Source organism: Mya arenaria, chromosome 8 (assembly GCF_026914265.1).
Source record: "Mya arenaria isolate MELC-2E11 chromosome 8, ASM2691426v1".
Lineage (NCBI taxonomy): Eukaryota > Metazoa > Mollusca > Bivalvia > Myida > Myidae > Mya > Mya arenaria.
Window position 1 is genome coordinate 66,666,907 of NC_069129.1, and position 143,137 is coordinate 66,810,043.

A 143,137-nucleotide genomic window follows, 5' to 3' on the forward strand; every position below is an offset into this window, starting at 1 on the left:
ATTATTATGATAGCTAAAAATAAAAATTTATTCTATTAATATCACAATGAGATATGATAAGATATATAGAAATACGTATGAATAAGAACCCTACATGCTAATAAAAATGAAGTTATTATGATAGCTAAATATAAAAATTTAAAATGATCTTTAAGACTGCAATAGGTACTGTTTGATGGCAGACTTGAAATGGTTAGGTTTTGAAATATTCCTTATATTTTGAGGAAGACTATTCCACAAATTTATGCCATTATTTGTGAATGTCTTTGCCCCAAAACTGCCAACCTTAGGCTTGGAGAAACGACCAGTGTTAACAAAGGTAAAACTATCCGCAAAATGATCAGACACTGGCTGAGCTACCTTATTAGACCTTGTACAGCAACCGTGCACATCACTTAGCGGTTTAAAATGTTCACCAAGATACTCAGGGGCAAGGCCATTCTTTATCTTATGGACATGACAAAGCATAATTTGCTCTACCCTTTTTGACACGGGTAGCCAACCTAAACTTAGAAATTGCTCTTGACCAACATGAGACATGTTATCCATCTTTAAAACAAACCTGATCATCTTATTTTGGGTAGTCTGGAGTTTATTTTTAAGTAACTGGGTAAGACCTGGATACCAAAAGGAACAAGCATAGTCATAGTGGCACTGTATAAGGGACATAACCAAGAGTTTTCTAGTGTGCATATTTAAGAATTTACTTTTTCTGTATAAGAACTTCAACCTGGAGTTTGCCTTACTAATAACTGACTTGGCTATGGACTCACCAGCCAGACTCTGATCTATTTTAGCACCAAGGTACTTGACAAAACTTGATGGAGTAATTGGCACCCCATTACAAGACACATTAAGCTGGGGATTAGACTTAAGTTTGGGCTTTGAACCAAACAATACTGATTCTGTCTTGCCAAGGTGTAGGGACAGTTTGTTGTCCACTAGCCACTCACTTATGAGTTCCAGGTCACTTGAAAGAATGGATTGAATTTCTGATATGCTTTTACCAGCTACTAAGATGCCCGTATCATCAGCATAGAGTAATATTTTATTGTTAACCACAGCGGCCATATCATTAACATAAATTAGAAATAGAAGAGGGCCAAGGATGGAACCCTGAGGGACACCACATGTGACAGTGGCCTCGGAGGACAATGTGCCAGATACGTCGACAATCTGATGGCGATCTGAGAGATAGGATTGAAACCATCTTACAGCGTCAGCATGGAGACCTATAGCCTCAAGTTTCATCAGTAAAATACCATGATTGACCGTATCGAAGGCCTTCTGAAGGTCAAGTAGAACCATTCCAGCCATTTTACCTTCATCCATCTTAAAACGAATGTAATCAGATAAATGGGTAAGACATGTGTCTGTGGAGAAGCCACGCCTAAAACCGGATTGGTAGCTGTAGAGAAGTTGTTTATCATTTAAATAACCTTCTACCTGATCATATATGACCCTTTCAAATATCTTTGAAACAATACTTAAAACTGAAACAGGCCTGTAGTTCCCAACCTCAGTCTTGTCACTTTTCTTTTAAAGGGGCGTAACCATTTGACTTTCGCCACTCGCTCAGAACAAGAAAATGTTTAATTTAAAATGAGTAATTTATTACTTTTTTTCTCCGATATTAAAATAAAAAGTTAATTTGGAGGATGAGGGGGGGGGGGTCGCAGGGTGCCCTCTCTATATCCGCTGGTTGCACGTACTGTCCCCACGTAGTGCTGTCCCGGAGATATCTTTGGGGAACAGCTACTTTAAACCTCAGCTACATATCGGAAGAGAGTCACCAGTTATTCCGGTCTGCCTCCCGGGCCCTTATAGAGGATAGGAGGAGCGAGAAACAATCAGAGGTAGATATATCTTTAAAAATGAATGTGTCTTCCTTTGTTAGCCGCTTGTTTCGTAAAAGCGGTTCTCAAAGTTTAAGATTATATTATCCAGCTGTTGCAAAAAGGACCAACACACACGTGCAATAAGATCGCTGTTAAGGCCTGCCGAGCCTCGGCTGGCAAAATGCATGATAATTGGACTGTCTTTATTTGTCTGATTCTCGGAACGGACATCGCATCTGTGACAATCAATATAACATGTTTAGTCGTACATGGATATACTCTAGCATTTTTGCGAATGTTACTTACAGACCCACTGAGATTTGATGTAGCTTCGTTATAGTGGCCGAGGACAACGACGACCAATTAGACGGCACATATCGGGGAAACCCTTTTTAAATCTAACGAGAGCACCTGCAGTATTTTCATTCAATATTATTTGCACATTCCTTAATACTACCTGAATGGTGCAAGCGTTAAATAAAATTGTAACCACTGCTGGCGATTTGCATTGGGACAGGTTTACCTGTTGACGGTAAGTTCTTATTATACCAATCAGCGGAAGACTCCCTTTAACTTATAACCACCAAAGAGAAACGATTTTTTTCTTTATAAAAAGACTAGAAAATAGTCTAACACACGCATTATCCTTACCTAAATTAAGAGTCGACGGACGGTGATATTATTAATAACTCAAACGTATATATGATCGCGGGGTTCAACACGACGGTGAGCACTCTCTCCTGGCTGGTGTACGACCTGGTCACACACCCGGATATATAGGACAGGCTTTTGGGAGAAATTAACCAAAAACTAGCCGGTGTACGTATAGGAACTAATAAACTGTGTCTAAAAGCAATTTTAATAAACGCTTTTGCTCGGCCACCAAATATTCTAGGTCATCTGCAGTCAATCATATGAGTAAATAATATTAAACCCATATACCAAGATTTAAAACTGATACAAATCGCTGTCGAGTATGTTTCCTGGAAAGAAACCATTACTGGTGACGTTTTTGAGAAGCCATGCCAAAGTACCACCTGGTTGGGATCGTTCCCACAACATGTTGAGAGAGGCGGACACCTGTACCACTAGACTACTCTCGCACTTGCATACCACAATAGTTTGGAAGGTGCCGCGTGACCTGGCGAGAATCAAACCCACAACGTGTTGGATGAGAGGCGGAAACCATAACCACTCCACTAGTCCACTCTCGCCCTTGACAACTACATTGTCATATTGTGTAAGTACATACTATCAATCTTTTAGTTTATAGAAATAGTGGTCTACATTATATTTTGTACCCAATCCAATAACTGGGCCAGTCATTGTTTAAATCTACCGCTTCACATGAATGAAACCAACGGCTGATTTACTGTCATAGTTGAAATTCTTGGTGTATAAATTCTGCCTACTTTTGTACAAAATATTATGATAATCACTAATATATATAATTTGTTAACGAATTTTAGTTTATTAGGATAGTAGACCACGTGATGTTTATTTACAGTCAGGAGGTCTTTTGACCGCGAAAACGAACTTCTATCCTATTCTGAAATGTCGGAAGAAAATCACAAATAATGCTTCAGAATCTTATCAAAAGTCCGAGAACAACCGACCTCACCAACAACTCACCCAGTAAATTCCATCACTCTGCAGGATAAAGACACTAGCAAAGAAAATCAGTCAGAAAATCTACATCATATACAAAAGTCATGCGCACTTACCCCGTGACCAACAAATGCTGAAAACTGTACAGCATTCAACGATATTGAGTTCCATTTCTGTGTTGAATGACAAAATCTCACTTACAACAGAAATGAAATATCTCTTTGTCTGCGCAGTTCTACACATCCAACACTTCATCCTCAACATGAATTAAATCCATTTAACATGCGGCGATTGTTTGTAAACACTCGTGATCTTGAACCATGACCTGTGTAATCATCCAATCATCCGGGCTTGCTGAATAATTGTTCAATGATAAGCTACTGTTTGGTGACTGATCCAAGTTTATGCTCTTAAAAACATTTTATGTTTTGAATTGATATTGACGTATTTAAATGTAATTACTTTTAATATAAACGTTTTGAAAACAAATTGAACCGTTTTGTGAAGTACTTTAAAGGTGCATTTAAACATGGATGGCGACGTCAACAGGAAAAAAACAACAGTTGTCCCCCTTATTTTAAAAGATACTTCATAATTTTAAGGTTATTTAAAGTGTTTTAATAAACAAAGTAACAGGATAAACATAATATTAGGTTAGTGCCGTGGATGGAGGAAGTTTAAATCGTGCAAGGCGGTGAAAATTATCGGGTGAGCCGAAGGCACTAACCTAGTATTCTGTATTACTTAAATTGTTACACAGGATATTTACAACTTACTAATATATTAGTTAACATGTATTATAAAAACATATATATTTTTAAATGTTAGCTATAGATGGGATAAAATGAGCTGCGTTTATTGGGTGTGTGTGTGTGTGTGTGGGGGGGGGGGTCTCAAGAGTTAATAACTACATATCGAATGATAAAGCGTACATTAACATAACATCAACCTCGTTTCAAATCGAAAGTACAGTAAAGATGTGTTAACTGTTTGTTGACTGTCTGAGTTTAATAAATTACAAACTCTCTTCTATACCTCGTAACCTTACTAGCGTGTTCGATGGTGTATATAAAATATGAATAACATACGAAAAATGCACCAAGATAGAATCAAAACATAGCTAGTACGTGTCTATATTTGTCTATGAATAGGAAAATAAAGACACGTACTTGCTAATATTTTATGATTCTATCTTGGTGAACATTTTCGGAAGATTATTCATATCTTATATAATTCATTCATTCGTGTTTCGAGGCTAGAAATATTGCATCGTTCATTCATTCGTTGAAATTACTAAAATAAGTGGCGTTTGGATACATAGTATACAGTGTGTGCATATCCAGTAAGTTCTATTCAACAAGCAAATTGACTTTATATATAACTGCATAACTTTAAATAGTGCATTTATTTATATTATTTTTAAATATTTACACGAATTTTAGTATTTAAACATCATTTGAGTTGCCTGTACAGGTGTGTGATGGAGATTCTCGGTTTGTTGGACATCCCGGGCTGTCTGCTGGTTCCGGTCGGCCTGATAATGGCCCTCTGCCTGTACGTATACTTTGCAACCTCATACTTGGCAACCTCTTATATGAGAGCTGCTCAGGAAAATCTACGGTTTACGTTTTTTCATTATCGTGGTAATATATATCTATATAATATAAAGGTTTTTAAAAGACCAATTAAACGGTCTTAATGTTAGTTAAGTAGTTAACACATTCTAACCTATACCCATTGTCAATAGCTCTTTCGAGGCTTGTTAATATTTAATACTACGCAATAGCCGGTCTAAGCGTGTGTTATTTTGTACAATTGCTGCACTAGCTATGACCTTGACCTACAGTTTTGACCTTGACATTGTGTAGATACAGCTGGCACAAACAGAGCTACTTCCGGCGATTGGGACTGCCCACAAAACCAACCACCCTGATCCTGGGCGACATGCCCCTGCAGTTCAAGAAGGTATGATGAACCACACGTCTGAATTTCGCATATGTAAAGGTGGTTGAAATTTACTTGTGTCCGACCGTCTGAATCATGGAAAACGGGCCCTTAATTACCCGAAGAATATATATATATATATATATATATATATATATATATATATATATATATATATTGGTTTGAGCCGATTTTTTTATTGAAAAAATAAAGGATTATAGACTGGAGAAATATTGCCGGAGGGGTGTTCCGGTGTCGTTAACAATTTGGCGTTAGTTTTTTTGTTTTTTTTGGTCATCTTCGGTCAAAAACTAGGACAGACCAGTGTAAATATTGGTGTGCAGATTTTTTTAACTATACAATTATACACCGTGCTGCAAAATCGCAAATGTCAAAATGAAAAATCGGGCGTTATGGTGGCCTCCGCATTATTTAATTGCATATCATGTACTTGGAAATTCATTTTAAATGCATTTTTATGAATTAGATCTGTACGATTTAAAACTATGTATACGAAACAATGAATGAAGTTTCATGTTGAAACAATTTTCTATAATGGTATTTACGACCAGTTTATCACGTTTTTGATTCTGTGTAGGGCTTCGGCTACATCGACGTTGAGAGCATTCAAAAATACGGCAAGGTTTTCGGGTAAGGTCGTTGGATTTGTGTAATTTCTTTAAACATCAAACTATTTTCAATATCCTACATGCATATTTATTGTCACCATTTTAATCAGTAATAAGTTACTGTAAGTACTTGTAAAGCATACATTTGATTAAGGTGATCTGCTCTGAGTAGAGCAACAGCTAAACTAATCCTTCACAACTTGATATGTTAAGGCACACCCTCATGATTCTCACGTTTGTTGTATTGAAGGACGTACCTGGGGAGCTGCCCGTCCCTTGTGGTGGCCGACGCCGATATCATCAAACACATAATGGTCAAGGACTTCAGTAACTTCACAGACAGAAAGGTAAGCTACTAGTATTGCGTTATCGTATACTTTGTAAAAGCATGTTTTATTTATTAACATTTGACAGCACATAGTACGACCAATATTATTCGGAGTTCGTATTATTCGATCGATCTTGTAGGGAGAGTTCGTCGGATCGTCGGATACCAAGGTGTTACACCGATTCCGTTACACTCCATGGAGAGTAAATGAATGGTCGCACGTGGGATTCCGTCGATGCGGCAAACACACCCTCGTCGGTTACCGAACAGTTGCCTATCGGGGGTCCGGTCTATGTTGGGTTTATTTTCAGCTTGGTATTTCCTGGATGGAAACGTTTTCGAATAATCGGCAATTGACATTAACAACATGTACAGCTATCTGTAGGTTGATCATGATCCTGAATGCGCCAAGCTGTGACCATACGCCATAAATGCGTACATGGTAGGCAATGTTTCCACTGTGAGGCAGTTAAACCAACCTAGGAGTTTGGTGGAAGGGAAATACCAATGACAAGCCGTGCTTGCACCTTTACTCAATAAATATGTTTATTGCTGGCTATGTTTCCGTTGAGGCGGCAGATAAACCGACCCATGATCTATTCGGAACTCCTCGGCCAACTTCCATCGAAAACAACCTCGGAAGTGTATGGACGGTTTACAATGTCCGAAATCTTTACATTTTAACTACGCAGCAAGTAGATCGCGTAGTAATTTCATTTTAGCAATTAATCTTGATGACTTAAGTCTTGGGAATCTTAATTTGCTATGCAATAATTCACTTCCTTGGCAATCAGTTTGAACGTAGATACACAAAGTTCATGTTAAAACACTACAATTAGTTATACAAGATACAAGATACAAGAATCTTTATTTAAAGTCGGGTATGTGTTAACAAGAAACATTAGCTCAATGAGCTATTTTCCGAGTAATTCCGAGTATTAGTTGATATATTATTTAAAAAAATGCGAACTACTTCTACTGATATACCGGCATACACCCGAGGTTGTTTTCTATGGAAAATAGCCGAGGAGTTTCGAATGACTCATGATCCTGCCGGTAGAGGAATACCTGTGTCAAACTGTTACGTTAAGTTGACACCATAAAGGTGTACATGGCATGCTATGATTTAAAAGCGGCAGATGGACCTGTCGGCAAGCCGTGGTCGTACGATGCATTGTCTTTTTTTACATTACAGGCGTTGTTTCCGGTGGGGCGGCAAATGCACCGGTTGATGAACCTTGCGGAAGGGAAATATTGGCGCCTACTTCGGACCTCCTTCTCCGCAGCATTTACCAGCGGCAAAATTAGACCTGTACGTTAACAACAAAAACACACCAAAACCTTGTTGCTTCATTAAATCCAATTTAAGGTTGTTGTAAACTCATTGTTTCTGTTTTTATTCAATTCAGCCACACTTTCGTTCGTTTTTGTTTGAGCTGTAGTTCTAAATGTTTTACAACAGTTAACTATTTACCACATTGCTACATATTTATAACCATCTCTACTCTTGTTGTGTAAGTTATTCTTAGAATCAACAGTTCTGGTAACCTAAATGGTGAAAGCCACAATTTCTCGAAACATCTTAGGTATTTTATAGCAGGATTAAGCTAATCTAACTAATTTTAACTTTTGCTTAATGAAATAAGCCACTTAAGTTGATTACGCTTAAGAAGTTTCGAGAAATTGGGACCTGGATACATACTTAGTTACTACTTACATGCAAAGACCATTTATAACCGATTCAGATGAGCAGCTACATCAGCAGATGTCTGGTGAGATTGGAGAAGAACGTGGTCAAACAGAATGAGGAGCATCCGGATGGATTCGATATCAACCCGTAAGTTAGGGTTTCGATGTGCGGTGTATGGGAGCGTGTATCTACAAGACTACTTGATCACATCACCAGTAAAGACAGGATATGATTCCGTAGTGGTGACTGATTTCTGAAAGTATTTTCATTTAGGCGGGTACAATGATGAAAAGGCAAAAAGTACCATAATTATGTCGTGTTTTGGCATTGACGTTCGCGGCATATCGATAAGACGAAATGGGAAGAAATCTGACAGAATAGGAATGCCTCAGAACTGAATATTTAATTTTTATGTGTGTAATAATATTTTTGTTCAACGGCAGCCATATCAGTCGGTTTGTTTTTTCAGAGGCCTTGAGTCTGAGATAGATTGTGTTAGCCGCCATTAAGGTCCCAGTTTAATGCACGTCTACAACGGTATTTGACAATACTACAGTTATGTGTTGGGCTGGAAAAATATGCATTATACAAGAGTATAAGATTGTACATAGTGCACCTTTGCCGACACAATAAGTGTAAATAGTATTGAATTCAAGCGTTCAGAAAACTGAAAGGCTGCACTTATGCATGTCTGGCGTTGATTGTAAAACGTCTTTAGATATGTTCAGCCAATGAAATTGCAGAAATGCAATCATTTAGAATTAGGTTTAATTATAAAGAACTTCACCTTTCGTGGGGGTTTAAAGGTCCGACTACTGCCACTCATCCGATACACACTCCCTGCGTCAGATTTTGCGTTGACAATGAATCAGCCAATGAGGTATTATTTTAAGACAGATGCGCTCACTCTGCCCATTCTTAATCGTTAAAATCTTACTTCATGTCATCTAACTATTACTTGGGGTGTATCTTACTGTTGGTTCTTGTACCATATTGATTAGCCAACCTTTTTCTAAACGGTTTGTTTAACGGCCAATGTGTTCGGTGTTGTTTCTATGGTATGTGATCTACACTGTTCCACAGGTTAAAGCAAGCGTCCTATACACGTCTGTTAAACTATTCACCTCAGGCTCCAAGAATACGAAAATAATTGAGTTTAATCTCTTAATCTCAATTTCGATCATTTAAGCCAAACGACATCAGCTTGATTAAACGAAGTAAAAGATAGTGATCGTGGTAAAAGTGTTGGTATTTGTTGTATATGTGCGTCTAAAATGGTGAGGTAAAAGGTTTTCTACTATTTCAAAATAAGTGGTACTTTTGGAACAAAGGGCAGTTTTCATAAAACTTCTCATTTCCTAACTTACATTTCCTTATTTAAGTATCTCTTTAATCATATGAAATAAAACTTGAGAATTACCAAATTACATAATTTAGATTGACCTTATTACAAAAGAAATACTTCAATGTTAAAAAAACACTTATACTTTTAATTTGACTATGAAAGTTTTGAGAAATCGACTTAAGTTAGGAATTTACTTAAAAAGCTTTATGAATACGGCCCCAGATATTTAGGGTCGAGAGGAACGGGTACACTCAATGTGTAAAAGAAAATTATCATATATATACTAAATCCATAACCCATTCCGTTTCTCACAGATTGGTGAAAAGTTTTACCATGGACGTGATCCTGAACGTGGGCTTCGGTGTCGAGGTGGACGCCCAGAACAACCCTGACAACCCGTACGTCCGGCACGCGTACGGCTTTCTCAAGTTTAGCGGCAAAAACCTCCTCTTCATCCTCTTTTGTACGTTTTCTGGTCATTACTGCTTCTACTTTCTAAAAGCTGCTGCATTCTCACAGACTGACAGTTTAACATTCTTTGTCTTAGAAGCAGCTGAGTTTGGCCTTTATGCCTTCAATTTAGTCACATTAGATGAATAATTAAGGAACAGATCTCAATTGTGTGGAAAATTGCCGAATATTTTATTTTTGTTAAGCGTTAGTAACGCTTTTAGCATTAAAACACCATTTTACGTACGTAAGTATGAAAAACTGAGATCTGATCTTTTGTCAGCAGTCTTATATCACTGGTTTCCAAAGTTTTGCACACACATTTGCTCATTCTAGGACAACAAATAAAAACGTTTGTCATGATTGTTTTTTTTGCAAACCTAACTGTTGCCCCGCAACACTATACATTGTACGTTCTCCATCGTAGTGCTGTTTCCGGAGATATCTATGGTGAGCAAGTTCTTCAACTTCAGCTTCATACCTGAAGAGAGCCGCCAGTTTTTCAGGTCCGCCTCCCGGGCCCTCATAGAGGATAGGAGGAGCGAGAAACAGCCAGAGGTACGGTGGGGTTCATATATGTCATTTATCGATCCCTGTTTTTTTTTTAGAATTTTAATCACAATGCCAATGGCTTTTCTTTTGTCATCATGAATTGATGTCGTAAAAGCGAGTATTGAATTAGAAGTAAAATATTAAATTGTCAAGCTGTTACGAAATGGACCAACACGTATGTGCAAGCAGAAGGCTGAAAAGCCCTGCCGAACTTAGTTTGGCTAAATACATGGTCATTGGACCACTTTTTCGTCTTAAATCGTCTGATTCTCGGAATGGACATTGCATCTGTGAATATAAGTATTATATCAGTACTACATGTGTAGTCGTACAGCGATATTCTCTTGCATCTTTACGATTGCATCTTTTAGACCCATCGAGATTTGCTGCAGCTTCTTATAGATGCCAAGGATAAGAGCGACCAATCAGACGGAAATGGAGAACGTAAGATTTAAAACTAATGTCTTATATGCATTATCCATTAAAACAGACATGAAACTCTTAAAAATAATGTATTCATCATTTTGAATTTGATTTCAATATACTACTTGACCAAAACTATAGCTGTATTGCAGCAAGTCGAATTATAAGCACTGATCGGGGTAACCCGTTCCAAATTTAAAACGCAAGTACTTTCAGTATTCTCATTAGTAAGTAATCCTGGCCCAAAGAAGTTGTAAAAATATGATATTGAAAGCTTGCAAAATGCTGGAAATTATATGGAATGTTCTAATAATATAAAAGCTCATCAGAGCTTATGTTGTCTGTATATCTGTCTTGCCGACTTTAAACAAATCTTATCTTAATATTACTTTATGGCGGAAAGTTCTTATTTACCAAATTACCAATCCGTGACCGATTCCCTTTAAAAACCGTGTACATTGTATTTCTAAAATAAGTGTTTTGATTGCTTTTAATTTACCGACTTGCAACCGCAATAGAGGACTAGTATTTTCTTATATATCTATATATAAAAAGACTAGAAAATTATTTCACACTCAATAGCATTCCCTTATTTCAGAGTTGACGGACGAGGACATTATCGGTAACTCCAATGTGTTTATGATCGCGGGGTTCGACACGACGGCGAGCACTCTCTCCTGGCTGGTGTACGACCTGGTCACACACCCAGACATACAGGACAAGCTTATTGCCGAGATTGACGAGAAACTAGCAGGTGTACGTACAGGAACTAAAAGCAGTTTTAATTGATGCTTTTGCTTGAAAGGGTTAGTTCGCAGTCTTACATGTAGCTCAACATCTCAGGGCATTTGTAAAATTCAATCCAAGGCACTTCCAAAGCCGTATAAAGCTTATTTCATTGACGTCATTAAATATGCGATATAAAAACGGTATATTTCGTAGCAAAGGTTTACTTAGTTTCGATCCGCGGCAATTATTAAATATGTCTGTAATGTGTGCATTGAGTAATCGTTAATCGGTTAAGCCGCCCCCGCCTCCGCCCATTGGATCTGTATCACGTTATCTCCTTAGACGGTAACACCAATATTTATATTGATGCTAATACTGTTTATATCATTTTCATTTACGGTACATATTACTGTTTGTCAGTTTAATAGAGATGCTATTCCGAAACAATAACAAATACAACATGAATTTCATTTTTCCAGGAGGAGCCGAACTACGACAACGTGTTTGGGATGTCGTACCTTGACATGGTTGTCAGTGAGACGCTAAGGATGCACCCAGTCGCGCCAAAGTAACGTTCACATAAAATATAAGACCTTATAACTATGATAATCTTGAAAAATGGAAAAAATGGAATAATTATAGTAATAAAGCACAATGATGATGATGATGATGTTGATGATGATGATGATGATGATGATGAAGATGATGTTGATGGTGATGGTGATGATGATGATGATGATGATGGTGATTATAATGATGGTGATGATGGTGAGGATGATGGTGGTGTTGATGATGATGGTGGTGGTGGTGATGATGATGATGATGATGATGATGATGATGATGATGATGATGATGATGATGAAAAAAATCTCAAACCATTTTTAGATTAATCCGGCAGGGCTCACAGCCAATGGAGATTTGTGGCGTGCGCATACCGGAAGGGATCGAGATCCACATCCCGGTGACGACCCTTCACTTCATGCCCGAATACTGGGAACAACCGGAAGTGTACAACCCTGAACGGTAGGGACTGCATGGGTATATCTTGGGCAATGTCAGTTTTTTACTGAAGTATATGAATAGCTGATTTACGTATCCGTCTAATAATACTGAAGCACATGAATAGCTGATTTATGCATTCTTATGAAACTACGAAATGTGTTTGTATCGTAATGAAGATTGTTTTTTGTCTTTTTTCGATCGTTCACGCATTGCTCCCCATATCAGAACTGTAACCGGGAAGCAGAGCTCCCTATTATCACAAAAATACTCAAGTCAGATCTCAATCTCAGTTTAACCACATAAAAGCAAAGATTCAAAATCGTGTATGTTTTTTACCAATTTTATAAAACATATTCCCTCATAGAATGTACATGGGTTGGTAGAACATTTCGTCAATATTTAAAAAAAAACAATTTTAGAGTACAAAAAATACTTGAGTAATTGCTAAAAATCATCGGGTTGTAACTAATTATCTTTTATGCTGGATAATATTTTTTTTTAGAATCTGGACCAAAGTTTTTAATCAACATATTGTATGAATTAAGGTGTAGAAACATATACGATTTAATAACTTTTGATGTTATGTGGTAAAATGAGTTAAATCTTGGAATGAGATTAGGCTGAAGTAAAAAAAAAATGTGATATTGGGGGCTGCAATAATGAGCCAATATCTACAACGATAATATAATATACACACGCTACGTTATAATATCTTTTTACACTGTTTTTAAACTGGCCATGTTAAAAGGATTAACAAAGCAGTTGCCCAACCACGCTTTGCTTTTAATATAAACCGGCTCTTTCTTAATAAACGGTATCCTTTAATGGGCTGGTTTTCATGTTCCGACGTACCTACACGAGTGTATATCATCTCTTTCTAATAACTAACTCATTTTCCTGACACACAGGTTTTCGCCGGAGAACAAGGCTAAAATTGAGCCATACGCGTACCTTCCCTTCGGCCAGGGACCCCGGAACTGTATCGGCATGCGGCTGGCGCTCCTCGAGCTCAAAATGACCGCCGCCTTCCTCCTCCAGAGGTTCCGCTTCCGGCGCGCACCTGGGCTTAAGGTAGGCGGATGATGTTGATGTCGTATTTCAGTCGCAGTTAAAACTAAACAATTAACGTGAAACACATATCCTAGTCCGTTATACTGTCACAGGACTCGTATCGAAACAATATCAAAACTATGTAGGTCATAGGTATGATAAAAAGTGTGTAATTATTTGACTTAATTAATACCTTTAAAGCCTATTTTCTTACCAAAAACCAACTTGTTTGTATCCTCAGGTGCCGATGCCTATCGCTACAATGTTTGTCGTGCGGCCTGGGGCACCGGTGCTCGTTACCGTGGAAACCAGGAACCGGAACTAGCAGTGACACTAACAGAGTGAGGGGGCAGCTGTAATAATACTCGTGGAATAGGCCAACAATGGAATGTTAGAATCAATTATATTTATATAATTGTTAAAACATTTGGTTACAGCGGGGCGGCGTGGGAGACAAAAAACTACATTATTTGTCTGTAATTCTTTTTTATCATAATTATACAATTTATATACATATTATATACATGTGTGACCTTTTCACTATGTGCCATAATGAACGGAACTTAAATGAGATAACGTATTTTTAATTGAGCCAGCTATTTTCTCCCTCTATGAATAATCCAAATTGTATCTGTGCATAATAATAAATAGAGATATTTAGAAAATGCGTTTGCTTGAGTTTTTAAATTGTGTTTTCAATTTACTAGATTTGTTTTATCTAATTATAAAAAAACAGCATTTTTTATAGTGTTGCGCAATGAACAAATAGTTCAGACATAGTTCAAGATACTATTCATTTTCCTAGTCACTCTAGTGCTTATACTGTGTACACTATAGTTTAAGGACACGTGTCCTTGTTCGAGAAGACAAGACACAGCAAAAACCGTATTCACTAGATAAGATAAAAGTTCTTGTGGAAGTTATAAGGTTTGCTAATGCATGAACAGCTTAACAATGATTGCTGCGTCACTAAAAGCACTAGGTCAACTGCGGTCAACCGTGCCTGTGAATAATATTAAACCAATATACACAGATTTAAAACTCTTAATATAAAAGCAATCATTTAAAGTGGTGAGGTAGAACAAGCTCTTAAACACTGGAGCATAAACAAATGACGTCGTTCCTGTATTTCACGTACGGAAGTAACTTACTACGGCAGAGGTTACGAGTAGAAAATCCGAGTGCCCGCTGTGTAAGCTCTGCGAAACTGAATGTAACTATATTGTTCAGTACGTACACCGAGATGTGCTGTAGAGCTTGTGTTATATTGTTAATGTTCCGACTTATAAATAAAACTTACTTGACTTGACTTGACTTGACCTACGAATGGGTGTGAGGACAGCTATAAGCTGATACGAATCACTCTCGGGTTTGCTGCCTGTGAAGAAACCATCACTGGTGACCATTTTGAGTGGCCATGCAAAAGAACCGCCTGATCGGGATCGTACCCACAACATGTTAGCTGAAAGGCAGACACCTATACAACTAGTTGCACCTGGCAAGGATCAAACCCACAGCCTGTTGGATGAGAGGCGGACACCATAACCACTCCACTAGTCCACTCTCGCCCTTGGCAACTACATAGTTTGGTAGGTAGCTCTGGCGTGGATCGGAGCCCACAATATATAAGAAAAGAGCGGACAACGTACCACTAGACCACTATCTTGACTACTACGTGGTTTGGTATGTGCCTCTGGCGAGGATCGACCGTACAACCTGTTGGAAGAGAGGCGGACACCCGTGTCACTAAACCATTTTCTTGTCTTATACATAATATGGTATGTATACATCTATAATTTTATTATTCAAATATTGTTCAGTGTTTTTTCGTGAATGCAAAGCTTGTTATTTTATCTTGTCACTTGCATACAAATCGGTCCAACAACAACGTGCCGTGTAAATCTTAGTTTATTAGGATATTAGACCACGTGGTGTTTATCTACAGCCAGGTGGTCATGTGACTGCGAAAACGAACTTCTTTTCTATTCTGAAATGTCAGAATAAAACCACAAATAATGCTTCAGAATCTTATCAATAGTTCGAGAACAAGCGACCCAAAGAACAACTCACCCAGAAAATTCCTTCACTGTGCCGGATTAAGACACTGGCAAAGAAAATCGATCAGAAAATCTACATTATGTACAAAAGTCATGTGCACTTGCCCCACTCGCAAATCGTGAAATATGTGCTGCATTCAACGATAGTGAATTCCATTTCTGTGGTGAATGACATATCGATGTTGTATACGGTTCGTGCCCATAGGCCGTGTGTGGCTACCAGTCTTGTGTGAGTGCCAGTGTGTTTCTGTCTGTGCACTTTGGACTTCTTGTGGTGATTCCGTGAACACTCCAGTTTCGCTGTGAGTTATCTTTATTTTTCTTATTTGTATTTCATATTTTGATCTTAGGCCCTACTTAAATTCTAAAAAAAACTATATATATACTGTTTATCTTTAGGCATCTAATTGAGTCTGGGTTTAAACATATTGCATTTAAGTGGAGAGTGTTTGTTTTCCTTCAGTGCTTTTCTTGATTTTGATTTTTGTTCGAAAATTGGGTAGCGCTTGTTCATTTTTGTAATATTGTTTTCGTGAAATATGCTTATGATAAGGTGAATGTTCTATTTCGCTTCAGGAAAGTATCCTTTACATTTCATTATTGCCGTTTCAATATTATTTTTTGAAGTTTGTGCTAAACCACACGGTCTATTATTGTAATTGTCTTGTTAGCATTTTTAAGGGGTCGTTCTAGTGTTTTAAATAAACCACTTGTGTTTATTGTTTCTTTCTACAGGGTAGTATACGGTTATTAAGATATTGATATACCATTTAACATTATTTCGTGTATGGTGACATTTTGTACATGCATATTCTAGGGTTTTAAGCATATACTTTCATGGAGTACATCTGATTGTGTATTTAACGATATAGTATTATATTGCCTTCATAGATTTGTTTTATACCTTTGTAATTGCTAGATGATGTTTTTGTAACTGATTTGTTTTTCTCGGTGCACACTCATTTTTTTGTATTGTTTTATTTTTAGTCGCTATTATTTTCTCCTTGTGGTTTACCTTGGCAGAGCACCCTTTGCGTTAGTGTAGTGTTTACAATATTTTTTTCGTTGCGAACCTTTATAAATGGCTTCCTGGTATGGCAAATATGAACGTGAAAGTCCTCGGGAGAGGGATAGGGATGTGTTGGATTGCATTACAGATAGGATAGATTCCTTTTCAATCCGTGATCGTACGGAGGGAACAATATGACGCTTTCCCTGATAGAGACTGTGAGTGATGTCCAGAAAGGCGGCGTTCACTGCGTACCGGACATCAGCAGTACAGACGGGATCAATATGAAGACGGTCATTTAGGGAGTAGAGGGCGTCCCGGTTCTCGGCGACCGGTGTCTAGGTATCTAACCCTCCAAAAACTTTGCATTTAATGGAAAATCAAATTGGACGGCGTTCAGTGCCAAGTTCGGCAAATATGCTAAGGCCTCCCAGTTATCCTCTGAGGAGTGTAAGGACACTTAATGCTGGTGTTTAGAAGGAAACGCCAGTGAGTATTATGCTCTGGTAATGGAGCAGTCTCCTGATTTGGAATTCTATAATTTGATGCAGCGTTTTGAGAGGCGTTTTGGCCTAAAGGAGTTACCTGAGACAGCTGCCATCCGTTTCGACAATGCCCGTTAATTCCCAGACGAGTCATTAGATGATTGGGCAGATAGAGTTTTAAGTTTAGCCACAAAAGCATTTCGTGAACTCCCTGAACAGTACATGTACCGGAAAGCCATCTTGCGGTTCTGTTTGGGTTGTTCCGACCGCGAAGCGGGTGAGAGTGCAGCGAACCAGCGTCCATGTTCCATGGAAGACGCACTGGACAAGATACGGTGGGCGATCCATACTCATAATGCGATTCATGGTCGTTCACGGAAAGAAATTAGGGAAGTGGCTTTGGAGGATGACGTTATTCCAGATATTTTTGCAACTACATCGTCTCGTCCTTCGGGAACATCTTTGTCCCCAAGGTTGTCGTTCTCCATACCGAAGATGGCCCAATCTTCTATAAAGAAAGAGGAAGGGAAACAAAGTATGGAAGATCCAGAAAAGAGAATCGAATGTCTGGAAATCAAAATGGGTGAGATGGTTTCTAAGACCCAAATAGAGAGTCTGGAGAGAGGAATGATGCACATGGAAAGTGCAGTCCATAAACTTGGGAATACTATGAAACGTGTTATGGATGAACTTGCAAGAATGCGTTGGGCATCAAGGCGCCGGTCTCCATCTCCCTCCCCAAATAATGACAAAAAGTGTTTTAGATGCAAAAGTGAAGATCACTTTCAGAAACTGCCCGGTTGGAGCATCAGAAGGGGAAAGGCCAACGGCTGTAAAAGGTTTTTAATATGAGGAATCTTTAAACCTACAGGGGTTGGGGGAGGAGGCCTAATCCCGACCCAGGGGCAGAATCCGGCCGATGATTGGGGTGAAGTAGGCAAGATGCATGGTGGGGGAGCGATGGAGCTGACCCATAACGGAACTGAGAGGCCTGGTGGAAGCAGTGCCTGCACAGATAAAGGTTGTGACGAGGCTGAGAGGCCTGGGGGAAGCAGTGCCTTCATAGATAAAGATTGCGACGAGACCAGGGGGCCTGGTCAATACAGAGCGCTCGATAAAATTATTGTAGAAACGGAGGTGCCTGATGAACAGTTTGCACTCAATAAATATGATAAGTCGTACACAAGTTTGACCAAGTGGATGATCAGCAAGCAGATGATACAGACATTGTGATCTGTCAATTATATTATAAATCTCTTTTACATGTTGATATGAAAGTACAAGATGCAGACATAACTGCTGTAATAGACACTGCTGCTGAAATAAGTTTAATATCTTTTGAACTCTGAAATTTTAGATCCAAAACCAAAACCCATTAAGCTAGTAAAGATGTATGCAGCTGGCAAAGGACTTGTAATGAATGGTTTAATTGTGGGGCCAGTGAAATTAAAATTGGGTTCATTGGTGATTGAAGAAAATATATATGTGGCCCCAATTAGAGATCAGACGCTTTTGGGTCTTGACAACATGACGAAATATAAAATAGCAGTTGATATCCCACAAAAGATGTTGAGATTCAATAGTGAATGTGGCCCCATGATCACAAATGCGGGAATGCCAAAAACTAATGTGACTGTTTCAAAGGTAACCACTATACCACCCAATGCCGTTATGTTCGTAGAATGCCAGGTGACTGCAGGTCTGCATATTTACATGATTGAGCCTGAAAAAGGTGTCCCAGTGCTCGTACCTAGATCACTCTATGAAAACGACACCCATCCCCGTGTATGTGTTATGAATCTGCAAGATACACACACAACTTTAAATGTTGGGCAATCCATCGGTTTGGCTACTGAAGTGGATTTAATAAAACCTATTGGGAGCCCGGAAGAAATGAGTGACAATCAGGGTATAAAATCGACAGTACCCGCGAAATTGGAAAAATTGGAAATAAGTGAATGTGTTACTGAGCAGAGAAGTCGACAGGCCCTAGACACAAAAACCGGTTCTGATACTCTGCCAGATCATTTTACAGATTTATATCATCGATCCAGTAAATAATTTGATGACCAACAACAGCAGCAGATGAAGTGTTTACTGATAGAGATGTTGCTCGGGATGAGTTTGATCTAGGGAATTTCACAGCTGTTCCAACATGAAATTGACACTGAGACGGCACGTCCAGTAAAAAGCAAGATAAGACGCACTCCAGTGGGATTCGCAGCTGAAGAGGAGTAGCCCCTAAATAAAATGCTTAAAGCCAAAGTAATTCAACCTTCTGTGTCAGCTTGGGCTTCTCCTCCAGTCTTTGTTTGAAAGAAAGATGGTGGAGTCAGATGGTGTGTAGACTATATAACATTAATGTCACTACTAAAGATGTCTACCCTCTGCCTCTAGTGTATGATTGTATAGATGTTCTGGCCGGAAATATCTGGTTTTTAAAACTTAATGCAAATTCAGCGTATTGGCAGATTGGGATTAAGCTGGATGATCGTAAGAAAACAGCATTCGTAACAAAGTATGGCTTGTTTGAATTTGTACGTATGGCCTTTGGACTTTGCAATGCACCAGCTACCTTTGCACGAGCGATGAATTTTGCACTCCAGGGCATGATATGGGAGCAGGTTTTGGCATTTCTTGATGACATCCTGGCCATGGGCAAAACATTTGAAGCTCATTTGGCTACCTGCGTGAAATCTTCAGCCGTTTTCGTCAGTATTGTTTAAAACTCAAACCTAAGAAATGTGCTCTTTTTCAGCCAAAGGTAGAGTTTCTGGGCCGTTGCAGACATTAAGGTGGTGAAACAGTGGAAGAGGTCAGTTTGTACTAGAGAGGTGGAGCAATTTTTAGGACTTGTGAATTATCATCCAACTTTCATACTAAATTTCGCTTAAGTAGCTGTCCATTGTATGCCATAACAGGGAAACGTGAATATACATGGCAAACAGAACATGCATTTCAACAGCTTAAACAGATGTGCTCAAGCTGCCGAACAGTAAATATCCATTTGTCCTTGACACCGACGCTTCAGACAGAGCGGTCGGGGCAGCACTGAGCCAGATCCAAGATGGTAAAGAACGAGTGATGTCATTTGCTTCATTTAGCTTGTCGCCGGAACAGAGAAGTTACTGTACAACAAGTTTTTGGCTGTCGTAAGATTCACACGCCATTACCGTCATTATTTACTTGGTCGTCTATTCACAATCCGTACTGATCACAGTAGTTTGATATGGCTAATGAACTTCAGGGAACCTCAGGGACAGCTTACAATATGGTTGGAAGAGCTTAGTCAGTATCAGATGACGGTGGTTCATCGTCCTGGTAAGAAACATGGTAATGCAGATGCTTTGTCAAGGGCTCCAGATGATCATGACACAACGCCTGAGACAATTCCATGTGGCGGTTGTAGCAAGTGCATCAAATGCCATAATAACTGACATAAGTTTTCTGATGAAGTAGACCATGTTGTATCAATTGGTAAAAGGGTTGAAGAGATTCAAAATCAAGTGAAATCAGTTCAGTTTTGTGATGTTGCAAGAGAACCAATGAGAGAGCCGGTTGTAACTGTCGCGGAGGTTAATGGTGAAACAGTTCTTATTGCTCAAATGGAGGTGTCTGTTGATGAAACTAAATCTAATGATTTGCGTGTATTGGATGTGCAGCGAGAAAGACTCATCAGAGAACAATTGGTAGATGCTGATTTAATCCCGGTTCAGTCATGGTTGTCAAATGGGGAACTTCCAACTGATGGGGAGCTGTGTTTGTTGAGCCCAGGAGGGAAATACTATTAGGTTAACAAAAATTATGTGGTCAAGAAAGATAATATACTCTGGTGGGATAGGCCAAAGGAAAAAGGATTGAAATTATTGGTGCCGAAAAAGCTTTAGCCAGAAATAATTTGCCTAACTCATAATATTCCAGACTCTGGTCACCAGGGTATAGACCGAACGTTGGCCAAACTCAAGGAAAAATATGCTTGGAGGGGAATGTCTAGAGATGTCGAAACATTTGTTTCGTCATGTGATCATTGCAATCGGTACAAGAAAGGTACGTGCAAACCAAAACATGAGATGGTTCAGTATCATGCAGGAGCCCCAATGGAAAAAAATCACATTGATTTTCTGGGACCACTAACAAAGACTCCTTGTGGAAATGAATATATACTAATGATGGTGGACAAGTTCACCAAGTGGGTGGAAAATGTCCCGCTTTCGAGTATGACAGCAGAAGAAACTGCCAGAGCCGCAGTAGACCAGTTTTTCAGTAGATTTGGCTGTCCATTCTAAATTCTTTCTGATCGCGGGACAAACTTTGAAAGTAAGTTGTTCGCGGGGGTCTGTGACTTGTTGAAAATACAAAAGTCCAGAACAACCCCATATCGGCCATCAGCTAACGGTCAGGTAGAGGGATATAACCGGACATTGATGGACGCTGTTAGGTGTGAAGTAATGTGATTCAATGTGATTTCTGTTTGGAGTGGTTTCATGGAGCGTGTGTGACCATTACCGAACAAGAAGCGGATTTAATTTATCAATATAGTTGTCCTAAATTTGAGGGTACCTCTGCCGGGGTTAATATTTAGTCAATATCTAAGTGTTCTTTCTTTTTCAGATGTCTGGCTCCGACAGTTCCCTCAATTCGCTTAAGACGCAAAGGAAAGTATTCTCCAGGCCTTTGACTGTTGAGATGAATGAACAGGAGAAAGTCCTGAAATCTGTTGAAGAAGAACTAAAGGCGGGCAGATTATGACCAAAAACTAGGTAGATGACTAAGACCTTCAATCACATGCCAGCAGTTTTCATGGAAAGGGTAAAGGAGTGCCTCAAAGGGTTCTATCAGATTGCTAAGAATCAGAAGAAAATCATGTACATGCAGGAGCTGCGATCAGGGGCTGCGATAATGCAATCGGGTGCCTGGATCCATGAACATCTGGAAGCCAGGCCTCCTCGAAAGGTCACCGTAGCCTCATCTATGTTGATACCTATGATGCAGAGGGATTTTCGTCTGCAGATGACTCCTGATATCCAGACCGTGTCATATCATTTAGCTAGAAATGAGTTCCCGCCACTTCAAACCGGACATCTGAGCTCATCTCAGCCAGGTCCGTCGGTGGAGGAGGAAGCCATGGATGTTGTCACCTTCTGCGAGGTAGGAAATGTCGATGATTTTTGAAACGTGATGACTACTTTCGACACCGTGATAGAGGAATACGCTGGGAAGGAAACCCCCGTCTATTTGCGCGCCTTCGTTCCCCCAAAAATCTGTCTGCGGGCATTCCTCTCCCACAATACCTGCTGAAACTGAATTGCAGGCCAGTACAACTCCAGAGCCTGATGTGGGAGTGAAGGAACCCCAGGGTGACCTAACATTGGAAGTTCAAGCGAGGAAGTCAATTTATGTAAGTCCAAAACAAGTGGTTAAACCGCAGGGACCATCCACTCCAATTACCAACCTAGGAGCGAGGGAGTCCCCGGAACACGCAACAAAGGAGAAGAGTGGTACTCGGTCGGAGCATCCTAGACCAAGGTGTAACTCGACAGACGACGTTCAACCGGCCAAACGGACTCGTTATGCTCATCGTGGCCCATACAAGGGAAACCTGCCCTGCAAAGCATTGCCAGTTGGAGCTATTTCAAGCCCTTTGCCCGCATGCAAACAGCCATTTACCTTATTGTTTCAAAGGCTCCTGAAGTCTGCGCACGCTGATCGGGTCTGGTGTATCACATGGATGTCCATGCATATCACTGGGACACCATCGTTGTACCAATTATTTTTATAGGTGAAAAAGAACATTATTATACATAACGCCGAGCTAAGTCACACTGCCCTTGAGGAAATGGACCTGGCGGCGTCCCTGGAATCCAGCCTTCGGGCAACGAGTACGTCGCTAATTCGTAAAGATACCGAGGTAATTCTGTTCAATTGGAGGATCTTGTTGGAGATAGCCAATCACCTAAGCCGCCACCATATTGAGGAATTTGCTAAATTTGGATGGCCAATAGACAAACACCACACCGAGCCACGCACTAGGACTAAACATGTTCCGATCTCTAAATCGGGATCAAACCAGGAGTGGCCAGCCAAGTCGATAACCGTGACAGCTTCAAGTAGGGTAAGTCCTATCCAGAGACTAGATACCACATCAGAGACCACTGTGGCGAACAGCGATCCTGCTATATTCGTCCAGGAGCCAGTAGCTACAAAGGGGAAATATGGCAGAGGATTGTCTGTGACAGCTGGTGACGGGGCTAGAAAGATAACTGTCTATGATGGCGAGGAATATGAAATCATCGATTCCACAGAGGACGAGTTGGATACGGGTGTCTATGATCCAAGCATTTCAGTTCCTTCATGCACAGAGGGAAATCCTTCTCAAAGTGTACCTGAGGCTATTGATAGTCACTTCCACTTTGATAGGAGTTGCAAACAACATCATCTGCGATCTTCCTCAACTATTGTGGATTTGATCCAGAAAAACATCCGTGTCCAACCAAAAGGGCAAGTTAAGTTGGTTGGAGGAGTCCTGGTTTTCTGTGACCCTCCAACTTATCCAACTAAACTGCCTTCAAGACCAGGTTTTACATCTGTAGTTGGATTGCATCAAAAACAAATCATGTGTGGAACCCAGAGGTAAAAAGAAGACTTCTAAGCCTTTATCTAGATGCCAGAGCTGGTGGTTTGGGGGAGATTGGCTTTGACAGGACATGCCCCCCATCTGACAGAAAAAGGCTGGATGAGGTTTTCCAAAACATCATGACCTTGGCCATGGTCAGGAAACCAGTGGTGATTCATGTAATGGATACTGTTGATCGCCCACATGGTGAGGCTGCATTCTGTGATGCACATAGGCTGATGAAAGACAAGTTGAGTGCGATCCAGAAAATCCACCTGCATTGTTTTACTGGGACTTTAGCCACTGTAGAACTGTTCAGGAGCTCCTTTGAACATTACTATTTCGGGATCACAGGGGCGGCCCGGTGTTTGACTGTGATCAAGAAGATGCGAGATGGATGGGATTAAATGAGCTGTGTTGATTTTGGGGGGTTTCTCAACGAGTAAATATTAAACTACATATCGATTGATACGCGTACATAAACATAACACCAACTTCGCTTTAAATCGTCAGTACAAAAGATTTGTTTACTTTTGACTGTCTAAGTCAATAAATTGCGAACTGTCTTCAATACCTTGTGACCTTGCCAGCGTGTTCGATTATGTATATAAAATATGATTAATCTTACGAAATATTCACCAAGATAGAATCAGAACATATTAGCAAGTACGTGCCTTAATTTCCCTATTCATTCGTGTTTCGAAGCTAGAAATATTGCATCGTTCATTCATTCGTTGAAATTACTATAATACTTGGCATTTGAATAGTATATCGAGTAAGTTGCCATCAAACAAGCAAGTTGACGTTATACCTGCATAACCTTTAAAGTGCATTTCATTATAATCACGAACTTTAGTAATTACACATAATTTGAGTTGTCTATACAGGTGTGCGATGGAGATTCTCGGATTGCTGGACATCCCAGATCGGCTGCTGGTTCCGGTCGGCCTGATAATGGCCATCTGCCTGTACGTATATTTCTCTTGTATGAGAGTTGCTCAGGAAAATCTACGGTTTTTTTTATTTTAACATCAAATAATCACACATGAGATTGTTCTTATAGATGTAAGTGAACACATTCTAACTTAACTTGTGAGCCATTGTCATTCGTTCTCTCGGTGCTTGTTAATGTTTATTATGTTTCACAGAAGCCATTCTTAGCGTATGGTATTTTGTACAACTCCTTGACCTACAGTTTTGACCTTGACATTGTGTAGATACAGCTGGTACAAACAGAGCTACTTCCGGCGAATAGGCCTGCCCACAAAACCAACCACCCTGATCGTGGGCGACCTGCCTCTGCAGTACAAGAAGGTATGCTGAATTTCGCATTTGTAAACGGGGTTGGAATTTTCTTGTTTCCAACGGGCTCCTGCCAGAAACCCCGTAGTCTGAATCATGGCAAACGGGCCCTTAATTTCCCAAAGAATATATAAATATATATTTAATCGAAAAAAGAACGGATTATAGACTGCCGAAATATGGGCAGAGGGATGTTCCGGTGTATTATTTTAGGTCATCTTCGGTCAAAAAATTCGCCCAGGATAGTGTAATTATGGGTGTTCAGCATTATGTTTTACTATACAGTTATACATCCGGCTGCAAAATGCATTTGTAAAAATGATGAAATCGGGTGTCAGTGTGCCCTCCGCATATTTGTTTGCATATTGCATACTGGGCAATTCATTTTGAATATTATACATTTTTATGGATTTAATCTGAGCGAAATATAAATATGTATACGAATCGATGAATGAAGTTTCATGTGGAAGCAATGTTCTATGGTATTTGCGGCCAGTTTACCACGTTTTTGATTATGTGTAGGGCTTTGGCTACATCGATGTTGAAAGCATTCAAAAATACGGCAAGGTTTTCGGGTAAGATCATTGTATTTGTATAATAGCTTTAATTGCTATAAACATCAAAATATTTTCAATATTCTACATACATATTTGTTGTCACCATTTCAATTACATTGGTCAATGTATCCCTTATGCAAGGTGTCTTCCCTAGTAAATGGAAAAAAGCCATTGTTCGACCTTTGATTAAAAAGATTGGCATTGAACTTACATTCTTAAATTACCGACCGGTCAGCAATCTTTCATTCCTTTCTAAAGTGATTGAAAAGGCAGTGCTTCTGAAATTAAATAAACATGTAGATGAAAATAATCTACTCCCCAAAAACCAAAGTGCCTATAGACGTTATCACTCATGTGAGTCTGCTCTCTTGCGTCTAGTTGATGACATTCTGGGTGGGTTGGAGCTACAAGAGGTAACAGCATTAATAGCCATAGATCTAAGCGCAGCTTTCGACACAGTCGACCATAGTATTCTTGTAGATGTAGCTCCTCTACGGCTATTGCATGGGTTGTCTCGTACTTACACCCTCGTAATTGTAGTGTTAATGTCAATTCGACGTATTCAACACCTCGAGAACTAGAATGTAGTGTGCCTCAAGGAAGCTGTCTAGGCCCATGGTTGTATCTCACTTATGCAGGTACCCTGTTTGATGTGATACCCCCGACCATCACAGTGTACGGTTTCGCCGACGACCATACTGCCAATAAACGTTTTCGGCCAAACATACCTTCTGCAGAACAAAGTGCTATTCAAGACATTGAACAGTGTGCTGTAATAATCAATGATTGGATGAATGAAAATAAACTGAAAATGAATACAGCAAAAACTGAGTTCATCATGTTCGGGAGTAGGCAGCAACTTGCAAAATGTCAAACAAAAAACATCAATATTGTTGGTGACAGTATCGAAGCTGTACACTGTATACGTTACTTAGGTGCCTTTCTCGATGAAACTTTAAACTTTAAGGAGCATGTAAAACGAAAATGCCGAACAGCCATGCTAAACTACATGAGAATTAAAAACATTTGAAAATATTTGACCAAAGAGGCAACGGAGATTCTTGTTCTTTCACTGGTAATGTCACACATTGACTACTGTAATTCCATCTTGTATGGCATTGCTGCCTGTGATATTCAGAAAATGCAAAGAATTCAAAACATGTGTGCAAAACTTGTGCTTTCTCGAGGCAAATATGAAAGCTCCAAACAATCTTTGTTTGAATTACACTGGTTACCAGTGAAAGTTAGGATAAACTTTAAAATTTTAACCATCATGTACAATTGCTCGGTCGGAAAGGCACCGGCATACCTAGTAGATCTGTCGACAGTAAAGCAACCACCACGCAATCTTCGTTCTTCGCTATCCAGTGTGGGGTGTTACGTCGTACCAACAAACAAACATAAAACATTCTCTGATCGCAGTTTTAGTACCATTGGCCCAGCCCTGTGGAACGATTTGCCATCTGATATACGAACATCGAAATCGTTAGAAGTGTTTAAGAAGAACTTGAAGACACATTACTTTCGAAAATTTGACATGTTGTTTTAAAAACAGTGACTGAACAATGAACCGTGGAAAACTAACTGTGATAAATTAGCATGCGATGATTGTTTATTTTATGTTTTATATTCATTCTTTTTTTAGATATTTTAATTTATCTTACTTCATGTCATGTGTTTTATTTGCTTTAACGATGTATTTAGCTTAATTATTTTTTTTTGTTTATTTCAAATTAAGTATGTTTGATGTCTAGATAGTATTATATCTTTAAATTATTTAAAATATTTTATCATTGTATTGTACAACGCCATTGAGTATTTTATGTAAAAATAGGCGTTTAATCAAATAAACAAGTTTCAAGTTTCAAGGTAACGGAATGGGTCGCACGTGGGATACCAATGTATTACACCGATCCGTTACACTCCAGGGAGGGTAACGGAATGGGTCGCACGTGGGATACCAATATATTACACCGATTCCGTTACACTCCAGGGAGGGTAACGGAATGGGTCGCACGTGTGATACCAATGTATTACACCGATTCCGTTACACTCCAGGGAGGGTAACGGAATTTGTCGCACGTGGGATACCGTCGATGCAGCAAACACGCTTTCGTCGGTTACCAACCATTTGCCTATCGGGGTCTGGTCTATGTTGGGTTAATTTCCAGCTTGGTGTTTCCTTGAGGGAAACGTTTCAGAAAATCGACTCTTGACATTAACAACCCAGCTGTCTGCAGGTTGCTCATGATCCTGAAAGCGCCAAGCGGTGACCATACACCATGAATGTGTACATGGTAGGCAATGTTTCCGTTGTGAGGCAGATAAACCAACTGATGAGCCTGGTGGGAGGAAAATACCAATGACAAGCCATGCTCGCACGCTTACTCAACGAATGATGTTGAAAGATGTTGAGTCGAGTTGAGGCTATGTTTCAATTGAGGCTGCAGATAAATCGACTCATGATCGGAACTCCTCGGCCATTTTCCATCGAAATCAACCTCGGATGGTTATGGACGGTTTACAATGTCAGAAATCTTTACATTTTAACAACGCTGCATGTAGATCACGTAGTAATTTCAATTTAGGACTTTACTCTTGGGAATCTTATGTTTTTTATGCAATAATTCACTTCATTGGCAATCAGTTTGAACTTAGATATACAACATTCATGTTAAAACACTACAATTAATTGATATATTATTTAAAACATTGCGAACTACTTCTACTGATATACATCCGAGGTTGTTTTCTATGGGAAATGGACGAGGAGTTCCGAATGACTCATGATCCTGCCGGTAGAGGAATACCTGGGGCAAACTGTTACGTTAAGTTGATACCATAAAGGTGTACATGTCAGGCTACAATTTAAAGGCGGCAGATGGACCTGTCGGCAAGCCGTGGCCGTACGGTACATTGTCTGTTTTCTACATTACAGGCTTTGTTTCCGGTGGGGCGAAAAACGCACGGCTTGATGGACCTTGCGGAAGGGAAATATTGTCGCCTACTTCGGACCTCCTTCTCCCCAGGATTTACCAGCGGCAAAATTAGACCTGTATGTTAAGGACAAAAACACACCATAACGTTGCTTTATGTTTTATCACTGTGAATTGTTGTTTTATTTAATCCAATTTTAGGTTGCTGTAAACGTCATTGTCAAAATGTTTCTGTTCTTATTCAATTCAGCCACACTTTCGTTCGTTTTTGTTTGAGCTGTAGTTCTAAATGTTTTACAACAGTTCTTTTTTTTAAAAGTCATAATTATTTACCACATTGCTAAATATTTATAACAATTTCTACTTTTAACTTTGGCTTAATGAAATAAGCTACTTTAGTACTTAAGTTGATTACGCTTAAGAAGTTTCGAGAAATGGGGACCTGGATACGTACTTAGTTAATACTTACATGCAAAGACCATTTATAAACGTTTCAGATGAGCAGCTATATCAGCAGATGTCTGGCGATGTTGGAGAAGAAGGTGGTCAAACAGAATGAGGAGCATCCAAATGGGTTCGATATCAACCCGTAAGTTGGGGTTCCGATGTGCGGGGTATGGAAGCGTAGACTACTTGATCACATCGCCAGTAAAGACAGAATAGGCTTCCATAGTGGTGATAGATTTCTGCAAGTGTTGTCAATTAGGCGGGTATAATAACGAAATGGCAAAAATGCCATACATTTAAACACCGTTTATCCGAACACCGTTTATCCGAATTTATCTCTATTTCATATTTATCTATTTTTTGGTCCCGATTGTATTTCTTCTTCTTTTAATTAAATATTTCATCAATAAACCGAAATCACTATTTCGAAATTATCGCTATTTCGAAGTCAGTAAAATAAAAAAAATATTACAGTTCCGATTCGGTATTTCACACCTATTTTCATGTTATCTTTTTGCTCTGACATTCGCGGCAAATCGATAAGACGAAATGAGAAGAAATCTGACAACAAAGCTAAATATTTAATTATGCCCTCTTCGAAGAAGAGGGGTATATTACTTTGCACATGTCGGTCGGTAGGTCGGTCGGTAGGTCGGTCGGTCGGTCCGTCGGTAGACAAATGCTTGTCCAAGTGATAACTCAACAATTCTTGGACGTATGGTCATCAAACTTCACATGAAGATAGGGCCTGACCAGTAGATGACTCCTATTGATTTTAGGTGTCATCGGGTCAAAGGTCAAGGTCACCTTAAATGGAAAATGATTTTAAAGCTTGTCCGGGTGATTTATCAACAATGACAATACCTATGGTCATCAAACTTGACATGGAGGCTGGGCCTGACCAGTAGATGACTCCTATTGTTTTAAGGAGTCATCGGGTCAAAGGTCAAGGTCACAGTGACCTTGAATGATAAAAGGTTGTCTGATTAGTAATTTGACAATGCCTGCACCTCAATATTGACTTGGAGGTTGGGTCTGACCAGTAGACCAGTAGATGACCCCCTATTGATATTGGGGGTCATCGGACCAAAGATCAAGGTCACACTGACCTTGAATGATAAAAAGTTGTCCAATTGATAACTAGACAACGCCTGCACTCATGGCCCTCAAACTTGACTTAGAGTTTTGGCCTGACCATAAGATGAACCCTATTGATTTTGGGGGTCATAAGTGAAAGGTCAAGGTCACAGTGACCTTGAAGCCAACTCCACAATTCCTGGACTTATGGTCATCAAACTTGACATGAAGGTTGGGCCTGACCAGTAGATGACCCGTTTTGATTTTGGGTTTCATCGGGTCAAAGGTCAAGGTCACAGTGTCCTCTAACACGAAAAAGTTAACAAAGCTTCTCCCAGTGATAACTCAACAAAGCCTGGACCTATGACCATCAAACTAGACATGAAGGCTGGGCCTGACCAATAGATGACCCCTATTGATCTTAGGAGTCATCGGGTCAAAGATCAATGTCACAGAGACCTTGAATGCGAAAATCTTGTCACAGTGCCTGCACCCATTGCCCTTAAACTTGACTTGGAGTTCCATGCATATTTCATTCAATTGTCCAAATAACCCATGGCCCTCAAACTTGTCAGGGGTTGGCCTGACCTGTAGATGACCCCTTTTAATTTAAGGGGTAATCGGGTCAAAGGTCAAGGTCACAGTGACCTTTAACGCAGAGGGTTGTCAGTGTGATAACTTGACACTGCCTGCACCCATTGCCCTTAAACTTGACCTGGAGGTCCATGCATATTTCATTCAATTGTCCAAATAATCCTGACAACATGGCGCTCGGGGGGGGGGGGGCGGGCATAATGTTTGACAAACATCTCTTGTTTTTATATGCGTTATATTTTTTTTGTTCAACGGCAGCCATATCATTCAGTTTGTTTTTTCAGAGGCCTTGAGCCTGAGATAGATTGTGTTTGCCACTAAGGTCCCAGTTTGCTTCACGTGTACAACAGTATTTGACAATACTACAGTCATGTGTTTGGCTGGTAATTTATGCATTATACAAGAGTATAAGAGTGTACAAAGTGCACATTAGCCTGAATAAACCAAAGGACCTTTGCCGACACAATAAGTGTAAATAGTATTGAATTCAAGCGTTCCTAAAATGGAAAGGCTACACTTATTCATGTCAGGCGTTGATTGTTAAACGTCTTTGAGTGTGTGTAGCTTACTTTGGGTTCTTGTACCATCTTGAATAGCCAATATATTCTAAACGGGTTGTCTAACTGCCAATGTGTTCAGTGTTGTTTCTATGGTTTGCACTTTTCCACATATTAAAGCAAGCGCCCGTGCACGTCTGTTTAACTATTCACCTCGGGCTCTAATATTACGAAAAATGCTTAAGTCAAATCTTAATATCAACTCATTTCAGCCATAAGACTTCGGACTGATTTTATGAAACAAAAGATAGTGATCGTGGTAAAAGGGCTGGCATTTGTTGTCTATATTTGTTTAAAATGGTGCATTCTGTTGTTATTGTTACGTAAATAAATGTTCTACCATTTCTAAATTTGTGGTACTTTTGGAACCAGATATTTAAGATCGAGAGGAACAGGTACACTCAAAGTATACATGAGAATGGTCAAGCTCAATTCAAAACCCATTCCCTTTCTCGCAGGTTGATGCAAAGTTTTACCATGAACGTGATCCTTAACGTGGGATTCGGTGTCGATGTGGACGCCCAGAACAACCCTGACAACCCGTACGTCCGGCACGCGTACGGCTTTGTTAAGTTCAGCGGCAAACACCTCCTCTTCTTACTCTTTTGTACGGTTTCTGGTCATTACTGCTTCTTTTATTTAAAGCTGCATTCTCACAGATTGACAGTTCTTACATTTTCTTTTTTTTTCGTCTCAGAACCAGCTGATTTTGGCCTTAATGCCTTCAATTGAGTCATATAAGATACTTCCATGCCCGAGAGTGTAAGATAGGTTCATTCCGACCCGAGCGTAGGGTGTTTTGCATAAACGAGGTTTTTTATGTGGACATTTAAAGCGAGAAATTATTAATTAGCATTCTAAATATTAACACAAGACAAGGTTTCTATGATGCTACAGACGACAGTCTTCAACAAGGGAGGTAATTACAATGTGATGACCATTAAAAAGGAGTTCCATACGAGTACTTGTTTTATCTTTGCCCATGGGCAAGATAAGAATTTCTAGCATGGTTAAATTTGAAAACAGCAGCTAGCAAGCCCAGTCACGCAGAATCCTGCGTTTTTCACGCAGAAAACATGGTGTACACGCGAGGTTTTCTATGTCCGTGCGTGCAGGTATCTATCTTTGTTGTGGTTAGCGAATGAACGAGTTCGGCTCATAAATTGGTGGTTGGTAACCTAAAATCGTGAAACGCTTGCTTTACAAGTGAAAATCAATAAGCGCCCCGCGGCAGATATCTGTGCGATTTAGACTACCGATAGGAAACGGTTGCTTTTCAAATGAAAATCAATAAGCTCCCCGCAGCAAACATTTGTACGATCTACACTCATTTAGGCCTTAGACTTTTGTATATTAATACTGACTGTTAATATCTTTCGTTTATGTCACAGATAACTTAAGCCTACTATAGATATACTTCACAGTTTAGTTTACTGAATACACACTGTAAACATTACCTATTTTAGTTTTAATACCAGTCTTGAGTCAAATCTTCATTTTTGAAAAAAAAAAAAAAATTAGTACCAGTGTACCCAGATTTTTAAGCCTGTACCAACTTTTCCCAAAACTATTGGGTCTATGTACCAACATTTCTAGTGGGTATATGTACCAACATTTCTAGTGGGTATATGTTCCAACATTTCTAGTGGGTATATGTACCAACATTTCTAGTGGGTATATGTACCAACATTTCTAGTGGGTATATGTACCAACATTTTTAAATCCTGTGGGCACGCTGGAACAGATCTCAATTGTTTGGAAAACTGCCGAAATATTAATTTATCTAAAGCTTTAGTAACGCTTTAAGCCATAGAACATCAATTTTTCGAACGTAAATATGTAAAACTGAGATCTGATCTTTTGTCAGCAGATTTATATCACTGGTTTCCAGAGTTTTGCACACACATTGGCTCATTCTAAGACAACAAATAAAAATGTTGTCAAACGATCAATCTGTGAGAGTGCAGCTTTAAGAAAATGTACTTACGGACCTTAAATACACAGGCATGATTTATTTTTGTCGGGTATGCGTAAGTAGCTCGGTCTCCATATTGGTCGCAATTTCAATCTGGAATTAACATTCTTCAAGTTATTTCAACTATTAACCTTTATGTCTCGCTATCTTATGTTGCCAAGTTTGTCATGATTAGTTTTTCCAAACCTTACTGGTACCCCGCAACACTATATATTGTACGTTCTCCATCGTAGTGCTGTTTCCGGAGATATCTATGGTGAACAAGTTCTTCAACTTTAGCTTCGTACCTGAAGAGAGCCGCCAGTTTTTCAGGTCCGCCTCCCGGGCCCTCATAGAGAATAGGAGGAGCGAGAAACACCCAGAGGTACGGTGGGGTTCATATATGTCATTTATCGCTCAATGTTTTTAGAATGATTATGACAATGTCAATGGTTTTCCTTTTGAATCATGAATTGATGTCGTAAAAGCGAGTATTGAAGTTTAAGATGATATTGTCCAGCTGTAGCGAAATGGAGACATAGTTACATACGCATGTACAATAAGAATGCTGATAAGCCCTGCCGAACTTTGGTTGGCTAAATACATGATCATTGGACCGCTTTTTCGTCTTAAATCGTCTGATTCTGGGAATGGACATCGCATCTGTAAAAATCAATATTACATGTTTTAAGTCGTACAGAGATATTCTCTTGCACCTTTTCTTAAGGATGTTACTTACAGACCCACCGAGATTTGCTGCAGCTTCTTATAGATGCCAAGGATAAGAGCGACCAATCAGACGGAAATGGAGAACGTAATATTTAAAACTAATGTCTTATATGCATTATCCATTAAACAAACATGAAATTCTTAAAATAAATGTATTCATCGTTCTGATTCAAAATACTACTTGACCAAAACTATAGCAGAGTTCCAGCAAGTCTAATAATCGCACTGATCGGGGAAACCCGTTTTAAATTTAACAAGAGCACGTGCAGTATTTCATAAGTAATATTATTATTAGAACACTTCATAATATTTCCTGCATTTTGCAAGTTTTCAATAACATAGTTTTACTACTGCTTTGGGCCAGGATTACTTAATGGCGCAACGTTCTTATATACCAATCTGTGAAAGACTCCTTTTAAAAAAAACATGTAGAGGTCAATTTTTAAAAAAGTATTCAATTTGCTTTGAAATTACTGACTGGCAACCACAAAGGGGACTCACATTTTCTTTTATATCATATATAAAAAGACTAGTATATTTTTACCCTTATTTCAGAGTTGACGGACGAGGACATTATCGGCAACTCGAACGTCTTTATGATCGCAGGGTTCGACACGATTGCAAGTACTCTCTCCTGGCTGGTGTACGACCTGGTCACACACCCCGACATACAGGACAGGCTTATTGCCGAGATTGACGAAAAACTAGCAGGTGTACGTATAGAAACGTATAAACTGCGCGTAAACGCAATTTGAATTAACGCTTTTGCTTAAAAGGGTTAGTTCGTACATATATCCAGCTCAACATCGCAGAGTATTTATAAATTCCGATCCAAGGCGCTACCAATTGCTATATAAAGATTGTTCGGTTGAGCTCATGAAATATGCGATATAAGAACGGTAGAGAGAGAGAGAGAGAGAGAGAGAGAGAGAGAGAGAGAGGGGGGGGGGAAGAGAGAGAGAGAGAGAGAGAAGGAGTGAGAGAGAGAGAGAGAGAGGGGGGGAGAGAGAGAGAGAGAGAGAGAGAGAGAGAGAGAGAGAGAGACCGTCGCTAAGATTTATTTAGTTTCAATCTGCGGCAATTATTAAATATGTGTGCATTGAGTAATCATTAATCGGTTGAACCTCTCCCCCCCCCCCCCTCCGCCCCTAGTGGATCTGTTTCACGTTAACTTCCTAGACGCTAACACCAACATTTACCACATACCGATGCTGTTTAAACCATTTTCACTACGGTACATATATGTCAGTTAAATTGTGATTTTTTACTGAAACAAATACAACATTAATTTCATTTTTCCAGGAGGAGCCGAACTACGACAAAGTGTTTGGGATGTCGTACCTCGACATGATTGTCAGTGAGACGCTGAGGATGCACCCAGTCGCGCCCAAGTAACGTTCACATAAACTTTTAGTCCTTATGAATATGATCATATTATTAAAAATCGGAATAATAAAAGTGATAAAAATAAAGCGCCATGATGATGGTGGTGGTTGTGGTGGTGGTAGGTGGTTGTTGTTGGTGGTGGTGGTGGCGGTGATAAAAAACTCGAACCATGTTTCAGATTAATCCGGCAGGGCTCACAGCCAATGGAGATATGTGGGGTGCGCATACCGGAAGGGATCGAGATCCACATCCCGGTGACGACCCTCCACTTCATGCCCGAGTACTGGGAACAACCGGAAGTCTACAACCCGGAACGGTAGGGGTTGCATGTGTAAATCTTGGGCAATGTCAGTTTTTTACTGAATCATTTGAATAGCTGATTTACAAATTCGTCTGAAAATACGAAATGTTTTTGTTTCATAATGGGGAGGGTTTTCTCTGTTTTCGATCGTTCACGCATTGCTCCCCATATCAGAACTGTAACCGGGAAGCAGAGCTCCTATCCTAGCCCTATTGTCACACAAATACTGGAGTCAAATCTCAATCTTAATCTCAACTCATTTTACCATATAAAAGCATAGTATGATTCCAAATCGTGTTTGTTTTTACTATTTTTAAAGAACATATTCCCTCATAGAGTGTGTTGGTAAAAATATTTTGTCATATATATATATATATTTATATATATATATATATATATATATATATATATATATATATATATATATATATATATATAATTTAAAAAATGTATTGTAGAACAAAAAAACATACATGTACTTGAGTAGTTGTTAAAAATCATCAAGTTGTACTCATTTACCTTTTATACGGTAGAATATCTTTTCTTTTTTTAGAATTTGGAACAAAGTTTTAAATCAACATGGTCTATGATAGAAGGTGTAAAAGCATATTCGATTTTAATAACTTTTGATGTTATGTGGTAAAATGAGCCGAGTCTGAGATTGAGATTTGACTGAAGTAGTTTTTGTGATATTGGGACCTACAATAAAAACGTGCCAATATTAAATTACAGCGATGGTATAATATACACACGCTACTTATTACACTGTTTTTGAACTGGCCATGTTAAAAGGATTAACAAAGCGGTTGCCCAAACACGCTGTGCTCTTAATATGAACCGGCTCTCCCTTAAATAAACAGTATCCTTTCATAGGCTATGTTTCATGTTCCGAGGTTCCTACAGGAGTAAATATGTTCTCTTTCTAAAAACTAACTCAATAATTTCCTGACGTACAGGTTTTCGCCGGAAAACAAGGCTAAAATTGAGCCATACGCGTATCTTCCCTTCGGCCAGGGACCCCGGAATTGTATCGGCATGCGGCTGGCGCTCCTCGAGCTCAAAATGACCGCTGCCTTCCTCCTCCAGAGGTTCCGCTTCCGGCGCGCGCCCGGACTCAAGGTAGGAGAATGGTCTGTACGGTGCATTTCAATCGCCATTAGGAATTAAAGAATTTACGTGAAACACGTGCTTAAATAAAACATCTTGTTGGCACAAACGCTTGTTTGTTATACCGACTCGTATCGAAACAATATAAAAAAACTATGTAGGCCATAGGTCTGATACTTAGTGTGCAATTATTTGTCTTAATTAATACATTTAAAGCCTATTTTCTTACCAAAAATTTGTTTTATCCTCAGGTGCCGATGCCTATCGAGACATTGTTTGTGGTGCGGCCTGGGGCACCGGTGCTCGTTACCGTGGAAACCAGGAACCGGACTTCGCAATGACACTAACAGGGGCAGGGGAAAGGGGCTGTTGTAGTGAAATTCGTGGAATAGGCTTACAATGGAATGTTAGAATCAATTGTATTTAAAAAATGTAAAAACATTTGGTTACAGCGGGGCGGCGTCGAAGACAAAAAATCTACATGATTTGTGTGTACTTCTTTTTTAGTATAATTATACAATTTATACTCGTATATACATATATAATTATATATATACATATGTGACCCTTTCTCTATGTGCCATAACGAACGGAACTTATGTTACTGAGTTTACTTTTATTTAAATGACACACCTATTTTCTCCCTTTATGAATTAATCCAAATTGTATGTGCATATTAATATATATAGATAATCAGAAAAGGCGTTTTCTTGTGTTTTAAAGGGGCTGTACTCCGTATGATGAAATAGCGAAAAAAAGAGAAAATTGTCGAAAACTGATATAAAATTGGTATCGATGTGTGCAATGCATTAAAACTTACTAACTGACGTACCACATAGTTTACAATTAATTTATTTTTCGCAGTTTTTTCGTATTTTTCCATTTTTTTTTACTAGGCATGTCTACCTAGTTGAAATCATTCCTTATGGATTTAGGTATTTAGCTTAAATATTCCAACTGTTTAGGGTAAGCCTTCGTAGCACAGTGGATACGACTCCGACTCAATTGTTTTTTTTACATTTTGGTATTTTTTTTGCAATTATGATATCAAAGAGTAAATCATTTTATTAAATAATTGTCCTGAGATTCGTTACAGAAAAAAACTTTTGTTGGTGCCCTTCTGGTGTACAGTCCCTTTAAATTGTGTTTTCAATGAACTATATTTGTTTATCTATTTATTAAAAAACAGCATTTATTATAGTGATGCACAATGAATAAATAGTTCAGACATAGTCCAAGGTACTATTCATTTTCCTAGTCAATGGTATATTGCTAATATTGTGTGTATACTATAGTTTATGGACACATGTCCTTGTTCGAAGAACACAAGACACAGCAAATGTCGTATTCACTAGATAAGATAAGAGTTTTTGTGGAAGTAATAAGATTTAGCCGCTGCGTTTGCTAATGCATGGACAACTTAATAATAATTGCTGCGTCACCAAAAACTCTAGGTCAACTGCGGTCAATCGTGTTTGTGAATTATATTAAACCCATATACACATATTTAAAAGTAACTCTTAATATAAAAGCAAACATAAGTAGCCGTGTGGTAAAAGAAGTTGTTCGAAACTGGAGCATTAAACCAATGACGTCGTTCCTGTATTTCGCGTACGGAAGTAACTTGCTACGGCAGAGGTTACAAGTAGAAAATCCGAGTGCCCGCTTTGTAAGCTCTGCGAAACTGGAGGTAACTATATTGTTCAGTTTATACTGATTGATGGGAAGGCAGCTAGAGGCTGATACGAATCGTTCTCGGGTTGGTTTTCTGGGTAAACAATATATCACTGGTGACGGGTGATAGTACCCGCTGGTGGGTTTATGTTAGCAGAGAGGAGTACACCCATACCACTATACAACTCTGGACTACCACATAGTTTAGTGGAGGCCTCTGGTGAGAATCGAGCCCACAACATGTTGGGTGAGAGGCGGACACCCGTACCACTTTACAGCTCCGGCCTACCACATAGTTTGGTAAATGACCCTCGTGACGATCGAGCCTACAACATGTTGGGTAACAGGCGGACACCAGTACCACTATACAACTCTGGACTACCACATAGTTTGGTGGAGGCCTCTGGTGAGGATCGAACCCACAACATGTTGGATGACAGTTTGGTATGGATTTTTGCCATTTCCCTTTGCACGGCGACGTCGCCGACTGCAGCAACAAATCAATAACACCTCGACTGAAATGGGCGACATAAAAATAATGTCTGACGTGTCATGGACCTTATAAGAATACCTGACGTGTCATGGACCTTAAAAGAATGTCTGACGTGTCATGGACCTAGAATTAATGTCTGAAGTGTCATGAACCTTAAACGAATGTCTGATGTTTCATGGACCTGATAAGAATGTCTGACGTGTCACGGATCTTACATGAATGTCTGGTGTGTCACGGATCTTAAATGAATGTCTGGCGTGTCGTGGATCTTACATGAATGTCTGGTGTGTCACGGATCTTAAATGAATGTCTGGCGTGTCGTGGATCTTAAATGAATGTCTGATGTGACATGTACCTGAAAAGAATGTTTGGCGCATCACAAATCTAACATGCATGTCTGATGTGTCACGTATCTTAAATGGATGTCTGATGTGACATAGACCTGAAAAGAATGTTTGCTGTTTCATAGACCTGATAAGAATGTTTGGCGTGTCACGGATTTTAAATGAATGCCTGATGTTAAATGGACCCGACAGAACGTCTGATGTTAAATGGACCTAAATAAAATGTCTGGCGTGTCAAGGATTTTAAATAAATGTCTGATGTGGCATGGATCTAAAACGAATGTCTGGCGTGTTAAGGATCTTGAATGAATGTCTGATGAGACACGTATCTTAAATGAATGAATGTCTGATGTTTTATGGACCTGAAAGAATGTCTGATGTTTAATGGACCTAAAAGTAATGTCTGGCGTGTCGTGGATCTTAATGAATGTCTTATGTGGCATGGACCTAAAAAGAATGTCTGGCGTGTCGTGGATCTTAAATGAATGTCGGATGTAGCATTGTACGGAAAGGAATGTCTGATGTGGCTTAGACCCAAAAAGGAATGGCGTATGTGTCATAGGCCTTAAAGGAAAGTCTGATATGGCATGGACCTAAAAAGAATGTATGACGTGTCATGGACCTAGAATAAATGTCTGACGTGTCATGGAATTTATAAAAATGCCTAACGTGTCATGGACCTAAAAAGAATGTATGACTTGTCATGGACCTAGAATAAATGTCTGACGTGTCATGGAACTTATAAAAATGCCTAACGTGTCATGGCCCTTAAAAGAATGTCTGACGTGTCATGGACCTAGAATAAATGCCTAACGTGTCATGAACCTAGAATGAATGTCTGACGTGTCATGGACCTTATAAGAAAGTCTGACGTGTCATGAACCTAGAATGAATGTCTGACGTGTCATGGACCTTATAAGAATGTCCGACTTGTCATGAACCTAGAATAAAGGTCTGACGTGTCATGAACCTAGAATAAATGTATGACGTGTCATGGACCTTATAAGAATGTCTGACGTGTCATGAACCTAGAATAAATGTCTGACGTGTCATGCACCTAGAATAAATGTCTGACGTGTCATGGACCTTATAAGAATGTCTGACGTGTCATGAACCTTGAATGAATGTCTGACGTGTCATGGACTTTATAAGAATGTCTGACGTGTCATGAACCTAGAATAAATGTCTGACGTGTCATGGACCTTATAAGAATGTCTGACGTGTCATGAACCTAGAATGAATGTCTGACGTGTCATGGACCTTATAAGAGTGTCTGACTTGTCATGAACCTAGAATAAAGGTCTGACGTGTCATGAACCTAGAATAAATGTCTGACGTGTCATGGACCTTATAAGAATGTCTGACTTGTCATGGACCTAGAATAAAGGTCTGACGTGTCATGAACCTAGAATAAATGTCTGACGTATCATGGACCTTATAAGAATGTCTGACGTGTCATGAACCTAGAATAAATGTCTGACGTGTCATGCACCTAGAATAAATGTCTGACGTGTCATGGACCTTATAAGAATGTCTGACGTGTCATGAACCTAGAATAAATGTCTGACGTGTCATGGACCTTATAAGAATATCTGACGTGTCATGAACCTAGAATGAATGTCTGACGTGTCATGGACCTAAAAAAGAATGTCGGACGTGTCATGAACCTAGAATGAATATCTGACGTGTTATGAACCTAGAATGAATGCTTGACGTGTTATGAACCTAGAATGAATTTCTGACGTGCCATAGGCCTAACAGGAATATCAGTGTCAAATCGGCATGACATAACATTTTGTAGATAAATCTAGGAACTTAACAGCAGCATGACCTTCGTTGGCTACAAAGTATTTCTTTCATGTTGCTAAAGAGCCCGACTTCTCCCCCTGAAGTAAAATACGAGTTATTCGTATGCGTCCATCTGTCATCCAAGAGGTCTTGGGTCGAGCCCCAATCGGGTCACGTTTTCTTAGGCTTTAAAAATATGACACTTGTTCCAGTTTCTACCATGGAAACGAAATTGATCGTGATTCGTAACGTCTAAAAGCTGTCTTCGCGGGCGAGCTAAAATAAATTAATATAAAAATGAATAATTTCAATCTTTTAAAAGTCAAGTCGTTGCTGTCTGCGGACGCTGACGGTTTTTCGCCTTCCGTTACTGTCAATATATGTTATCAATCGAAGACGGTTGTTTTCAGACTGTTCAACTATTTTGGTGACTCGGAAGGATCTAGCTTCATTGTTTTCTATGTTTTAACTTACATTGTTCTTCAAGTGGCAATGTACTTGGATTTTGAATGATAGCCTAAATGTTCAATCATCCTGTTCATGAATACAACACTTAACTTATTCTATACAGGGGTATCGACTGGGGTTCACGAGTCTGGGGATGGATCCCATGAAGCTACGGTGGAGGGGCGGGGCTGCCACCATCCTGGATGACCCCGGTCATGTGGTATGGGGCTGCGTGTGGCGGGTGAGCACAGAGCACCGCGACTCGCTCGACAGGTATGTGTTCATTCTGCTTTCTTTAAAATAAAAATTTATCAGGCATGGGGATATGCTTTCATTCCTTCCTTAAATAAAAAAAAAACTAAAAATCTACTATTTTGAAAGACATATTGAAGAGTCAATTACTGTACCAAGTGACTTGGGTCATGCTATATGTCTGCTTGAAATAGCATAACGAAAATTGATTTCTTGACTTTGAATTCCACGTTTGAATTCATGAATTGCCCAACCTAATTAGTATTTCTATCTCCAAGAGTGAAAATAATTTAAACCGAAATTAAAATATGTTTTTCTGTTTCTTTATGCTAACTTGTAAGTCTTAAAAAATATCAACTGGACGCGATTAACTGTTAAACCGCGTAAAAATACAGGCGGTCGTGACGTCCTTCTTGTGACATACTTTCAAAACATTTCAAACCGGCATTGTGAACTTGGAAATCAAAATCGATAAAAGCAGTAAAACTATCAAAATTGATGCAGTGAAAATAACGTCACTGAAAAAAATATTTGGCTAAATTTCGAAATTAAATATAAGTAAATTGTTAGTTTTAATGAATTTTAACACGATATCAATAAAAAAAATGTTTCAATGGAAGATTGCAATATAAATGCCAACTGTTATATCTCAGGAGTGGCTTGGCTGACTTGGTGAAATATATTGCTATCTTACACAAAAACAAACTATTATCTACTATATTCGTCATTGCTATCAACTATCTAAATTGTGCATGCCATATCTGTTATACATGATCATAATTCGCGGGCTTTGTGCAAATGATGGAACTCGATATACAAATAGAATGCGCCACAACAGAATTGCACTAAGCCCTCCACATTCACTGCCGTTTCCCTAATTCGCTCACATTGTTCCATGTCCGGTCCAGACAGGAGCTGATCTACAACCCTATTGAGGTGAAGGTGACAGACGGTGACAACGCTGTGTACACGTGTCGCACGTACCAACTTCCAGCCGAGTACCTAGTCACTTCCTGTTATGACAACCGTCCCTCGCCCATGTACATGGACGTCATCGTGAGAGGCGCTCTCCAAAACGCTCTTCCTGCCGAGTATGTGGACGATTTGCGGGCGGTGGAACATAATGGACATTATGAGGATATCGACTTACACAAGAACATACTCAAAATATTAGAAAAGGAAAAATGATACTGTTAGAAAAAGTCGCCAGGTCTTAGTAATACCAATTAACTATGTCTTGTGTGTCAAGTGTAAATATCTTAGCTTAGAATAGGTAGCGACTTAGGCGCACTTATGAATCACACATTCTTTTTTTTCGAAAAGGTAAACGCTTAAAAGCATTCAGCTACTTCATGTGTAAGTGTTCAAAACTGGATTTGGCAAAATTATGCCCGATTTCTTTGATTATTTTTGCACGTGTCTACGCTAAAATGGTCGTAGCCGGAGCGACAATGGACGAAGCAGTGACCACGAGCGTTCCAATGGAACTGGTATTGAATAAACATGTCTTGTATTTAGTTTCGTTTTCTTTGGAAAGCATAACAGAATCATAGGAAGGATACGATTTTTTCATTTATTAAAAATAAACAAATGTTTTGTATGCATACATTACAGACAGTACATCCAGGTTAATCACAGGCACAAACAACAGACATACAGCGTCGCTCATACATATGATATGCATTCTTTGTACATAGCGAGTGTCTTTTATTGAAAAAAAAATATTTAAACGACATTTTTTAATTGTTGTGTAAAAAAACAACAACTGCTAAATCATCAGCCAGAAAGAACTGTCTCGGTCAAGATGGAAGTATATCTTTGCTCGAAATTGTTAATAAAAAATGAAAAAAATGTGGCTTCAGACCTATACTATTGTTGATGACAATACAGCCTATTGAGATATTATTTAGCAAAAAAATACCAGACAAAACATAAATAAACATGTACATGTACATATATGTCATTAACATTTATATAAGCATATACCCAGAAACTCAGATGGCACTTTTATCAACTTATGCCTGTTAAACAGTTTCATACATTTGTAATAATAGGACATCCAGTATTGCTACAGTGTTACATGACACACTTACAACTATGCCCTATGCTTCCTGCACAAGGAGGAAGTCTTTGTAAAATGTGCCAGCTGAGCGTTCCTCAGACTTTCAGTTCAGTGATTGTTCTATTAAATTCACATGAGAAAGATAAGTACGTATGTGACAGTTTTAAACTGATGTACTGCATTATAGCTGACAATAGACTTGTATGTATTACTTCCTACATGACAGGTGACAATTAAGCAGGGTAAAAGTGTTTCTATTAAATAAGACAAGCTCGCAAAGCAACATAACAGGAGGAATTTAGGTAAATGAAGTTCAATGAAAATCTCCCAAAATGTCCATAAAACAATGGAGACAACTTTGGATCCTTCTCGAACATAGTAAGATTAAGACATTGGAATTTTAACTGTGTTTCAAACAGTGCCACACAAAGAACATAACGGCTTATGTAGTGTTTTGGCTACATTAAGTGTAATTGACTTGTTGTTCATAAAGCTTAATATAACAAATACCAGGTAGCATAATTTGCTCAGAAAAATACTGTTCCATTTAGAGCAGACTCTTCTCAAATTTCAGAAAACTTAAAAAACATTTACATGAAAAATATTTACAAATTCATGCTTAATTAAGTTCATAATACTGTTATTATTTTTTTATATTAATAGATCTCCATACTCTTCAATTCAAAATCCTTGACATTGATACTAGGTAGAAAATGAATCAGCCATTCGAAGATATATATTTCTTTTAAAAAGTTATTGATGAAATACTTCATTCAAAACATATAATTAACCAGTCCTAACAAATATATTTAACAACTTTTACGATTAAACCAATAAAACATTTTTGTGTAAGAGCTCTGGAAACCATATTTCCGCAAGATAGCATTGATTCTTTAAATTTTATTTATTTCCGACAAATATCATACAAACTTAAGATAGTAGTAGTTTGTTTAAATCTTTTTAACCATATTCACTTTAACCAAAACATATCAACAATCTTGCAATCTTGAATAATTTCTTAAAATCTCACAATGGAAAACCCCATTTATACACATGTTTATGAATATGACAAATTAAAAATCCCACTACAAGAACCTAAAGCACACGCCGCGGTATCGTGCAATGAGTGTGTGTATCAGCAATGTCCGAAGGTGTTTTCTCCGCTGTAGGCGATATACAGGAAACCATCCTCGTCTTTGTGCTCCTCGTAGACTTGACCCATACTTGCACTGAAACATACACAGTCATACGCTTATAAATGACTAGGAATGATTTAAACTTCCTCAAAATAAATCATATAATGTTAAAGCTACAATCATACTGGCACTCAATTATTGCTTCTGAAACTTCCAATACAAATACAAAACCTGCAACCTCCTTTCGTCAGTATTAAAATGCATATAAACTGGTACTAAAAATCATCTTTACTTCCTCTTCTGATGCAATAAGATACACCGATGATAGAGTTATTTGGACAAAACATATACAGAACTCTACAATGATTCTATGCTTGGTTTTTGCGCAATTGTATACGATACAATTACCTAGGTGGAACAATGTGTTTTTTTAAATTGTCTTGTTTTCACAGATAACTTAATTTGAATTGTAATTTTGAAATTTTTGATAACCTTAGTTTCTTTTCATGTTATGGATTTCAAAACTTGTTTAAATGTTTAATTGCAATGCATGCTTAAGACTGCCTAACCAATTTGATAAAAACTAGAGCTATCACTGAAGGTGATTAATACCCCCCAAATGCCACCTCTCATTATGATTTATCATTGTATGAAGTTTCATGCTATTCCATCTAGTAGTTTTCGAGTTACTGTCCGGACAAAAGTTTGACAAAAAAACACAGAAAAAGGCAATTATTAAACTCTGTAATTTGCTAAAATAGTGTAGTGATTCATGTACACTGAACTCCTTTTCATTGTGCTGTACCATTGTATAAAGTTTTATTACATTCCATCCGGTAGTTTTCAAGTTATGCTCTGGACAAGAAAAAAGTAACAAAGGGCAATAACTCAGTTATTCACTAAAATAGAATTGCGGTTCCTGTCCACTACACTTCCTCTCATTATGATCTATCACTGTATGAAGATTTATTAAATTCCATCCATTAGTTTTCAAGTTATGCTCCGGACCAGAAAAAAAGTAACAAAGGGCAATAACTCTGTGATTGGCTAAAATAGAATTGCGGTTCCTGTACACTACACTTCCTCTCATTATGATCTATCACTGTATGAAAATTTATTAAATTCCATCCAATAGTTTTCAAGTTATGCTCCGGACCAGAAAAAAGTAACAAAGGGCAATAACTCTGTACATGGCTGAAAAAGAATTGCGGTTCCTGTACACTACACTTCCTCTCATTATGATCTATCACTGTATGAAAATTTATTAAATTCCATCCAATAGTTTTCAAGTTATGCTCCGGACCAGAAAAAAGTAACAAAGGGCAATAACTCTGTACATGGCTGAAAAAGAATTGCGGTTCCTGTACATTACACTTCTTCTCATTATGATCTATCACTGTATGAAGTTTTATTAAATTCCATCCAATATTTTTCAAGTTATGCTCAGGACAAGAAAAAGTAACAAAAGGCAGTACCTCTGTAATTAGCTGAGATAGAAGTGTGGTTCTAGTACACTGCACTCCCTCTCATTATGATCTATCACTGTATGAAGTTTTATTAAATTCCATCCAATACTTTTCAAGTTATGCCCCGGACAAGAAAAAAGTAACAAAGGGCAGTAACTCTGCAATTAGATGAAATAGAATTGCGGTTCCTGTACACTGCACTCCCTCTCATTATGATCTATCGCTGTATGAAGCTTAATTAAATTCCATCCAATAGTTTTGTAGTTATGCTCGGACAAGAAAAGGTAACAAAGGCCAGTAACTCTGTAATTAGCTGAAATAGAATGTTCCTGTACACTGCACTCCCTCTCATTTTGATCTATCACTGTATGAAGTTTTATTAAATTCCATCCAATACTTTTCAAGTTATGCCCCGGACAAGAAAACGTAACAAAAGGCACTAACTCTGTAATTAGCTGAAATAGAATTGCGGTTCCTGTACACTGCACTCCCTCTCATTATGATCTATCACTGTATGAAGTTTTATTAAATTCCATCTAATATTTTCAAGTTATGCTCCGGACAAGAAAAAAGTAACAAAGGGCAGTAACTCTGTAATAAGCTAAAATAGAGTTATGGCTCTTGTGCGCTGCACTTCCTCTTATTGTGCTTTATCATTGTATGAAGTTCCAATGAATTCCATCCAGTACTTTTCAAGTTATACTCCGGACATAAAAACAGTAACAAAGGGCAATAACTCAGTAATTAGTAAGAATATAGTTATGGTTATTGTACACTGCACTTCCTCTCATTATGCTCTACCATTGTATGAAGTTTAATCCAATTCCATCCAGTAGCATTTAAGGTATGCTCCGGACAAGGTAAATTGCAACGGACCGACTGACAAACAGACAAACAACCGACCTCAGGGTGACTCCAATATACGCCCTCCTAACGTTGTTTGTCGGGGGTATAAATCAAATAAGGGCGTACAATAAAGGTTGATGCAAAATTTATTTTTTATGGATTTTCATGTAAAACTTGTTTGGCTAAAATGATAAAACAAACAAAAGGGCCCTGAAGGCCCTGAATCGCTCACCTGATCCAATAAAGATCATCAACAATAACATTCTGATCAAGTTCCATGAACATTTGGTCATAAATGTGGCCTCTAGAGTCTTAAAATACTTTTCCTATTATTTGACCTGGTGACCTATTTTTACGAACATGGCCCAGATTCAAACTTGGCCTAGAGCTAATCAATATAAACATTCTGACTAAGTTTCATGGACATAAAGTCATAAATGTGACCTCTAGAGTGCTAACAAGCTTTTCCTATGATTTGACCTAATGACCTAGATTTTGACCGCACATGACCCAGATTTAAACTTGACTTAAGAGATTATTAATATAAACATTCTGACCAACTTTCATATTTTTAAATGTGACCTCTAGAGTGTTAACAAGCTTTTCCTTAAATTTGACCCGGTGACCTAGTCTTTGACAGCATATGATCCAGATTCGAACTTGGCCTAGAGCTAATCAATATAAACATTCTGACTTAGTTTCATGAACATACATTATAAATGTCACCTCTAGAGTGCTAACAAGCTTTTCCTATGATTTGACCTAGTGACCTAGTTTTTAACTGCACATGACCCAGAGTCGAACTTGACCAAGAGAGTATTAATATTAACATTCTGACCAAGTTTCCTGAAGATACAGTCATATATGTGACCTCTATAGTGTTAACAAGCTTTTCCTTTAATTTGACCAAGTGACCTAGTTTTTAACCCCAGATGACCCAATATCGAACTCATCCAAGATTTTATTGAGGGTAACATTCTCACCAAGTTTCATTAAGATAGTGCCCAAGTTGTGACCACAAAGAGTGTTAACAGTCAAATTGTTGACGACGACAGACGACGGACACAGGGCGATCACAATAGCTCACCTTGAGCACTTCGTGCTCAGGTGAGCTAAAAAATCATATGAATAAGGACAGGTTCAGATAAAAAAATACTTACCTTCATAAATAGGTTTTTAAATTAAAAGCTTTATGACTACCAGTTAAACAGGCGACAAATTATCGCTTATATTTTTTTATCTGTACCTAAATCATGCTTTTTTCTGTTTTAGTCATCAAACATCATGCATTAAAGTTTAAAAAATAGTAACTTTGCATCAACCTATAATGTACGCCTTTAATATCAATCCCTCTGCTTTCCATTTTAAACAGGTAACTGGGTTAGGCAAGGCAGTCCACAGCTGTTGTTTTTTTTAGAACATTTTGTTTTTCTAAATGCTTACATAATGAAATTGATGAGATCCAGGAAAAATGCTTATGTTTTCACAACAAAAGTTTCCTAGTACCAAGTTATATGGTAATCCATCTTTGCATAAGTAAGTTATAGCAGAGACACAAGCATGTGAACTTGACCTTTAAATGTTTTGGGTGACCTTGACCTTGGATGTATGGACCCGTGTCAAGATCATTGCACATTGTCTCAATAAGGACAACATTTGTACCAAGTTTTATGGTAATCCATCAATGCTTTCCATTTTACACAGATTACTGGACAGTTTCTTTAGTACAGGTATCTACCAATTTAATAATACATTTAAAAGTAAAACATATTTCTTTTTACAAATTTAAAGACTGGTTCTATAATACCAACCTCGATTGTGGCAAAACTTTTTCTACAAAAAGGAAGATGGCCTTTTCTGAGGGCAGCTGGATTCTCTTGCGTATGATCCACATAAACTGGGCCACAGAGATGTCGTTGGGCACCAGGAACTTCCGCTTGTCGATATCCTGAATCTGTGACTTGGGGTCTCTCTCCACGATCACCTGTCAAGTTTGAAATGTAAGAGTTAATCAAAAGAAAACAAGAATTCATGAAAATTTGTTTCTCACAAAAGTGACTTAGCCATTTAGGTACAGATTATTTTACTGTATTACATTATTTAAAAATTAAACTATTCAATGCCAGTAAATTGGTTTTGATGGCATTTATTTTTATTTCACATAATCACATCACATTACTGAAAAAATGGTATGATTATCATTACTTCACTTTCACCATAAACAATGTACTGTCATTAATTTGGTAGAATATACCTTTTAAGTATATTGTAGTCTTTTAGTCATGTCTCAAAGTAATGAAGGAAAAAAACAAGCAGCTTTTCAGACACAAAACCAAAAGTGGAAAGTTAGATACATGTATTTTCGATTTCATGACAAAAAGTAAGGGAAAAAACAATTTTTGACTCAGACCAAATTCATCAATAGCATACAGTGAAACTACTGAAGCTTTGTATTAAAGTTAAATGTTGGTGAACATTTTACAGCAATCAGACAAGCATTGCTTGATATGGTAAAAATTATCTTCAGATTCACGAGTTTAACCTAAAGATCATCGTTTTTTAGATTATAGTGAGATACTTAGACCATACATGTACATAAAATGATAACTGATGTATAAATAAGCATTTTTACCAAAACATGGAAATAATTATTAAGAATTTGACAGAAAGTAAAAAAAGTGGGCCTGATTAAAAATGGAAATGCTGGAAAGTCGGAAAATACCTAAAAAGAATGAAATGAAAATAAACATGATCATGTATGACACCTATGACAACTTAGGGAACAAAAAACACAAAACTTACTGGGATTCTCTCTGGATATTTATCTCTGATCTTTGTTGACTCAGCTTTCCTCTGATCTGCAATGCACAAACAATTGCTTTTATTAGGTTATAAAATGGACTTGAGAGTAGATCTGAAAGGTAAAATTTAACAAATGCTATTATGAACCAGTAATGACAGGGTAGACAATTAAATTCTGGTATATACATGGCACAATTTAAAATTCTTAGATGATAATCAGTAGCAATCGTCAACAATGCTCCAAGCGGTGTTCAGATCCAGGACCCATTGATCAGTATCTGGCCAATTCAGCCAAGGAACTATTTTTGCCTGGTCCATGTGGACATATGGGAGTATTTACTGCTATAGCAGGGCTTCCATTAAGAATTTAAAACTGGAAGTCTGAACTTCCTGTCCATCAATATTGGAAGTTTTTCACTGAAATGTGGAAGTTTAAGTCTCTAGAATACAATAAAAAAAATCCACTATATTTCAACTGGAATGTAAAAAAATGCAACTACAACTTGCCAAATTCACAGATTTAGATTATAAAAATTCATTTAACTTCAAGACTGATTAAAATTGCGACCATAAAAGTAATATTGACACCAGGTTTTGATATTTTGAACTTCCAAGCTTTTAACTTTGGAAGTTTTCTTTAAAATTATGGAAGTTTTTGTACTTCCAAGGAATCAATTTTGGAAGTTTTAACCTATTTCTAGGGAGTAATATACTTCCAAACTTCCTTTAACGGAAGCCCTGTATAGCACTTCTACTGGGAGTATTGAATCAATAACTATGGTACCGAATATATTTCTGTGAATAGGGAACAAGTTTATAAAATGTATTCAGGGTTTCCACCAGGCATTAACAGTTTGTCAACCCTGACCTGCCTTCATCTGGCAAGGCCTTTAACCAACATGCTTTAATTGTGCCAAGATACTTTAATCAGCACTGCAATCAGCCTTATCAAAACAATCATAAATTTTTGACAACCAATGTTTTTCCTGCAATTGCACCAGTTTCAACAGTTGACTGACAGCAAGAAGGCATGACGGGAGTATAACGATATTTGTATCAGCCAATCAGGATCAATAACATTTACAGCTGTGTCAGTCAGGATCGATGGTGCTTTACCCCAACTCCTCCCATACTAAATCACAAAGTGAAGGTGTAAAAAACATCACTGTAGTAATCCAGACCCCAAATGCAATCCCATGAAAGGTTTCCATAAACTCTTCCTATAGACCAAATTTTGTCAAGATATGTCAACCCTTACGGAAATTATTTAGTTTCATAGGTGAGTATGACGCCACCATAAACTCTTCCTATATACTGAATTTGGTCAAGATATGTGAACCCTGACTTAAGTTATTCAGTTTCAACCATTCTTCTATTTTTAGTAACAGTGACCTTGACCCTAGGGACCCCAAACGCAATCCCATGAAAGGTATCCATAAACTCTTCCTTTATAATAAGTTGGGTCAAGAAATGTCAACCCTAACTTAAGTTATTCAGTTTCAACCGTTTTTCTATTTTTAGTAACAGTGACCTTGACTCTAGGGACTTCAAACACAATCCCATGAAAGGTATCCATTAACTCTTCCTATAGACCAAGTTTGGTCAAGATATGTCAACCCTTACTGAATTATTAAGTTTCATAGGTGAGTTTGACGCCGCCCGCCTGAACAACGACGTTCGTTATTCTAATTTTCACTATGTGAAAACCTGGTTAATAAGTCAGTCATGGAAATTAGACTTTTGGATGAACAAGCCAGAATTCTTATAGTATTGCTTAGCATCAATTTTTTTTAACAAGCCCTGCTATATAAAATTCAGAATTTGAGCAAGCCCGGAAGACATTTCACCAGTGCAGGGCTTGTGGGCTTGTGCTAATTTCGACCACTGATAAGTGTTGATTGATTGGAGTCAAATAAATTCTGTGTCGTATTATTTTGTTTATTGATCCAGGGTCAGTTTCATAAATGTCCTTTTATTTACCAATTATTTGATAGCTAAAATTAAAAAAATGCTTGCCCAACCCTCTCTACATGCCTCATCAGACTTATAAAATTCGGGCTGAAATCCTGGTATTTATTCGGTCAATTTTTGTAAACTAATACCATCTTCAAAACTTAAGAGTAGAATAACAAAATGGACCAGGCCAAATTTTGCACTGGGCCGAAACAGACCACGCCGATAGGAACTAGGTTTTCTATGATCCAGAGTCAAATTCTAACACATTCAAAGATTAAGTCTTAAAACTCACTATATTTAGCCGGAGTCGGGTCCAAATCGGCCTTCCGGTACTTTTAAAAGGAAGCTTGCCTATGAATGCCGATTTGTTCACACCTACTTTCAGATTATTTAGAGCCGATAATGTGTTATAACTGGTACTATATGAGTATTACGCCATTTTGAGGTAGAATGCTGTAATTATAGAAATATATTTCTAACAAAAGTTGATTGAGGAGGGGTGTTTTTTGTCCTATTGTTTAAAATCTTTCATGTAAGTGTTAAATTAAACGCTGAAAACACCTTTGATAATTAAATATCAAAGGATGTAAATGATGTTGATAAATTGTATTTATTAAAACTAATTAAATTTCTTTATAGCTGAAAAAAAAATGAAACATTTTTTTTTACTTTGAAAAAACAGAATCACATAGACTTGAATGAAGTTCAGCAGGCTGTGAACTCACAGTGACTGGTGCCAGCGATGGCAGCACAGAACTTATGAAAATGGTGTGGATGTGTGTGTTTTTTCGTGAAAATATTTATATGTATAACTATATGTATCTAGATGATGTATAATAAACTCTCTGTTCTGATCGGTTCATGAACAAGAACAAGACTGTTTCTAAGTTACTTAAAGTGCAGTGTTACTGTCATAAACAATTATGTATTGCCGCGTGTCAGAATGTCACTTCAATATTGATGCCGCAACATGTCAAATATAAGGGACAGGGATGCCAAAATTGCATGTTACACATGATCTTTACTGAAGTCAATAATAGAGTTCAGTATTCTAAATAATAATACATGGTTTAAACAATAGAATCATTTCAAATAAAAATACTTATAAAATAACCACATTGCATAAAATGCTATTTCTGGTTACTGAGGTAACAACCAAGAGTACCACTGCCAAAGATGATGCGTCCTACATGCAGGAACAAGCTGGCGATGAAATTTACATGTTCATGTAGATCACAAGAGATGAGATTAAATAAAGTATATTTACTTAAATGGGATTTAATGCAAACATGGTTTGTGTTGTGCGCATGTTCAATCAGTAAAACGAAATATGCATATACGTATTGTTACTGACACCAGATTTCCATGATGATTCAATCGTGCCAATTACCAACTCCACAACCATGGAAGTCAGAACCATTGCTTACAAAAACGCATATAACAATGCTGCAGAAAGCAGCATCAATTTTGACCTAACAGACTGGGATGTTGGAGGGATTTATTGCACCAGAATGTGATGAACATTTTGTAATGTTGTGGACTTGAGATGACCCATACTTGTTATGTATTATACTGATAGACTTCATAGAAAATTAGTCAGTCCATTTTGTCTCTTGAAGAAATAACATACCTTATCCTACAAAAGTAGAAATCCTGATACTCTTGCAAAAACTCTAGAAAATGACAGTTTAAGCCCTATCAAATGGTTTGGTGAAAATCATATGAAAGCAAACCTCAAAAGGTTTCAGGCAGTCGCCATTGGCAAGAGACTCATAAATTAGATATATCTCTTTTAATCTTTATGGTGTTAATATTACTTGTGAGGAGGAAGTTAAATTATTAGGTGTAACCTTTGATTTTATGTTAAATTTCAACACTCACATAGCAAAATATGTAAAAAGGCTGCAAGACAACTAAAAGTCATGAAAAGAATCGGCAAAAGGATAAACAAGCTTGGCAGATTAACTATGTATTTTTCATTTATCATGTCTAATCTAAATTATTGTCCGTTAATTTGGCACTTCACAGGAGAAATTAATACAAAGAAAATTGAAAAATTACAAGAAAGAGCACTAGGTTTCATATATGATGATACCTCAAGTTCATACCATGATTTACTAGAACAATCAGGGCTCCTGTCTCTTAAAGTTAAAAGGATGAGATCAGTACCACCGAAAACGTTTTAAATAAACAAGGACCCAGTTACTTGAATGATCTTGTTACTTTTAAAGTTTTAAAATATAATTTTAGGTACAGTAACTGTGAAGAACTTCCCAAACCAAGAACAGAATGGTACGGAAGAAACTCTTTTCACTACTCGGCAGCCAGAATGTGGAACTCGCTGCCTGACACACTCAGACAGTGTTCGTCATACAATCAGTACAAGTCCCTGATCAGTAGCTGGAATGGACCTAAGTGTCATTGCTCTGTGTTTGCTGGGTAGGGGTCCACATGCTGGCTGATGAGAAAGTTATCATGTTATGCTATGCTACTTTATTGTTCCTTTCTTTGTTAAAATATTCTTGCCTTCTCTTTTTTATTTTCATTTTCAGTATGCTTGCAATTATTTATCCTTTTTCCATTTCTGTTTGCTTGCATGTTTTAGTGCTGCATATGTCACTTTATTGTTCCTTTCTTTGTTAAAATATTCTTGCCTTCTCTTTTTTATTTTCATTTTCAGTATGCTTGCAATTATTTATCCTTTTTCCATTTCTGTTTGCTTGCATGTTTTAGTGCTGCATATGTCACTTTATTTTTATTTTTGCCTTTCGCTAGTTTTAATGCTATAGCTACAGTACACTCCACGCGGAACTACCACTTTCCGTTTTCCTCGGTGGATTTTGGTCATCGCGGACACGACATCCAATTGATCATAATCCTCTTTCCTCGGCGTTTTTACTCGTTCACCCACCGAGGCTGATCAGTGGACCGTACATTTACAATCGCCGCGTTACTTGGAGGTAAAAACACCGCGCAACTCGGAGGAAAACCGATAAGAATCTCCCACTGTATCTAATTTTGTTTAATTTATTTGATAATTTTTGCTACATCGTAATTGTTTATAAAATAATTTATTTCGCGTACCTAATTTTCGGACACCCAACGGACATCAATCGTAACTTTCACACTTACCAAGTTTCACAGACGAAGATTATTGATTTTCATCTTTTATCCTGGCTAGATTACCTAACCATATAGTACACCACTGTGACAAGTTAATCTTAAACGATGTATTGCATGTAGAAAGAGAAAGTGTGAAATATTTATTGGAGGATTAAATAAACAACAATGGCAATCAAGGGATTAAGAAAACAAAGACATGCCATTTTTGTAAAACAATCTGCCAATAAACTTGAAAACTTATACCACACTTATAGACTGTATGAAGCAATTATGTACAGTTATACTTATTGAATCATCAATAAAAGTCAACACATTCAATGATATAGGTAACTAATTAATGTGATGAATTTGAAGTTGGAAATGCAATACTCCAGTTACATTCGAAAACACCACTCAGACACATTAATCCTGCATAACAATATACATGCTCTCCATGAGATCCTCGTGGGTAAAACTGTGAGTTATGTGACGTCACACAGAGTGACTGTTTGATCTAAAGCCGATAGAATGTGTTATTCATTTCAATGCATGTATAAAATGGTGTTTAATGGGATTTTAATTACCTTGATGAAGGATTTACACTTATATGCGTTATAAATAAGTTTAGAACCATTGATAAGTACGGATAAATTAATAAGTCAGGTAAAATGCAAATTAGGGAAAAAAGACCGAAAAATATTCACACTTACAAAGTTCTCAACACCTTCATTACTCCAATCTAATTTAAGTTCTCAACACCTTAATATAGTAAGAGAAAGATGACAATAACAAACACAAACGCACGCTATGGTATATCTTTTAATTACATAATGTGAAAAACAACAGTTGTTTGACGATGCTGATGAAAATTTACAATAATTGTTTTTTAAAGAAACTTTCTGTACTTTGAAAAATTAATTATCTAATTATTTAATACTGTTTTAACAGAAGCAATGTACTGTAGTAGCTATATGCACAAAACGCGGAGTTCCGCGATTAGGTCAATAAATCGATACGATCGCCGGCGATACCGGCAATAAAACCCTCCATAGAAAACGACTAACTCGGTGCAACTCGGCGAAATTTAGCGAGGAAAAAGGTTGCGTACTCGGCGGAAATCCGCGATAAATTAAAAACGCCTCCGAGTCACCGAGAAAAGTGGTAGTTCCGCGTGGAGTGTACTGTACAACGGATGTGTAAATGTATGAAGCAGGTAATATGCCTCTGACAGTCCATGCTGCTTTGTTCTAGTTTGCAGTCTTTTGTGTCCTTGTGAGATAGCTGCTGATCAGTTCTTTCAAAATTTGATTTTGGGGGATAATCTTTTTTAGCAACCTTGTGTTGGTCACACTTTTGTGTTTCTATTTTTCTTCAGTGTTTTAGTTTCTTCTTTTCTGTTAGAGCACTTTTTAGGCCAAGATCAGCAGCTTCCACACAAGTTTTAATATTTGTACTCATAAGCTTGTATGTCTGTTTTGTATTCATCTTAGCATATATTAATACTTATTGCCGGAGTTCTTTCTAAATAATTATGTGATATATATGTACCAACTGTGTTTTTATAGTATGCATTATTGTATCTTCAGTCACTCATTTGCTCAGGTGATGCTATTTATAAGGTAAATAACTGTCTTTCAATTTTATTTGATGTATTACGTATGATGTGTTACATAATGTTATGTATACTTTAAATATGTGCTACGTCTGTTATCATGTAATATAACTAACTGTTGTAAGCTCTACTTTATAAATAAATAATACTTGACTTGAAATAACATGTGTTATAATTTTCTAAACTGCATCGATGTCATCTACTATATACATTTATATACATAATTTTAGGTATTATATTTTATTAATTCATGGTATAAGTATAAGAATAATAATAATAAAAGTAGGCCGAAATGGTAACTGGGCCGAAAAGGACCTACCAGGCCAAAAAGGTAATTGGGCCGAGTTGACCCGGATTCATTTTAATAGCCAACAACAATAATTTCTTGAATTCAATGCTTCTAGAAGTTTAAGTCACAGTAATGGATATGCATCAATTCGCTTATACTTATAATGTCACAACCTCTGAGAACTTGTATGAATGAAGGCTAAACAAAATTATCAGGATGACAGAAGAAAAACAAATGTAAACAAACAAGTAAAAGTCAGGAAAGTACACAGATTACTATAAAATTCATTTACCGCAGTACAGAAAACTTACCAAACGTATGTTCTTCCTTGAATTTGAACTTCATACTGCTCAATATTAGGCTAAAAACTTAAATTTGGAAAGAGAAAATACCGACGGAATAACTTTATTTTGGAAATGACGTCACAAATGGAACAGGGTCTAAACATTATCGAATCATACTTTATTTTTTCTTCACGAATGATGGTCTTGTTTTCAATGCCGATGATGATGGTGATGACAACGATGATGATGTTGATGATGATGATGATGATGATAATGATGATGATGATGATGATGATGATGATGATGATGATGATGATGATGGTGATGTCACATTTATGATAATTTGTCAGGAATATCGGAAAGCGAAACGACGCGATACGCCATTACTTCCTCGTTTGTTTGACGGACATAGACAGAGTTCGCTCCCTTGATATCAGGGGGCGTGGCTTAGAAGCCGCTGTCGTAAGGTCAAAAGGAGGCGATGATAAGAATGATGATGATGATGATGATGATGTTGCTGTTGTTGTTGTTGCTGCTGCTGCTGCTGCTGCTGATGATGATGATGATGATGTCCTACTTCAATGAAGAACATTAACGAAAAATGAACCAGGCAAAATCATCAAGAGTACCGATAATGAAATGGTATCCATGGGTAGCTAACAGTAGTGTGTGGGGGATGGAACCAGCCGCCCGGTTAGGTCAGTTGGTTAGAGCGCCGTGCTAGTGTTGCGGCGGTCGTGGGTTCGAGCCCCACACCGGGCGCAATTTTTCTTCCCGGTTTACTTTACTGGTGGCAGCGGTAAACGGCAGGCAGTGGCGTAGCTGCCGTTACGCACAATACGCCCGTGCGTACAATTCGTCGCACAAGTCAGAAAATACTTGGGGCCAAAAATGCAATAAAAACTTAAGGGTAAGGGGGTTGAAGCGTTCGCGGGCCGCCTTTTTTGAATATGTGAGACAATAAAATCTAAAAAAAATCCTATTATTCGGTAACAGCCTCGTTTACCGTTTAGTTGAAGGAACGCCTTTTTTTCTTTTTTTAGTTTCGCTTATTGTTCAGTCATGCATGAATCGTCGATAAATACTGAATATATCCGAATGATGTTTACAAAGCGGCAAGTTTCAATAAGTCAAACGCCAACCTTGAACCTCCTCATCTTGATAAGTTCAAAGATAATCTTCAAGCAGTTGACAATGCTGATAAACTAAACATCTTAGCAGTAACATAGAACATTTCTATGAGATTTTTAAGGAGGTGCATTTTGTTTAGGTTATTTGTATAATAATATAATATTAGCACAGGCATCTGAATCATTGTTTGTCACTAAAATATTGTTTAAAACCATTGTGGGTACATACAATGAGATAAACAACACATCTGAAGAAATTTAGTGTCTTTCATATACAAACGATATGAGGACGATAAAGCACACTTAAGATAGAGGTGTCTGTTTTAACTGTTAATATCCATTATATATTTTGATTTTAAAGATGTGGTGATAGCTATTTATTTCATATATCAGATAAACAAATATTCTAAACAGATATTGACAAGACCCATTTCTCAAAATTGTCGAATATACTGCGGGTAAAATGTATGCTTCATGAGTGTTCACGACTCGGTAAAATTTTAATGGCTCACTGCAGCTCGTGTTTATACTTATGAATACGACAGAAATTGTCCTTGACTTTTTCTGGAGTATACCTTCTGTAACATCGCATTACAATGTGAAGGATCTTTTTTATATCACCCCCCCCCCCCCCCCCTCGCAAATAATATTTGTCATCACTTGACCTGTCTGGGATTGTTGAACGTTTACCGTGAACGGGAAATCGAAACTCAACGGGTAATAGAGATCTTCGCCCAGAAGAAGCATCGACGTATTGCATTACTCTTTCGGATGTAATTTTATGGAGTAATCGTTGACAATTTCCTTCAGTGCATACTTTAAACGACCTTTTGCAATAGAAGTTTGTTTCGTGTTGAAAATGTTAAATGAGCTTAGAAAAACCTTTTAACAAACGTTCATATGCATTTTCATTATTTAAGACAATTACCATTTTTGAATTGCCTACGAAGCTGTTTTAGACATAGCATTTTTGAATTGAATATTCGTTGATTTAATGCTGATGATCCTGTACTAAGATTTTTTTTCTGCTATACAGTATCATTCTGACCTATGACAAAACCGAGAGCTCCAGAACCGCCGGTCGGTTAGCTCAGTTGGTTAGATCGCCGTGCTAATGTTCCGGCGGTCGTGGGGTCGAGCCCCACACCGGGCGCACTTTTCCTCCCAGGTTTACTTTATAACCCAGGCTAAATCATTTCACCGATTAATCTAACCCCTTTGGAAAGTCGTTCGCCACACAGGGATTTCTTACTAAACATAAAATGTTAGAAGGAGAGAAGTGAACACTTTCCAGGGGAGGGGGACGCCGTCCCTAAAGTCGGTCAAGTTTACTTTTATTTCAATATAGGTGAGAAGGAGTATAAAATAAGCCCAAACGCATCATTTTGGACTAGAAATTGCTATTATTATAGGGTGAGTAACCCTTAGTGCTAAAATATTTAAATGAAAATAAACAATTGTATTTTATAATTGTCGATATGATGAAATGTTTGTAGTTAGATATATAGAAAATCATTAAGCTTCATATATATAATAATATGTATAAATGCGGAAACGAAGGCAAATTTCTTAGAATTATACGCAATAAGTGGGAGTAGGATTGGCCCCAGCCAATATGTACCAGCAATTTAAATTCTGTGTTAAATCATGTTCTAATTATTCTGAGTATTTTAATTATATTGTTGGCTTATGCCAAGGGGATACTGTCCCCTCTACCATGTTCTGTCTTCTTTAAAGAATTTGAGTTGTTTTTGCAAACTAATGTTCAATCTGGTTTGCATTTAGATAATATAGTATTAATGCTAGTGTTGTTCGTAGATGACATGGCCATTGTAGGTAAAACGCCTGCAGAATAACAAGATCATTTAGACATATTGTACGAGTATTGGACCTACATTGGAAGTTATCGACGTAGGAAATGCTTTTAACTATCAATCATCATGTAACTGTATTCAACTTTACACGGAATTTTCCCTTAGTATTGGAGTATGAGGATCAGATTGTTTCCATGCTTAATAAAAATAAAATTAATTGGTAAAGCCCTTTAGGCTATGAATGTTCTTTCATGCACATGCAAAGATTACGACATTAGTCCAAAAAACTTTTGCCAATTCTGTGATGCTTTTGTTTTGTCTGTTTTAAATCATGCTTATGTATTTTGGGGAAAATTATAATAAAAAGAAATAGAGATTTTGCAAGAGACTGTTGAAGGTTATCCAAATGCACGTGATGCTTGTATCTATGGTGAACTAGGAAGATGCAGGCCTGCTTTATAAACACAGCTGTATAAGAATTATTGGTTTAAAGTACTTAAAACCGATCGAAACGTCATACTGACGCTGATGCTGGTCGGGACCCAAATTTTCTTTTCGAAACATTTTCCCATTTTTGATCACATTTCGCGCATTAGTCGTACCATGGACCTATAAACCATGCCAATCCATGGTTTATAGGTCCGTGGTCGTACTATGTTTCGCCATCGTCTTGTATGATGCGTTAATGGAATTGACGTTGGCATCAACGCGATAATTGCGAAATCCAAGACATGAAAATAGTGTCAGTGATTCATACAGAACAGTTTCGGATATAGTTGTTGTGGATTGTGGATTCTTCGAGCAAAGAATGGTTATGATGGAAAAACGAATGTGAAGCATAATGTTGTTTGCTTTTTCACCGTAGAAAGCCTCGCCACATTTACCAAAAACATGAACTTCTAGTTATGTTTAATCAATGAACAAAAACAGCGCCGCTGGTGTAGTGGTATCATGCAAGATTCCCATTCTTGCGACCAGGGTTCGATTCCCGGGAGGCGCATATAGTTTTTATCAGTGCTGCCATGTATGCTGACATTTTTGCTTAACCGGTGTACCGTTCTTGACAGTTGTAACAGCTCGGCCTCCTCCGGCAAGCTTCGAGATTTTGTCTGATAATGGCCGAGGTTTCCGATTTGTGTTTTCGGCTGACGTTTGCGAATTGGTTCCCCGCATGCAGTATGAGCGCCGCAATGCAGCAGCGATACACGACAAAACAATCTGCCAACTTTAGCTCAGAGCAGTCTTGAAAAAGCAACATACTTAGCCTCACCCTTTCCAAGCTCTGCACTGAGCTCTTTCTCTCCATGTCGGGGTTAGACGACGACCGGAGACGACTCACGAAGGTGGGTTCCCGTAAAAACACACGAAAGCCAGTAATATAATTTTAAAATGTATACTTACAAGCTTTGTCGGATTGTCAAAATGGTAAAAGAAATTGGGTATGACTTGTTAAAAAATTGGTTTCTCTTATATGTTTGACAATGTTGCCAATATATGTCGTAAAGTATTTTTGTATGAATTAAAGGGTAGACTAGCTATTATTTATTTTCAAGCAGAATTGGCTCGGAAGGCTAAATAATAATTCAGTTTTAACCTGATGCGTCTAAAACTTCATTAGAATACGAAAAATACCTTGATATTTTTATCCAAAAAGCTACGCTTATACTTCTCAGACTAAGACTATCTGCATTTTTCCACTGAGCATTTAAACTGGAAGATATGCCAGAAACCGAACACGGAGAGAAACGATATCGTTAAACTTGCAATACTTAAATGATATTGAAGATGAATTTCATTTTATTTGTATATGTACATGCTATTCTGATGTTAGGAAGAACTATTTGAAAACGTTGTTACTAAATGCACCATTCCCTTTACAACATTTCTACAATTACTGAAATCAAATGACAGAAATATCTTAATTAACTTATTAGCATTTTATATGAAAGAAGCTTTTGTTAATAGAAATATAAAAAAAATGGATGGTGGAAAGATAAATGTTAATTTCGGACTAATTATTATAGTAAATATTGTAAATATATATAAACATGTAATGGTAAATGGATATATATATATATATATATACTGTAAGCCTCATTACATGAAGTATGCTAGTAGTATTTTTGTAGGTATATATGTAGTTAATTAAGGTATTAAATATAGTTAGAATTTTATATAATGTAGAAATTACCAGCAAAGCTCTTTTTCATGGCTGGTTTAGTTAAGTGTAGGTTACTCTGATGACTGACTACAGACGAGTGACTACTGACAACTGACTCCATCGGTGGTGGTGTTAGTAGTTTATACTCCGGGTCCCGGTGTGAGCACATTGAAGGGTCCCAGAGTGACAGTTCAACCACCGCACACCTATCCTGGGCAGAACCAGTACTAGGTGCCTTCACCTCTGCAAGGAACTGACAACTTATGTACATGCCATGGGCAGTGGTACAGTGCGAATGGTCGTAGAAAGGATTTCATAACCAATCACAACAGAAGTGACCTGGTCCACCCGGGAATCGAACCCGGGTTGTCCGATTCAGAGTCCAACGCTCTACCGATTGAGCTAACCGGGCGGACCACTGACTCCATCGCAAAAATTCATCGCCTTATATAGTGGTTGGCTGAGTAATGCGGCTCATATTTTGTATGAAACATAAATAATATAATATTCACTTAAAAGGTGAATATAAGGTCTTAAAGTAGAGAAATTAACATATACTCTTTAACAATACAATGCAGCAATAACTTCTTTGAAGTAAAACAGTGATGCTTATAAGATAAGTGAGCCCAGCATTACACCAGCATTCCGCAAGAACAATAGTGAAATAGTGCTCCCCAGCATTAGAGATCTGGGGTGATACCTTAAATAACACACAACATATTAATATGAATTTAAAACAATACAATAAATCATACATAAATACAATATAACATCACATTTAAATGTTAGAAATGACTCGATTTACTGATTTGAATAATTTACTACGCTATAACCTACCAAATGCAAATGGCGGACAAGTTTGACAAGTGCACAGCGTTGACTCAATGCTGGCACTCAAAACTACGAGTCAATCTGGTAGAGTTATGGAGAAAGCATTTGCTAGACATTTCATACAATTACTAAGGATTATAATAATGTGATGCAGCAGTGGAAATTCCATCTACTTACTTCAAACAGGTATATTGATTTATGAGTTTCATAAATTTCGGACATCCATTTCGGACAAATGACAAACCATACTGTTACAATACCATTTACCATTACATGTTGAATATACACGTTGACATGATGTATGAAAAAATGTATGCGCATGTATAGACGATGCACATTGTACAAGTCTGAATAAAATGTCTGTCCTGCTCTGCTTTGTTCCTAGCATTTAGTGCTGAAAATGAATAGCCTATTTCTTGTACTTACCGGTCTGTGCCTGTAAACAAGGGATTCTATATATCAATCAAACGGACTAAGTCTGTAGTTTATGAAAATGCATGTTGCAGTTGTGAATACAGTGGTACAACATTGCTATCGAAGATGGCGTCCAAGATGGCCGCCGAAAATCATTGTTTTGACTATAACTGTCCTTATAACCAAAAACAAAATAGGTTTCTGTTAATTTAGTGATATCACTAAAAACTTACAATCAATACATTTATACAAATTAGATAAAAACTTACACTCAATGGTTAGCTAATGATTGTACCATTTTATTTAAATAAATGCAGATAATCCGCTACTATTTAAAATGTTATTTTAATAAAAAAAATCTTACATAAAGAATATATAAATTGTGTAGACTTATATATTATAATAATTACACCATTTAGTTGTATTTGTAACAAAATGTTTGTACTAAGTGGATATCAAATATATTTATAGAATTGTTGTTTATTTGGCAACTAAGTTTAGAGAAAAAATTATGTTTTATTAAGCTAAAATACATTTATAATAAGAACATGATCAGCAATTGGGATTGAATTTGACAATTAAATATCAGTCCTTTAAAACTAATACAATAGAGAATTTACATGGCATATTAAGAAAAAACCAAGTATCAGTACTGTTTAAACTCATACAACCTTCGACATACTGGAGCCCAGCATCTCCATAAAGATACCCCGGATTACTGAAAATACAAGACATTAACAGGTGCATTCCTTCTTCGCAAGGTATAAGTCCTTGTATTTCATGTTGGTTACACCAAATTTAATTAATTCTAATGTTTTTGTAAGTAGACTCATATCGAAGATTACCGGGGCATATTGTTGTCCTAAGGCATTCATGCACTCTTTAATCGCAACAGTACGTACAGTGTATATGTACTATAATCGGTTGATGTTGCCATGATTATGGGGTTAAATGCTACATTTGAGACACTTGCTGTTGCTTCAAACATTGTTTTGGCATGCAACACATCCCATGGTGGAAATACACTTTGATCTGAAAGATCATCAAAAACACTGAACATCGGCCAAAACTGTAAAGTAACTATTTCAATCTTGATTGAGTTACAGCTGGTGTGACAGTTGGTTTGACCTCTTCTAGAGAAACAACAGGTTCAAATGTCGGGAATGGTTTGTTGATTGGCTTTCTTGTTGCACAAGTTCCACAAGCTACCTCCTGAAAATGCAGAAATATTGTGATATTTTATTCCGCTACATTATTATACATTGTCGCACATTAATACATAGTATATATATAGAATTATATAGCTGATATCAAATACTACTTTATTAATTGTTCTTCTATTTATAAATTCTTAATTATACTTTATCACATCTTTCAATGCTTTCTTTAATTTAAATCATTATTTTTACTTCATACAAGTGTGTACATGAACTATGAAATATCAGTGTAAATTATTAACCTGGGGCGCAATTTTTGCGGAATCTGCCTGTCAGCGCTGACCTTTGGTGAAACCAGTATAGATGTCATGCCATGTGTCGTGCTCTTGCCATCAGTTGTTTTTCGTTGTGATCACTAGCATCATGAAAACTTTGTTCCGAAACGTTGTATTCTCTCAAAGCTTCTCATACAGTAAATATCATTTGAGCAAACTGATATATATGCAAAAAGCTACAGAAACATGCTCAGTAGCAAAACGTTTAAACATAAACCCGGTTTAGTGGCAAAGGGAAACGCCAAAGACATAGAACACAAATTCACAAACAAGAAACATAGAACAGCACACAACTCTATAAACAGCACAGTGCATAAATACTATATATATATATATATATATATATATATATATATATATATATATATATATATATATATATATATATATATATATATATATATATATATATATATATATATATACATATATTGGTATGTTTATCTAGAATTGTTAGGTACCGCCTTGGAACGGTCAGTAAAAGGTAAATTTACTGGGGGTTTAAACCAGTTTATGTGCACAAACCTCACTCTTATCCCAACAATTCTTAATAAAGATAAAACGCAAAAGATAAATCTTATCAAAGTATGCATTAACTTGAGGAAACTTATCAATAAAACAAATAATAATAAAAAAACGAAAAGGTAAACCCCAAGTACTTCAATGATTAGAGATTCCAACTCTATCTGCAGACGGAGGGAAACAATTCAGAGCACCTAATGCAAATACTTTTCAGTCTGATTTATCATTTTGATACACACATGTCAATCTATCAGGCCATACATCTTGCTGAAGAATTTTGAAGCAAGAGCTTCTGTATGTTTCTACATTGTCACCAAAGTCTTCTCTTGCAATTTCAATAAATCTTTTCCTGAATTCAGTAAGTTTGTAAACCTTCTTTTGTGTCATGATAGAATCTGTATTCTCTTCTTTTAATTTAAATGCTATTCTATAATAATAATCATATTTTTACATTTCTGAGTAATGTTGCTATTAATTTGGTTAGCATCATACTATTTGGTAAGACAGCCTTTCTTTCGGTGATAGCGAGCCTCCAGAGCCACAAGATCCCCATTTGTAACACTTCTAAGCCTATTTATCAAAGAAATGTCATTCTTTATTTCTGCTGCCTTCAGGACTTTTGAGTATGTACTGTTATGGCTTGCGTTTCTACCATGGACCAACTCCTGCCTCGTCTTTGATTACTTGGGACCGTCCCTTATTGTATCACTCTTTTTACCACGGATAAAACATTGTGACTTCCAGTCAAATGCAATTGAGGATGATCATTTTGTTATTGTAACATTTTTAATGTTATTTTTTCAGGATCAGTTTTTTTCAGACTTGATGAAAATGATTGATGGCACGGGCTTTGATATGTTGCTCTACAATTACGATGATAACGTAACGGAAGTGAGCCATCTTTTATGAATTCTTGATTGGCCAAAATCTGGCTGCCTATATAATCGGCTCTTGCTTTAATTGATTTACATGTTGTTGTTTTTTTAAGATCTGGGTTCTGTACACATGAATTACAGGTAGAAAATCCCCTTAAACAGAAGATGAATTTCTTTATGTTAAAGTCATAGTCATTATTTTCACTGCTAAGGTAATCCATTTTCCTGGTGGAAATATATGACCTCATCGGTCCATCATCTATTTAAAAAAAACATAAATGCTTCGCCAACAGTTTCGCTGTGCTTAAACGCCTTAAACAAGGGAAATGACCAATCCATGCGTCGCTAACATTTTCGTTGTGTTAAAACATATATAAGAGGGAAAATGATCCACCCATGGCCCGGTAATCACTTTCTATGAGTATTAAACTGGGTAACTGATCCATCCATGGCTCGGTAATCACTTTCTATGTGTATTAAACTGGGTAACTGATCCATCCATGGCTCGGTAATCACTTTCTCTGAGTATTAAACTGGGTAACTGATCCATCCATGGCTCGGTAATCACTTTCTCTGTGTATTAAACAGGGTAACTGATCCATCCATGGCTCGGTAAACACTTTCTCTGAGTATTAAACTGGGTAACTGATCCATCCATGGCTCGGTAATCACTTTCTCTGTGTATTAAACTGGGTAACTGATCCATCCATGGCTCGGTAATCACTTTCTCTGTGTATTAAACTGGGTAACTGATCCATCCATGGCTCGGTAATCACTTTCTCTGAGTATTAAACTGGGTAACTGATCCATACATGGCTCGGTAAACACTTTCTCTGTGTATTAAACTGGGTAACTGATCCATCCATGGCTCGGTAATCACTTTCTCTGAGTATTAAACTGGGTAACTGATCCATCCATGGCTCGGTAATCACTTTCTCTGTGTATTAAACTGGGTAACTGATCCATCCATGGCTCGGTAAACACTTTCTCTGAGTATTAAACTGGGTAACTGATCCATCCATGGCTCGGTAATCACTTTCTCTGAGTAATAAACTGGATAACTGATCCATACATGGCTCGGTAATCACTTTCTCTGTGTATTAAACTGGGTAACTGATCCATCCATGGCTCGGTAATCACTTTCTCTGTGTATTAAACTGGGTAATTGATCAATACATGGATGCTTTGCTAGCAATTGCCTGTATTAAAGCGCATTAAGTAGGAAAATGTGCTATATGCTTTGCTATTAGTGTATAAATTTAAATTCGTTGCTACAAGATTATGCAATAACTTTATTTTAAATGGTTTGAATTTATTATCGACAATGGACTAATGAACAATAAACCCAAAGGTATTGCAATACTTCTTTTAATGATCTAACCACAAAGTATATCTGCAAGGACAAGTTTTAATCGGCGAATAACAATAAAATCAAACATATATCATGTAAAGCTAAATCACAAGAATAACTAGTTTGTATATACATTTCTTATTCCCCAACGAATAGGGAAAACATTATCGGGTAGATTATCTCTTCTTGCCTTAAGCTTTCAGGCCTTCTGTAATATTATATAAAGTATGTGACATCATCCATTATTGTTATTAAACTCTATATAAGTTATTGGAATGTGTAACGTACTTAATGTGTACTGTCATTATTTTACAAATGGACTGTCCAATATTTTAAGAATGGAAATCTTTGTTGAAATAATGGGCAGGCCGTTGAAACAACGTTACACAATACTAAAACCTACAAAGAGTACAACAAGAACAATGGACCTCGTTTCAGATGACCGTGATGCGAAACGGATTTGGTACAGGGGCGTAGCTAAGCGATCGTTGATGATTCGAACTCACTCGACTTTTATTGAAATCGATATAACACAAGCGCGGCCCTTTCGTGGACTTTAACAATTAGTTTACACAACAAAATGTATGATTTCAGTAAAAGTTTAAATAAGCAGCAAAAGCGGTAAAATACCATGAGTTTACAAGTTTTAAGAATTAAATGAATTACGCAAACTGTCCATTAAGGTCCTTTCGCACACTACCAATGAACACTACGAATATATATTGTTTAACTGCTGACCCGAGCGAAAGCAGAGTGATACCGTTGAGCTGCCGTTGTACTGTCGATGGGCGGTACCGTTGAGCTACCGTTGTACTGTCGATGGGCGGTACCGTTGAGCTGCCGTTGTACTGTCGATGGCCGGTACCGTTGAGCTGCCGTTGTACTGGTCGATGGCCGGTACCGTTGAGCTGCCGTTGTACTGTCGATGGCCGGTACCGTTGAGCTGCCGTTGTACTGTCGATGGCCGGTACCGTTGAGCTGCCGTTGTACTGGTCGATGGGCGGTACCGTTGAGCTGCCGTTGTACTGGTCGATGGCCGGTACCGTTGAGCTGCCGTTGTACTGGTCGATGATCGGTACCGTTGAGCTGCCGTTGTACTGTCGATGGCCGGTACCGTTGAGCTGCCGTTGTACTGTCGATGGCCGGTAATAGTCAGTCATCACATCACTAAGAACGGAAGCACATCATTAGTACAATGGCATGACTACGGTATAACATCGGTACCAGTCCGGTACTTATTGAAGCCACCGGTGAGCCGCCGATCAATGTCCGCCCGGTTAGCTCAATAGGTAGAGCGTTGGACTGTGAATCGGACAACCCGGGTTCGATTCCCGGGCGGACCAGGTCACTTCTGCTGTGATTGGTTATGAGATCCTTTGTATGACCATTCGCACTGTACCACTGCCCCTGGCATGTACAGAGGTTTTCAGTTCCTTGCAGAGGTGAAGGCTACTAGTACTGGTTAACCGTCTAATAGTCTGTCCAGGATGGGTGTGCGGTGGTTGAACTGTCACTCTGGGACCGTTCAATGTGCTCACGCCGGGACCCGGAGTATAAACTACTAACACCACCACCACCGCCGATCAATAACGGAGCAATAACAGCGCCCTACCATCATTAATAAAGCGATACTGCAGTACTGCCACTGCACTGACATTGTAATCGCGTTGTTAGCTCCGGGAGCGAAACGGCAGAAATTGTGAGCATGTTCATTGATACTGTTACCACCAAAACTTCAACCATAGAGCATTGAAATATTTGGAATCAAAACACATCCAACATCAGTAAAACATAAATACGTTCAAAATTGCAACAACGTACAACCTAAATAATTTGTTACACCAAAAATATATCCCCTTTTTATGTCCATATAGAATAATTACTTTGGATCAAGAAACTACAAGGTTCCGGACTTTAAAATAATATTGAAAATCTATATTGAATACCCATCTAGATTATTGTTTCTATAAAATATTCATTAAATAATTTATTTGCTCCAGCAGGCGATTAACCTTTAATCCCAAGCTCATAATTTACAAATATATATAGAATAAAATACATGTGTTATCGAATGTCGGCGTCGCTTATTTTGTTTAATACTTGTATGTGTTAGAATTATTTATATTCGTTTTATTACAGTTTATTGAAAGAGGGAGAAAATTTAACGACCCAAACAATAAATGCTTCTACAATAACTGGTGTGTGCATGTACAGTGTTATATCAGGGAGCACTTTTAAAGGGACTAGACACCAGATGATACAACTGCAAGAAAAGAAGGAAATTTTCAAAACTTACATAAAATTGATATCGGTGTGTACAACGCATGGTATCTTACTGACTGATTTAACACATCGCTAACACCACAATCATCTTTTGCAGTTTTTGCACATTTGTCCAAATCGAAATTTAATGGGATTTTCTGCCTCGTTAATCCAAGAAATATTAAAAACAGCGTATGTATATGTATCTGTACTCATCGCGTGACTTGCACGTGCTAAATATACACACTTCATGGATTCCCGGCAGAACGGACATTGCAAATAAGCCGAATACTTCTGCGAAACAACGGAGACACAGCGCCCGACAGATCAACCTCGGTAATAAAATTGATCGATGGAAACTTTTGATAGAGGTCAACTCGCTGAAAATGAGAGAGAGAGCAGCAAAAGCGCTTATTGAGAGTGGAGTGTGTGAAACGATCACATGACTTGAAAAGTTTCCGGAAACAAACATTGCTTTTTTAAACTGCGAAAGTCAGATGAGACAGCGACAATATAGTTACGTTTATACTTTTAATTATGTAAAATGATGTATTATCGGCTTCATACAAGTTGGCATTGTTGCCGATTTTTGGACAATCTGGTGTCTTGTCCCTTTAAGTATCAATAGTTATTGTTGATCAACCATGTCTTATGTTTGCGTTTGTGCTTAAGTCTGAGCTCGTTGTATAAGCTATGCTCTATACCCTTTCAGATAATGTCTGTTGTGGTGTTCTAGATTACAGCCACTTAAACGGTCATTTTCTATATTTACCGATACTCTGTCTGCTCATAAACGCCTATACCTTTATCCTTTTCTGATAACGCTTGCATGTCTTCCTGATGTAGGCTAAATAAATTGTGTAGCAAGTGACAGTTTTTAAAATGGGATTTTATTTTCTTCTTGCACTGATTCTTAAGTGTACATTTATATTGTGTTCTGTAACCCCGGACCATTTGACCAGCCAAAATACTGCACGGACTGTATTCGCTCTTCAAGAGCCAGTGGTCATTTTCATGTTTGAGGAAGTAGAGGTAAAAGTTAACTATAGTTTACCCTGTGCGGACAGTTATGTAAGCATATACATAGAACATCTTAAGGAAAATGACATCTTTAACGTTTTAAGTAATAGCACGGTAACTATTCCTTGTGATGCTAATGGAGATACTTCTACACTCGGAAATGGAAGAAATAAAACGTTGTCTATTGATGGCGTGCTTACTCTGCGACTGAGGAGCACTGTGATCGGTCTGTCAAGACTTGGACTGGTAATTAGAGGCCAAGGTTCGAATATACTGCAAGATGATGAAGGCGGAGGTATCATGATGTACAACAGCAGCTTTGAGCCACAACCCGGGGTCCGCATTGATGCCAACGGCGGTGCAGTCACCCACTGGTTTCCGGTGACGGTGTTACGCAAGATGAGGCCAGTAGACCACATATTCCTCTACGTTTTGGGATTTATGGTTATATTACTGACCATGGGATTCGGGTGCAAGCTGGACATGGGCGTGGTCAAAGAGTGCCTGAGACGACCGGTGGCCCCCGGGATCGGGTTTGGATGCCAGTATTTACTCATGCCATTGGTAGGAACAAAGATTCGTTAGCTAATTTGGCTTTTGATCCATTTGTTAATGTTTGTGCCTTAATACTGTTTCTGTCTTCTTCAATAATATCGCAAATGAGGTTCATTCTATTGATTTTACCAAAGCTGACCACTATGTCTAAATAAATTACATAATTATATATATATATTTATTTATTATGTAAGAATCATTTCAAGATACAGTGTGATTTTGTATGCAAATAATTTCATCAATAAATCATTGTATTTGCTAACATTAAAAGGAGATTATCAATGAATAACAAACTCGAACTTTCATAAACTAAGTGAAACAATTCCAATGATCATGCCAAATGATTACGGTGCAAGGGTCGTTGTAATTTGTCGAATGTAAATATAATAAAATGAAATTGCTATCTATAACATATGAACTTAACTTTAAAATGATACATCCGGGGACATATATAAGTGTACATTTACTTTTTATCACCATAGGAGTTAATCAACCTTTAATCACAAATTATCACACATTGTCTCATGGATTTTACTGTTTCAGTATGAGGCTTTATTAGAAGAGGCGAAAACACGTTATGGCAGAAATCAGCCACCATGTCCTTCATACGTGGGGGAGCGAAACACGAAAAAGCTCAAACCTTGATAGGGCATAGCAGGTTAAAGAATTTCGACCGAAAGCAGAAATCAGCAACTATTAGAACATGTCCAGCACAATGTATGAGAACATGCTCACTGACCATGTTTATCATTGGTCGTTCCAGATCGGGTACGGGGTGGCGCGGCTGGTGCCCTTGGGTGACAAGTCCGTGTCCCTGGGAGTATTTCTTTGCGGTGTGTGCCCGGGAGGCGGGCTGTCCAACATATACACATACCTGCTCGACGGGGACGTCTCACTCTCTATAACCATGACGTTCGTCAGCTCCGTCGCATCCATAGGTATTATGTTAGCTCAGTGTGTGATAAATTACGTCATATATGATGAAAGGCAACATTTTGCTTAAAAAGATAACCTTTCTTTTACTACACCATTTTAAATAAAACATAGGGCAGTCTATGCTGCTTAAAGAGACCGCCTACCTTTTATTACAGGAGTTTGATAAGGTAATTAGTTTCATCAAACACTTTGTCGAAGTGTTTTAAGGGCCGGTAGCGATGCAAAAGTGGGTGGGGAAGGCAAAAAAATAAAACGTTTAAAAATACATGTTGTTTTTAGTTTGAGGAACGATCTTTTTGGGGGGTGAAACATTTATTCTTTGTGACATGTTTTGGGTTAGTTAGGAGTTCAACAAATTTTACAAAAAAGACATTAACAGATTTTGGACAAAAAAAGCATTCACATAATTACGGAAAAGTCTGTCGACATGAGTACTTCGTTTTTATGTCAAAATGCCCGAGACGACTTATTCAACAATGTCTTAAGAGATTTTGATGATATATTTTCAAAAAAAGAATGTTATTGAGAAAAATAATGAATTTTCGCGGATGATATTCATTTCCGGGTTACAAAAATGCATATATCTTTTTAAAAATAGCTACAATCATCACAAAGCCACAAGCCATTGTTGATTGTTCAGTTCCGATAAATTTGACTCACAAACACATTATTTTTGTATAAATCAAACTCTAGTAAAAGACCAAGGCGGGGCTCCGTAAGCGGCGTAGACTGAGCTACGTTACATTTAAAATAGTAAAGAAATAGGGAACTAACCTTTGTTTAAAGTCTTCGTTCGAAGCAAAACGTTGCCTTCCGACGGAGCATTTATGACGCAATTTATCACGTGGTATACACACACTGGATAGAAAGATCCAAATATTTTACCATGTTAAAAATCCATATCTTGCCCACGGGCAAAGATAAATAATGTAAAAAATAAATTCAAATACATTTTAATTAGTGTTTGCTTGACTGAATTGGGAGATAAAACATCTACCATGGTCGCTCTTATAAGATAGGCAAAATAAGATGGAATTCACAAACCATAACTAGATAACCTGTTAGTGTTAAACAGCATAAAAAAGTAACAGGTGGCAGCTCTAGGCACTTTCAAGCATGTTTTTAGTCTTATGATATATATCTTACCGAAAGTATGACTGTACCACTACCACTACCACAAGTTGGTGAAATGTATGCTACTACCATTGCCGTACAGTCAGAACTACGGTTCAGTCAAAACTACCACTACCGTACATTCAGAACTACGGAACAGTCAGAACTACAGTCAGAACTACCGTTCAGTCAAAACTACCACTACCGTACAGTCAAAACTAAGGTACAGTCAAAACTACAGTCAGAACTACGGTTCAGTCAAAACTACCACTACCGTACAGTCCGAACTATCATATTTAGTCAAAACTACCATTGCAGTACAGTCAAAACCGCGGTTCAGTTAAAACTACCACTACCGCACTGTCAGAACTACGGTACAGTCAAAACTGCAGTCAGAACTACGGTTCAGTCAAAACTACCACTGCCGTAGTCAGAACTACCGTTAAGTCAAAATTTCCACTACCGTACAGTCAGAATTACGGTACAGTCAAGAGTACAGTCAGAACTACGGCTCAGTCAAAACTACCACTATCGTTCAGTCAAAACTACCGTTCAGTCAAAACTACCTTCAGACCTACCGTACAGTCAAAACTACAGTCAGAACTACGGTTCAGTCAAAACTACCACTATCATACATGCAGAACTACCGTACAGTCAAAACTACAGTCAGAACTACCGAACAATCAAAACTACCACTACCGTACAGTCAGAACTACGTTTCAGTCATAACAATCGTAAAGTCACAAATACCGAACAGTCAGATATATCATTAAGTCACAACTACGTAACAGTCAGAACTACGATACAGTCAGAATAACGGCACAGTCAGAACTGCCGTTCAGTCAGAACTACCGTACAGTCAGAACTACGGCACAGTCAGAACTACGGCACAGTCAGATCAGATCTGCCATTTAGTCAGAACTACCGTACAATCAGAACTACGGCACAGTCAGATCTGCCGTTCAGTCAGAACTACGGCACAGTCAGAATTACGGCACAGTCAGATCTGCCGTTCAGTCAGAACTACCGTACAGTCAGAATTACGGCACAGTCAGAACAACCGTTCAGTCAGAACTACCGTACAGTCAGAATTACGGCACAGTCAGATCTGCCGTTCAGTCAGAACTACCGTACAGTCAGAACTACGGCACAGTCAGAACAACCGTACAGTCAGAACTACGGCACAGTCAGAATTACCGTACAGTCAGAACTACCGTACAGTCAGAACTACGGCACAGTCAGAACTACCGTACAGTCAGAACTACGGTACAGTCAGAACTACGGCACAGTCAGAACTACCGTACATTCAGAACTACGGCATAGTCAGAACTACCGTACAGTTCGAACTACGGCACAGTCAGAACTACCGTACAGTCCGAACTACGGTACAGTCAGAACTACCGTACAGTTCGAACTACGGCACAGTCAGAACTACCGTACAGTCAAAATTACCTTACAGTCAAAACTATCGTTAAGTCACAACTACCGTACAGTCAGAACTACCGTTCAGTCAAAACTAAAGTTAGAACTACGGTAGCACCAAGGCTAATATGTATGGTTTAATCAAGTTGGTGAAATGTATGAAAAAGTATGCCTTATGTCTATGTCACCGTGACTAAAGGAGTCCTTACTTTTAAACTTTTAAAGAGGATGACACCAAACCTCGCAATAGACATTTAACCGGATATTTACAGGATCATATTACGATATATAACCACTCGTTCTGTTTACCGAATTATTCAGGCTTCGTTAAATTTGTCCTTTCTTCAGTAATATTTTTATATAAATCATTAAGGTACCGATGCCCAATGTATCGCATGACAGAGCTATCATGTTTTAGCAGGTTATGTACAAGGCGAAGCTTATACTCATCGTTAGTTTACTGTACAGTTGTTTAGCTTTTTTGTACAACAATGGAGAATGCATTCAGCTTTGTTTTTGTTTCTTGATTAACTCTCAAAGCAAAACGGTAACCAGAGCTGTTACCGTGCAAGAGCAGCGTCCCGATCATTCGGAAATCCTTGGCCATTTTCCATCGAAAATAACATTTAGCTACACTGCAAGTGGATCGTGAAGTAATTTTAGTTTCTCAGTTAAACTAAATGACTTTACTCTTGGGAGTCTGATTTGTTTATGCAATTAAACACTTCACTGGCAATCAATTTAAACTTAGATATACAATACACACGTTGTAACACTACAATTATTTAAAACAATTATTCAAAATTACTTCTAGTGATGTACCGGCATACGAGGTTGTTCGCGATGGGAAATGGCTGAGGAGCTCCGATCGCATGCCGATATATGACAACGTTAATTTAATATTGCCATGCTACATATTGCACGGTAGCCCAATGTTATACACATGTAGTATAAAACAGTATACAGTCAATAACTCGAATAATGGGTGCAGTAACCATATCTGATTACGTAATAGATTTATTTTTCAAAAGTGTCCGTTAACGTCTGTGTTTGCCCTACATTGTCAGCCAATGTTATACACATGTTACAGTAGTATAAAACATTTGCTAAATCACCTCTCCACTTTTTCATGGAAAGTACATGTGATCACGTACATGCCTTGTGTTAAGCCCGTGTACAGCATACCGTCTCAATACCTCGGATAATGGGTGCAGTAACCATATCTTATTACATAATAGATACAGTACGAGATTTTTTTCAAAAGTATCCTTTTAGGTCGCCCTACATTGTCAGCCAATCGTTACTTATCGCTGAAGACAACTCTTCATATTCAGTAAATTGCTATAACTGGGCATGCTCATACAGCCACGGCCTCTGTTTGCATATGCAAAGACGTGATTTCAGTGTCAAAGCTGATTTAAATGACGTCACACAATCTTGCATTGATTGGCAGGTCTTTTTGACAGGCGCACGGCTTGATTTTGAAGCTGAAACAATTTGAAGGGGCTAAAACTAAGTCGATCAGGATTTATTAAGTAATTTCTTCGTAAATAAGTAACCGCTTCGCTTCCTTAGGTTACTTATTCACGAAGAAATAACTTATTAAACACTAACGTATACGAAGACACTTTTTCAATGGCTCTGCTGGGTCCATAGTCGTATAAATGAATTTATGATATCTTGGCAGGTATGTAGTCATAATTCTAATAATGGATATGCGTTTTGCTTCACTTGATTATTCAATATGCATCTCGTATTATACTGTGTATAGGACGCTAGCATCAAAATGGTTGGTAAATCAGGAACCCTTAATATCAAAGATAGGAGCAGCGGGAAAATGTCAATATCGGAGCATAGTATAATATTGTAATAATCTAGCTCCACCATAGACAACCATTGGTAAAATCCTTTGTTATTTCAGGCATGATGCCCCTGTGGATCTACACTCTAGGGTCGACCCTGGTAGATGACAGCTCGGACATCCGCATTCCCTACTTGAACATTCTACAGGTGCGTACCAGATTACAGCACGTGGTCATTATGGAACCCACCTCTAGGACAATGCTCGATGTCCACACACGATGTTAATACGACCTAGAAAAAGCGTTCTTACCTAGAGATCCAAACAATATATGTATATATTAAGAGACTTATTTAATAAATGTTCGCTAAATAAGGTGGAACTATAACTCTTTCATTGTTAAGACAGCTGCAGACATCTTCAAGCTGCACTCACACAGATTGACCGTTTTAACAACATTTTTTTAATATTGTTTGTCTATGAATGTGCCTATTTTTGCGTAATGTCCGGAAGCAAGTGATAATAAAAATAACATATCCTTTCTTTCATGCTTTTCGATAGCATCAGTGAAATAAAAACAGTGAAAATATCAACTTTTAGAACTACTTTTAAAATTAATTGCAGGTGTAGCCGCTTCCCCTTGATCAAAACAAAACACGTCACTTTTATAGCGGAAAATGTTGCCACTAGTGAAAATATGTATTTCTGTGACACTCATGAAATGAAATACGATCTTATACAGGAATAAACAAATATCCTCTATATATTACTAAGTTAAAGGCACTGATGCGAAAACAGCTGATTCTGAGACACAGATTAAAAGAATAGTCAAAATCTTCAGTATGTGAGAGTGCAGCTTTAAAAACTGTTTTCTACTTTCAGGTTATTGCTTCCGTTGTTATTCCGCTGTTTATCGGCATCTTCATCAAGTACAAGTTCACAAAGGTCGCACTCTTCATCATTAAAGTGCTCAAGCCGACCACGCTCGTCTGTATCATAGTATTCCTTATTGTCGGCATTTGGTCAAACCTCTACATCTTCAAGATGTTCCGCCCCGTCCACGTCCTCGCCGGATGCCTGCTGCCATATTTCGGCTATTTACTTGGAGGCGTTATTGCCGTAATTTTACGGCAACCGAAAGCGCGCGTGGTCACGATCGCGTTGGAGACCGGAATGCAGAATATCGGTATCGCAATGCTCGTGCTGCTGCTCTCATTTCCTCCGCCACTTGGGGACATCGCCACCGTCGCGCCTTTGTCGTCCGCCATGATGACACCAATCCCACCTTTCGTCGTTACTATTGTTTACAATGTGTACGTGAAATTCTTCAAGAAGTATGAACCTGTGAACGTCAATGATGAAAAAATAGACGTCCAATCTAAGAATATTGTCGAGAAATTGAGTTCTGTTTGAACTTTGAACCATTCCACCAGTTAAATGTAAATATGCAAAAATCAGAGCACTTAGTTTGTCCATCGGCGGACACCCACGATATACACTACGCAATGCTTCGTTGTGTGAAGCGTAACGGAAAAAGTACCGTGGTTGCCGACGATGAATTGGTGGAAAAAAATTCATTAAACTTTGAGTTTCCCACTCAGAATCAATGACATCTTTCAGAACAGTTTACTTTCTCAATGATTAACGGAAAAGAATTCACAATTCAATCAACTTTGCAAACCCCATTCGAAGAGATATTGCTTGTGTTATAATGCTATACACATGTAATTCAAGCTTACTAATCATTCATTTTCTAATTGCGTTTACATTACACGTTTCTCCAGAACGAATATATTCTGCCATATTTTCGATTCATTTGAACTGCCCTCCTTTCATGCTGTTGTTCTTACTCATGCGCAATATTGAACATCCTTTACTCGTTCGCGCTTCTACGGAAATTAGCAAAATCGGCCCGAGCGGTTCGTAGTGTTTGAACCCACAAAAAACGAAGCAATCCTTACAATATTCTGGGGGAGGGGGTAGATTTGTTTTTTAAAATATAAGCTAGTTCAGCTACGTTTAAGGAGAGAATTATGTTATGTGTTGAAAAGAACAGCGGATAATCGAAGCGCCGTTTTTCAATCGGTCGAATGGCGTCACACCTGTCCAACTTACGTGAACTTGGTGACTGTTGTTTGCACGGATATGTGAACATGTTGACTATTTTGGCACGGGTACGTGAACTTGGTGACTGTTGTTTGCACGTGTACGTGTACATATTGACTATTTTTGCACGTGTACATGGACTTGGTGACTGTTGTTTGCACGGGTATGTGAACATGCTGTTTGCACAGATACGTGTACGTGGTGGCTATGCTGCACGGGTACATGTACGTGAAGAAAATTGCTTACACCTGTATGTTGTGGCTATGCTTCACGGGTACTTGTAGAAAATTGCTTAAACGGGTGAGTGGTGGCTATGCTGCACGGGTACATATACGTGTAGAAAATTGTTTTCACGTGTTTGTGGTGGCTGCTGCACGGATACATGTACATGTAGGAAATTGTTTACACGGGTAAGTGGTGGCTATGTTTTCAAGGGTACGTGTTCGTGTAGAAAATTGTCTACACGTTTACGTGGTTGCTATGCTGCACCGGTACATGTACGTGTTGCATATTGATTGCATGGGTATATGTATTTGGTGACTGTTTACACGGGTACGTCTTCGTGTCGGCTGTTCTTTGCACGGGTACGTGTAATTGTTGAATAGTGTTTACATTGGTACGAAAAAATGTGTTTGGGATTTAAATAGGGTGATCGCAACCACAACGTTATTATAAGTCTTACACTCAAATGCTTCAGAATCTCAGTGAAAAGGGCAATTATGTTGTTAAGTTCTTATTGAGCTACCTTTGGTTGATGCGATGATCCAACCACATTTTATTGACATATGGCAGTGCTGCATTTTTTGTCTATTGCAGTTCATATATCGGTAATAATTGCTTCATAATAGTGGATAATATTAACCAGGAGATCAATTGGCTAACACTTTGACAATGCCAACTCATTTGTCACATTTCTGTAAAAGCTCTTGTTATTGACAATAACAGTGTCAAGATGTATATACATGTTTCTGTTTATGGCTATTTTAGAATACTGTCACATTGATAGTTGTACATGTTTTGCCTTGTCGTTGTCGATGACGTTGGAGCCGTTGTGCAATAAAATGTTAACTTGGCCATAACTACACTACAGTTAAAAACAATGCGCAAACGTCAAAAGGAGGCCTATACCATTGGCGCCGGATTTTTAAACTAATTTTTTTTAATAAAAAATATCTTATAATTCAAAACTAAAAATAAAATAAAATAAAACAAAGTGCATATTTATGAAAGAAATATTTTTCAATAATTTTTAACATTTTTAGCTTTGTATTTTGGAATTATAACATTTCTTTATTTTATTTTATAAAATGACTGGAAATCCGGTGCCAGTGGCATATACAGCTTGCGTTAAAAAATGTAGGGTTATGCTTCGACTGAAAAACTTGTTCTTCACGATACACTTCCATTTCCCGACCGTGCTTGGTGGATGGCATACCAGTTTTCGCTGAATGTTTCGTTTACAATATTCATTAACTTTGACTTTATTGAATGTCAACATGATATCTCAGACAAGCTTGATATATTTCGCGATTTCATTTCGTCACACCCGAGTTGTGGCCCTTGTTTTGACATTGCCAGCTTCTAATTTAAAGTGGTCTCATTCATTCTATACCAATAGTGATACGAGTAAATCAGTAAAATGGATTCAGGCACAAAGTTTAATTTATAGTATATCAATTTCACGTCCCACTCTGCACAGACCATGAATGTTTCGCAGGGCAGTTTAAGACCACACCTATCCACCCTAATGGCTCGAACCTTTGAAATAAAGTAATGATGTAGACAATAAATGTGTTGTTACCAGGATCGAAGTTTATAATTCCATTCAGCATATAACATATCAATAATGAAACGTTATTATTTACAATAAATGCGTTTATACTGCATAATTTAGAGTTACTGTGTATTCACAAACAAGATGACATTCATCATATACGCCCAATAGTTGACACATTTCATGTACACCCACATAGATGCACGCTGATGATGAAATCGAAAGCAACACTTTTATAAAATTCCCGTTGGATTTAATGTGTATATAATACATGATATCTTTCAAGCATGTACACTGATGATTATACCGGAAGTTAAAGTATGGAGTCCCACTTTAAAATCAACTGCGTTGTCACTTGGTGTCAGCGTGAATGCTGTAAGAGTCTGTCCAGAGATATACAATTGGTAAGCACCTTTCATATTCATCAATGATGGTGTACATGCCAATAACTAGTTTATTGAATTCAAAGTGTTTTAGACTGATGTACTTTGTAATGAATAATTCAATAACTTCTTACAAACGTGTTCTGGACTAACATCACATATACATTTTTATTTGCAATTTAACAATATAAGGATCCAGGACTTTAAGTCAATAGACAGGTTCACTTGGACAATTTAACGGCGTGGGGTTGGGGTGGTGGAAGGGGTGGTGGTGGGCAGCTCACCTTGTGCGCCGATAAACTGATAGTGATATATATTGTGGTAACTATCAATCTGATTAAAATCATATCCCCTATATTGTTGTGCATGGGGATCTGACCGGCACCAATTGGAGATCACCATCGCGTGACGTAACCATTAACCAATCAACGCCTAGCTTTCATATAGCGAAAACGAAAGTAGAAGTCGAAAGTTTCTATTTTTATCGCTGGAATTTCCGAATTTTTAGTGCGTAATTTTTACAACGTGTAATTCTCACACACACCGTCTGTGAAATCGCCATGTCAAGATCGTGAAAGTATTTCATTGTTTTGTTTGATTTGTTTGCCAATATCTCGCCCTAGACCTTACGTGAAAAGATCTCATCACCAACATTAAATATTTGGTTTACTGTAACTGTACAAAATGGCAGAGTTGACAGTTTCCACGCCGAAGAAACATCATTTGCAAGATCGATGTGTTTTGTGTGGGATGGTGTTTTGTAATGTTGAAATAACGCCTTCTGGCAGAAAAATAAAAACGAGCGTGAACATGAACAAAAAATTGAAAATAACGAAACAAACAGTTGATGATCTGCATTTAGTTATTGATATGGACCTGACCTCAACAGATGCTACTGGGATTTGCATTAAGTGCAATCGACTGGTGAAAGGGGTAGTTGAAAAATTGCAAATTATTAAACAGACCCTCAACGAATCCATTGGTTATAGTCGTAAATTAACTGTGAAACGTCTGCTGTGGTCCCCTTCAAGTTCCAGTACAACACAACAACCTATGAAAAAAGTATTCAGTCCTAAAGTGCAACTGTGGCCTAAAATAGCTGTGATTCAACTATTCCAGTACCACAAGGCATAAAAGATTGGGAAGCAGATCAACAGTTACAATGGCTAAATGACAAGTGTGGTGAAATTGTAAAAGAGATTTTTCCTCATGATTTATTTGCAGAATTGCAGAATGTGCTCGCAGATCCTGATCACGAGGAAAATTACTGGGTTAATTCTATTGAAAATGACAATTTCAAGTGCCACTTCTGTAATGCAAGGTATAAATATGTAACATCTTTGAAAATGCATGAAAAAACTAAACATCAAGTTAACATGTCTGCCAAGGTCCAAACAACAAACTCATTGCTTAGGCAAACAGATGAACTGAATGACTATCTTGTTTCAGTTTTCCGTCTAACAGCTCTTCACCAAAACTTAAACAGTGCTGTTGATATGGGTGATGGCTACAGAGTAGTAAGGAGTGCCAAATTTGAAACGCCTATATACAACAGGACCAACAAAGTTAAATATTTGATAGGAAGTGTACATCTTACAGCACTTGTGTCTGGCACATTACCGGCTCACCAATCAAAGCGCTTAATTGCAAACAGATTTATCAATATTTCAGGTGGGAAGAACAATAATTTGTCTTTGGATGAATTTGTTGAAATTTTAAACAGAGACACCAAAAATGCAACACATGGCTTTCAAACAAAAGACAGTATTGTGCAACATTCAAAAGAATTTCCCCATCTTGTTCATGCAGTTAAACATTTTGATGCTATGTGTGAAGTAAAAAAAAGAAAAGGGTTTCACAAACTTCCTTCATACAAGGAGGATGTCAAAAAGGTTTTGATAGATTTGCTGTCTATTAATGGTTTAGAAGTTCGTCCTGGCCGCACACTTCATTGCCGTAAAATTGTGCAAAAAAGCAGCAATCCTTTCAGTGACTGTTTTGTTGGTTTGCCAGTAATGATTGCCAGACACAAGCCAGAATTGCCATTCAGACGTTTGCGGAATAAGAACATGTAATCTTTCCAATGTCTTTTCGTTTTGTGTTTTGAAGTACAACTGTACATGTAAACAAGGGTGCAATAGCAACAAAATACGCCTGTTTGTAGTAAATATATTCAATCAAATATATACCTGTTAAAATTAAACGTTTTTAGGTCAATATAAAATATGCATAATGTGGTGAGGCACAATCAGACTGAAGATGTTAGTTTCTGCTGCATTCAATTATAAACTCTATAAAAACTCAGGATGTGGTTAAATTTGACCTTTAACCTCAGAAGAGTGACCTTGACCTATGAGCAAAGGAGCTGCTTCTTGCGCATGAAACATTTGTGTGAAGTTTAATTGTGCTTCACATAAAAAGCTAAACAAGATAAAATCTAAAACATTTTATAATTTAATTTTAACTTTATTCTTCATTAAAATGCTATATTCATTATACTGTTCATTTTTCTTCTTGCATAAGGTATATAGTGAATTATAGCCATTGACTATAACAATTGTTTTTTAATATGTGGTGAGGCAAAATATTAGTACATGATTGTATTTTATTAGATACTACATCATTTTTGAAATTAAATCTTATAATTTAAATTCTAAGATATGTTTTTGTTGTCTTTTATAATTTTCATTCAAAGCCACCATCGAAACTGACATCAGATTCATATTCGTAGGAAATAGTATCACTGTCACTACTGACCAATGCATCTTCTGCTTTAGCGGAAAAAGTACCTACTAAAACTTCTATGGGATGGGGTGTACAGGAACCACAGTTGCAGTGAGAAACGCAGAGATCACAGCACATATGTGCTGGGTCTGAGACAACCTCTTCACTGGTAAAGTTTTTCAACAAACACCTCCTCCTACATTCCACAGAACCTATTACTTCCTTCACTTCTTTTGAAATATGATTTAATTGATACCGATTACAAAAAATAACACAGACTGAGGGCTCATCATTACGACCACATCGTCCACTTTCCTGTAACAGATCAACAACATCTTTTGGTGGTCCAAATAAAATCACCCCATGGCAGTTCTTGACATCAACACCCAAGCCTAAAGCTGTTGTTGCAATAACTACTTTCATTTGGGAGTCAAGCCCTAAATTTTGCACAATGTGTTCTTTTTTTTCTTGCGGCGTTTCAGAATGGTACATTTCAACCACATTTTGATCCATTAAATTTGTTTCAGTAACAACATAGTTAAAAAGTTGGCATACATCTTTGATGGAATTACAGTATATCAAAATCCTTGGGAAGTCTTTTTTCAATTCACACAATTTATCTATTAACCAAAAAAAGGTTTCCTCAATGGCAATTGGTGTTCTTTTTACAACATATTTGATATTGGCTCTGTTTGGAGAGGTTTCAATAACTCGGGCCTTTCCACTAAGATTCAAATTGCTCATTATCTGCGTTTTCATTTTCAAAGTACAAGTAGCACTCAGGGCTAACACTGTTGCGTCTGGAAATATTGAGCGTAATGTTCCAATAAAGCGGAAATACTTCCGAAAGGCCTTCTCCTCGTCAACATCTAGACCACCCCTAAATAAATAAAAAAGTTTGTTTAATAAAAAATACATATTTATAGTTATTTGTAAATTACAGTCATTTTGTAAGAATGCCGTCTTGTAAATATTCAGTCAGTCTGATAAAACTTGGAATTCTTTAAAAGTTATAAATGACTGAAAATAATTTGTATCGGTTGTATCAGACTCCCAAGTGTTTGCATACCATACCATGTACAAAGCACAACCATTGTAAATGTTACACATGCTTATAAAGTGCATGACAAAATATCACTATTATATTCACATAACCAGATACACAGGAACATGGTTTACATTTAGTCTAGGTTCTTTCTCAATCTGATTAAAATCCTGATCTTCTGTACACGAAGCAATATAGGGGATATGATTTTAATCAGATTGGGTTCTTTCTTGTTGTTTTGTAAATTGTAATTATATTTTACAAAACCTACCACATTGAAATTGTGTGACACTCGTCAACAACTATCAATGATACATCTTTAATTTGCCTGACCCACTCTTCTGCAAGTGCCTCTGGTGAAGCAAATATCACACTGATCGTCCCATCGTCAATTGCCTCATTGGCGTCTTGGTCTGTGCCTGAAAAGCACAATTTATTTCAATAATTCAGTAAACTAAAATTCTTGCACCCGAGTTTAAATTTGACATATTGGTTTCTAATGTTTGTTTTTTTAATTTTATAGCTAGTCCACAGATGTCTGACCAATTAATTGGTCCATTATGGAAATAAAGAATTACGGAGGTTTTGTCACACTACCAGTTCGTCACACTGATTTTATATAGTAATACAAAAGAGGTTTCGTCACACTTTTTACATAGTTATTGAAAAAGAGATAGTCCAAATTAATGATATTGTATTTCACACATATTTTATAAGGTAATAAAATCTTTGAAATTTCATGATTGTGATTAATTAAATAAGTCAGCTGGCCATTTAAAAATTATGATATTAATTATTAATATTGAGTTTAATTTGATTACTGATGAATGCAAACAACTAATCAGTGGCACATTTATTATCCATTGTTTGTTCACACATTGGTAATATCTATTATCTCCCATATAAATTAAGTGTGACGAAACCTCTTTGAATTTACTATATAAAATCAGTGTGACGAACTGGTAGTGTGACGAAACCTCCGACACCCGAAATAAACAGCAATAACCTGAATAACTCAGTTGATCAGTAATATAAATCTATGCTACAAAGTAAGAAAAAGGACAGAATGTTGACTTTAAACAAACCTCTCAAGGCAGCTGTTACTCCAAACTGCTGCACTCGTCTGACTTGGTCTTCCATAAGGGAGATGAGGGGACAGCATACCAACACCGTGTCATGATTTTCAGGATTAAGAGCTCTTTTTACTGGTAAGAACATTTGGTACGGCAATGATTTACCATACCCAGTTGGCAGTATTGCAAAACAATCATTTCCGTTCAGTATTTCCATTAGAATTTCCATTTGATTGTGTTTTAAGGCCGTTATAAATTCCATTTCACCAACAACTTTCCGGATAGCCATGGGTATCGCCATTTTGAAGATCGCGCCTACATTCATTCCGTAACAGGCGATTTCATTGGCTGATCTATTTTTAGCGATATTGGAAATCCGAAATGTAATGAAAACGGTTTGAAACTGGTGACGGTCAGATCTTCGTGTACAGAAGATCAGGATTTTAATCAGATTGGGTAACTATAATCGTTCATTATGAGATAAATGCCTGTATTTATTATCTCAATGTGCTATAAATAGCAATGAGCCTGATTAATATATGGGATCCCATCTTCATCAGTATACTCACTCATATACCACATTGCTTTTCCAGTTTGATCATCATTACTGCTGGAAATGACTTTGGTAAGCTCTATTTTCGTTTTACTTGCGTTTTATATGTTGACTTGGGAACTTCTATTTATCTTTATTGTTCCTTCGTAAAGTCGAAGTGTGTAATCTTAACATGATGAAGACTTAATCAATCATTTTTTTTTAAATAAAATTGTGATTCAGTAAATAGCCCAATATTACAAACTAGGAAAACACAAGTTTAATTATTAACAAGCAGATGTAGGATGTTGTTGTTAAAGCATTAAATGAAAAATATACTTGTACCCTTTATTGCTGACCAAAAAAATATACAAGCGACAGTAAAACAAGTCCAAGAGGATTTAAAGATAACATTTTTTAAACAAAATGTATAATAGTTAGCACGCAACTTACTGTTTTGTTATTGGGTACACGAGCCAGATACTGATAGCTACAAAACCACTGGTACCGGATTTTTAAACTCATATTACTTTTTTTAACGAAGAAAAAGTCTTATAAAATCAAACTAAAAATTCCAATGCAAAAATGTAAAAAGCATTGAAAAATATTTTGAGTTTGAAAATCCGGTGCCAGTTCTGAAATGTGTTATGCATATATAAAGTTTTCTTATACCAGCAACTAGTACCGGCCCTCGGGGGCATGTCGGCGTTGTTGGCAGGACTACACGTGGATCAGGATGTCCAGAGTGCCGTCGTGCAAACGGTTTCTCGTGCGGAGTCAAGCGTCTCGAAGTACGAGAGCATCATGACCAGCGAGGGAGGCAGGATCATCACCGAGAAGGACCTACTTGTGGCCTCCTCGTGCCCCAGTGACGTCAGAGTACAGAAAATGATGACGTCAATCGAGAATGCGACCTCCTCTATTGTGTTGATAAGAGACGATGTTATCCAAATACAGTCCTCGGTGCACGAGAATATCGAGCTGTGTAGAAAACGAACCCAAAGCCACAAACAAACCATTGACGGGGATACTGCGAAGATGGAGACCCTTGCAACTCAAATTTCAGGTTTACAACCACTGTAACACATGCAACACTTAACACGTCATAATAAAAAAAAACATATATAGTATTTCAACGCCAATGAATTTTAAATTAGTCCTGCATGCTGATATAAACGCTATACTATATAAGTATTTTAGGTACGGAGAGTGAAATATCGTCGTGTCAGACTGACAGTGCGACCTTCGATGGTGACGCAGCAAGACTGGATGCGAGGGCTGGGGAAATTGAGCATGCGGCGAGGAAAAAGAAAAAGAAAGGCAGATGGGGTGCCGTGTTGGGCGGCGCCGGCATCCTCCTAGCGCCATTTACCGGTACAATGTTTATTGGATCTCATAGAAAGCTTGTACCTTGTATACAATAATCACTCTAAAACACTTTAAAGTATAAACTCTTACGGATATCTCCATCTATAGTTTGAGCAAAGACATCGTTTTTAACTTTAAAACGTAAAACAGTTGGTGATATGCTCAAATATTTAAATAAATCAAGTACTGCTGAAACGATTTTCTCAAATATTGTTAGAAATGATGCAGATCACATGTATACCTATTAAACTTCTTGAGCAGAAACGATTTGAAAGTTAATTACGATGATTTTAACAACAATGTTAACACAGTTCTGAACACTCGACCCATTATCACTTAAATTATGTGGTACACTATTAGGTGGCTTAAGCCTGACGTTGACAGCGGTGGGGGCTGCGACGGCGGCTGTGAACCTGAACGATGCCGGAAGTTGTAGGAACACCGCAAGGTCAGTTGTACCTCCTTCCAGATGTCAGGCCTAAATAAGTTTTGGTACGTTTTTATTTGTAAGCCAAATAGTGTTTGACAAACGAGGACGCCTTCGTTCTTCACAATGTCTGTTTAGCATTCCTTTTTGTCAGCGGTAATGATATTGCTTCTAATTTTGATTTTTCAACATTGTCAAGTTATTTCCGAACCATTTGTGATTTCAGGGATCTTCGTTCGTCGGCAGAGCAACGTCGACGAGATGCTGAAAATCTGCGTACCAGGAAAGCTGGCCTTGAGACAGAGAAATCAGAAGCCGAACTGGAGATAACTACAATCAAGTTGAAAATTGGTAAATAGTTGGATACTTGCGCTGGAAACCATGACGTAATAGTAGTTGTAATTTTGCAGTGTTCATAATTATTAGGCATAACGTTTTATTGGTTACAATGGCAACAAGAATGTTAATGTCCGTCTGCCATTCTTTCGCATTTATATAAATACTGGTATTACAATGAATGGCACAGTTCAATCAATGAATGACACAAGAAGGAACAACTCGAAATCGAATCGAAAAAAATGGCTCTTAACGTACAAGACGTGGATAAAACAAAAAGCTGTTTTCTCAGCATATTTTCTCTACCATATAAATAATGTAGTGTTTACTTGAAAACTTCAAGCGCGCGCCCCTCCCGTAAATCGGTTTCTTGTTTGAGTATTCTTTCTTGTAAAACGGTATTTACTAACTTATATTGTCTACCAAATTTCAGACCAACTTGAGAAAGCCTCGACCTCTCTCCAAAATATGACATCGGAGCTTTCAACGTTCGTCCTGGCCATCGACAACACGCTTAATGCATTTCAGGTAAACATAGCTCAATATCGATGGCACCATTTAAAAAAAGCCGAACCTACATTTTTTCTATTTCGGAGTTTTCATCTTTTTATTAACATATTTTAGTTTGCCGCCTTTTCTGAAAACACCGGACTTAACAGCCAATAGAAATTGAGTTTACTGGTCAGAAGAAGTTGCAGAAAAACCCGAACCTACATGTTATTGTATATGACATTTTATATTGTTTTTTGTATCTCCTGAAAAAGTACAAAACTGTAAGTTCGGCATTTTTAAACGGTGTCATTATGTTTGTTGATCAAACGTCTTTCGCTCACCTCAATAGCCATTTTGCAGTGTTCCCTTGTCCGTTTCAAGACATACTAGTAGTTGTTCCAAAGTTTAATCTATAGATGAGTGTTGCAATGTCCAACAAATATTCTGGTGTTTCACCCTTGGCTTATGGTACAGACCATGTTACTAGGTCCAACTAGTCGAAAAGGGAACAAATGTTGGTCACGGTGGATCAATCGGATACGCATTGCGACCCTTTCGTTACACAGTATATTTTTCGATGACGGAAATGGTGGTCACACATTATGACCATGTTGTTAATCTTTTGGTGTTGATGTCCGTTACAGAACATGGAGACGTGTTTCAAAGAGACGCTGCTACAGACCGAGTCGTTCACCATCATCCAGAACGCGTTCGCTAGGCAGCCAGAGAGGTTGGAGGGGACGGCCAACAAGTACCTGGCTGATCTCAAGGTCAAACAAGACTCTTATACTTAATGATAATGCATCCATTAATTGATTTTTTTTCTTTTAAAAAAAGTGGTACTCTTTACGATAAATTCTGATACTACGCAAATAACTTAACTTAAAACTATTATCTACACCAATGACAAGAAAAACTGGTTGAAAATACAGCTTAATAAAGACATATTCTAAAGTTTGTAATTTTGAACTAAAATGGTTAAATAATGTAGAATTGTTTAAAATAAAAGCAAATAGTTTTATTAAGGGAGTGGGGTGCATATTTTAAGATTAAGGCCTCGTCAGGCGTGATTTTGAGAATGTAACAGAGACATGTAGTTTTCTAGACTCTTTTACATGCACTTTCCTGTTTAAATCCATGTTCAGGCTAGATGGGAGGCGCTTGAAGGGCTGCTGTTGAAGAGCGGCGCTAGACGACCCCTGGCTGTCCAGCAGTGACTCTGCTATACATGTATACTGTGTTCAAAACACACACATAAGCTTGTGGTGTATTGTGGTCAGACATTACTTTGTTGAGTTTAGTCTCAGCTATAACTTTTAACCTTTAGAATTTTTAGTGTTATTATATACATATATATCGCTTCCCATGGTTCAATCCAATAACGGCTGACTGCTGATTGACTGATATAAATGTATTGAAGAACTTGGGAACTACTGCCTTCTCATTGGACAACATATAATGTTGACCACTAAGTTACATTATCAGTCAGCCGGTATTGATTTTAATCAGGTAGATCGAATGATTTAAACAGATGCCTCGCCAGTAGACACAATATAACTTTGAAAATAAGCGCCGAGCCTGATCATGTTTAATCATTCCCATTCATCAGAGGTTTGATAATACTAATTGTATGTGGTACGCATAACATCATCACTCTGGTGAACGAGAATGTGTTAGATTTGATAAATGCTTAAAGTGGCACTCTTATTCCAAATCAATACATACACATGTATACCAAAGATTCATTTTGAGTGGTTAACCTTCAACTACTTACTAAATAATGCCTATATGTTAAATTTTAATAACTGATAACAAGTTCATAACAGTGTATTTAATAGCTGAAAACCCAAACAAATTAAATGATTGGTGAATGTTGAACGATTAACTGTGATCTACTATCGTCTCATAAGGTAGAAACACTGTGTTTTCTGCATCTTTCTTTCAAATCAAACGCAGTATCCTTCATAAGAACCATTGTTTTCGACATGTATTAATCCTCTTTGGTAAATTAAAAAAAAAAGGTAAATCTTATTTGGAAGTAATAGTGCATCTTTAATCTAGTCGGGTGATATTGTTAAAATATTATGCATATTTGGATGTGTTGCGTTTAATTGCAACATGTGTGCACATTTGCATCTCGGGTAATTTTTTGACTTATTTATATGGTATATGTTAACATTGTTTTTTTGTAATAAAATGCCATTAGTTTGTGTTAAAAAGAACATTAGTCATAATGATGAAGCTAAAATTATTCACGGAAGATATCGATATTTATATTTGATAAAACTATTCTATTCACTAAGCGATATTATATTGCAGTATTTTAAGAGAAAAAAAAATGTCATCCTGTCAGAAAAAAATTTAAACTGCACGTATTTGCTTTTTTTCATTCATAAAAAATAAGAATAAAGAATGTGTTTAAAAGTAATAACTTCCAGCTGAAATAGGAGTGTGATAGCTTTTATAATTTAATGTATTTGATATTTTAGCATTCCATTTTGATAGCATATGAGACTCAAAGAAAGTCCAAATAAATAAATAAACGTATTTGTTTCTATTTCTAATATGCCTAAAAAGTTAATAACATCACATTTAGTTGTAGTTATTCAGAAATGTGCGCCAAATTGCATGTGGACGTTACGTCATTTCGGAAATGACATCGTTGAGATTGTGTCCCGACCCTGTGCGCGCTGACGTTTGATATGGAAGTGAGAATGGGCTAAAATTTCAAACAGTGAAAAAATGAAAATGTTATTTCACTGTTTGAAACATTGAATTTTCTTTCATGCTTTACGATGAAATATGTGGTTTTAACAGTGAAATAACAACAGTGAAAATATCAATTTGATATTTTCACTGCAAAATAAGGAGTGAAAATATCAACTTTCAGAACTACTTTTAAATTCCTTTGTTGTTACATGTCAAAACTGAACACTGGACTTCAGTAAATTATGTCAAAAAATTATAAAAATAAAGAAATATTTTATAAATTTAAATAAATTTATAATTGGAAATTAACAACTTACCGTTTATTACCGGTTATCCCGTTTATCAAACATTTTACTGATCTTTGAAGCTGAATGTTCGAACATTTGCTTTCATACCAAACAAATTACAGACAAAAACAACTGTTCGAACATAAATAAAATTTTATATCATCGTTCAAATGTATTTTGAACTGTTAACCGTTGTAGTACGTAAAATGAGCTTCCTGGAGAATTCACACAACAACTTACAGATAGATCCGATATTTTTTACCCCACCCACACCTCAAAGTGTGTCAACAAACTAGCGTGACATTTACACTTTATCTGGAAAGCGAAACAGACTGGTCTCTGACAGTAAGATGACTGAATATTAACTTACTATAACAACACGCGTACATGCAGTCTTAAACTAAGAAGAATGGTTAAAATCCAATGAGTATCCACATTTGTTTTGCTAACACATTTGACCTTCCAAATTTTCATTCTTTAAATCGCGGCGTAGTAATTTGGTTATATATTCATGCCCATCTTAAAATAAAAAGTGTTTTCATTATTTTTTGGAACATATGTGCACTAATAATACTTCATTGTTTACTGTTTCTAAAGCTTTGCAATAAAAAACGAGCGAATATTAAGCTATAAGAATGAATAGCAGAGAACTATTTCTCAGCAAACCGAAAGTAGAAAAGTTGACAGCTATAATTATGCATGAGGGGCGCCCCACGGGTAGCGGCGTAAAGCCCACCCTTTAAAAAAGGGGGTAATTCAGAAATAAATAAAATAAAAAATAAAAAAAAACTTCGAAAATAAGCATAAAAGAAACAGAAAATTTGTTTATTTCAGTGTAAGATCGTAATTTCACTCGTGATCAAAAAAAAAACTACATTTTCACTCGTGGCTTCGCCACTCGTGAAAATATATTTTTTTATGACACTCGTGAAATAAAAAACGATCTTACACTGAAATAAACAAATATCCTCTATGTCATTTCATTTCACTGATATTTGTCTATAAATCACCAGAAAGCATATCTAGAAACAAATTTTTATTTAAGACAGTTCCTCTTTAAAATATTAAGTGTGATGGCGGCCATTTTGGCGGTCATCTTGGACGAAATTTAGGTGGGTCCTGAGCTACTTTTTACCTTAACATGCAAAGGTGTCAACAGGCAAAGTTTCCTAATTTTAACCCAAAGTGAACAATTTGGTAAAATGTTGTCACAATATTACTGGACTAACTATCAGGTGGCACAACGTTATATTATATATCTCGTGCATGGATAGTGCATTTTGTTATTTGATAGGAACATTATACCTTAAATTTTCCCTTTAAATCATACTTCGAATCTGGATAAGTTTTAACAAATTGGTGAAATTACCAATTCGAATATGTCTTGTATTGTTGGAGAAAACAACCGTGTAAGAGGTAATAGACATGTAGGTTCTCTTAATTAATCAAACAGCTGTATCGTGTATCTATATCCATGGCGTACATCCATTTAGGGAAGACAGGTAACAAATATCAAAACAATTATTGTAAATGAAAAAGAACAATATGATAGTTTGACCATTTTTATAGTTTAATAAAGGAAACTCCACAAGTAAAGGGGTAACACATTGTGCACATTTAGCGCTCGGGTAATAGTTCGTATTTTTTTCTAGTCAATCGTCGGTTCGATGTGAACGTCTTCAGAATACTCTCATTCTTGAGTAATCTTTAAGGATTTAAAACCAATAATGTAGTGTGCTTTGCTCATAATCAGAGATAAATCTACTAGTCTTTGTAAAAGTGTAACTTTGTGTGTTTGATTTGTTAGTCCTTTGAAGAATGGTCATGTGTTATTCTTTTTACAAATCCTTCGGTAATCCCTTTACATTTTCACACATTTTCCATGTAATATACGCAATCCAACAAATTCTGTTATATGAGTATCAGCTGCCTCATCTTTCATTTTCCCAATAACTTCCTTAATTTCATCAAAATAAAATGAAATCTCTTTTGGGTAATCACTACCATTAACATGTGTTTATCAGCATGTTAATCCTCTTATACATATTTTGTTTTTATTTTATAACAAAGAGAGTCTGTATCAGTGAAATGCAGATTTTATTTTGTAAACTATATTTTTATGTCCGTCTACCTGTCTGTCTGTTAAACTCATCTTGCTTAGAAACGCTAATCGCTAAAGTAAGAACTGCCCAGAAAAGAGTTGAATTGCTATTTTACAAAAAGTGGTTTTGACAGACATTTTGTAAATAAGGCAATGCAACTCTTTTCTTGGCAGTGCGTACTGGTAATGTTTTGCCTTATTTGTAAGTACATAAAGAACCGAGAGGGCTTTCCCTGCTATGGATAATTGGTTTTAATTAAAATAGACCCGGTATAGTTAAAAACTGTTCCAAGGAAATTAACATCATGAACTGTTTCGAAGTATTTATTGTCATATATTTCCAATTTTCATTTTCACCTAACATGCCCCTTTCCCGAAAAAGCATTATCTTTGTCTTTGCTATGTTACCTTTTAGTACCCATTTCAAAAAATAACCAAGCAACCAATTTAAGCTTTTTTTAAGTCATGTACAGAAACTACCATATCGTCGGTAAATAACATCAGTATAACAGTTACATATAGCTGTATGAATGAACTAATGTAAGAGCTGTACGTAGCTTAACTATGCAGTAATCATGGACATATCTTATTACCTCATTTTTCTTCAATGAATACATTTTAGCTTTCAATTGAAATATTTTATAAAAATAACATGTAAATATGATTTTTTTTATTTTGGAAAATATTTAAACGTATTACTTCTTAGTTAAAATATGAAAATGACTGCGAATTGCTGTCACTTCTATCTCATGTCACTTATGGCATTTAAGGACAATTTAAGTCGTGATGGCGTCACGGCGGGATCAAGCCATAATACAGCTAATGGGCGCGGGCAGACCTTGATAAACTCAAACAAGCAAAACCAAACTGAGCATTTAAGAAAGTCACGTGATACACACTTTTCGCACTAACGTTGTGCGCGGTCAATTTAGACTATACTTTCGGTTTACTGCATGTTTGTTATTGTGATAAAAGCATTTTTTAACAAACTTTTAAAAAATGTCAAAAAGGTTAAGAGAGGTCAGTTGGATATACAGTTATTTCGATAAGTTTACAAACTGGGACTGGGACTTTACACAAAAAGGATATGTGTGCTTAAATTCAGATAAATAAATGAATATTTCTAATGGACTATTAGTTCTATGTTAAAGCAGTTAAAAAATCTTGAAGTTCTAATATGATTTTGGAAATATATCATAATTGAATATATTTAAAATTTACTTAAGATGCTTCTGTAATACGGGCTCTGTTGTACTTCTAACATTCCTCTAAATACAGTTTGTTTATTCAGACCATTGTACTCTTGTTAATGGTCGCGTGAACTTTATTTTGAATATCATAATTGCATATTTTTAATTATAATAATAAATACCATATAACTTGTTATAAATACTTTCAATATATTTTCTTATAATGCTCATGAGCTGTTATTTATAAAACATCCTAGGCATTTCCTAATATTAGGTTAAGTATTTCACTGGTCATATGAAATAATAACTGAATAATATCTGAAATACTTTATTTTTATTAATTTTATGTAATACACATTTCTATGTTAAATAAAACTTGTAGTTGTACTTCTTAATTTGACCATGAACATTTTAGGAAGTCGATCTAAGTTAAGAAATGAATTATATAATTCCAGCTCAGTTTTTATCATACCCTGTTTTTATCATACCCTTTATAACCTGGAAAAGTGTAGAATTTCCCTTAATCACCGAAAGCTTGTGTCACACTTAACTCATAGCTAAAAACATAAAACCTTAAGTTCATAATTGTTTGTATTACAGCACCTGGGATTTTTATGCCCCAAAGGGTGGCATATTGTTATCTGATTGTCTGCCCGTCCATCAGTCCGTCCCCACGTTGTCCGAACAATATCTGAAGAATGCTTAGGCCCAGGGTTCTTAAGCTTTGTAGGCAGGTTAGTCGTGACTAGCAGATAAAACCTTTTGATTTTGAGGTTAGTTGGTAAAAGGTCAATGTCGTGGTAACCTTTAGCTGAAAATCGGTTTCCGATCAATATATGAAGACCACTATTTGCCAAGGACCTCAACCTGCGTAGGCAGGTTGGTCATAACCAGCAGATGAACCCTATTGCTTTAGAGGTCAGTGGGTCAAAGGTCAAGGTCGTTGTGACCGTAAGCTGAAAATTTCTTATTAATAATTGAAAACGCTCAGGCCTAGAGACCTCGAACTTGGTAGAGGTCACTTAAACATGACCAACACTCTAACTATTTTGACGTCAGTTGGTCAAGAGTCAAGGTCGTGGTGACCGAATTCGTTCAATAACTGAAGAATGCTTGTATCCAGGTACCTCAAACTTGGTATGCTGGTGAACTGCAACTGCTTCATTTTAGTCATGTTTCAAAAACATTTGCGGCGTCTTTAATGCTTTGCATCAAAATTAGTCTTGTATCATCTGAGGTAAGTCTGCTATTCAATTAGTGGGCATCGTCATCATACAGCAGTACAATATGTTCGTAATAATTTACACACATGACAGACAGTCACTAATAAATTGGAGCGATATCAGGAAAAAATCCTTATTGTCATTATTGTCAAGCAGTGGCACTAAAGGTGCACCCATAAGTTTCATAGTAAACATGGATTCGTCCAATTGAAGTACTTCTGATACAAACTCAATGCCGAAACATAAAATAGCGCACACATATTTAGTCCGCAATTCAGTTGATGCTGCACTTTCACTGACTAGGTGAGCAATTTTGTCCGTGGTTTGGACATTACCGTTTTGACAAAGTGTTAAAGAGTCAAGTCGGTAGCTGCGACACCATAGTTTTGCAACCTCGTGCATATGCTTCTCTGAGCAGCACGACAACACGTCCAGTACACAATTGACGGAAAGATAGTTGGTTGTAAAATTCTGAATCGAGCAAAGTCCGAGACTGTCATAATTCTGTATCTCCACAGTTCTGTCTCGTATTTATATACTTATTGCTTGACAGTTCTTTTCCATACATACTTACCCGGCAATGTTGTCGGATCTACAAAAACATTGTTAATAACAGAATGCAGATCTTATTTACAGAGTGTGTAACAAATATCTCGAATTAAACCGTACTTTATAGTAGTGTTACAAGAAATGAATGGCAGATATCTGCGTTTAAAAATATTTCGACATGTACTTTTACATTCAAGGCTTAATATATTGTGTAAAAACACAAGTTTCCTAAATCACATCGCAGGTAAGCTTTTGCAGTCCAACCATTGCTTCACACATATCTGATCTTGTCAAAACATGAAAACCCTATATTTTTTAACAATGAATGCTGAATGTTGTCCATAGTATACATGTTATGCGCAGTTAGGTTACACCATTATTCGCAGCCATAAAGTGCTAATGGTTTGATTATTTTCTTGTAAAGATCAGCGCTTACTAAATGGTTCACTCCGAAGGGGTGGACACCCTGTGCAGCCATAGAAAAAATGCGTTTTTAGCCTTTTGTAGTCTTTCCTGAATTCTTAACTATTCTCTCCATTTCGGGAGTGAATAAATCAACTTTTTTCCTCAGATTTTTTTTAATTAGTATCAATTATTCGGATTTTAAATACCTACTGCAGTGTTCCGCTATAATTAGATACTATTAAAATATATTAGTATTTGTATGTCATATTCAATAGGTTAACATATGGAAAAACTTTTTAATATCGGAAAGAGAAGCAGCACACTGGAAAGGTATACAAAAGTATAATATGCTAAAGTTTGGGAAGGAATGTCTTTTTTGTCCATGAATTGAGATTGTCTAAAAACGTATCAACAAACCATTTTCGGCATTTTAACGAAATTTAATCCCGCTTTGGATAAGGCTTAAAAATGTTAAACATGAATCTAAGGGATGTTTTTGCCTCAGAACCCAAATTCTTTGGGGCAAAGAATTCATTTAGTTTCACAACAAATCACTCATTTTTTTAACTGGATTAATTCTAACATACATCATCATTGCTAATGAAAACAAGCAGCGAGAATTGCAAAACAAGAAAGAATAACAAAGCAGAGTACAAAAGATAGTCTTCCTTATAAAATATCAGAGATATTGAGATATATATGGACGAATGAAAGTGAATTAGAGGAGATTTTGTAATATATATATCTCAACAAGAAGCTGCCTATCAATCAAATTATTTTTCACGACTGTGTCTTATAGAGAACAAGCCCTAGAATAATGTTCCAATTTTCAAGCAAAGAAGAAACATATTCAATAGTCAGTTCAAATCTTAAAAATATCAGTTCAGTAAATTACACAGAAACAAGAACCTTATAAAAAGTTATGATTTTATTAAAGAGGGTAGATTAACAATATCTAACGTCATGTGTACTAAATCCACTAAGTTAAAATCACCTGAACCCCCTACATCATGTTAACGATGCGATAGCGCGTAAGTTAACAAAGTATGTTCGAGTACAAATCTACAAAATTCAATGGCGAATTCAATGGTTCGTCTTAATTGTTCAAATATGCAGAATTGTGAAGAGAAGTAAACTTTCGTTGTATTTTAATTATTTGAATAGTTCAAGACATTTCGGGAGTGAATAAATCAACTTTTTTCCTCAGATTTTTTTTAATTAGTATCAATTATTTGGATTTTAAATACCTACTACAGTTTTCCGCTATAATTAGATACTATTAAAATATATTAGTATTTGTATGTCATATTCAATAGGTTAGCATATGGAAATACTAACATATGTATTAAATATGAGTACGCAAGTGTGAGTATGAGTGATACCCCCATTTAAAAAAGTCTCATCATTTTTTTTCTAGTTATATCATATGTGATTTACGAACATTACAAACCATTATATATACGAGCCAAGGAGCATATATGAGAAAAGAAATTGAAAGTATATACGAGTATATATAACAAAACAACAAACACATCCGAAAATGAACGACTTACAATGTTACATAATTCTATAATTGTCATAAAAAGAAACATGCATATTATCACTGCTATCGTCTATAACAAGAGCTTTTACAGAAATGTGAGAAATAATCCCGAGTTGGCCTTGTCAAAGTGTTAGCCAATTGATCAATTGGTTAATATTTTCCACTATGATGAAGTAATTATTACCGATAGATGAAAAGCAATAGACAAAAAATGCAGCACTACCATATGTCAATAAAATGTGGTTGGATCGTCGCATCAACCTAAGGTAGCTCATTAAAAACTCAATGACATAATTGCCCTTTTCACTGAGATTCAGAAGCATTAGAGTGAAAGACTTAGAACCATAACCACGCAAAACATCACAGCCAAAGAAAAATTATGTTGTGGTTGTTATCATTCTATTTAAGCATTAACAACATTTTTTGGGGCAAAACATTATTAAACGTACCCATATTAACAATATTCAAAAAGTACACGTACCCGTGCAAACTACAGTCCATACGTACACGTACCCGTGTAAACAACAGTCCATACGTACACGTACCCGTGCAAACTACAGTCCATACGTACACGTACCCGTGCAAACTACAGTCCATACGTACACGTACCCGTGTAAACAACAGTCTCCAAGTACATGTACCCGTGCAATCATTATTCAACACATACACGTACCCATGCAAACGTAGCCACCACGAACCCGTGCAAACAATTTCTACACGTACATGTAACCTTGCAGCATAGCCACCACGTACACGTGTAAACAATTTTCTACACGTGCCCGTTACCGTGCAAACAGAGCAACCACGTACACGTGTAAACAATTTTCTACACGTACCCGTTACCGTGCAAACATAGTCACCAGGTACCCGTGTAAATAATTTTCTACACGAGCATGTAAACGTGCAAATATAGCCACCAGGTATCCGTGCAAAAAACAGTCACCTAGTTCACGGACCCGAGTAAAAAAGACAACATGTACACGTACACGTTCAAGCACAGTCAACATAAACACGTACTCGAACAATCTGCAATTCGCAACTACTCTATAGAGAATACATATGTTTGTTTTAAATAAAACACTCAGCATAATGACGTCATTAATAAGTTAATTGCTGCTCTCTGATTGGACAGGTGTGGCGTCATGCGACCGATTGAAAAACGACGCTTCGAATATCCGTTGTTCCTTTCCTCCACACATAACCGATTTCTCTCCTAAACCGTACCTGAACTACCTTATATTTTAAAAACAAAACTTACAACTCCCCCCCCCCCCCCCCCCCCCCACACACACACACACACGATATTGTACGGATTGCTTCGGTTTTTTGTGGGTTCAAACAGTACGAAACGCTCGGGCCAATTAGAAAATGAATGATTAGTAAGCTTGAATAACATGTATATAGTATTATTACACAAGCAATATCTCTACGAATGGGGTTTGCCACGTTGATTGAATTGTGAATTCTTTTCCATGAATCACTTTAGAATGTAAACTGTTCTTAAAGATGTCATTGATTCTGAGTGGGAAACTCAAAGTTTAATGAATTTTTTTTTCAACTTTACCACCATAAATAAAGACGCAAAGATTCAATCAGCGTGACAATTCATCGTCGGCCACCACGGTATTTTTCCGGTACACTTCATATATCCCGTGGGACAATTGACTGACAAAATCTCGTTTTAATGAATAAGCATGGGACAGAAGAGACAACTCTTCTTTCAGTGAATTCGCATGCTACACTCAAATATTGTTCAATAACTTGACAGTGGCAATAGCCTCCGTGGCCGTGTGGTCTTGACTACAGCCAAATATTATTGTATAGAGAAGGCGCAGCCGGTTAATTTCCAACAATCACCAAAATATTTTTCAACCGTAAAGCATCTGGTACTTTGCGGAACCAATGAAACTGCCTCATTAATTATTCATGATTACGAGATTTTCGTAGCCAATTTGCCCACGGTACACAACGAAGTATAGCATCCGACGATGGACAAATATTTACATTTTACTGGTGGAATGGTTCAAACAGAACTCAATTTCTCGACAATATTCTTAGATTGGACGTCTATTTTTTCATCATTGACGTTCACAGGTTCATACTTCTTGAAGAATTTCACGTACACATTGTAAACAATAGTAACGACGAAAGGCGGGATTGGTGTCATCATGGCGGACGACAAAGGCGCGACGGTGGCGATGTCCCCAAGTGGCGGCGGAAATGAGAGCAGCAGCACGAGCATTGCGATACCGATATTCTGCATTCCGGTCTCCAACGCGATCGTGACCACGCGCGCTTTCGGTTGCCGTAAAATTACGGCAATAACGCCTCCAAGTAAATAGCCGAAATACGGCAGCAGGCATCCGGCGAGGACGTGGACGGGGCGGAACATCTTGAAGATGTAGAGGTTTGACCAAATGCCGACGGTAAGGAATACTATGATACAGACGAGCGTGGTCGGCTTGAGCACTTTAATGATGAAGAGTGCGACCTTTGTGAACTTGTACTTGATGAAGATGCCGATAAACAGCGGAATAACAACGGAAGCAATAACCTGAAAGTAGAAAACAGTTTTTAAAGCTGCACTCTCACATGCTGAAGATGTTGACTATTCTTTTAATCTGTGTCTCAGAATCAGCTGTTTTCACATCAGTGCCTTTAACTTAGTAATATATAGAGGATATTTGTTTATTCCAGTGTAAGATCGTATTTCATTTCATGAGTGTCATAGAAATACATATTTTCACTAGTGGCAACATTTTCCGCTATAAAAGTGACGTGTTTTGTTTTGATCAAGGGGAAGCGGCTACACCTGCAATTAATTTTAAAAGTAGTTCTAAAAGTTGATATTTTCACTGTTTTTATTTCACTGATGCTATCGAAAAGCATGAAAGAAAGGATATGTTATTTTTATTATCACTTGCTTCCGGACATTACGCAAAAATAGGCACATTCATAGACAAACAATATTAAAAAAATGTTGTTAAAACGGTCAATCTGTGTGAGTGCAGCTTGAAGATGTCTGCAGCTGTCTTAACAATGAAAGAGTTATAGTTCCACCTTATTTAGCGAACATTTATTAAATAAGTCTCTTAATATATACATATATTGTTTGGATCTCTAGGTAAGAACGCTTTTTCTAGGTCGTATTAACATCGTGTGTGGACATCAAGCATTGTCCTAGAGGTGGGTTCCATAATGACCACGTGCTGTAATCTGGTACGCACCTGTAGAATGTTCAAGTAGGGAATGCGGATGTCCGAGCTGTCATCTACCAGGGTCGACCCTAGAGTGTAGATCCACAGGGGCATCATGCCTGAAACAACAAAGAAGATAGCAATGGTTGTCTATGGTGGGCCTAGATTATTACCGTGTAATACTATTCTCCAATTTTGACATTTTTCCGCTGCGTCCTATCTTTTATATTAAGGGTTCTTATGCGTTTTCTCACCCTTTCTTGTCTGCGTCCTATCTATGCTAGCGTCCTTATACACAGTATAATACGATACAGAGTTCATAATGAAGTGAAGCAAAATGCATATCCATTATTGGAGTTATGACTATATACCTGCCAAAAATATATTAAATTAATTTATTTGACTATACCCCCAGCAGAGCTGTTGAAAAAAATGTCTTCTAACGGTTGTAAGCGGACCGTGCACGTGAATTTCGAGTAATCACACTAGCCGATACATTGTATTTAGAAAGGCCATAATAATAATCTAATGATTATATTTTGGACAAATATTTCTATTTATCTATTAATACATCTGTATTTATTTATTTATTAATGCATTTATTTGCCCAGTAATATATGCAATACACTTAACGTCGTATAAGTCAAATACAGTTACTCGTTTTTTTCTTCACAAGTGTTTTTTTAACGACGTAAGAAACCGTTTCGCTAGGACGAACAGCAATGGTCTAACGAAATGGCTACTTATGTCTGTTAGAGGACACTTGGGAAGAAATGTTCGTACTGTATCTATTACGTAATAAGATATGTGATCACATGTACTCTCCATGAAAAAGTGGAGAGATGATATAGCAACTGTTGTATACCACATGTGTATGACATTGGGTTACCGTGCAATATGTAGCATGGTTATATTGAATTAACGTTGTCATTTATCGGAACTCCTTGGCTATTTCCCATCGAAAAAAATCTGGAAATTCCGAATGATCGATACGCTGCTCTTGCACAGTAAGAGCTCTGCCCAGCGACTGGTTACCGTTCTGATATGAGAATTAATCTTAAAACAAAAACAAGGCTGAATGCATTCTCCATTATAGAACAAAAAGCTAACTAACTGTACAGTAAACTAACGATGAGTATAAGCTTCGCCTTGTAACGTGCTAAAACATGATAGCTCTGTCATACGATACATACATCAATAGTTTCTATAAAAATATATATTACTGAAGAAAGGACAAATTTAACGAAGCCTGTAGAATGCGGTAAACAGATTTCAAAGTGGTAGATAATATATCATAATATGACCCTGTAAATATCCGGTTGAATGTCTTTGGCGAGGTTTGGGTATCTTCTTTCAACGTTTAAAAGTAAGGACTCCGTAAGTCACGGTGAAATATGCATATGGCATTCTTTTTTATACATTTCACCAATTTGATTAAACCATACAATTTAGCCTTGGCGCTACCGCAGTTCTAACTCTAGTTTTGACTGTACCGTTGTTCTGACTGAACCGTAGTTATGACTGTACCGAAGTTCTGACTGTACGGTAGTTGTGACTGTATGGTAGTTCTGATTGTACGGTAGTTCTGACTTTATCGTAGTTCTGACAGTACTGTAGCTCTGACTAAGCGGTAGTTCTTATTGTACGCTAGCTCTAACTGTACGGTAGTTCTTACTGTACGGTAGTTGTGACTGTACGGTAGTTGTGACTTTACGATAGTTTTAACTGTACCGTAGTTTTGACTGTACGGTAGTTTCGACTGTACCGTAGTTTTGACTGTACGACAATTTTGACTTTACAATAGTTTTGACTGTACCATTTTCCTGACTGAAACGTAGTTCTGACTGTAGTTTTGACTGAATCGCAGTTCTGACTGTAGTTCTGACTGTTTTGTAGTGGTTGTTTTGATTGTACCGTAGTTCTGACTGTACGGTAGTGGTTGTTTTGATTGAACCGTAGTTATGCCTGTTGTTTTGACTGTACCGTAGTATTGCCTGTAGTTTTGACTGGACCGTAGTTCTGCCTGTAGTTTTGACTGTACCGTTGTTCTTAAGTAGTTAAACAGTAGTGACTTAACGGTTATTCTGACTGTACGGTAGTTGTGACAGTACGGTAGTTGTGACTGTACGGTAATTGTGACTGTACGGTAGTTGTGACTGTACGGTAGTTGTGACTGTACGGTAGTTGTGACTGTACGGTTGTTGTGACTGTTCGGTAGTTTTGACTGTACGGTAGTTGTGACTGAACGGTGGTTCTGACTATACGGTAGTTCTGACAGTACCGTAGTTCTGAATGTAAGTTTTTTTCTGACTTACATTATTAATGACTGTACGGTAGTTTTAACTATACGGTAGTTTTGACTGTTCGGTAGTTCTGACTGGTAGGTAGTTCTTGCTGTAAAATCTTTAAAATGGTGTAGTAAAAGAAAAGTTATCTTTGTTTTAAGTCTTCATTTTAAGCAATATGTTGCCTTCCGACATAATATGACGTAATTTATCACACACTGAGCTAACATAATACCTATGGATGCGACCGAGCTGACGAACGTCATGGTTATAGAGAGTGAGACGTCCCCGTCGAGCAGGTATGTGTATATGTTGGACAGCCCGCCTCCCGGGCACACACCGCAAAGAAACACTCCCAGGGACACGGACTTGTCACCCAAGGGCACCAGCCGCGCAACCCCGTACCCGATCTGCAATGACCAATGATAAACATTGTCAGTAAGCATGATATCATACATTGTTCTGGACATGTTCTTATAGCTTCTGATTTCTGATTCCGGCCCCGATTTCTCGAAACTTCTTAAGATCATTAGGATTAAGTAGCTTATTTCAATAAGGCAGACTACATTCTTGATTTGGAATTTGATAAATAAAAAACGGTTTATTGTGTTTATCATAATTATAAGTTCCATTTAAAGCATGAAAAGGTTAAAAACTCTTAAAGAAGTAAATATTACGCAAACTGTTGAAAGACAAAACTAGTGAGCTTAGCTTAATCCTGTTATAAGGAACTTAAGAAGTTTTGAGAAATTGTGGCCAGGTCTAAATGCTTTAACCCGCCACACCCTATCAAAGTTTGAGCTTTTTCGTATTTCGCTCCGCCACGTATGAAAGACATGGTGGCTGATTTCTGCCATAACGTGATTTTTAGTCTTCTAATAAAGCCTCAGAGTGTAAACAGTAAAATCCATGAGACAATTTGTGATAATTTGTGATAAAAGGTTGGTTAACTCCTACGGTGATAGAAAGTAAATGTACACTTATATATGTCCCCGGATGTATCATTTTAAAGTTAAGTTCATGTGTCATAAATAACAATTTCACTTTATTATATTTACATTCGACAAATTACACGAAAGAGCAAACGACCCCTGCACCGTAATCATTAGGCATAATCATGGGAATTGTAGCACTTAGTTTATGATAGTTCGAGTTTATTATTTATGCATAATCTCCTTTAAATGTTAGCAAATACAACGATTTATTGATGAAATTATTTGCATACAAAATCAGACTGCATCTTAAAATGATTCTTTCATAATAAATAAATATATATATATATATATATATATATATATATATATATATATATATATATATATATATATATATATATATATATATATATATATATATATATATAACTTATTTAGACATAATGGTCAGCTTCGGTAAAAACAATAGCACGAACCTCATTTGCGACATTATTTCAGAAGACAGAAACAGTATATAGACAACAAATGGATCAAAAGCCAAATCAGCTAACGAATCTTTGTTCCTACCAATGGCATGAGTAAATACTGGCATCCAAACCCGATCCCGGGGGCCACCGGTCGTCTCAGGCACTCTTTGACCACGCCCATGTCCAGCTTGCACCCGAATCCCATGGTCAGTAATATAACCATAAATCCCAAAAGGTAGCGGAATATGTGGTCTACTGGCCTCATCTTGCGTAACACCGTCACCGGAAACCAGTGGGTGACTGCACCTCCGTTGGCGTCAATGCGGACCCCGGGTTGGGGCTCAAAGCTGCTGTTGTACATGCTGATACCTCCGACTTCATCGTATTGCAGTATATTCGAACCTTGGTCTCTTATTGCCAGTCCAAGTCTTGACAGACCGATCACAGTGCTCCTCAGTCGCAGAGTAAGCACGCCATCAATAGACAACGTTTTATTTCTTCCATTGCCGAGTGTAGAAGAATCTCCATTAGCATCACAGGGAATAGTTATCGTGCTATTACTTAAAACGTTAAAGATGTCATTTTCCTTAAGATGTTCTATGTATATGCTTACATAACTGTCCGCACAGGGTAAACTATAGTTCACTTTTACATCTACTTCCTCAAACATGAAAATAACCACTGGCTCTTGAAGAGCGAATACAGTGCGTACACTATTTTGGCTGGTCAAATGGTCCGGGGTTACAAAACACAATATAAGTGTACACTTAAGAATCAGTGCAAGAAGAAAATAAAATCCCATTTTAGAAACTGTCACTTGCTGCACTATTTATTTAGCCTTTATCATGAAGACATGCAAACGTTATCAGAAAAGGAGATGGATATAGGCGTTTATAAGCAGACAGAGTATCGGTAAATATAGAAAATGACTGTTTAAGTGGGTGGCTTTAAACTAGAACACCACAACAGACATTATATGAAAGGGTATAGAGCATAGCTTATACAACGGGGTCAGCCTTAAGCACAAACGCAAACATAAGACATGGTTGATCAACAATAACCATTGATACTTTGAAGGGACAAAACACCAGATTGTCCAAAAATCGGCAAATGCAGAAATTTCTCAAAACATGCATAGAATTGTCAATGCCATCTAGTACGAGGCCGATAATACATCATTTTACATAATTAAAAGTATAAACGCAACTATATTGTCGCTGTTTCAGCTGTCTTTCCATGTTTAAAAAAGCAATGTTTGTTTCCGGAAAATTTGCAAGTCATATGATGGTTTTCACATACTAAACTGCCAATAAGCGCTTTTGCAGCTCGCTCTCATTTTCAGCGAGTTGACCTCTATCAAAAGTTTCCATCGGTCAATATTATTACCGAGGTTGATCTGTCGGGCTCTGTGTCTCCGTTGTTTTGCAGCAGTATTCGGCTTATTTGCAATGTCCGTTCTGCCGGGAATCCATGAAGTGTGTATATTTAGCACGTGCAAGTCACGCGATGAGTACAGATACATATACTGACGCAGTTTTTAATATTACTTGGATTTATGTGGTAGACAACCGCAGTAAATTTCGAATTGGACAAATGCGCAAAAACTGAGATAGGTGCATGCGTCGTAAGCGATGTGATACACCAGTTTGTAAGATGTAACGCGCACAACGATATCAAGTTTATGCTAGTTTTTTTATATTTTCTATTTTTCTTGCAAAGTATAATCTGGTGGCTAGTCCTTTTAAATGCACTTCCTGGTATAAAACTGTACATGTGTACAACGGTTATTCTACAAGTTTTTATTGTTTGCGTCGTTAAATAGTCTCCCTCTTTCAATAAACTGTAATGAATACAATTATTTAACCTAACAAAGCGACACCGACATTCGAAAACATATTTAATTTATTCTGATTATATTTGTTAACTATATACCATTTAGATAAAGAGTGAATCGCCTGGAGCAGATACATTTTAAATGAGTATTTTACAGAAGCAATTGACCATACTATTTTTTAGATCTATGGGTATATTTCAGAGATGTTCTATTTTATTTTAAAATCCGGAACCTTTGTAGTTTCTTGAACCAAAGTAATTATTCTATGTGAAATAAAATGGGGATACATTGTGTGGAACCAATTTTTGAGGTAATACATTGTTAAGAAGTTTTGCAAAGCGTTTTACGTCCGTACTTAATCAAGAAAAACAAATGATGTGAAGTAAATTACATGTATGTTATTTCTGTACAAATTCGACGATTTTCGGAAATCGGCACTAGTACGGCAGCGCAGCGGTTCCACATCGTTTAGAACGGTAGAGAAAAATAGCATTGGCCGGAGACGGTATCAATGAACATGCTCATAATTTCTGCCGTTGCGCTTCCGGAGCTGACAACGCGAATACAACGTCAGTGCAATAGCAGTTCTCCGGTATCGCTTCATTAATTCAGTAGAACGCTGGTAATGCACCGTTATTAATCGGCGATTCTCCGGTGGCCTCAATGTGTACCGGACTGGTACCGATGTGATACCTTAGTCATGCCAATGTACTAACGATGTGCTACCGTTCTTAGTGATGTGATGCCTGACTTCTACCGGCCATCAACCAGTACAACGGCAGCTCAACGGTACCGGCCATCGACCAGTACAACGGCAGCTCAACGGTACCGATCATCGACCAGTACAACGGCAGCTCAACGGTACCGCCCATCGACCAGTACAACGGCAGCTCAACGGTACCGCCCATCGACCAGTACAACGGCAGCTCAACGGTATCGCCCATCGACCAGTACAACGGCAGCTCAACGGTACCGCCCATCGACCAGTACAACGGCAGCTCAACGGTATCGGCCATCGACTAGTACAACGGCAGCTCAACGGTACCGCCCATCGACCAGTACAACGGCAGCTCAACGGTACCGCCCATCGACCAGTACAAGGGCAGCTCAACGGTACCGCCCATCGACCAGTACAAAGGCAGCTCAACGGTACCGGCCATCGACCAGTTCAACGGCAGCTCAACGGTATCGGCCATCGACCAGTACATAGGCAGCTCAACGGTATCGGTCATTGACCAGTACATCGGCAGCTCAACGGTACCGGCCATCGACAGTACAACGGCAGCTCAACGGTACCGGCCATCGACAGTACAACGGCAGCTCAACGGTATCACTCCGCTCTAGCTCGGGTCAGCAGCTGCACAAGATATATTCGGTCTTATATCGGCTCATACGCCTGTACTACATCAGTATTACTACAGCCAGTTGTGGTTTTTCGACGGAGCTCCGCCATTGTTAATTGTGAGCTCGGTTTAGTCCCCGCCAGGTGCATTGGTAGTGTGTGACAGGCCCTTAATGGACAGTTTGGGTCATTCATTTAATACTTAAAACTTGTAAACACAGCGTATTTCACTCCTTTTGCTGCGTATTGAAACTTTTACTGAAATCATACACTTTGTTGTGTAAACTAAATGTTAAAGTCCACGAAACGGCCGCGCTTGTGTTATATCGATTTCAATAAAAGTCGAGTTAGTTCGAATCATCAACGATCGCTTATCTACGCCCCTGCACCCAATACGTTTCGTATCACGATCATCTGAAATGAGGTCCATTGTTCTTTTTGTACTCTATGTAGGTTTTAGTATTGTGCAACGTTGTTTCAACGGCCTGCCCATTATTTCAACAAAGACTTCCATTCTTAAAATAGTGGACAGTCCATTTGTAAAATAATGACAGTACAAATTAAGTACGTTACACATTCCAATAACTTATATGGAGTTTAATAAGAATAATGGATGATGTCACATACTTTATGTAATATTACAGAAGACCTGAAAGCTTAAGGCAAGAAGAGATAATCTCCCCGATAATGTTTTCCCTATTTGTTGAGGAATTAGAAATGTATATACAAAATAGTTATTATTGTTGTTTAGCTTTACATGATATATGTTTGATTGTATTGTTATTCGCCGATAAAAACTTGTCCTTGCAGAAACACTTGTGGTTAGATCGTTAAAAGAATTATTGCAATACCTTGGGTTTGGAGGTTAACATTGCTTAAACAAAAATTGTAGTTATTCGCAGTAGAAGTGGTACAATTTGTAATGAGAAATGGGTATGCATATGAAGATGTCGAAATATTTAACGATTTTAAGTATTTAGATGGTGTAACCTTGAACTGATCTGGTGATTTTGTTCTTAATATGGTAATGGTGAAACGCACTGGACAATTAATTGTCAAGTTAAAAAAGGTATGACGGTATAACAAGAGTAGCTTTGCGGCTATTGTGATGCATGTTTCATCTATTATTACATATGCGTGTGAAATATGGGGATTTACAAATATTTACAGTTGGAGACGATACATTTGAAGTTTTGCAAAGCTACACTTGGTTAAGACAATCACCTTTTAATGTTGGTGTATATGGCGAATTAGGTAGAATATATATATCCGTTACATATCAATATGTACTAATTTTAAAATGCTGGTTCATTCTGAAGAAAATGTATAATAGTTCTTCAACTGGTCATAGAAAATGCTATGTAAGAAATTGAATGTCAAACAAATCGGGTCACCAAAGTTAAGAATCTTCTCACAAGATTTGGTGTTATCATGTGCTGTTCAATGATTCAAAGATAAACGAAAGCACTTCATTGGTATTTTAAACAACGAATTAAAAGACGCAAATGAATGACAATGAAAATTGAGTTTAACTGTGCGAAATGTATTAAAACTTTATTTGAATTTGAATCTTATTTAGATAATATTGTGCCAAGAAATACAATTGCTGCCAAAGCATCCATGTATTGATCAGTTACCCAGTTTAATACACAGAGAAAGTGTTTACCGAGCCGTGAATAGATCAGTAACCCAGTTATATGTGTTTAAACACAACGAAATCGTTAGCAATGCATGGATGGGTCATTTCCCCTGTTTAAGATGTTTAAACACGGCGACATTGTTAGCAATGCATGTATATGCCATTTCCCCTGTTTAAGGTGTTTAAGAACAGCGAAATCGTAAGCAATGCATGGATGGGTCCTTTCCCCTGTTTAAGGTGTTTAAGAACAGCGAAATCTTTAGCAATGCATGGATGGGTCATTTCCCCTGTTTAAGGTGTTTAAACACAGCGAAATTGTTAGCAATGCATGGATGGGTCCTTTCCCCTGTTTAAGGTGTTTAAACACAGCGAAATTGTTAACAATGCATGGATGGGTTCTTTCCCCTGTTTAAGGTGTTTAAACACAGCGAAATTGTTAGCAATGCATGTATATGTCATCTCCCCTGTTTAAGGTGTTTAAGAACAGCGAAATCGTTAGCAATGCATGGATGGGTCCTTTCCCCTGTTTAAGGTGTTTAAGCACAGCGAACTCGTTAGCGAAGCATGGATGGGTCATTTCCCCTGTTTAAGGTGTTTAAGCACAACGAAATTGTTAGCGATGCATGTATGGGTCCTTTCCTCTGTTTAAGGTGTTTAAGCATAGCAAAATCGTTAGCAATGCATGGATGGGTCCTTTCCCCTGTTTAAGGTGTTTAAGCACAGCGAACTCGTTAGCAATGCATGGATTGGTCATTTCCCTTGTTTAAGGTGTTTAAACACAGCAAAATCGTTAACAATGCATGGATGGGTCCTTTCCCCTGTTTAAGGTGTTTAAACACAGCGAAATCGTTAGCAATGCATGGACGAGTCCTTTCCCCTGTTTAAGGTGTTTAAACACAGCGAAATGGGTCCTTTCCCCTGTTTAAGGTGTTTAAACACAGCTAAATCTTTAGCAATGCATGGATGGGTCCTTTCCCCTGTTTAAAATGTTTAAACACAGCGATATCGTTAGCAATGCATGGATGGGTCCTTTCCACTGTTTAAGGTGTTTAAACACAGCGACATCGTTAGCAATGCATGGATGGGTCCTTTCCCCTGTTTAAGATGTTTAAACACAGCGACATCGTTAGCAATGCATGGATAGGTCCTTTCCCCTGTTTAAGGTGTTTAAACACAGCGACATCGTTAGCAATGCATAGATGGGTCCTTTCCCCTGTTTAAGATGTTTAAACACAGCGACATCGTTAAAAATGCATGGATTGGTCCTTTCCCTTGTTTAAGGTGTTTAAACACAGCGAAATCGTTAAAAATGCATGGATTGGTCCTTTCCCCTGTTTAAGGTGTTTAAACACAGCGAAATCGTTTAAAATGCATGGATTGGTCCTTTCCCCTGTTTAAGGTGTTTAAACACAGCGACATCGTTAAAAATGCATGGATTGGTCCTTTCCCCTGTTTAAGGTGTTTAAACACAGCGAAATCGTTAGCAATGCATAGATGGGTCCTTTCCCCTGTTTAAGGTGTTTAAGCACAGCGAAATTGTAAGCGAAGCATGGATGAGTAATTTCCCCTGTTTAAGGTGTTTAGCAAAAGGGAACTGTTAGCAAGATTTATAGGAACAGAACAGAGCAGAACAGACATTTTATTGAGAGTTGTACAATGTACATCGTCTATACATATATGCATATAGTATATATATAAAGTTTGAATGATTCATATAGTAATGTTTTCCACATTATTTAAAAAGCATTTATAAAGATTCAAAACAGTATTGGAAAAGCCCTATGGTATGAATTAAATAATGTTGAAAACGAAAGTAAAAATGTAATATTAATGAGACAAATATCACCTAGCAGTACTTGCAAAGCATCTCTTGTCTGTTAGTCACTATCACACAGTCTTTGGCGAAGTGTTTGATGAATCCACCCGGTGAATCCACCCGGTGAATCCATCCGGTGAATCTCCGGACTGGCCGGATTCCTTCGTATCGCCCTTATATACTTATTGCTGACTTTAGGAACTTTATGACGTTAAGGAAACACACATGCGTTTAATTCAATTTTATTTTTAACATAATTGAAATAATGGTAAACCCCATCGGGCCAAAGGCAGATTTACTTTGAGTTCAAGTAATTTACATATACTCACAATTGACTTAAAACTGGAATGGTCTTACAATTTATAATAATATTTCGACGATTAAGACACTCAATATTTTATTTTAATGAACGTAATTCGGGTGTGTGGCAGCTACATGGTGAACAGTTTCTAGGGTTGATTTACAGAACATGTGACAAAAATCTGCATTTTCTTCCCTGGTCTGAAAGTATAAAATACCGCCATAAAAACTTTGACATTAAAGATACTATTGTCATTTAATTCGTGACATCAAAGAAAGAAACAGTGACACCTGTTAAATTACCTTTTTCTGTAAATTGTGTACACTTAGACATATCATACCATTATATTTCTTACCTTAACATGACATTTAAGTAATGGTATGTACAAACACTAACAAACATCTATAATACAACGGGAGTCTATACAAAAATCCCCATTGACGCAGTGTATGCTATGATAGTATACTGATTTTGGCTATTTTTATGTATAATTTCCACCAAGATTTAATTGGCAACACTATAATATACTGTAAAGCAAATATAATCATAACATGAAAGATTTGTATATTGAGGAATGTTCGCGTCAAAAATACGATGTTTCTGACCATTTTGATGGGTCAATATTGTTGTTTGTTGTAGATTCGGAGAACCTGAGAAATATACAGGCTTCCGTGACACAAGCTCGTCATTCGACTTTTGCTCGTGTTTCAGAGTTGGAACTGAGTGAACGTCATTGTTATTTACGTTTACAGTAATAAGATGCATATATCTGGTTATTACTTTATGAATTATGAAATAGGTGTTCCATTTCGGGCTGTCTGTTGGTCATACCTTGGCAGTGTCGTTGTCGATGACGTTGGTGGTGTTGTGCAAAAAAACACAACGTTGACTAGGCCATTACTAAAACACAGTTCAAAATATTCATGTAAAACAATGTGAAACAAAGCCTATAATTATTGTGTTAAAAAAACAACGTCGATTTAAAAACGAACGTTGGCATATGGTTCAGAAAGATATTATTGTTTTAGGAAGTCTTTTATTCACTCGTATAAAATATCTCGACACACCTGAGTTGTGTCCCTTGCAATGACATTTTCTTATTTGTTTGAAGACACCACTGACCATACGTGCTGACCAATGCTTAGAAGGACAGTAAAGATCACCCCTGTCTACACTGGCCTGAATTTAAAAAAAAATACGGTAAACTTATAGACAATTATTTCGTTGTAACCATGATCTAACGGTCATTGTTAATCAATCCCACAGGGGCAGGGTGCGTTGTTTTGACACACCCTTTTGACCACGCCCCCCCCCCCCCCCAATTTAAAAAAAAATCCCAGGATTATTATTAATGATGGGGAAACTATAGCTAAAAATAACTTACAAAAAAACACCATTTTTTTCAATTCAAAAGAAATAATTAAGTTCTCATTAGTAACAGTTCCCCCATTATCCTTATTATTAATAAGTCAGGGATTTTTTTTTTAAATGGGGGGGGGGGGGGGTGAGAGGTGTGGTCAAAGGGGTATTTCAAAACGGCGCACCCTGCCCCCCTGATAAATCCATCTGCATAATAATCATAAATTATGCAATATAAAAATGTAAACTTGAAACAAGAAGCTAAGTAGCTGTAATGGAAAGCAAGAAATAAAGACAAAATTCCCCTAGGCTTTGTTTGTGTTACTAACGCCTATTTATACATCTTGCAACAACACCGGCATACGTGAATCGAAAGCAAAAGTATGGGTTCTATTTTTAAAACCAACTGCGTTTTGACTTTGTTTCAGTCTAACAGCTGTTAGATAGTGTATACTCACATTATACAACCGGTAAGTACCTTTCATGTGAACGATGTTATTCAAAGTATTTTATTCAAGGCTGTGATGAACAGTGGTGCACCAGCCATCCTCTAGTGACTACTGTAATTGTGGATTATTTTATAAATGCCAGTAGTTATTATCTCAATGTGTTATGAATAGCAATGACCCTGATTAATATCTAGGATCCCATTGTGAGTTTACTCGTATACTATACTTCTTTTCCAGTGTGATCACCATAGCTGTTGGATATGACTTTGGTAAGCTCTATTTTCGTTTAAGATGTATTAAATATGTTGACATGAAAACTTCTCTTTTTCTGTATTTTTTTGGTAAAGTCGAATCGCATAATCTCTAAATGACGAAGATTTAATCAAATCGAAACGCGAAGTAAATTGACTGTTTTCTACTTTTAAAAGAAAGGTTCAATATTAGCAACTAGGCACGACGCTCGTTGAATTATTTATTAGCAGGTGTATGATGTTGTTGCTTAATCTTAATGATATACGACAATGAATTAACGTGCCGCGACTTGTCAGCCAAACTAGCCGGTCGATACCTGACCAGAAAGCATCCAGATAAGGCGGGGCTTATCAGTTGCCCGATTCTATCCGCCATGCCCTCTGACAATCCGCACTTATCATCAGTAGTGCAAATACGTTGTTTTTCTATATATTTAACACAAAGAAGTTTCTTATAACTGAGATATAGGAACTCCGAAATACTGACATTTTGCTCAAATTATGCATTTTTTATGTATTTGTTTGATAACAAACATAACTTTCAGTAGACTATTTTAACCCTCCAAATGTCTTAATGTAACAGTACGTATATACGTATAGTTTCCGTCTGTCTTAAAATACGAACTACCATTATGAGTATTAGTGTAAAATATTGACGAAATCTTGCGATTTATTTTTATTTCGATTGTTTCCTTCTTGGGCGTTTAGTTTTAAATCCGACACATATATATTCCCTTTTGATTTTTTTGGACATACTGTTAGTGAAAAAGACAACTCATTTGATTTGAGTGACATTTTTTTTATTAAATTTAGATAAAGGATCTAATACCGTACTACTATAGGTCACAAAAGTATATACGTATAGATAAAACAAATTAATATTTGTAAATAGCGTAAGTCAGAGTATAAACCTGTGCATTTATAATGATTATCATCATGTCTCACTCCTGACAGTGTTGCATTCCATTTAATAAGAATATTAATTCAGTGAGATATACATTAAGGTCGTTCTATCAATAACGATACTTCATTAAACTTGTATATAACAGGTGATTCTTAATGGAGAAAGGAAGAAAAACCATTGTAATTTATACTTTCGTAAAGGAAATTCATACAGGTGTTGTTTCCCTAACTTTGAGTTTTAAAATAGAGGCTGCCTTTCTACTGTAACAAAATTCCGTTGTAATTTAGATATAAAAATAATCAAAGTTTAGACAGTAACTTATTTCTACCAGAAACAAGATTGTATTCAATTCATAATAATGAACTAATTTAATATTATACTTGCTTTTTTGCTGTTTTACCATGTTGCATACATCTTTTATCGGATTATCAAGTTTAACTTCTGTATTATTATCGCCTGCTTCTGCGTACATGTCACGGAGGGCCCTTACTAAGGGGTCACGTGCCACTGTAGGCATATCCTTATGGCTACCGCCGTGGTGTCAATTGTATCCCTTTTCGGCGAAAAAACAACCCCTACCAGCGACAATGCTATAGGTCCTATAATGTAATATTAACTTGAAGCAAACAAACACCGTGATGAATTTGGTTATGCTTATTATTTATCAATTCAGCAACTAGTACCGACGGTTGGAGGCATGTACGCGTTGTTGCCAGGACTACACGCGGATCAGGATGTCCAGATTGCCGTCGTGCAAACGGTTTCACTAGCCGAGTCATGTGTCTCGAAATACAAGAGCATCATGATCAGCGAGGGAGGCAGGATCATCACTGAGAAGGACCTGCTTGTGGCCTCCTCGTGCCCAAGTGACGTCAGAGTACAGAAACTGATGACGTCAATAAAGAATGCGACCTCTTCTATTGTGTCGATAAGAGACGATGTTATCCGAATACAGTCCTCTGTGCACGACAATTATGAAATGTGCAGAGAGCGAACCCAAAGCCACAAATGTACCATTGACGGGGATACTGTGAAGATGGAGACGCTCGCAACACAAATATCAGGTAAACAACCACTGTAACACATGCCCCACCTATCAACCAGACCAAATAAAACATGTATTTCAAAGCCATGGATTTTAAAATTTGTCCTTCATGTCTATATGGATGAGTTTGTTTTTTCAGATACGGATAGTCAGATATCGTCATGCCAGTCTGACAGTGTAACGTTTGATACTGACGCCGGAAAGCTGGATGCGAGAGCGGGAGATATTGAAAGTGCAGCGAGGAAAAAAAATGACGCAGGCATCTTGGGAGCCGTGTTGGGCGGCGTCGGCATCCTCCTAGCGCCATTCACTGGTAATATGCTTATTGGGTCTTGTAGAACGCTTGTTTCATAAAATTATATTGTGTCATGTATCATATATTCAATAATCACTCGTGAATCTTAAATTAAAAACTCGTACGATTACACCCTTTCAGAGGTATAGACATTATTACTTAAATTATGTTGTACACTTCCAGCCGGTATTAGCTTGACGTTGACCACGGCGGGGGTGGCGACGGCGGCTGTAAACCTGAACGATGCCGAAAGTTGTAGGAGCACCGCCAGGTCAGTTGTACTTCCGTCATTTAGGTCATATTCCAGTTATGGGACAAAATAAAGTATCAACTAAACGAACGCCCATTACTTGACACAAGAGGGTGAATTCGTTCTTTAAAACATCAGTTTAGCATTCCTGTTAGTCAGTGGTCGTTATTTTCTTTAAAAGCCATCGGTTTTGACTCTGCTGCTTTGACTGTTCAACATTGTCAAGTTATTTCCGAACCATTTTTGATTTCAGGGATCTTCGTTCGAAGGCACAGCAACATCGGAGCGATGCTGAAAATCTGCGTTCCAGGAAAGCTGGCCTTGAGACTGAGAAATCAGAAGCCGAACTGGAGATAACTGTTATCAAGTCGAAAATTGGTAAATAGTTGGGAACCATGACGTACAAGTAGTTATTAAAATTGCGTGAATATCTATTTATTTGTTAAGTGGCGGATACGTGGTCTAATGGTAACACACTTGACTATCAATCCAGGGGTCGTAGGCTCGATTCCCCGTTGCATCACTAAAAATACTAATCGTCTTCCGGGAGGGACGTTAAATGGGGGTCCCGTGTAACAGCGCTAGACACCACTGGTGCACGTAAAAGAACCAGTGAAGCTCAAACCAGGGTTACATTCGGTCTGTTCGCTCCAAAAACCTAAAACGACTAACAAACTTAATGGAGCACTCGCCGAATGGACAAGGCCCGATCGCGAGTAAAAATAAGCTTAAACACCACCTTATTTGTTGAAGTAACCGTCTTATTTGCTATGGACTAACCAAGCGCAAACATACAGGTTATTGTGTCTATTCCATTACGTTTTAAGACAACTTGATGGTGGTGGAACAAGAATGTTAATTAAAAGTATGTTTGTTTCGCATAAACAAATACTGGTTTAATGTAAAATCCGGGATTTGAGGTTGAAGGGGCGTAACTCGATAACATGCGTCCCTCTTCTTAAATCGAAAGAGTTATATAGGCTATAAACGTGTTGTGTTGGGTAAAAAGAGATAACGCTTTATTCTCTGGATATTTCTCTGCATGTTCTGCATTTTTTCTCTACCATTTAAATTGACATTTAAAGTTCACTTGGATAATTTAGGCCATTCCCAACATCTGCTACTTTCTTTGGTGAACGGCTTATATATACACAACAACTTTCAGACCAACTTGAGAGAGCCTCGACCTCTCTCCATAATATGACGTCGGAGCTGTCAACGTTCGTACTGGCCATCGACAACACGCTCAATGTATTTCAGGTAGTACATTTTCGTTAAAAATGTTTATTAAACAAGCGTCGTGTTACTGATCATCACGACACAATAACCATAGAGCAGTGTTTTGTCGACCGTTTCTGAACATAATGGTACTTTAAGCTGTTGGACGTAGCTTATTGAGCTAGTGTTTCTTCTTTAGATATACCCGACTTTGAATAAAGATTCTTATATCTTGAATCTTTAAACATCATATCCAACAATTACTATGATATTGCATGGGCTTATGCTGTACACCATGTTTCTGCATGGACATTTGCTCCACACATGTTACAATGTTAAACTTGAGAACAACAGTTACTGTTTGTAATTTGGGTCCAGTGTGTCAATGTGAATACAACCTCGGGTACGCCCGTGCGACCTCTCTATAACACAATCCATTTACTTTTGGTAACGGATATGTGGGTGACACGTTATGATCCCATGTTATGTTACCGTAGATAGCAGCATCAGTAAAAGCTTGACCTGTATACCACAAGTTATTACCTTATTAGCTTTGATGCCCTTTACAGAACATGGAGACGTGTTTCAAAGAGACGCTGCTACAGACGGAGTCGTTCACCATCATCCAGAACGCGTTCGCTAGGCAGCCGGAGAAGGCGGCAGGGACGGCCAACAAGTACCTGGCCGATCTCAAGGTCAAACAACACGCTTATACTTATAATAATAATAATAATAATGCATCCATTGAATGAAAAAAACGTTTTAGGTATTTTTGCGATAAAAATTAATACTTTGCAACTAATCTTAAAAAAAAAAAAAAATCACCAAATCCTATGACATGACAAGCTGGTTGAAGGTCAGGCTTAATAGAGACTTATATCAAAGTTTGTTCTTGGCCTGTGTCATTGAAGGATGGGGTGCACATATAATAATGAAGGCTACTTCAGAAAAAACAATCATTGAATCAGAGAATATAACAGAGAAATATAGCTTCCTAGACTCTTAAACTTGCAATAATCTGTTTAATCCATATCCAGGCTAGATGGGAGGCGCTTGAAGGGCTGCTGTTGCAGAGCGGTGCTAGCCGACCCCGGGCTGTCCATCAGTGACTCTTACATAGTGCTTATACACGACACCACGCGCTATATACTGTGTTCAAAACACACACACACACAGCTAGTGGTGTGTATTGTTCAGACATGAAATTGTTGAGTATGGTCTCAGCTATAACTCTTAACCTTAATTAGCGTTTGAAATTATTTATTATGCTATGATATGTTCTATGTTAGTAGACAAAAATACCACGGAGTTCAAAATGTAATTTTAATACGCTTGAAGGTAAAAAATACGATATTTATGAATTAAAAATACCCTAAGTTAGAAACAAATGTCAATCGCTTTTGAAGTACATGATATTATTTCGTTATAGTTGGCTTCTCTGAAATCTCAAACTTATCCATGCACAATAGGCTATATCGTCAACTATATATCTTGTGGAGGAAAATTGTCTAGCCTCCAAGCTTTGTATAAGGAAACTCAACGAGTAATGAGGCATCACAATGGGCATCGCATATGGAGTTCGGGTAACAGTTCGTACTCTTGCAAAGAAATTCGTCCGTTCGATGTATTCAGATCTGTGTTTGCATTGTATATATTTAATATTCTTTATTTACCCTGATCGAAGTACATGTATTCAACTCTCAATACTTTCAATGATAATTTATGATATGATCATGTCTCATCTTAGTTTATGTCTCATTTAATACTAAACAACATTATGTGTTAGTAAAACAAACAGTCTCTGCATTTATGTTCTGCTTTCTAATTTTTATTGCAACGATATCATTTCCCCCGAAAATATTGCCCGACATACATGAGCAGCCAAACATAAGATGGCACTCGACAAGTCTGGCTAACGCACATACCATTTTTACTTATGGTTGTGAAATCTGGGGATATGGAGATACTGACATTTAAGTACGAGTGCAATAATCATTTAATAAATATAACTTCCGTCTGATAAATCAACTCCGTTACATACTATTTGATGACCTTCACGTGTTTTCCTTGTGTTTTTACAAGTATAGAGTTATTTCATATTCAAAAGGATATTAACGTAATGTTTTTCATCAAAAATGAATAAAATACAAAATAAAACAAGACTAGCCAATCGGATTGCTTTTTTCTGCCATTTGAAATAGGCAAAGCTTTCTTAGCAGTAACTGGCTAGTCACAATACATCCATATTACATTACCATCACACAAAATATTTAATATGTTCATAAGGCAAAATCATGAAAGGCAAGTCGATGCCACAAGTTACCGATTAACGAAAAAAATTGTCAAGTTTGTAGGTAATGAATTTCAATTTCAACTCGTCTGTCCCACATTTCATAATGAAGAAAAAATAACCAACTATTTGAAAAAACGACTAATCAGAATTAAACTTAATGAACAAAATAAGTAATCACTAAAAAACTAGGAAAATTTTGTAATGTGAAAATGAAGCGTTTTGCTGTATGTTCTATTTGTGTTTTTTTTTAAACTAATCATTTCAAAATTACATTGAATCAAAATATTTATCATTTTTTAATAAATACAATATTGACATTCTTTTCTACAGTATTTTATGTTTTGATTGTTTACAATAAGGCTAAATATATTTCGAATGTATTTTGTTCAAATAAATAGACCGCTACTTATTTAAAGAATGTTCCCTTATTTATAATCATATTGTCTTTCAAATCTTTAAACTTCTTGTAACATACGTTTACATCATGTCATGTTTGTGAACAGTAATCACTATAATTCATTGCAATGGTTTTGTTGCTAGTTCGTATTGTGCAAATAATCGTATTATTATGTACATTTTTTAAGCTAATAAACTAGTTTTGGTTGAGCTCATAAACTAGTTTTGGTTAAGCTAATAAACTAGTTTTGGTTAAGCTAATAAACTAGTTTTGGTTAAGCTAATAAACTAGTTTTGGTTAAGCTAATAAACTAGTTTAGGTTAGGCTAATAAACTAGTTTTGGTTAAGCTAATAAACTAGTTTTGGTTAAGCTTATAAACTAGTTTTGGTTAAGCTTATAAACTAGTTTAGGTTAGGCTAATAATCGAGTTTTGGTTAAGCTAATAAACTAGTTTTGGTTAAGCTAATAAACTAGTTTTGGTTAAGCTAATAAACTAGTTTTGGTTAAGCTCATAAACTAGTTTTGGTTAAGCTTATAAACTAGTTTTGGTTGAGCTAATAAACTAGTTTGGGTTAAGCTAATAAACTAGTTTTGGTTAAGCTTATAAACTCGTTTTGGTTAAGCTAATAAACTAGTTTTGGTTAAGCTAATAAACTAGTTTAGGTTAGGCTAATAAACTAGTTTTGGTTAAGCTAATAAACTAGTTTAGGTTAGGCTAATAAACTAGTTTAGGTTAGGCTAATAAACTAGTTTTGGTTAGGCTAATAAACTAGTTTAGGTTAGGCTAATAAACTAGTTTTGGTTAAGCTAATAAACTAGTTTAGGTTAGGCTAATAAACTAGTTTTGGTTAAGCTTATAAACTAGTTTAGGTTAGGCTAATAAACTAGTTTTGGTTAAGCTAATAAACTAGTTTAGGTTAGGCTAATAATCGAGTTTTGGTTAAGCTAATAAACTAGTTTTGGTTAGGCTAATAAACTAGTTTTGGTTAAGCTAATAAACTAGTTTTGGTTAGGCTAATAAACTAGTTTTGGTTAAGCTTATAAACTAGTTTAGGTTAGGCTAATAATCGAGTTTTGGTTAAGCTAATAAACTAGTTTTGGTTAGGCTAATAAACTAGTTTTGGTTAAGCTAATAAACTAGTTTTGGTTAAGCTTATAACTAGTTTTGGTTAAGCTTATAAACTAGTTTAGGTTAGGCTAATAATCGAGTTTTGGTTAAGCTAATAAACTAGTTTTGGTTAGGCTAATAAACTAGTTTTGGTTAAGCTTATAAACTAGTTTAGGTTAGGCTAATAATCGAGTTTTGGTTAAGCTAATAAACTAGTTTTGGTTAGGCTAATAAACTAGTTTTGGTTAAGCTAATAAACTAGTTTTGGTTAAGCTTATAACTAGTTTTGGTTAAGCTTATAAACTAGTTTTGGTTAGGCTAATAATCGAGTTTTGGTTAAGCTAATAAACTAGTTTTGGTTAGGCTAATAAACTAGTTTTGGTTAAGCTTATAAACTAGTTTAGGTTAGGCTAATAATCGAGTTTTGGTTAAGCTAATAAACTAGTTTTGGTTAAGCTTATAAACTAGTTTTGGTTAAGCTAATAAACTAGTTTAGGTTAGGCTAATAAACTAGTTTTGGTTAAGCTTATAAACTAGTTTAGGTTAGGCTAATAAACTAGTTTTGGTTAAGCTAATAAACTAGTTTAGGTTAGGCTAATAAACTAGTTTTGGTTAAGCTAATAAACTAGTTTAGGTTAGGCTAATAAACTAGTTTTGGTTAAGCTTATAAACTAGTTTAGGTTAGGCTAATAAACTAGTTTTGGTTAAGCTAATAAACTAGTTTAGGTTAGGCTAATAAACTAGTTTTGGTTAAGCTAATAAACTAGTTTTGGTTAGGCTAATAAACTAGTTTAGGTTAGGCTAATAAACTAGTTTTGGTTAGGCTTATAAACTAGTTTAGGTTAGGCTTATAAACTAGTTTAGGTTAGGCTAATAAACTAGTTTAGGTTAGGCTAATAAACTAGTTTAGGTTAGGCTAATAAACTAGTTTAGGTTAGGCTAATAAACTAGTTTAGGTTAGGCTAATAAACTAGTTTAGGTTAGGCTAATAAACTAGTTTAGGTTAGGCTAATAAACTAGTTTAGGTTAGGCTAATAAACTAGTTTAGGTTAGGCTAATAAACTAGTTTAGGTTAGGCTAATAAACTAGTTTAGGTTAGGCTAATAAACTAGTTTAGGTTAGGCTAATAAACTAGTTTAGGTTAGGCTAATAAACTAGTTTTGGTTAGGCTAATAAACTAGTTTTGGTTAGGCTAATAAACTAGTTTTGGTTAAGCTTATAAACAAGTTTTGGTTAAGCTAATAAACAAGTTTTGGTCAAGCTAATAAACAAGTTTTGGCTAAGCTTATAAACTAGTTTTGGTTAAGCTAATAAACAAGTTTTGGTTAAGCTTATAAACTAGTTTTGGTTATGCTAATAAACTAGTTTTGGTTAAGCTAATGAACAAGTTTTGGTTAAGCTTATAACTAGTTTTGGTTAAGCTAATAAACAAGTTTTGGTCAAGCTAATAAACAAGTTTTGGCTAAGCTTATAAACTAGTTTTGGTTATGCTAATAAACAAGTTTTGGTTAAGCTAATGAACAAGTTTTGGTTAAGCTTATAACTAGTTTTGGTTAAGCTAATAAACAAGTTTTGGTCAAGCTAATAAACTAGTTTTGGTTAAGCTTATAAACAAGTTTTGGTTAAGCTAATAAACAAGTTTTGGTCAAGCTAATAAACAAGTTTTGGCTAAGCTTATAAACTAGTTTTGGTTAAGCTAATAAACAAGTTTTGGTTAGGCTAATAAACTAGTTTTGGTAAGCTTATAAACTAGTTTTGGTTAAGCTAATAAACAAGTTTTGGTTAAGCTTATAAACTAGTTTGGGTTAAGCTTATAAACAAGTTTTGGTTAAGCTTATAAACTAACTAAGTTTTGGTTAAGCTAATAAACTAGTTTTGGTTAAGCTTATATACTAGGTTTGATTATGCTAATAAACTAGTTTGGGTTATACATTGGTTTCACGAACTGTGTATTTGTTGTAAATGTTTTATATAAAATGGAAACCAGTTTTATCGTTGTTTATACGAAAACCGAAACTGTTTTTTGAAACTATCGAAATCCCATCCAGAGGCAGTTTCGTCGGTTCGTTCCATCCGAAAACTAGCTCACTTGGAAAACAAAAACATGGCGGGCAGTGATTGTTGTGTGTTGAAACACCATTTAGTTAAAACAGGCAAACGACCACTCCGGTATCCAGTTTTGAAGAAATTCAGAAACAAAGCCTTCATGCAGAAGCCCCATTAAGTTGTTGAAGATGTGCACAAAACCATGCGTTTGTTACTTTAAGCAATACTTTCGAAACAGGTTCCCAAACCGCCGAAACCCTTGAAACCAAAACTGAAACTAGTTTGATATCAACAAAAACGGCCTTAGTATTCCGGTTCCAAACCATATGTATGATGTCTGGTTACAAGAAACAGCAGGAATATATATGTTTTAAGAAGCCAACGTCAAGTTTACATATGTGTCGGCATAGCGACTGCTGAGATACGAAACATATACAAGGGGGAGGACGTAATTTCGTTTCTGGCAAACATTAAGTGAGAAAAATGTTTCATGGCAAACAAAATGGCGTATTTGGATTGAAAAATACCGATTCTGGGACCAATCTTTGCATGGTAAGTTGACTTTTTTTATAATTTTGAAAAATGAATGCGTCCAGTGTGTGGGGGAAAATATATATTCTTCAATCGACATCTTAGTTTGGTATCATAACTTTAAAGTTAAAAATAAAAATTAGCCAAATAATTCTTTGGGGAATATCCCAAAACTCCCCTTGCCATGTTGAGAGCCTATAGGCTATAACTGGGGGAAAGAGGAGCATGTCACAATATAATTGAAATATAAAAATGCGCAGGTTTAAAACCGTTTGAAAGTCAAGATAAACTTTAATATAAAGATAATTGCGCACCATTATACATGTACGTTTATCATGGAGCCGCCGCTGAATACTGCAATATAGATATACAGATAATCCAATCGAACTAAACGGTATTATGTGTTGTCTACCTTTATAATACCTTTCACTTCGATACGGAACAGATAAACCAATCGATAGTTTATTGTGACTTGTTCATTCGTGATAGGGATATTCCAATATGGTTGACAATGTAAATAAATAAGTTATAAAATGGCTGGATATTTACCATTTATTCTTTTAGTAAATTGTGTTTTACTGTTAAAGTCTTCGGTTTTCTGTTTAGATGGAGGTATGTAGGAATTAATATTATTTTAATTTCTTTAATTCCATACAGTTTTAAACCATTATGAACTATAACTAAATAAAAAAGTGCCATCACAAATATGCTGCTTTTTGTTTATTAAAGATACATTCTTACTCCCAACATATAGATGTACCACAATTTATACAATTGTTTAAATTTACACCAAAGGATGAATAAATATCGAAATGAAATGGTTCTTATGAAGGATACTGTGTTTAATTTGAAAGAAAGGTGCAGAAAATATAGTATTTCTACCTTATGAGACGACAGTTGATCACTGTTAATATTTTAGCATTCACCAGTCATTTAATATTTGTGCGTGTCAGCTATTAAATAAACGGTTACAATATTGTTATCAGTCATTAATATTTTACATAAATGCATTATTTAGTAAGTATTAAAAAAATATGTTTGATAGACATGTGAATGTATTGATTTTAAATTTTAAGAGTGTCACTTTAATGTTTTTTATCATAATAAAAAGTATTCAGTTTATACGTTAAAATGTGTACTTGTTTAAGATTAGGTTAGGGATCCCGTGTTTATCTTTACTTTCAAACAGTTTATAAACCTGCGCATTTTGATATTTCCAACCAGGTCAATCCGCTTAACCATTGAAGTAATCAGACTTTGGATAACCGTCCAAAATAAGTTTAAGTGCACCAATTGTGAATTAAAAACGGCCGCTTTATTTTTGATTCAGATTGAAATAAATTGATTAATTCAGATCGAATGCATGCGTTTTATCTGTAATCTTTTCAGAAACACTATTTTAAACACCTTTAAAAAATAAAGTTGGCTAATTCGGTGCCAAAAGTCCTTACTGACATTAGTTTGTAAATTACGTTACATATATCCACTTCACAGGATGACTTCAAACATGTGCACAAATTTTTTAATTGTTTTACTTTGACTGGCAAACATTTAAACAACTAGGGTATCTGGATCAGTTTAACTCAAAGTTGTATCCATGGTAGATATAGGCATCCAAAACATTAATATATATAATATTTTAATTCCTTAATAAAATACTATAAGTTTTGGAAAACGCTGTGGGTTGATATCGACCTCTAGTGCACATAGGGCATACAACTCTCTTACAGAGTATTTACACGTACTTTAGATTTCAAGATTTCATGGAAATGATTCGGACAGGGAGATGAGAATCTAAGCATAGTTTCTTATCTGGCCTTACCAGAACAAAACTAATTATGATATGCAAAGCTCACTATGGAGCGGTTATGTAATAAGTGAAATACAGTCGAAACTCGATAGCTCGATATTCTAGGGACCGGCCAAAGTACCTCGAGCCTCGAGAATATCGAGCCAAGCGGGATTGCTTACAAAATGTTATTTTTTTTCATTTGTTACATAAAGTCTTATTAACCTCGTTTGTTATTTGCTACGCGATCTCCGCAAGAGAAGGAAGGGTATGTATTGGGCATAGTTACGCACCCTAAATTTCGTAATATGACTTATTCGATTATTAAAAATATCATTTTATTTTTTTTATTTATTATAAAAATACATTTATGCGAAAAACAAGCAGTTGTAAACAGTGGGTAACACAAACATAGTTAAAAAGTTATATCAAATTTAGGGATGGATAACAATTAGAGACAGAACTTAAAGTAATGGCATGTTTATTCAAACAGATAAACCATTTAAATTCGATAATAATTATAATATCAGTCAAGCAATTTTAATCGATTAGCGCCTTGTGCTAAATGAAGCCAATCAAACAAATCAAGGTGTGAAATTCTTGTTTGGGACCGCGAAAACGACTTCGAGCGTGGAGAAATATCGACCCTCAAGATATCGAGCCATCCGATTTAAATTTATATGAACAAAGAGTAAATAAAAATCGGTCCTTTTAATTTGGTTCGAGCCAACGAGGATATCGAGCCATGAGATATCGAGCCAACGAGTTTCGACTGTACAATTAGTCGTTACTCCAAGTTCTGTTCGAACAACAATGAAATGCACTCCCCGAAAACGAGCGTCCTTTAATCCATTACTCAACATTTTTCTTCCATATTAAAAATGAAAAATGAATTTAAAATCAACAATTTGATGTATGCGTTACTTCTATGTCCCATTTATATGAAGATCAAAGCCATTAAGTTATTACATCTAGTTTATGGCACTTCGATATAACATGATTAATTTTTGCTGTGAGTTCTGTTGTCCGGATTTATTTTGGTGTCCCTCTTCCATGTGCAGTTTTCCTGAACCAGGCATGTAACGGCGGAAAGTATGTGGCCAAGAGCCACCGGCTCGAGTCGTCGGACGCTCTGTACTACGCACCGAACCTAGCGTGCTCCTACACCGTCACTGTGGACACCGGCAAGAAGGTCATGCTCATCTCCAGGTAGGGGAAGCAGAGGGGGTGTGTGTTCGGGGGTGAGGGGGGGGGGGAGTTCCTAGCCACGTCACTCGTAATAAGTAAATATTTGAAGAATTGTTTTAAAGGACTGTGACCATATATATTCCATTACAGAAAGGTTCTAAGTCGAACAACGGCCGTTTTGAAACGACCGGTACCTAAAAAATCTTTACAAAGGGGTCTTCTACTAAGCATTGCATAAGGGTTCGAACAGGCTAGCATACGTTTGGGGGTACATTTCTATACCGACAAGACAAACCTTTTGTCTTTTGATTTGTAAAAATCAAAACGTTCAAATGTGATCATCAAACGTTTATATGATTGTACATAAGTTCATGAGTTTTAACTTAAATATTAAATTACAGAATATTCGAACTTGAGGCCAAGGTGAGTGGCGCGTGCGTTGATTACGTCAACATTCACGACGGCGACAGCACGGCGGCGTCCACCATCAACACGAGCCCGCTGTGTGGCGTCGTGTATAAGACAACGTACACGTCAACAGACAACGCCATGACCGTGTACTTCGAGACGGACTCCACAGGGGCTAGACACGGCTTTGATTTCATTTTCGTCGCTGTAACTACAGGTATATATGTGCACATATTTTACAGATATTGTCTTCTGTAATCTCTTTGTGAACACCATTCAATGGGTTGTCGCATAATTATACTTTTACTAGAAATCAGTTGTTCTAATCAGTTAAGTATCTTCAAATGAACCATTTTACTTAACATATAAGGCATTTTACAACGCCTTTTATTTACAACGCCTTTTATTTATAAATCGTTTCCAACAACGAACAAAACTGTGTGCGATACACTGTTGAATCAATTGTCTTGTTGTTACACGTGCAATGTGTGATATTGCAGGCACGTGCGGCACATCACAGTTCGCGTGCAACAACAGCGTATGTATCGACAGCGACCTCCAGTGCAGCCAGCAGGACGAGTGTGCTGACAACAGCGACGAGGATGGGTGTGACTGTATGTACAACGTTAATGGCTTGTTTCTATACATATTACATACAATAAATACTATCAGTGCGTGTTTTATCAAGCCAAAACGATAACAGTCAGATTTTAGATATAAAGGAACTTAGAATATTCCTTTCCGGTTTACATTGTCAATAAAATAGCAATTTACTGTACTTGCTAACTTCTGAAAAAATCATAAAAAAGTCGGGCGTGGGCCAAGAAAACAATTATGATAGCACATTCGTAGAGGCCACGTATTTAGCATATTGATTTGTTCTTCTTGTCAGACGCCATCCCAGGCAAAGCGGGGCTGGATGGTAGCGCCTTCCTCATCATCGGGCTGTGTATCGGACTCTTCTTGTTCCTTTTGGCTACGGCGCTGCTCTCCTGGTATGTGTACCGCCACCACATCCGCTGGCGCCTCTATCTTCGGCGGCCCCTCACCGTGGAGGAGGTGGTGCACGAGGAGACCACTCAGACCACCGCCTACCCCGTCACCAAGATCTACTACAAGGAGAAGTAAGCATTTCCCGTCAAATCTGTGATACATCGTAGTTATTGAGCAGCGATAGAAGTTGAGGCTGTTGGGTGTCCCAATAATTGACCAAAATGAAATTATTAGCACAGTTTACATTTATGTAATTGTAGAACATATTGTCTTTAGTACGGATATAAAATATATTATAGGTTAGGTATTTTTATAACCACTCTATTCATTCAACATTTCAATTTTAGGTTCCAAGACATGTACAGCGATCCCGGGCCGCCACCATACCACTCAAACTACGGGAGCATTAAGGCTAAAAGTGACGTCACTTCCGAGAGCCAGGGCTCGTCCACTGATGTCATTTCCGGCGGGGGTGTTTCTACGTCGACCAGAAAAGGCTCAATATTTGAGATCCCGGATGAGACAGCGTACTGACATTTGACGCAATTTAAAACTTCTACTATATAAACACTAACCAAAATACGCACTTAACCTCACTCAACCTCTTTATCAGTTAAAATTTAGACAAGGTACTACACTAACATTTTAAACTTTTTAAACATATTTCATCAATTTCATCTAATTGTTGAACATAAATAAGTAGTGTATATTTTTCTCACAACAAAAGAATAATAACTACCAATAAAGTACATCTTGCCACGCGCATGTTTCATTAATTATTAAGGGGTTTTATCCTTCTGAAAATGTTTCGTGCACTCTTATCAAATGCAGATTATAAAAAAAGAATGATTTATTTTAGAAATAGCATTTATTCAAAACGTACTTAAACAGTGAATTGCAACGATGTGTAAGCTACTGTATAATGATTTTAATGTTATACAGATAATGCATTTGTTTGCATGCTTTTTTATTTGCATCACTTCAATTTTGTTACTTATAATTTGTCTGAAAATAGTTCGCTGGCGAACAAGCCATTTCGATATGCATTTACATTTACATTACTATTTTCTATGATAAAATATTTCTTGAACCAGTATTGTTGTAATATGTTCCTAGAGCAATCACATGATGTGAAAGGGCCAGTAATAATAGCATCTTTGCCAGAGATAGGTTAAAAGTGGCTGTAAATATGGGTCATGTTATCTAAATGATGTTCACCGATCATAAAAATCCCTCATTTGTATGTGTTAATATAGAACATTTTAAATACAATAAACTAAGAATTGTAAGCATGGGCGATGATGATTATCATCAACATATATGGAAGGGAAGTAGCCTTGCGACCTACAGATTATACAATTATGGTTTCCAAATGTGTACATAACATTTATTGCCATCAAACACTTTCCAATTAAAATCCTTCATGCCTTAAGTAAGTTTGTCAAGATGCATGATACAAGAATCTTTATGTAAAGTCGGGTAAATGTTAACAAGAAACATTAGCTCAATGAGCTATTTTCCGACAAGGTATGTGATAAGGAAATAACAGGTCATATAAAACATGTAAAGTTGATATTGGCATCAATTAATTAACACATCAAGCTTTGTTTACTTCCATTTTAAACTTTTCTAGTTCGGATGTAAAGCAAATGTGCGAGAGTTATTCGTAAAATTGCTGTTGATCATTCTTTTTAACTTTCATTAACTTCTTTCAATACAATGTTTTGTAGAGCTGATATTTTGATTCTGTATCAAGGGAGGCAATTTGGTTTTAAGTGGTCACAGAGTTATGGGTCTTGTGTTACACAAAAGTTTGCAATGTAATATAGTGAAGCTTCAAGTTGCAAAGCCCAAACCTTGTAATAAAAAGAAATATTTGTTGAATTTAAATATTAAAGTTTACTAAAGGCTAAATATCAGGCAACCATTATGTCAGAGTTTTGAAACTTTTCGTACAATATCCTTTTGATACTCTGATCAAATGGATGAAGTTTAAAGTTGATATTGCTGACAGTAAAAAGATTTTAAGGTAAAACATAAATACAGACAGACAGACGGACGGACGGACGGACGGACAGACAAACAAACAGCTTATTAATAAAGTCTTTAAAGCCTATCTATTGCTGGACTTATTAATCAAGTCAGGGGTGGAATTCAATATGTGACTTAAGTCATTCTTAAGGTCATACATTATTGACTTCATTCACTCTATTGGTCAGTTATCAATAACAAGTAATCTGATTAGCTACATCGTTCTTTGATCCAATATGAATTAAGACTGATATTGAATTCCAGCCCAAGACTGTCAGTGGATGCAAATATTTGTCAGTGACCAAGGGGAAAAACTGGAAAATATATAACATAAAGTAATGTGCCTTTCTTCACAAGTGTTATCAGGTATATGAATTAAAAACATGCACAAGTTTCATGCCAATACCTTTAAAGGTTTCTGATTTTTTGCTTGCTTTAAAAAAATCATTTAAGAAGCCAAAGACTAAAAGATGCCCAAGGCTATGACAGTATCTCTTTGACCTTTTCTACATCCACGAACCACAATAACAATAACTGACAACTTTAACAGAACTTCCCTGAAGGAAGCAGAGATGAGTATGCTATGATACGCTATCATGAATGACTTCATTACTTAATCTTAAGTCAAATGTTTGCTTCTTAAGTAACTGTCATCTAAGTGTTCGACAAAAACATCCATGAGTGTTTAAAGCATTGATGATATCAAAGAACAGACTATCACAGTCCCAAGGCATTGCTCATGTGCCTGTGAGGGCGGCATTCAGCTTGTTGAAGTTATGTGTGTTGGCTCGCCTCAGGAACTCCACCCACTTCTGGTCATCCTCGCCCGTCAGCTGGCTCTGCCTGGAAACATGTTCAAAATCATGTTAATGTTGACTGTTGAGGAGTACCAACTAGCACTGGAGTCATCTAGTGGAGGCATGTCATGAGAGAGTCTTGAATGCACAACTTCTAGATGAGAGGCTGACCCATGTACCACTTAACCAGTCACACTCTATACTTGTTTTAGGCATAACAATAGCAAAACAATAGATGAATGAAGCTCCTGAATTGCTCCAACTTCTTCCTATGCATATATGTATCCTATGTTTTGTTCGACACAGGCCTCAATATCATGAAGCCATGTGTCAACTGAGAACAGTAATTTAAATCTTTTACATTAAAATTGTGTATGAAATGGACAATAAAAAGAAAATAAATTAATTTCATTTCTTTTGAGTATGAATTTATCAAGGACATTTTTGGCCCAAGAATTAATTTTCTTTACAATATTGGGCAAGTATATTTATTTACAATTAACTAAAAACTTTTCATGTCATTAATATGTAAATGTGGTCGGGTTTTACACATTTTTTAAATTATGTAAAACAGTAATTAGCACATGCTGCAATATTTTTACTTACTTCAAAAATAAAATGGCTTCTTTGTTGGCTTTGACTACATCAGCAGCCTGTAAAATAAATGTCAACTATTAAAAACATGACAAATTTATGGCCAAACTTTCAGTCCCATTCCAAATGCAAAAACACAAACTTTTTTTTTTAATCTGGGCGTATGATTAAATGTTATTTGTCCCTGTAAAAATTTAGTAAAATTCCCAATTGCTGTTTTGAAAATTAAAGGAAAAAAAGAATTGTATCCTGAATTCTGTTTTTGATGGGTAATTTGATTTTTAAGAAACAAACTACATATATATAATATTGATTTATCTTTTCTGTTTATAGTTTCTATGCAAAATTGTAATTCCCAATTTTAGTCAAAATGACTTATTCAGAAAGGCCACAGCCTTATTCCCAAAATAGTGAAAAAACAACACTGGACACATGAGTGTAGAACTGTACTTAATAAACTTGAAACTTACAAATTTTGACCTAAATACAGATAAAAGTATACAACACCATATTTACAATGAGGCAGTCTTTTAAACATATATGCATTTAGGTTTGTTTTTAAAACATTTGAACGGAATTTATATGACTGAAATATGAAGTTTTGCATGCACAGTATTGCATAAGGGTCAGACCTACCGGTAAATACATGACAAGGGAAATGTGCCATGTAAACTTAAGCTGCAAGTCAACTTATGCAAAATACTAGTGGCTTTCCTCATATTTTGACATTTGTTTCACACTTAAATGAAATATATGATACATGCAGTTTTTCACACTGTCCAGAGTGTCCATCTTAATCTCACCTTCTGTGCGACAACTGAGCACCTGAGAGGCGGGTACACACAGGAGGCCAGTTCATCCACAGTTGGACTCAACCTCTCAACCAGCTCGGCGAGGTCATCAAGCTGAACCACCCCCATCTCCGTCCTGCAGTCCCCATTAGCGCTCACTGCGGATCGGGCCTTCTTTAGTAGGGATTTTGAGCACTTGATGAGGCCCAGACAGTACTGTATGACGGTCTTGTCGTTCTCTGACCAGTGCTGGTCATTCTGGGAACTGGAGTTCTCAAGCCCCAGAAATTCATCAAGACCATCGTCATCCTCTTCACAGTTCAACGCCTGAAACACATAAACATCACATTATAGATTTCACAATTACACATTCTGATGCATGTTTCCAGAGGCAGTATATAACAAATGTTATCATATGTTTCTTATATTCCTCTTGGGATTTTGGAAGATATTAATCATTGAGAGAAATCAGCAGTTTTAAAACTTAATACATGTACATGTACAAAAAGATCTAATAAGGGATTACCAATCTGAATAAAGTACAAGCTTTGATAAAAGTACTTAAAATTTCATCATCAGATAACCCCAATACACTACAACGCTACGCTTTGTTGTGTTCCATGAGGGATATGGCTAATAAAATATCTTAATCATGAATATTAAATGAGGCAGATTCATTGGTTCCGCAAGGTATCAGATCCTTCCCCATGTGAAGTATTCTGGCAAAGTCCAGAATTGAACTGGGTCCGCCTTTTCAGTACAATCATTTTTCATAGTAGACAAGACCACAAAGCCATGGAGGCTACTGACTATACATGGTTATTGAAGAATATTTAATTGTAACATGCACATTCATTGGAAGAAGAGTTGTCTACCCTGCCTCTTGCATATTTATTTAAAAACAATTTTGTCAGTCAATTGTCCCATGCAATTAATAAAGTATAACAGAATTAAGTATCATGGTTATCCAGAATGGTAGAATTTATAAGGAGTTAATTTTAATCATTTAGTCCAAATAACTATGATAGAAAGGAGCTGAAACATTTAGGTGGACTTACAACAATTATTTACTGTGAATATGAAAATACAGATCTAGAACATAAAGTAAAGCCGACCTCTGTGAGTTCCGAGTGGGCATCGTCTACCATGGGAACATGTTGATCCAACACTCGTGACACAGCAGCCTTGTTATCTGAATGAGAAACAAGTCTCCTAAAGTCAAATCGAGTTCAGTAAAGTACTGTTATAACATTTGCTTCAAACAATTTTTCTTCTAGGATTTTGGTTTATTCCTTCGCATTGTTACGGTATAATATTATACTGTTGAGTTTATACCTGGTAACAGTTAGTAACGCTTGATTGAGAAGATAACTTATAAGCTGATATTAGTCACTCTTCAGTTGGTTTCTTGGGTAAAAATAAGTACTGGAGACCTTAGTGCAAAGGCCAAGAGAGAGAGTGCAAAACCTTTATCACCCTCACCCCTAAATCATGTAAAAACCCTGGTCCCTACCCTGTGGAAGAAGATAGAACTTGTCACTGCCGTCCCACACCATGCCCGTCTGCTGGAGCTGTTCAGGACTCCTGCAGATTGATAACAAGCGTATGAATGTAGTACAAGGGGATTGACTACTTGTATTGAGAAAATTGTCTGAAAGATGTTCCATATGTGCGTGCAATCACATGATTAATAGTACAAATGTAGCTAACAAGTTAAGACAAAGACAAGTCACATTTTATCAGTCAAAATGTTCAAAACATGTCATTATTCAGAGATTGTCAACAATATACAATTTTTGGGAGAAACCAGGAGAGTACAGTGTATCCGACAGTGCATTTACCCAGTGTCCATGGTGTGAATAGTCTGTGCCAGTGTCTTCATCTCCTTAACCAACTGTTGCACTGCTTGCTTTATCTGCTTTCTCAGGGTTAAGCCTGAAAATACACGGCATTATAATACCTACCATAACAACTAGTATATTCTTGATTGTTGTTTGTTAAACACTTAATTAATTGTTACATTTTCACATAAATTGTTTTTGTTCAAGTCAGCAGCTGTTGATAGTGATTTAGTCACAATTGATTATTTAACCAAAACATTAATTAAAAAAACACCATATACAATATATAATGTGTCAGAAAGATGCATTATATTTTTCACGAATGGCATAGCCACAAATGATATATTCACTTTTGGTGTTTATGAGGTCATATATATTGCCATCTGACAAAAAACAAACCATTTTTCTTTTTATTATATGCCTTAAATTGGAATTATAAGCCATTTATTCACACTTTTTTAGAAAAACGTGCCAATTTGTATGCGCACATTATGTCATTTCAGAAATGACATCTTTGAAATTGTGTCCCAGCCTTGCGTGCACTGACATTTGATTTTGGACCGAGAGAGGGCAAAAATTTCAAAATATTTAATATCTATAACCCCCCCCCCCCCCCCTTGAGCTTTGATTTATTAAGTGGGGTCATACAGCTAGTAAAGGGAAATCTGCTACTGAAGTTTTATTGTCATACGTCAAGCAATTTTAGAGCTATTCTGAGAACAACCAGTTTAACTACCAATGAACATTTGCAATCATATAAGCCCCTTTTCTTCAAAAGAGAGCATAAAAATTGGAACAGATTATACATGTCTGAAAGGAATAGGATAATTAAGCAATTGGCACCCCTCAATACTAAAAGTTAATATGAATGCAAAGGTAGTCTACATGTAATTATCAATAGAATTTGGAGTCAACTGAACAAGAATTTGAGCATTAATTATTTTACCTGCTGTCTTGGGCAGTTTGCTGTGGATGTGGACTAAGCCTATAAGGGTTTTCTCCACCCCAGCCAGCAAGCTCTCACACTCCACATTGGAAGGTCGAGGCGACTTTGAGTAGGCCAGCGAGAGTTTGGTCGCTTCATGGGAAACTGCCTTGAATACTTTTCCTGCCAAAAAACTTTTTATGACTTGCTTTGTATCTACAATTACATATGATGAGATAGAGTAAACAATGCGGTATTACTGTAAACCCAAATCTCATCATGTAGTTTTTAATCCTTTGTGAATGTGTTTAAAATAATTTATAAAAACATTGAACTCCTATTATGAAAACTTGACTGGAAACAAGAACTTGCAATGCGTTAAGATTTGTAACAATTTAGGTGTCAGACAGTCTCAAATTCTTAATTCTAGCCACTTGTAAGAATACTAAGGCCTTAAAAAAATATGTTTGTTTCGGATAACCAAGCCCTACCTAATAAATGTCACCAACCCTTTAAATTACAAGAAAAGAAATAAAAAATAGCTAAAACTAACACACATTTTTTTAAACATCAATAATATTTGGAAAAAAAAATAAAGCTCCATAATAAAAGCAATATATATGAGTAACATTTTCAAGAAATAGTTACAAACAAAAGCATGATCTTGACATAAAGTATATTTGAAAAATAATAGTCCCTACCTACTCTACCTAATAATTTTGGGGAACAGTTATTTTTTAGGCCTAAGATATACAATGATTTGCTTACCAAGGTCACTCCAGAAAGCCTCAAACTCGAATCCTGGAGGAGTTTCAGATCTACCCTCACATTCTAAAGAGAGAAACAATTTAAAACAAAAACAAATGTGTTACACATGACATGTATGCAGAGCTATAGATTACTTTTACCTTAGGTGTGTTGTAAAGTGTATTGTACTCCTTGTTTGCATAGTAAACTGTTATAAGGAATTTTAAGTCTACTGGCACATTGAATGTCAAACATACATGTATTTAATATACACAATAGGCTGGACCGTTAAGCAGAACTAAATTGACAAAATATTGGACAGGGTCTCGTTCCCTTTCCTATTAAAACAGAATACTTGTCAAGTGAAATCACTACGTATGAGTTGCAGTGGTTAAGGGATATCTTTGATAAAGTCAAAACGTTCGAAATGACATGTCACAGCTCTCAGCTTCAACCTAAATGACATTTTTTATAAGATTTGTCACCCTTAATTTGCCTCCTTGCTAAGTCAAAAAATGTATTGATTTGGTGGGACAATCTTAAATTATTGCATAAAAAAGACTGTCGGCTTAAATTTACCCACCATTTGATAAAATCCCAAATTTCAACCACCCTTCAACAAAACAGAATTAAAGTTAAAGCCTTGAGGCAGATTGATTTCAACAGGGGTGGGTCGGTGATATTCAGTTATTTCTGAGGAAAGAGGACACCTATATCAATAGACTACCCACCTTGTAGAGCGCATCAGTAAAAACAAGCTTCCCCATCAGCTCAGTCAGGAAAGTCTGTGCTAGTGTGACTGTGGCCATGGACTTTTTAAAAGTCTTTTGCACCAGTCAATTGTAACCATGGCCCCCCAGGTCTGGGGTGTACTGGAGATACCTTTTTACCTTCAAGGTGGCCCTGCAGTGCCAGGTGAATGCTCAGTGGCTTGATGAAAAAGGCTCATTAAAGTTATAATTAATCAGTTCAACTAGCTAACATCTTATTTTACACACACTTGAACATGTATATGCCGGGAATAGCGAGGAATGGGTCTTACCTAGGGTCCCCTGGGGTGCGGGGGTATTTGGCGGGGATTTTTTTCAGCAGTTCGTCCCCACAGAGCAGGAATTTTACCTGGGCTTGGACCGAAAGCCAAAGTCCCTGCTATTTTCTGGACCTGGGGAGGCCGTGGTTACAAATGACTTGTGCATTAAAAAGGCCCGCAAATACCACAATTTTCATCCCAGGTTTCCTGACCGTCATGTTTCTTCAATCAAACTGGTAAGACTTTGTATAAATATTTCTTTGATCACAGCGGTGGAATCTGTGTTTTGATTACACAACCACATGTGCGAAGTGGTTCAGAAATAACATGAGTAATAACTTAAAATATTTAAGGAAGACCTTGTTCATAAGTGAACACGTGAAATACAAATAATGAAGCTATATTAAAATATTAACAAATTACCTTCGATTTGTTGAATGACAAGGTCAATATTTCCTATAAACGACTCCCAAATATTTCTATCATTTTTCCCTGCCATGTTTATTTCCTAATTACATCTCAGTCGATAGACGCTCTGTTGTAAAAGAAGGTGAAGCGTACACTTGACCAAGATCAGTTGTGACTGGTGTCAATTTTCATGGTAGAAGATCGATTCCTGACATAAATAATAAAACACAGTCTAAATTCCTAACAACATGGCCGACGACGACTTAGACGCTCTCCGAGCTAGAAGAATGGCAGAACTCCAGTCCCAGATGGGTGTATGCTAACACGATTGATTCTGTTAATTTAAGCATTACTTTTTCTATCAACTGGTGTTCCGTACTTAATGTATGTCACGTAGTTTTTTCAATAGAATCAAGGTTATCTAGCTGACTTATAATTCGGATAACACAACTAGTCGAATATCTCTACTTCGTATGTAAATACATGTATATATATATGTTTGGCGTAATTCAACATCATCTGAAGTGAATGCTTTATTCCTCAAAGAGTATACTTGCAATGTGCTGGCAGCACTGATAATGTACAATCTAGTGCACCTAAATGGCTGCCAACAAGTCTTTTGACGATTTTTTTACTATGGCGTTGACGTCCACTACTAAAAGTAGCGAACAGTCTTTGTGCAGAGAATCTTTGTGGTCACAATTTCGAAATGATCAATTCAAATTTCTACCAAAATATTATTGCCTAGGCCTAAAAAAAAAATACATTTGGTTCAGATTACCCGATCCTACCTACGGAATAGGCGCCGACCCTACCGTTTTTATAGTCAGTTTTAAAAAAAAAAATTGAAAAACTAAAAAAAAAAAAAAAAAATTTCGTTTTTTTTTTAATTGCTTTTCAATATGTAGTTAAAACCTTAAACGCTTATACAGAATATAGCTTTAACACCATTCTCCAATGATGAAAATGATATTCTTATATAAAGCCTAATAAAAAAAATAAATAAAAAGCCTACCTACCCTACCTATTTTTGAAAAGGATGTAACCCTAACCAAACAAAATTTTTTTTTAGGCCCTATTAAACACATATTTATTTAAATGTCGTTGTCAGTTATGCCAAAAACATTTTCAGATATCATAAAACTCTTACATGTGTCGATTGTTTATCAAGTATCCCGATATCTGTAAATCTGGGACAAATCTGACAGGTTATGTACATGAATAAAAGGGTATTCGTGACCCAGACTATATTTATGTAAAAATAACGACTCTAATGTAAAATTCAATCCAGTTTAGATCACTGTCAGGTATATATAGAACAATTTTGGCAGTGCTCCAGCTAAGCATGATTAGCGTGGCGGGGCGCCCCGCTGCCATTTTATGGCGCCCTGCTGCCTTTTCAAACGCCCCGCTGTGCCCTTTTCATTGACAGAGCCGCCTTTGATGATAAATAAAACAAATAAATGGCCCATTTGTGTCATCAAAGCAACATTGACCTTGCTGAAATTTTAACACATTGTAAATCTGTAATTCAGCGAGTATTTGGCCACTGTCCCATTAGTCAAAACATCGCAATTAGCCATAGGGTAATCCCCTAATCCGATAATTGGGCCGTGTCATCCAATTACCAAAACATCGCCGGTAGGCAGAGCTATTGAAAGTTAACCAATCAGAATGTACATTGAGAAGAATCTGATAATATGATATACGTTCATTAAAATGAGATAGAAAAGGCGACATAATTATGAAAAATTGTGTCAAGCATTGATGAAGTTAAAAAGTAATTGATATATATGTATTGAACAAACAATGCCAGACATTTTAAACATTGTTGCTTTTGAAGCAGACGGTCATAGCCATATCGGGCCATCGACAAGGTGTAACTAAGAAAACCAATAACATGACGTATCACCAAATATTTAATTGGTTTTAGTGAAATGTTCATGATAAAAAATTGATTTGTAAACACAAAAAAATATTATTATTATTATTTTGCTTTTTGTAGAGTTTTAATACTTACAGTATTTTTTTCTCCTGTTTACGATGTCAAAAAAATCGGCGAGATCGCCATTTTGTCAGAACAATTTTCCGAGTTAATTTCTCAACCTCTCATTATGTATTGGTAAAGTTTTCATCAAGGACAGTGATTTAAATGTCATTTGGTTCTTAAATGTCAGCATATATTTAAAATTATTTAGCCAGAGACAAGTAAATAACAGCATAGCTGAATGTGACATTCATACCCTATCCCGAACATACCAAAATAAGATTTGTCCCCCTACTATATTGACAGTTAATTAATTAGTCATTTTGATTGTTTCAAATCCTTAGCTGTCTTGGTTTTTGTTTCATTTTTAGATGCTATTTGGAGATAAACTATGTGACATTGACAAATACACTTTTGCTGAGCCAAAAATTATACATTATTTTATGAACATTTTATATAGTTATAGCAATCAATTTGAATGTGAATATAAACTGAGGTGTGTGGTATGGCATAGTTTTCCCACTTCTCCCTAAATTGACTGAAGGGAGAAGTCACTTCTCCCAAAATGTTCAGCCTAGTGAGAGCCCTGAAAAACAATAAAAACAAGCTTGTGTTGTGTGTGCTAGTGTAGACCTAGTGGTTGGCTTAAATTTGTGTATAAAGATTGATTGACCTGTGTACATGATTTTATGTAGAATCGAGTTTTCACCTTTTATTTAGATTACCGTTCGTTTATGTATATAATTTTATAATCATTCATAACAGTGATGTTGAAAGAGTTCCGCATTGATATGCCAGAGATTAAACTACGAATAAAGCATGATTTGTTACTTCTATTTAAATCACATAGTCTTCGTACCTCATATTCACAAATTAAATCAATATGACCATGTCAAATACAATAAATTATTAGATTTTAAATTCACTTCTTAAAATAATATTTTATCGACAAAACTGCAACACAACGTATGTGTGATTTAAATTTAGTGGACTTTACACTTTAAAAGTGATTTTCACAACTAGGTAAAATATCAGATTTGACAGGTGACAGGAAATAAGCAGACGATCGTCGTGATATGCGAACAGGCTTAAAAATCGATGACTGTAATCTGTAGTTTAAAAAACAAGTACAACAAGATAATAAACTGGTTCCATGCAGAAATCTGGTTTCCATGAAAACCATTAGGAAAAACTTTGAAAATCTTCCTTACAGAAGAAAATAGCCCGTTATCAAAATAATTTCACAGAAAATTGAAATGATCCTTAGGAGACCATGTATCAAATTCCTTCACCCAGTTGTTTCATTTGTGGCAAGCAGCTTTTGGGTTGGCGGCATCCAGTATGTTGTCCGATCAATAACTTTAGTTTAGAACCCTTTGTCCAATCAACATCAAATTTGGTCATAATGTGTATTGGACAAGTTTCATACACAGCCATATTGCTATTGTCATTCAAAAGTGATCTTCCGTTAATTATAGAAATTACCAAAGATGGGTCTTATCCTCAATTACTTAAAAAGTCATATCTTTTTTAAATATAAAAATAGTTTTTGGCTTTTAATTACAACAGAAATTACCTAAAATTGGTCTTGTTTGATCAATACTTAAAGAAGCATTTGTCCAATCATCACCAAACGTGGTCAGAATGTGTATGGGCATAATACCTTGCATTAGTTTGAGAACTAGTTAAATTGCTGTAGTCACCAAAGAGAAATGCCCTTTTATATAATTATAGAAATGATTAGAGCACCATTAAGTTCAAATCAAGTGAGTGTTGTAGGGCTTGGCCCTCTTCTTTTGGTGTTGTAATTCACTAATTGTTTAATGGATAGCACAGATGGTTCATAGCAGAATAATTGACATACATTTACTTTATTAAGTGTACTTTGTGTTGCTTTCAGGGAGGCCCTGGCGGGGGTGACAAGGATCAGGAAGAGAAGGCTCGTCAGATGGAAGAGATGAAACATGGCATCCTCAGTCAGGTCCTAGACCAATCTGCCAGGACGAGATGTGAGTTGGTGATGCATTAAGGCTTGTTATAAATTCAATGATGTAATCTCATCCTGCTTTGATTGGCCAATTGGTCTGGTAAAATTTTGCCAATTCCACATATGTTTTATACCAGGGCTTTTTCACCTTCTTTGCTAGGGGCCGAAATGAGGCTACTTCACAATTGGGAAAAATGGCATATTTTCCCAATTTTCAGATATTTTTTTCATTATGTCTCCCCCTCTCTGGGGGAGACATATTGTTTTTGCCCTGTCCGTCAGTCCGGTAGTCCGTCAGTCCGTCCGTACGTCACACTTCGTTTCCGATCGATAACTGGAAAACCGCATGACCTAGGATCACCAAACTTGGTAGGGAGGTTGGTCTTGAGGTGTAGAGGATCCCTATTGTTTTTGGGGTCACTAGGTCAAAGGTCAAGGTC

At 36.9% G+C, this 143,137-nt stretch overlaps 13 protein-coding genes and 2 non-coding genes across 21 annotated transcripts in view; 10 read left to right on the forward strand and 5 right to left on the reverse strand.

Annotated features, from left to right (window-relative positions):
* Window positions 1-3,838: 3,838 nt before the first annotated feature.
* Window positions 3,839-14,246, forward strand: LOC128244908 (cytochrome P450 3A5-like). 3 transcript variants are annotated; one of them, XM_052963042.1, is made up of 15 exons: window positions 3,839-4,048; window positions 4,920-5,000; window positions 5,315-5,411; window positions 5,989-6,041; window positions 6,270-6,366; window positions 7,543-7,659; window positions 8,093-8,184; window positions 9,697-9,845; window positions 10,260-10,390; window positions 10,756-10,828; window positions 11,406-11,563; window positions 12,016-12,104; window positions 12,422-12,559; window positions 13,447-13,609; window positions 13,830-14,246. In XM_052963042.1, exons 2-15 carry the CDS (start codon window positions 4,927-4,929, stop codon window positions 13,911-13,913), a joined length of 1,515 nt encoding a protein of 504 aa, XP_052819002.1. In that variant the 5' UTR covers window positions 3,839-4,048; window positions 4,920-4,926; the 3' UTR covers window positions 13,914-14,246. The 3 variants fall into 3 exon arrangements, with proteins under 3 accessions (XP_052819002.1, XP_052819000.1, XP_052819001.1); XM_052963040.1 differs by having other exon boundaries at window positions 3,839-4,154; window positions 13,830-14,245; XM_052963041.1 differs by lacking the exon at window positions 3,839-4,048 and adding an exon at window positions 4,556-4,788.
* Window positions 14,247-24,644: 10,398 nt separating this feature from the next.
* On the forward strand, window positions 24,645-37,914 carry LOC128244909 (cytochrome P450 3A19-like). 3 transcript variants are annotated; one of them, XM_052963043.1, is made up of 7 exons: window positions 24,645-24,720; window positions 24,970-25,066; window positions 28,550-28,666; window positions 29,045-29,136; window positions 31,681-31,829; window positions 33,431-33,561; window positions 34,461-34,587. In XM_052963043.1, the coding sequence occupies exons 1-7, from the start codon at window positions 24,647-24,649 to the stop codon at window positions 34,464-34,466; spliced, it is 666 nt and encodes a 221-aa protein (XP_052819003.1). In that variant the 5' UTR covers window positions 24,645-24,646; the 3' UTR covers window positions 34,467-34,587. The 3 variants fall into 3 exon arrangements, with proteins under 3 accessions (XP_052819003.1, XP_052819005.1, XP_052819004.1); XM_052963045.1 differs by lacking the exons at window positions 24,645-24,720; window positions 24,970-25,066; window positions 28,550-28,666; window positions 29,045-29,136; window positions 33,431-33,561 and adding exons at window positions 35,208-35,296; window positions 35,470-35,607; window positions 36,549-36,711; window positions 36,951-37,914 and having other exon boundaries at window positions 31,353-31,829; window positions 34,461-34,618; XM_052963044.1 differs by lacking the exons at window positions 24,645-24,720; window positions 24,970-25,066; window positions 28,550-28,666; window positions 29,045-29,136; window positions 31,681-31,829 and adding exons at window positions 35,208-35,296; window positions 35,470-35,607; window positions 36,549-36,711; window positions 36,951-37,914 and having other exon boundaries at window positions 32,828-33,561; window positions 34,461-34,618.
* Window positions 37,915-38,148: 234 nt separating this feature from the next.
* On the forward strand, window positions 38,149-43,210 carry LOC128243424 (gamma-glutamylcyclotransferase-like). Its single transcript, XM_052961202.1, has 3 exons — window positions 38,149-38,389; window positions 41,570-41,718; window positions 42,606-43,210. Exons 1-3 carry the CDS (start codon window positions 38,288-38,290, stop codon window positions 42,883-42,885), a joined length of 531 nt encoding a protein of 176 aa, XP_052817162.1. The 5' UTR covers window positions 38,149-38,287; the 3' UTR covers window positions 42,886-43,210.
* Window positions 43,211-43,256: 46 nt separating this feature from the next.
* Window positions 43,257-57,413, reverse strand: LOC128243425 (gamma-aminobutyric acid receptor-associated protein-like 2). Its single transcript, XM_052961203.1, has 4 exons — window positions 57,280-57,413; window positions 50,010-50,065; window positions 49,019-49,191; window positions 43,257-44,988 (listed from the first exon to the last, which is right to left on the reverse strand). The coding sequence occupies exons 1-4, from the start codon at window positions 57,311-57,313 to the stop codon at window positions 44,895-44,897; spliced, it is 357 nt and encodes a 118-aa protein (XP_052817163.1). The 5' UTR covers window positions 57,314-57,413; the 3' UTR covers window positions 43,257-44,894.
* A 3,712-nt stretch (window positions 57,414-61,125) lies between these two features.
* Window positions 61,126-61,196, forward strand: Trnag-ccc (transfer RNA glycine (anticodon CCC)). The gene has a single exon. It is a non-coding gene; the product is annotated as a tRNA-Gly (tRNA).
* A 1,501-nt stretch (window positions 61,197-62,697) lies between these two features.
* Trnaq-cug (transfer RNA glutamine (anticodon CUG)) lies at window positions 62,698-62,774 on the reverse strand. Its single transcript has one exon. It is a non-coding gene; the product is annotated as a tRNA-Gln (tRNA).
* An 8,151-nt stretch (window positions 62,775-70,925) lies between these two features.
* Window positions 70,926-80,923, forward strand: LOC128242605 (ileal sodium/bile acid cotransporter-like). The gene is made up of 4 exons (XM_052959828.1): window positions 70,926-71,688; window positions 72,443-72,617; window positions 77,072-77,160; window positions 77,834-80,923. The coding sequence occupies exons 1-4, from the start codon at window positions 70,987-70,989 to the stop codon at window positions 78,362-78,364; spliced, it is 1,497 nt and encodes a 498-aa protein (XP_052815788.1). The 5' UTR covers window positions 70,926-70,986; the 3' UTR covers window positions 78,365-80,923.
* Window positions 80,924-81,119: 196 nt separating this feature from the next.
* LOC128242735 (uncharacterized) lies at window positions 81,120-91,758 on the forward strand. 2 transcript variants are annotated; one of them, XM_052960004.1, is made up of 9 exons: window positions 81,120-81,235; window positions 86,650-86,681; window positions 87,264-87,654; window positions 87,789-87,962; window positions 88,317-88,404; window positions 88,610-88,734; window positions 89,153-89,247; window positions 89,856-89,981; window positions 90,357-91,758. In XM_052960004.1, exons 2-9 carry the CDS (start codon window positions 86,673-86,675, stop codon window positions 90,426-90,428), a joined length of 1,080 nt encoding a protein of 359 aa, XP_052815964.1. In that variant the 5' UTR covers window positions 81,120-81,235; window positions 86,650-86,672; the 3' UTR covers window positions 90,429-91,758. The 2 variants fall into 2 exon arrangements, with proteins under 2 accessions (XP_052815964.1, XP_052815963.1); XM_052960003.1 differs by lacking the exon at window positions 81,120-81,235 and adding an exon at window positions 86,411-86,512.
* On the reverse strand, window positions 83,653-86,381 carry LOC128242734 (uncharacterized). The gene is made up of 3 exons (XM_052960002.1): window positions 86,069-86,381; window positions 85,255-85,402; window positions 83,653-84,818 (listed from the first exon to the last, which is right to left on the reverse strand). The coding sequence occupies exons 1-3, from the start codon at window positions 86,379-86,381 to the stop codon at window positions 83,900-83,902; spliced, it is 1,380 nt and encodes a 459-aa protein (XP_052815962.1). The 3' UTR covers window positions 83,653-83,899.
* An 8,735-nt stretch (window positions 91,759-100,493) lies between the features above and the next one.
* LOC128242733 (ileal sodium/bile acid cotransporter-like) lies at window positions 100,494-107,006 on the reverse strand. The gene is made up of 4 exons (XM_052960001.1): window positions 106,203-107,006; window positions 104,936-105,110; window positions 102,446-102,534; window positions 100,494-101,772 (listed from the first exon to the last, which is right to left on the reverse strand). The coding sequence occupies exons 1-4, from the start codon at window positions 106,902-106,904 to the stop codon at window positions 101,242-101,244; spliced, it is 1,497 nt and encodes a 498-aa protein (XP_052815961.1). The 5' UTR covers window positions 106,905-107,006; the 3' UTR covers window positions 100,494-101,241.
* Window positions 107,007-108,213: 1,207 nt separating this feature from the next.
* LOC128244492 (uncharacterized) lies at window positions 108,214-109,280 on the forward strand. Its single transcript, XM_052962493.1, has 3 exons — window positions 108,214-108,246; window positions 108,708-108,905; window positions 108,996-109,280. Exons 1-3 carry the CDS (start codon window positions 108,214-108,216, stop codon window positions 109,278-109,280), a joined length of 516 nt encoding a protein of 171 aa, XP_052818453.1.
* A 5,496-nt stretch (window positions 109,281-114,776) lies between these two features.
* On the forward strand, window positions 114,777-121,720 carry LOC128242736 (uncharacterized). Of its 2 annotated transcripts, none has more exons than XM_052960005.1 (9): window positions 114,777-114,863; window positions 115,080-115,111; window positions 116,671-117,061; window positions 117,182-117,355; window positions 117,521-117,608; window positions 117,841-117,965; window positions 118,753-118,847; window positions 119,375-119,500; window positions 119,843-121,720. In XM_052960005.1, the coding sequence occupies exons 2-9, from the start codon at window positions 115,103-115,105 to the stop codon at window positions 119,912-119,914; spliced, it is 1,080 nt and encodes a 359-aa protein (XP_052815965.1). In that variant the 5' UTR covers window positions 114,777-114,863; window positions 115,080-115,102; the 3' UTR covers window positions 119,915-121,720. The 2 variants fall into 2 exon arrangements, with proteins under 2 accessions (XP_052815965.1, XP_052815966.1); XM_052960006.1 differs by lacking the exon at window positions 114,777-114,863 and adding an exon at window positions 114,888-114,955.
* A 3,917-nt stretch (window positions 121,721-125,637) lies between these two features.
* Window positions 125,638-130,456, forward strand: LOC128243222 (neuropilin and tolloid-like protein 2). The gene is made up of 6 exons (XM_052960831.1): window positions 125,638-125,793; window positions 128,032-128,179; window positions 128,560-128,783; window positions 129,067-129,180; window positions 129,459-129,690; window positions 129,907-130,456. The coding sequence occupies exons 1-6, from the start codon at window positions 125,715-125,717 to the stop codon at window positions 130,091-130,093; spliced, it is 984 nt and encodes a 327-aa protein (XP_052816791.1). The 5' UTR covers window positions 125,638-125,714; the 3' UTR covers window positions 130,094-130,456.
* A 1,180-nt stretch (window positions 130,457-131,636) lies between these two features.
* LOC128243220 (cyclin-D1-binding protein 1 homolog) lies at window positions 131,637-138,893 on the reverse strand. Its single transcript, XM_052960830.1, has 9 exons — window positions 138,739-138,893; window positions 137,307-137,369; window positions 136,560-136,721; window positions 135,614-135,707; window positions 135,286-135,356; window positions 134,888-134,964; window positions 133,785-134,099; window positions 132,994-133,040; window positions 131,637-132,433 (listed from the first exon to the last, which is right to left on the reverse strand). The coding sequence occupies exons 1-9, from the start codon at window positions 138,812-138,814 to the stop codon at window positions 132,328-132,330; spliced, it is 1,011 nt and encodes a 336-aa protein (XP_052816790.1). The 5' UTR covers window positions 138,815-138,893; the 3' UTR covers window positions 131,637-132,327.
* Window positions 138,890-143,137, forward strand: part of LOC128243223 (programmed cell death protein 5-like) — a 12,211-nt gene continuing 7,963 nt past the window's right edge. Inside the window, exons 1-2 of the mRNA XM_052960832.1 lie at window positions 138,890-139,037; window positions 142,611-142,719. Of these exons, the coding sequence (XP_052816792.1) occupies window positions 138,972-139,037; window positions 142,611-142,719 (175 nt within the window). The 5' untranslated portion in view covers window positions 138,890-138,971. The remainder of the gene's footprint in view (window positions 139,038-142,610; window positions 142,720-143,137) is intronic.

Excerpts from the sequence above, each read along its gene's own strand:
- LOC128244908 (XM_052963042.1), top strand. The coding sequence starts at position 4,927 with ATGGAGATTCTCGGTTTGTTGGACATCCCGGGCTGTCTGCTGGTTCCG. Across the intron at positions 9,846-10,259 it reads CCTCCTCTTCATCCTCTTTT|TGCTGTTTCCGGAGATATCT; the intron begins GTACGTTTTCTG and ends TCTCCATCGTAG. Across the intron at positions 10,829-11,405 it reads ATCAGACGGAAATGGAGAAC|AGTTGACGGACGAGGACATT; the intron begins GTAAGATTTAAA and ends CCCTTATTTCAG.
- LOC128244909 (XM_052963043.1), top strand. The coding sequence starts at position 24,647 with ATGGAGATTCTCGGATTGCTGGACATCCCAGATCGGCTGCTGGTTCCG. Across the intron at positions 28,667-29,044 it reads CCAGCGGCAAAATTAGACCT|ATGAGCAGCTATATCAGCAG; the intron begins GTATGTTAAGGA and ends TAAACGTTTCAG. Across the intron at positions 31,830-33,430 it reads CCTCCTCTTCTTACTCTTTT|TGCTGTTTCCGGAGATATCT; the intron begins GTACGGTTTCTG and ends TCTCCATCGTAG.
- LOC128243424 (XM_052961202.1), top strand. The coding sequence starts at position 38,288 with ATGACGTCGTTCCTGTATTTCGCGTACGGAAGTAACTTGCTACGGCAG. Across the intron at positions 38,390-41,569 it reads TAAGCTCTGCGAAACTGGAG|GGGTATCGACTGGGGTTCAC; the intron begins GTAACTATATTG and ends TATTCTATACAG. Across the intron at positions 41,719-42,605 it reads CACCGCGACTCGCTCGACAG|ACAGGAGCTGATCTACAACC; the intron begins GTATGTGTTCAT and ends TGTCCGGTCCAG.
- LOC128243425 (XM_052961203.1), bottom strand. The coding sequence starts at position 57,313 with ATGAAGTTCAAATTCAAGGAAGAACATACGTTTG. Across the intron at positions 49,192-50,009 it reads AATATCCAGAGAGAATCCCA|GTGATCGTGGAGAGAGACCC; the intron begins GTAAGTTTTGTG and ends CAAACTTGACAG. Across the intron at positions 44,989-49,018 it reads AAAGTTTTGCCACAATCGAG|TGCAAGTATGGGTCAAGTCT; the intron begins GTTGGTATTATA and ends TGTATGTTTCAG.
- LOC128242605 (XM_052959828.1), top strand. The coding sequence starts at position 70,987 with ATGGGATTTTATTTTCTTCTTGCACTGATTCTTAAGTGTACATTTATA. Across the intron at positions 71,689-72,442 it reads AGTATTTACTCATGCCATTG|ATCGGGTACGGGGTGGCGCG; the intron begins GTAGGAACAAAG and ends TGGTCGTTCCAG. Across the intron at positions 72,618-77,071 it reads CAGCTCCGTCGCATCCATAG|GCATGATGCCCCTGTGGATC; the intron begins GTATTATGTTAG and ends TTGTTATTTCAG.
- LOC128242734 (XM_052960002.1), bottom strand. The coding sequence starts at position 86,381 with ATGAATGTAGGCGCGATCTTCAAAATGGCGATACCCATGGCTATCCGG. Across the intron at positions 85,403-86,068 it reads AGTAACAGCTGCCTTGAGAG|GCACAGACCAAGACGCCAAT; the intron begins GTTTGTTTAAAG and ends TGTGCTTTTCAG. Across the intron at positions 84,819-85,254 it reads TGTCACACAATTTCAATGTG|GGGTGGTCTAGATGTTGACG; the intron begins GTAGGTTTTGTA and ends TTATTTATTTAG.
- LOC128242735 (XM_052960004.1), top strand. Across the intron at positions 88,735-89,152 it reads TACAATCAAGTTGAAAATTG|ACCAACTTGAGAAAGCCTCG; the intron begins GTAAATAGTTGG and ends ACCAAATTTCAG. Across the intron at positions 89,982-90,356 it reads AGTACCTGGCTGATCTCAAG|GCTAGATGGGAGGCGCTTGA; the intron begins GTCAAACAAGAC and ends ATCCATGTTCAG.
- LOC128242733 (XM_052960001.1), bottom strand. The coding sequence starts at position 106,904 with ATGGGATTTTATTTTCTTCTTGCACTGATTCTTAAGTGTACACTTATA. Across the intron at positions 105,111-106,202 it reads AGTATTTACTCATGCCATTG|ATCGGGTACGGGGTTGCGCG; the intron begins GTAGGAACAAAG and ends TGGTCATTGCAG. Across the intron at positions 101,773-102,445 it reads CCTACTTGAACATTCTACAG|GTTATTGCTTCCGTTGTTAT; the intron begins GTGCGTACCAGA and ends TTCTACTTTCAG.
- LOC128244492 (XM_052962493.1), top strand. The coding sequence starts at position 108,214 with ATGGGGATACATTGTGTGGAACCAATTTTTGAG. Across the intron at positions 108,247-108,707 it reads GTGTGGAACCAATTTTTGAG|TACAACGGCAGCTCAACGGT; the intron begins GTAATACATTGT and ends GCCATCAACCAG. Across the intron at positions 108,906-108,995 it reads AGTACAACGGCAGCTCAACG|TACAACGGCAGCTCAACGGT; the intron begins GTACCGCCCATC and ends CCCATCGACCAG.
- LOC128242736 (XM_052960005.1), top strand. Across the intron at positions 117,062-117,181 it reads GCTCGCAACACAAATATCAG|ATACGGATAGTCAGATATCG; the intron begins GTAAACAACCAC and ends TTGTTTTTTCAG. Across the intron at positions 117,609-117,840 it reads AGTTGTAGGAGCACCGCCAG|GGATCTTCGTTCGAAGGCAC; the intron begins GTCAGTTGTACT and ends TTTTGATTTCAG.
- LOC128243222 (XM_052960831.1), top strand. The coding sequence starts at position 125,715 with ATGGCTGGATATTTACCATTTATTCTTTTAGTAAATTGTGTTTTACTG. Across the intron at positions 128,180-128,559 it reads AAGGTCATGCTCATCTCCAG|AATATTCGAACTTGAGGCCA; the intron begins GTAGGGGAAGCA and ends ATTAAATTACAG. Across the intron at positions 129,181-129,458 it reads CGACGAGGATGGGTGTGACT|ACGCCATCCCAGGCAAAGCG; the intron begins GTATGTACAACG and ends TCTTCTTGTCAG.
- LOC128243220 (XM_052960830.1), bottom strand. The coding sequence starts at position 138,814 with ATGGCAGGGAAAAATGATAGAAATATTTGGGAGTCGTTTATAGGAAAT. Across the intron at positions 135,708-136,559 it reads CAAACTGCCCAAGACAGCAG|GCTTAACCCTGAGAAAGCAG; the intron begins GTAAAATAATTA and ends GTGTATTTTCAG. Across the intron at positions 135,357-135,613 it reads ATTCACACCATGGACACTGG|GAGTCCTGAACAGCTCCAGC; the intron begins GTAAATGCACTG and ends ATCAATCTGCAG.